This window comes from Anomalospiza imberbis, chromosome 2, assembly GCF_031753505.1.
Source record: "Anomalospiza imberbis isolate Cuckoo-Finch-1a 21T00152 chromosome 2, ASM3175350v1, whole genome shotgun sequence".
Lineage (NCBI taxonomy): Eukaryota > Metazoa > Chordata > Aves > Passeriformes > Viduidae > Anomalospiza > Anomalospiza imberbis.
The window spans coordinates 45,708,555-45,852,519 of NC_089682.1; the positions used below are offsets into that span (position 1 = coordinate 45,708,555).

At 44.6% G+C, this 143,965-nt stretch overlaps 3 protein-coding genes and 1 long non-coding RNA gene across 4 annotated transcripts; 3 read left to right on the forward strand and 1 right to left on the reverse strand.

The window, feature by feature from the left end:
- Window positions 1-12,058: 12,058 nt before the first annotated feature.
- MAP6 (microtubule associated protein 6) lies at window positions 12,059-53,622 on the reverse strand. The gene is made up of 3 exons (XM_068180686.1): window positions 52,835-53,622; window positions 18,014-18,227; window positions 12,059-16,182 (listed from the first exon to the last, which is right to left on the reverse strand). Exons 1-3 carry the CDS (start codon window positions 53,557-53,559, stop codon window positions 15,982-15,984), a joined length of 1,140 nt encoding a protein of 379 aa, XP_068036787.1. The 5' UTR covers window positions 53,560-53,622; the 3' UTR covers window positions 12,059-15,981.
- A 4,334-nt stretch (window positions 53,623-57,956) lies between these two features.
- On the forward strand, window positions 57,957-85,111 carry LOC137468734 (uncharacterized). Its single transcript, XR_010996167.1, has 3 exons — window positions 57,957-58,090; window positions 83,310-83,886; window positions 85,022-85,111. It is a non-coding gene; the product is annotated as an uncharacterized lncRNA (long non-coding RNA).
- Window positions 62,088-62,583, forward strand: RPS19 (ribosomal protein S19). Its single transcript, XM_068178094.1, is given in 2 exon segments — window positions 62,088-62,474; window positions 62,476-62,583. Coding segments are annotated over 2 exon segments (465 nt in total). The 5' UTR covers window positions 62,088-62,102; the 3' UTR covers window positions 62,569-62,583.
- Window positions 85,112-88,566: 3,455 nt separating the features above from the next.
- MOGAT2 (monoacylglycerol O-acyltransferase 2) lies at window positions 88,567-117,010 on the forward strand. Its single transcript, XM_068180688.1, has 6 exons — window positions 88,567-88,751; window positions 97,897-98,075; window positions 112,285-112,489; window positions 113,861-114,035; window positions 114,187-114,386; window positions 116,401-117,010. Exons 1-6 carry the CDS (start codon window positions 88,658-88,660, stop codon window positions 116,553-116,555), a joined length of 1,008 nt encoding a protein of 335 aa, XP_068036789.1. The 5' UTR covers window positions 88,567-88,657; the 3' UTR covers window positions 116,556-117,010.
- The last annotated feature ends 26,955 nt before the right edge of the window (window positions 117,011-143,965 follow it).

Sequence of the window (143,965 nt, forward strand, 5' to 3'; positions counted from 1 at the left end):
TTTTAGACTTCTTCTTTGGCTGCGCAGGCTGGGAAACAAGGACTTTTACAATCTTGGGGACATCCCAACACACACACCCTGAGAGGAAAAGACCTCCAAGATCACCCAAGTCAAATCTTAGGAACATATGGAACTTCACCCAGAAAATATGAACATACAGAACAACTATGAGTTTACAAAATTTTTCCTACATTTCCAATTGTGGACAACCTTACAATTTTTCAGTAAAACATTTTTTAGAAAATAAGCTGAGAAGAAAGACTAATTCGCTAGCTTGATGTCTTGCCCAGCATTTGATAAGGACTCTAGAATACCTCCCTGAAGAAGACAGGCTGAGAAAGTTGGTGCTGTTCAGCCTGGATAGCAGAAGGTTGCCTTGATGCCTTGAGAAGGCTGACCTAGAGCAGAGGCTAGACAGAGTTAAAGAATAAAGTAGATATTTATTAAAAGGCCTTAATGGATACACCTTGGGCAGTACAAGAGCCTGGCCAGAGCTACACCCAAGATGAACCCAAAATGGTCACAGAAATGGATGACTGGTCATGAGGTCTCTCTCTTTTATAAGTTCTGGTCCATTTGCATATTGGGGTTAATTGTCCAATTACAGCTTCAGATTATGAAGTCCCACCCTTCTAGTTTTCTCTCTTCAGTCTACCATTGTTTATGCTCTTGGGCCTGAAACTTGTAATGGTTGTCCTTGGTCCCAAGCTAGCAAAGGAGTTTTTTTGTCTCCCTACTCTGTGAAGAGAGCTTACCAACACTTAATATGATGCACACTGTCATGGTTTGACATGGAAGTGATTTTTTCAGGAAGTTGGGTCAAACCAATCAGTGGTCAAGTTTGGATATTGGCACCTGGAGTGACCACTGAAGATAGGGATATGCCTCTGAGAACACAGGGAGTTAAAAGCAAGAACTCCCAAGAGCTCGCTCTCTTTGGTTCCGGTCAGGGTGCTGTGCAGACCTCCCCTGCCCAGCCATGGGGCTGGGTGGGGGAGGGGAAGCCATGAGGCTTGGTCGAGGTGAGCTGAGGGGTAGAAGGACTGGAACCGAGCCAGCTCCTGTGGACGGAAGGGTGGAGAGAAGCGGAGATGTCTTTTTCATCCCCCCCCCAAGAGGGAAGAGGTAGAGAGTCCGGACGGCACCTGTAACTTTGCCGGCGCGGAAGAGAAAGGGGGGGGGGGGGGGAAGGCGCCCAGCCTTGGCCTTGGGAATCGGCTGCTGGGCAGAGATATCAGCCGTCCAGGGAGTCTGAGCTTTTAACCCTTTCCTGAGAAATGAAAGCTTTGTAAAATATTACTCCTCCTTGATTTGAAGTAGAAGAGAGACAGTCTGGGATCCGAGATGATGGAAGAAGAAATTCTTGAGTTGGAATGAGATGATGGAGTGGCTTGTGGCTGGACTTTTCTTCTTAGCCATAGACTGAACCAAATTCTCCTAATAGAAGATGCACTTAGGGGGGTGTGTTGGTGGGTCAAGAGACTTGTTTCAGTGATTACCAGCAGAGAAGTGGAGAGAACAGAGGAGAGTTGGAGAAGGTGTGGAGAAGCCCTCTATCTTCAAGGAAGAAGAAGAGGAGAAGAAGACCTCTGTTCTTGAACCCTCAGCCCCAGGGGAAAATGGGGGGGACTGTAGTCCCAAGATGAGAAACTGAATTGTTGTCTCTTTTGGTCCATGGCAAAGCATCCTTAAAGGAGCCTTATGACCAGTCTGTCCATGCATGGTAGTGAGAGCACTGTGACATGGAAAGGAGAGTGTCACCATGGCAGATTTTCTCTGGGCGGTTGCCATGTGTGACATGTAAACACAAGGGTGGCAATTGTGTTTCCTGGGGGGTCTGTGGCACAGGAGAGACTCCTGTCTCCCTTGAAAGATTGAGTATTTGAATATCTGAAGGGTGGCAACCTGATCAGGATCCTGGGTGGTGTCTCACTGTTAAGTTTGTTTGGAAATTAGGTGGGAGGAGGAGGGGTGTTTTGGAAAGTCTTCATCCAGGATTTAGTGTTTGTAGTTTTTATAGTAGTAGTAGTTTAATAAAATTCTTTTCTTTGTTACTAAGTTTGGGCCTGCTCTGCTCTGCTCTGTTCCTGATCACATCTCACGGCAATTATTTAGAAAAGTATATTTTCATAGGGGCGCTGGCATCGCGCCAGTGTCAAACCATGACACACACCTAGGCAGCACAGAATCTGAAAAATATGAATGCTGAAACTTAAGGCATCACCTGGATACCTCAGAACATCTTCCAGTATCTGAAGGAGCCTACAAGGAAGACAGAGAGGAACTCTGCATCAGGAAATTTAGTGATAGGACAAGGGTTCAGACTGAAAGAAGGGAAATTTAGGTTAGATATCAGGAAGAAGTTCCTCCCTGTGAGGGTGGCAAGACCCTGGCACAGGTTGCCCAGAGAAGCTGTGGCTGCCTCATTCCCGGAAGTCTTAAAGGCCAAGTTGGATGGGGCTTGGAGAAACCTGGTTTAGTGGAATATGTCCTTCCCCATGGCAGGGGAGTGGAACTGGATGATCTAAAAAAGTCCCTTTATTACCCAAATAATTCTGTTATTTGCTTTAAGTGATACCCAAATTGGCAATCAGTTGAATGTTGACAGCCTCAGAAGAAGGTCTGAAATATTTGTGACTACAGCACAGTGACAAGGGGATCTGCCAGATGTTGTACAAGGTGTGTCTCACCTGGCAATATCCAAACACAAGTTCCTGACAGTGGTTAAGAATTTATAGTGTATTAAATCTTCCAAGGATCTTTGAAGAGAGTTGTTGCTTCTATCAACTAGGATTCTGGCATAATCCAGTGTGAAATGCAGTGTGATCCTTCCACAAGCTATGGATATGAACCTATCTCTCTGTTGCCCACATAAAATAGAGAGACCTTTAAAACTAGTGTTGCTTCCCATCTATGAATAAAGGGAGAATTGGATTCATTTTTTTCTGTACTTTACTATACATAAATCAAGGCACAGACATGCTAACTGCATCACACAATAACTTCAAAGTGCTTGAGAGACAACAGAAGTTGTCATTCAGCTCTCATAATCAGCTTTATTTTATGCCAGCCAGACAATACACATTTCATACAAACTATACATTTGCTCCAGCTGATGCTCAGACAAAGGTTCCTGACTTCATGTGAATTCGTCCTTCACTAAGGTACTTGGTCTGTATCACCAGTGTTTTTTTCAGGGGTCCTGGAAGCAGAAGAAAGAGCATCATTGCAAAGCTATCACAGCAATCAGCTGGCCCATGAGAACAAAATGCCACCCCTGAGGTGGACTTTGCCCCATGACCAATGGCTCTGCAGAGTGTTCCCCAAGCAACCACACATTTGGTATGTCCTCGGGCTGGCTGGTAAGTGGTCCTGCTCCCTGCAAGGAACTGGTCCAAAACTCATGGATGTCCACAAAACCTGTGAGGGCTTGGGCTGGACTTTTTGACCAGTCCTTGGTTTAACTGTGACCAAGATCATGTCCACCATCAGCTAAAAAAAAATACTTGCCAATTGATTATAACATGCATTGAACAAACACCTTGCTGTAAAATTGCCTCACAAAGAAGCAGTTTGTTTCCCTCATGATGGGTAGTAAAAGCCCTCTCACAGCTCGGCAAGAGCCGAGCTCTTGTGCCACTCAGGAAGCACCTGGAACCTGTTAAAACAACCAAAGGAAAGTAGGCCCAGCTAACATATACTAACCCAAAATTGAGAGCACCCCTTTTCTCTTCGATACCCTCAGGGGACACCAGAAGGTGATGGTGGCACCAAGGTACCGGATTACTGTCAGGGTCATCTTTGTACCTGGATAGTCTTGGATGGCAGCACAAAAGAACAAAGGCACCCTGGAGTTAGGGTAGATGGTGCCAGTAGAAGCTCTGGACATGTGTTGGAAAGAAGGCTGGGTCTTGAAAAAGCACAGAGGGAGGGATGGGAAAAGAAAGACCTGTAGGGAACAAGGGAATCATTCTTCATTAGGAAAGAGGAGGAGGATCTCTGAGGATGAGGAGACACATGGATGGATGGGAATGGGTCTGTGAAGGTGCAGAAAGGCCAAAAGCAGTTGATGATGCACAAGAAACCTACTAAGATTTAAAATGGGCAGCTTTACATGGTGGTTGCATCAAGGGACTGTGGAGATCCCCATTTGTCCCCCAGTCTTGCTTCATTTTTGTGCAGGGAATGGTTCCAGGTTAGAGGAGGGAAGGAGAGGCTGACACCATGGAGTGGCTGGTTACTATTTTCTTGGTCTATGAAATCAACCCAACCCAGACATGAGAAAAATAATTTCTGTGTGAGAGGCTTGTGGAGCAGGACCATGTGAAGAGCCCTGGCAGGACACCCCTCTCTCAAATACTCACCTTTACCTTGCCCTTTTTGCTTACTACAAAGAAACATTTGCTGCCAGAAACTGTTGGCAGAGGTTGGTAGGAAATCTGCTGAGTTCTTTCAGCGCAGTAATTCCTATGGGAATGAGGTAAACCCAGCACCATAAATCAAAGGATTAGGGGGAAAATGCACAGCAGCTTCTCTTTGGAAAGACGCCCCACTCTCAGGGTACACCAGGTCCATACTGCTGATGCACAGGCATCTGCTAGGACAGAACCCATTGCCTGGTCTCTGGAGAACACTGCAAATGCCTGCACATTCCTGCTAGTGGAAATGGTGCCCAATGGCACCTGCATTTGCAGTTTGAAGGCCATCAGTAACTACTGCAGATACCAAGCACATCTTCACACCTCATTTAGTGAGGGAGGATGCAGGAACCATGGGGCATGATCTCAAGTTGTCCTGTGTCAGTGTGTATGTGATGATCCAGGTTCAACCTGATCTAGGTAGGTCAACACCAGAGCCATTCCACCTCTTCCTTGGTATCCAACCCTGCTCTTGCTGCTACCCTGCATTTCAGAGGAGAGCTTTAAAAGTAAAAAAAATCATCTCTCCCTGAAGCAACATGAACTGTTTTCAATCCACCAACGTTTTCCTGAGCCCTTGCTAGAATCACATGGGGAATTCCTCCATCTCAGCAGCACTAGGGTGGTCCCTCCCTGTTGAGACAGTCAGAAAGATGCTGCCTGCAGTGTGTGTTCTTCCTTTTAATCTACTAGCTCTTTTCCCATGACTGTGTGCATCCTTCAGCCATGGATTTCAGGCCTGAGGAAGAGAAAGATATCTCAACCCCTGGCTTCCCCTTTGTTTGCATGAATATAGACAATTGTGTGATTGTCCATCCAAACCTCTTTTAAACTGGAGGGAGTGTGAGTGGTAGGTAGTTACATTATTTTCCCCCAGAGTTAGTATTCAGGAACAACAGAGCATGCACAGAAAAGAACAACCATGGCTGTTCCCTGCAGGGCTGCATAGCAAGGTCTAGCTCTAGGTACCAGCCTTAGGGAGAGTGAGCTGGTAGTGTGCAAATAGGAGAGTTGAAAAGAAATCCTGAAACATAACAATCCCCAACACACATGCAGTAACATTTATACATGATCTTTGTTTAAGCCAAGCAAGGAAAGAGTTTGGAGATCTTTGCCCTCATGAGGGCTGCTGATGGCAAATTATCATATGAGAAGGTGAGAAATGTGGAAGAGATGAATTAGAGGTGACAGATTTCTCCTCTTGTTATGTCTGAGAGAGGTGCAGAAAGAGCATGAAATTCAGCAGAGGTTTGTTTCCCAGAGTCAGCACAAGGTGCCTGGAAATAACTTGGGGAGTTCATGGGCCACCATGAGCACACATAGTGCCACCTCCTCTTTGTTGGTCCTGGTGTAACCACATGGAGCTGGGATTCTGTGACTTGGGGTCTAAACTTGCCTCTGACAGCTCCAGCAATATTATCCTGTTCCTCAGAGATGTGGAGGACCTGCTCACATCTCATCCCTGTTCCTCTATGAATTCACATCTTGATGTTTTGGTGGCTTCATATCGAAATGAGCTGATGACTTGTATTGTCTTCTGCAAAATTACTTTGATTTAAAGCAGTTTAGCTATTTGGGAGCTGTTACGAATCTGTATAGGCACACAGAAAATTAAAAGTTGCCTTTAAGAGAAATAGAAGCAGCAGGACTCCTCTACCTGAATCAGTGGCTCAGAAACAGCAAACAGCCTCAGGCACAGAACTTTAGTGCTGAAGGAACATTTTAAAGAAAAAAACATGAGAAGTCTGTCCTTTCTTTCCCAGAGAATTCAGGTGAGGAGACAGCTCTTGTTTATGGAGGAAACACCTTTTGGTTATTGCCCTTATCCATTAGGGCACTGGTAGGTTAATTTGCCTCAAAAGATAGAAACTCATTGATTTCTGGGCAAATGCAATTCCCAGTTAGATTATGTGTAGGTTATGACGAGTCACTTCTGTCTTCTGAATGCTGTGTTGCCCTTTGTGCACTGAAGCTTGTTGTCTTTACAAAACAGCAACAAAAATACAAACTTTTTTTTTGTACTGAAAAATGGTCTTAACATAGTGCTTTATAATTGGTCTCAGTTGCATTCTTTGGAAAATCAAGCAGTAGATATAACACTGTGAATTGTATCAGGGAAGTGAAGAGTTTTAGCCTTGTTCTATACCTCAGCAAGCAGAGGGGTTACTGTCCTTGCAAAAGTGTGAGACCTGGAAACGTGCACCTGATTGAGGCCAGCAAGGTCTGAAGAAGAAAATGCCTGGTTGTGAAATCTGGCCTGATGTAGGTGTGGGATGAGCAACAAGGAACTCAGCCCTTCAGAGTTCAAACCAAAACAGCAGATAGGCAAGCTCTCACAGAGCTCTGCTAGAAGAAATGTAGATGTTAGAAGACTTCTGCATGCCTTCAAATGAGATAAGGACCTGAGCAGCATGGAGGAATCATGTCCTAAATACTAGTTAGCTGAGATTTTTTTCAGTGCTTTTTTACTGGTGGAATCCACAGCTTGGAGGAGGAGGCAGCAGCACTGTGGAAGCAAGGCAGGTGGAAGTAAGTCATGGTGGCACATAGGAAAGGATGCACAATTATCACCTACATCAAGGGATTGATCCTCTTTCCCAATGCTTCTTTCCCGCACCTACACCAAAATTCCTTCAGCCTGGAAATGTCAGGCACAATCCAGCTGCAAGTCTTACTTGTCCTAGATGGCATTTCCAGGCTTATCACTGAGGATTTGAGCTCCCCACACATTTCATCTCTTCTGTCTGCTCTTGCAGGCAGGACAGGACAGGAACAGCACTGAAAGAGGAGACTGAGCACTGCTTGATCCCTCTCCCATTCATGTCCACCAAACTACTTCAGTTTTGCCTCTCTTTAGGTCCTCAGACCTAACTCCAGCAGATGGCCCATGAAACCAGACTGGTGACCATGCTCTGAGCTCACTCAGCATGACCAGGAGTCTCCTTTGCTTTCTGACAGGCTGGTGTCACAACACAGGCAGTGAGGGTCACTGTAAGGCTAGAAGAACTGAGCTGCTCCTGCAACTTTTCATGTTTGTAAGGAGCACCTGGGAAGAAGCACCATGTCCATGTGCACCAACAGCTCCAGCCAGCACCAACCAAACTAGCACTTTGAGGCAATAAATTAGGACAAGGAGGCAGCAAGGAGCCATCTGAGACTGAGTTGACAACTGGGTTCTTGATGTAGTCACAGGTAGAGGGGACCACAGACAGATTTAGTTCCTGCCTGGGATGAAGGAAGCAGATGTCCAGGGCACCTTCTCAGCCACAAGAAGCCTCCTGGGCATCCATCTCTGAAACATGCTAAGCCAGCTTTTGCTGATTCCCCTGACAGATACATCTGCTTGGACTTCCACTGACACATCTCTGCCCACTGCTTCCTGTTACAGGGGAATGTTGTTCCTTTACTATCAGCTGCTTCCGCTCTGGGCTACAAGATTTCTCCTTTATTCTCCTCGGCTGCTGCTTTTGTTGAACCACCTGGCAGCACAGGACATCTCTGCAGGAAGCTGGAGAAAGGCCAACTTCTTTATCAGATGCACCAGAATGGCAAGGGACAGAAGATCCTGCAGCTCTGAATGTGCCAGGCTCCTACACTTACAACAAAGCTTGTCCCTGTGGCTGTAAAAGAAAAGAAACAAAGGTACCAGAGGACAAAAGCATGAGCAGCTTTAAAAGACAGACAGTTCTGCAGAAGCAAGACCGACTGCTTGACTGGCTACCAGGACAGATACATAAGGCACTTGCAGACACATCTAGTGAAGTTACGCCAAGAAAGGAGAGAAAGAGAAGGGGCAGTTGGTAGGTGAGGTATCATTTATTCAAGCAGTGAGTGATATCACACAGTACAGGCAAAAAAAAAAGGCTTACAGTCCAAGAGAGAGAGGACATAAGACAGTATCTGAGGGAGGATGAGAAGGAGAAAGTCCTTTGTGGAGCTGGGTTTTTGGGGTGATGTGGAGGGGAAAGGTGTTGGAGGGGGAGAGGTAGGAGAAAGCAAAGGATTGGAGAAGCAGCTGTGGGACAGAAACACAAAAGCTGGCAGAGAGGATGGAGGGAAAATTATTCTGAAGGCAAGAAGAAATGGTGCAGCGGGCAAATGGGGTCAATATGGGGAGGTGAGAGCATTACAGACTGCAAGGGAAGGAGCAAATGGGGTAAGATCTCTGATCAGCAATGAACCTTGGGGAAAGGCAAGAGAGCAGGGGCAAGGGGGACAAAGACATTCACTGTCATGCAGTTTCAAAGAACTATCTGTTTCATTAAATTCAGGGTACACTGGGGGGTGGTGTTCCTGCTGATAAATCACAGGATCACAGAATTATTTGGGTGGGAAGGATTTTGAAGAGCTTGGTTGGAACAAGATCCTCTTGTTCCAACCCCCCTGCCATGGACAGGGACACCTTCCACTAGACCAGGTTTCTCCAGCTCCAGTACAACACTCGCCTTGAACACTTCCAGGGATGGGGCAGCCACAGCTTCTGTGGGCAAATCTCTTGAGTCCAAGCAAGGTGGCCTCAGCTGAACTTGTCTTCAGTTGGATACTAAATCCTGAACCAGGCAAAGGAGCAGGTCAGTCCAATGACCAGGGGCTGCTCTCAGGATTTCCCTGCCTTGACTGTCTGGTACTAGAACCATCAAGTGCTTATGGGTGTTGTTAACTGACAAGAACAGACCCATCTGCCACCCATCATGCGGTGAGATTCCCTCCACCATGTGCCATGCAGGGTGCTCCTCACTCTTTGCTGTGACCCAGTTCTCCAGACCTCTGTCAGAGCTAGAGAGGACACACCAGTTTCTCCAGCTCTGTTCAGGGACTTGGGGTTATTGCATGCCACAGGCTAGGTTGGGGTGGGCAGAGGACAACAAAGGAGGGTTCAGAAATGCTTTCCCCTTCCCATCTCTCACATTGAAACACATTGAAAGCAGTCAGGGCTCTCACATATCACTAAGATCTGCCACTACCATCCATCATTTTTCTGGTGGCTGGTCCTTGTCGTTGGCTTCCATGGAGTAGCCTTCCTTCCCCTGAAGGGCAAGCTGGCATTTTAGAAAGCATAAAGATGCCTTCAATCCATTCAATCCACTAGTAGGATTTTGTTTTATTCTTGCCTCACATGTCTTCCACCATGACAGTCAGGATCAGGGAGTTGTTCCCAAAGCACCCTACAACAGAAATTAAGAGTCTTTACAAGCAATTCAGAGTTTGTGACAGACCACCAGTCCTGAAGGACTCAGAGCTATGTTACCACTCATCACACACCCCTGAGCTTGGAAGTAGACCCAGTGGCATTAGTGGAATTGCTCCCGACCCAGAAAGCTCAGGTGAATAAGGGCAAATGGAAGTGAGGTGCCAATTCCCCAAATGAATCAAACTTACCATGACACTGTTGAAACAAGGCAAAGCAGAAGACCATGTCTGAACACCACAATATTTTCCAAATGTGGAAAAGATACTGTTCTTAGAGCTGAGCACATCAATATCATCATGTTTATACTAGGGAATTTCTCCTTCCTGTATGGCTCCTCTTCTTGATCTGATGTCACTGTTGGTTGTTTTTCCTTGGATGTTGGGAGATACAAGCTATGTCAGAAGCATCTTCTTTAAAAGTCTCTTTCTCTCCTGCGCTGGCACATCTCTAAATAAACCCTAAATCAAAAGAATATCATGACACAAGAGGCTGAATTTGTATAACGGCTGATATGTCAGCTGATGAAGCATCCTTTTACCCGTCAGGGATGTAAAAATGATAACGGAGGTTTTCAAAAGGACCTCAGTTCTGTGCCCAAGCTGGAGTGGAAGGATGGAGAGTGTCAAGGAAAAACTTCTTCATCCACCCATGCACAAGGATCCTAGATGAGTGGACACAATGTAGTTAAAAGCAGCTCAGTAAAATTGGAAGCAGGGAGGCAACTGCTCATGAGACTGCTCATGGCAATCAAAGTGACACCTCTGCAAAGCCTCTGATCACTCTCAGATCACAGAATTATTTAGTTTGGAAAAGACCTCTAAAATACTCTGTTATTAAGGATTTGAGAGGGAGGCTCAAATTTCAAAATTCAATTTATTGTTCACTTCACCCAGACACCAACACTGACAAATAAGAGTATTTATCCTCCAGCCAGTGCCTCAACATCTCCACACTAAATGCTCTTGTAAAGCCTCTGATCACTCTCAGATCACAGAATTATTTAGTTTGGAAAAGACCTCTAAAATACTCTGTTATTAAGGATTTGAGAGGGAGGCTCAAATTTCAAAATTCAATTTATTGTTCACTTCACCCAGACACCAACACTGACAAATAAGAGTATTTATCCTCCAGCCAGTGCCTCAACATCTCCACACTAAATGCTCTTGTAAGACAAAGCACTTCATTTTCAGTGAAGCCCTCCAGCACAGCCCTTGGAAAGACATGGGCAGTGCCAGTCACTAGCAATTTGGTGAAGATTAAAGAGTCAGTCATTACCAGTGGGTTCAGATAATGATGGTTAAGACCAGGGATAGGTCCTACTTTTCCCTTGAAATGCATTCTGCGCCCCTTTCTGCATTTGGGCATTGCAAGGCTGAGTGAGTTCAGAGATCAACAGGGCAGCGAAGGTGTTTCCAGCATTCACTTAGGGCAACTGCAAGGAGGAGATGAATTACCTATGAAGACTGCAGCATGGAAAAGACCCTGTACCTTTGTGTCATGGGAGAAACACTTTGTTGCCCATCATGGATTGTCACAGAAAAGCCCCACTAATAACCAATCCTTTAGAAATGAGCATTTTCTCTGATGCCAGCTGTACAGAGTGAAATGGTAAATCCTGCAACCTACAGCCCAGCTGAAACACTCCAAAAATCCTATAGGTAGGTGTGATTCATGAATGGATGAAAGTGGTGGAAAAGGGAGAAGGGAAGGCAACGTGATACAGAGCACATCAGAAAGCAGCATTGTTACTAGCATGTGGTCACAAATGGAATAAATTCAGAAAATTATTTGTAAACAAGGCAGAGATGTGAAATAACACCCTTAGCAACAGGAAAGTGGAAAATGTTTGATGGCCCATGGATGTCAACAGAGAGGAGAAGAAGGTGGAGGAGAGGTTTCAAAATCATAGAATCATGGAATGGTTTGGATTGGAAGGGACTTTAAAGACCATCTAGTTCCAAACCCCCTACCATGGGAAGAGACATCTTCCAGTAGACCAAGTTTTCCAGGTTTGGTTTAGGGAGAAAATAAAAGCTGTAGGTAGTTGAAAAAAAGTGTAATTAACATTGGTAAACACACATCATCTACCCTCCCTCCAGCTCTCGATAGGATTGGGTCTCTGCTCCCTGAGTCAGGACAAGGGTGGACATGAGCAAGGCACTGCACAGACCCTCTACTCAAAGATATTTTATATAGAAAATAAAAGAAAACTTGTGTTATCCACATGACTTCACTGGCCATCTTTGCATTTGCAAACACTTATAGCTCATGCCAGACTGGTCTGAGATTATCAGCCACCTAAAGGGAGTTAGATTGTGCCAGGCCAGCTGTCCCTACAGCAGGCATGAAAGTGGCAACTCTAAGCAACACAAGCCTCATTTTGGTTGGACAGACATTTCTTTCACTTAACTGTCCTTCTGACTGAGAAAACAAGATCAAGAAGGTGGTATTTGTCTTCAGCATTTATTTATCATTGGAAAAAAGAACCCTTTGAGCAAGCAAAGATCACAAGCACATCACAATCAATTGGCGGTACATTAATGTGAGAGTGTGTGTATGTGTGTTTGTGTATGTGTGTGTGTGTGTGTGTGTGTGTGTGTGAGACTTTCATCAGAATATCAACAATGAAAAAGCACCACAAGGAGGTGTGCTTAACATGTTTACAAGAGACAACTTGTGATATGCAACCAAACCCCGGCCACAAAATATTAATTAGACACTTCCTATCTGCCTCCAAGAGGCAAGAGTTTGTGGAATGCATGGGCACCAGGTTTTGGCACCAGCTGCACAGCAAATGAAGAAGCAAGTGATTAGTGTGCAAAGCAGTCAGAAAACAGGAGCTCAGTCAGCAATTAGCACCATTTTGCAGAAAGGAGTAACAGTACAATACAGTGAAAATGCGAAAGCAAGCAATAGCACAGGAACTCTCAAGGGTAAAAAGCAAAACATTTCTTTTTTTTTTTTCGTTTTACAAGAAAAGTAAAATATATTACAAATCAGCAGTGGAACAGATCAGCATTGTGATAGCTGGAAACACAGAACAGCAGAGCACTGTTTCCCAGTGGGATTGACAACTTCAGAGCCCAAAGTGACTTTGAAATGGCAGAGATTTGGTCTCCTTTCTGATAAACCTGAGTGGCTGGACGGGCATAGAGTCTGTGGAAGGTGCAGCAATGCAGGATTTCACCCTGAGGCTTTCCTCTGCTGTAGTTCCAGGTAGTGCAGTGCCAGCCTATGTGCTTGGATGTGTGTGTATTAGGATGCATGCTGCAGATATGGTGCATGTGGAACACGAGCCAGGATTTCTATTCCTATTTTGTTGATGTGAGAGGAAGGTATCCAGGCCTTACCAGTCTCCCAGGCTCTTTCTGCAAAGAAAACCTTTCAAGGACCATTCATCCCACCCAAAGACAGGTGTCAAAAATAGGCAGCTCAATGGCCCTTGGAAAGTTCCTTCACTATGGAGGGAATTAAAACCACTGGCTAACACTTCATACCTAGCTTTGTAGTGAGCTTATGGAATGGCTTGGGTTGGAAGGGACCTTCTAGTTCCAAGCCCCCTGCCATCAAAAGACTTTATGTATTATGGAAACGGAAAGCAATATTTTGACCACTTACTGTGTATGTTTCAAACACTGTGATAGATGCTCTTCATTAAGAAGAAACCATCCCAAGCTGGATAATCAGCCGTTCATTCAGAGCCATGGAGATGCTTGCACTAGGTGGTCTGAGCATCTTAGTGATGTTCCTTGGGCAAAATTTCGTTCACCTTGAAGTAAAGGGCTAAATTCTTATTGAATTCCAGGTGAAATGGTGGCAAGTGTGGTGTATCTTTAAATGTGAAACTTAGGGCTGAAAAATAATAGGAACAATTGTTTTGCATGGTCTGTCCTTATGTAAGATTGGTTTGTTGAGCTATTTGAACTGTCTAGTGCCTTCTGGATGTGTTCTGCCTGCTGTGATATATCATCTTCACAGCTTATGCTACATCCTGTAAGAAAGGACATTACTGAGGAGTGTGCAGATACATGAAGCATCTTAAAAGCCAAGGAATCACACCAAGTCTTGGGAGCTGCTCTTCTCTGGCCAGTTGTCCCTTATGTGACAGGTTGGGAGAGCTGTGAGCAGCATGCCTCCCTGCAAGCTCAACACAAGCCTTTTGCCAAGCTGCTCTGGACACAGAGCTGAGCAGTGCTGCAGGGGCTTCTGAGCACTCAGAAAAGCAATGATCAATATGAACAGGTCAGCATCTACATGAGGCATGCACATAAAAAAAAAAAAACCAAACAAAAAAACCCCAAAAAAAAACCCAAAAAAAACCACTACATTCACAAAGATTTCCACAGTTTTACTTCCTGGAGGATTTTCCCTGATTTCCTCCTAAACAGCAGAGGTTTATATATATATATATGTATTTCTATATATGAATATGTATTTTCCACATGCATAACCTGACTAGCTCATAGCACACAGTTCTAACACAGCTAAGCTTGGAATTACACCACTGAATTCAGAACACTACATTTACTGATACTTAAAGGTTTAGGCTGTTAGCACAAGGCAAACAGGTCACATCACATGATACACTGAACTTGGCATTTATTCATTACTAAGGCCAGCAAATGTCACTATCTGTATATCACAGAGCTTTCCTCCTCATTGGAAACTTTCACTCAACCTTGTAGCCAACCACTCATTTATGTTTCCAAAAGACCAATTCTAATGGGATGAAACCCCAAAAAAGGGACTCCTCACCCTCCCAACTCATCCATTTTTCTGCTAGATAGCTTCACATCTCTAAAATACCCCTACCAATAAGACTTTCCATATTCCACCACCTCTACAGCAACACATCACCTCCCCACTCTACTTCTCATCTCTGTCTTCATGCTTCCCAATTGTCCACTGGAAGTTTCAAGCTGGACTTCATATTAGGAAAGAAAATTTGGAGCTGCAAAAATAATGAACAAGAACCCTGCATCTTAACTTGCAGCTACTCTGCTATGGCAGAGTCTAACAGCTCAGTTTGGTGGGATAAAAATTAATCCTTATGTATTTAGGACCCAATCCAGAAGTTAGGCACATAAATTTGGACTGGGACCACAACTCTTCCACTGATCCAGTGACCCAGATTCTGTGGCATGCAATGCCATTCTTTTGGGCCAGTTCATACTCACTGACAAATGGTCCTGCTGTGTTTAGGGCTTCCAAACTGGTTCTGGGGATTTCCTAGTGTAAGAGCACAGTAAATATGACTGAAACCCTGAGATCTTGTCTGGAGGGAGCCAGGGATCCCAGAAACCTTTTTTATGGCCCTCTTGAGAGAGGCTTATGAGCCAACATGAACATAAACAGCTGGAAGAATAGACACAGCTGGAAGAATAGACAGCTCTACCCAACCTTGGTGACACATTTCTTTCTACCCCTTGGAAGATCATGCCTGCAAACTAAACCACCTTTTGAAACCTAGCTCTGCCTATTGGCATTCCAGAAGTGAAGAAAGCAGACCAAGATTCCAAACAAAAAACAGGAATATAATTAATAAGATCCATAACTTAGGGGAAACAATAGGGAAGAACAACCTGCTGATAACCTAGTCTAACCTGCCATGTGATTGGAAAGTCTTTGCTGCTCACTGCACCTTCCCTCAACAATTTTTTAATCAAGGACTTCAAGTGGTATTGATGAGTGAAGTTGCCTTGATGCAGCTAGATGTACTCCCAGCTACCCTTGGGGATCATTTGGCCCTTTACTTCCATGGGATCTCCTTTCCTGTTGCTTCTCGGAGCAGAATTCCCATCAGTTTCAAAAGGGGAAATCATTCTTGGCCACACCATTGATTTTGGTGTATTTAAAGCATATCCATGGTGACATGAGTGAACCTGATCCTCTCTGCCTCCAAACCCCTTTACCTGTTTCCACCAGTGGGAGATGACACAACAATGGCCAACCCAAAAGGGCCTCATGGGATGAGAGCACAGCCCCTCCATGGCTCAGTGGGCACTTCCATGCTGTCAAAGCACTGAAGAACCAAGCCCAAGGAAAGGCACAAGCTGTTGGATGCAATCACTGTTGATCCATCACCTTAATCTCTTCGGACCCTGCTTATGCACTCTCACATCCTTCACTCTGTGCAGAGCCATGTTGTGCAGGCAAAGCAGAACAACCTGACCTCAGAAACAAGGATTTCCTAATCCTCCTTGGAAATAAAACAAAAAAGCTTCTAATACAATCAGAACAAAAAGCAGATTAGAAGCCTCTAATTAATTTTGTGGCCTTTATTTAATCAATGGGGGAAAAAAAAAGAAAAAAAGAAAGGAAGGAAGAAAGAAACGGAAAAAAAATGAGAAAGAAAAGAAAGTGCAGTGACATTTACTCTTTTGCCTCAGCCAATTTATTGTTCATCTCTTTACTTTTCTCCTTATCCTCTGGCTTTGCAGTGTTGGAGGTCTCGGTGCTCTTTTTCTTGGCAGCCCGGCCAGATGCAATCTGCTTGTCTTTGGCCTTTTTCAAGGGTTTATGGCTTGTTGTGGTCTTTTTTGGTTTGGAAGGCTTTATGCTAGGCTTTTCCACCTGCATGGAGGGCAACAGGCAAAACAACACAGAGATGGAGAGAGAAAGAGAGAAAGAGAGACACAAGAACAAGTGGAAAACAGGATTCAGATCTGAAACAGCACAAATGTTACTTATCTGCTCATCTCTGCCCTACCACAAAGGCAGGGGACCAGCTGAGCTTATGCTGAGTTGCAAATGGCCAGCTCCTTTCAGGATGTCCTAAAGTCAGTGCCCCTGGAGCCAGCAGAGCCCATTTTATCCAGATCAGGATAGAGCAGGGTGAATAGGAGAGGGAATATTATCAGTCATTTTATCAATTTCTGCATCTTTCTCTGACTTCAGAAGGAGTTTTGCAAACCCATAGAGGATTGTCTCTCTCTGGAAGCAGAGAAATGATGCTCAGGACAAAGAGGCTGCTATAAGTCTCCATCTTTCTTGCAGGAGAGGACTCCTCTGTTTGTTCGTCCTTAAGAGATCCCCAAAATGGAGGAAAATTACATTGGGATACCTGAGGTGCAGAACACTAATTGGCACGTGACAAAATTCCACAACGTCTTGTTTCTATACCCCCAAAATAGGAAGGACAGTTACAAAAATTAAGGGAGAACAGAAGTCTTCATCTCCTACATGCTTCCCCTGCAATCCCTCTCAGTCCTCACCAATCTAAACACTCATCAACTTAGGGAACAACTTATGGTCCTATGTTTAAAACTTCACAGACTGATTCCTCAATATGCAGATCCTCTACTGGTCCTAGAAAACAAGGCTGGAAAACATTTCAGCTCAGGCCCTTTTCAACACGTTCTCAATCTGATCAAAGCCAGAAGTGCATACTGTCAAAATCTGTGTAATGCTCTGAATTAATGGCAGATGTCTGGTTCCCAGCATAAAATGTAATGTGGGGCTCCTAAAGTTTTGGAGGGAGGAAGAAAAAGCTGCCTGGATAATCATATAGGAAATGACAACAGAAAAACCTCTTCATCTTGGCCCTACCCTAACTTGACATAGGGCACTATTGTCTCCAAAGTGCCTCAAGATGTCCTAGAGCCCACAGAATTATAGAACAGTTTGGGTTGGAGGAGTCCTTAAAGAACATCTCATTCTCTACCCCCTGCATAGGCTGGGACATCTTCTACTACACCTGGTTGCTCCAAGCTCCTTCAAACCTGGCACTGGACACTTACAGGCATGGGGCAGCCACAGGGCCTTACCACTCACACAGCCAAGAATTTCTTTCCAATATCCCTTCTAACTCTGCCCTCTGGCAGTGTGAAGCCATTCTCCATTGTCCTGTCCCTCCAAGCCCTCATCCAAAGTCCCTCTCCAGCTCTCCTGGAGTCCTGTTAGGCACTGACAGGGGCTCTGAAGTCTCACCAGAGCCTTCTCTTCTGCAGGCTAAATATCCTCAGCTCTCCCAGCCTGTCTCTGTAACAGAGGTGCTCCCTATCTTGGAGCATCTCCATGGCCTCTTCTGGTCTCAGTCCAACACATCCATGTCCTTCCCATGCTGAGGACCCCAGAGCTGGAGGCAACACTGCAGGTGGGGGTCTTATAGAGCAGAGGGGCAGAATGGAACAGTGGGGCAGAATCCCCTCCCTGACCTCCCTGTCCATGCTGTGTGATCAACCCAGGACCCTGTTGGCTTTCTGGGCTGGCAACGCACGTGGCTGGGACATGTTTTGTTTTTTATTCACCACCATTTCCAAGGTGGATCCCAAGATGCACCACTGGTTGGAATGAGGATACCATATAAGGGTACAGCAACCAGTATTCAGCCCAGCCTTACTCTGTTGGACATGTCTCACCAGGAGCAGAGATGGCCCTGGGTCCCTTCTGCCATGCTTCTCACCTTTGGAGGCTCTTTGTAGGGTTCACAGTAGAGAGTGCGTATCCTTCTGCGTTCCAGGTATTTGTTATCAGCTGGAGAAGGCTTACTGGTTTCCCCCTTGAACTGAGCACTGTAACTGGTTTCATGGGTCATTTTCTCCTCTGGCGGCTTGTACTGGGGCTTTGCTTTTATTGCTTTCACAGGCTTGACATCTATCCAGGGTCTGAACTCATTTCTACAGATCAAAAAGGAAAAGGGTTCAAGAATTAAACCAACAGGAGAACAATGATAACATGGGAATGGAGTCCTGCATTGATCAACCAAGTCTATGTGGAAAGAATTTTGCCTCCATCCAATCAGATTTACATAGAAACTGTCTCCTAACAATTCATTTTTTAACTCATTCAAAACCTATTGACACATTAGGAGAAATTAAAATGAAATGTAGTCTATTAAAATCAGTCAGTCCTGGACACCCCTTAGCCCTGCCTGTAAGTAGAAATTGGTATGATTCCACCTACATTGTACCTATCAGACAGAAAAGTTTTGTTAATTCCACACTAAGAGATAAATAATTGGGACTAACAGATAATTAATTAACACAATACCAAGTAAGATATAAACTCAAGCAGAATGAGGGAATGTAGTTTATCAGCTATATTTTGAGCTGTGGCTTCCCTTTACTAAATGATAGTGGATTCCTGAACTACAGGGGAAAAAATAACACTATCTTTCATTTATTTTGGACAAATCTGAAACTTCTGGTAGAAAAAACCTCAAACACAGTTAAAAGTGTGGATCAGTGTCTTCTGGACACATTCTGCTTCCCATCCACAACCTCCTTCTCTTCTGTTTTGTAGTTCTTCTCAATACAACACCAACAACCTTCCAGGTTTGAATCAAAACATTTCAATTTCTCTCTAAAACTCACCATTCACTTGAGAATGGGGAAGGAGAAACCCTAAAGGGGTTGCTAACTTTGGGGGTTGTGCTCAGACATAGTCCAAGACAGTGTTTACATCCTTAAAACTCCAATGCAAGCCAGGATCTATCCTTCCAGTGCTGATAAAAACGCTCTGCAAAGGGGTAAACTTTCCTTGAAAACCACAGAACTGCAGAATGGTTTGAGTTGGCCAGGACCTTAAAGCTCATCTCATTCCAACCCCTTTCCATGGGCAGAGACACCTTCCACTAGACCAGGCTGCTCCAAGCTCTTGTCTTAATTTCAGTACTTCCAAGGCATTAACCCTTTTAAGATACAGACCCTGCCTCTCCTGCCTGTTCCACTTAAGCACTTCTGGGTTGTATTACTCCTTTTCAGCCTGTATTACTAGGTGTCCTGGTTTAAAAGATAAGTGTCTACCAAGGAAGGCAGGAACCTTCCTGGAATGGAAAATATGATACCCTCCTTATTATCATAACTTCAAAATTATAGGCCTCTCAGACAAAAATAAAGGAAAAGGAGTAACAGTTCTTTACTAAAATATATATTTATATATAGATATATTTATATATACACAGACATATATACATATGTTTTTATATATAAAATATAAAACAAGGCAGACAAACATCAATGACAACAGCAACAACAACAAGCCAGAAAAAAAATTTCCAATAACAGCCTTTTTCTGCCCATCAAGCAATTTCCCCTTTGGTGTATTTACCATCGCAACCGGCAGTAGGCACTGATCGCTCCTGTTGAGACAAAGAGGCTGCAGTGACTCCCTCAAGGCTGCAGAGGGCGCTTTTGGCTCAGTGTGAGGCAGAGGGCAGCCAAAGCAAGCGCTGAGCCGCCCAAGGGGGTAGCAGTGGCCCAGGGAGGAGGGAGAAGGTGGAGGGTGAGGGATGTTTCTGTTTTCCCCTGGCTCTCACAGGTCCTAGGAGCCGAGGCTCCAGTAAGCAGCTGTGAAGTGCTCTCTCCCAAGAGAGAGGAGATGGGGGTCGTTTATCCCTTAAGGCACCCAGGCAGATGGTGAGGGTCTTTCTCCCAGCAACGGCGGGTACTGAAAAGTCCCAGTCCGATAATCACTCCTGAGAGCAGTGGCCCACCAAAGGCAAGGAGAAATGGCAAGAAAGGCTCAGCGGTAGCAGAGTCCCCCTGGGCAGGAGAAGTCCAGCACCAAAACCCACAACCGGCCAAGACCGAACCACCTCCCTATCGCCAACCACCACACTGCTTCTCCCCCTCCCCCAGAGCCATTCCAATGATATGCCAAGGCCTGACTACATCTTTTGTCTTATAAATTGAGGTCCATTCACCATCTCTATGACAACAAATGGAGGAAAATTCCTTGAAGAAAAAAGAAGAAAACCTAACCCCCAACACCAGGGAAATTAACTCTCTGTAAGGGGGCTGCCAGTCAATCCCTTCCCCTAATACTTCTGAACATCTTAATCAGCTTCAACCAAATTTGTCAAATGGGAATGAAGATATTTGGGTTTACATGTATGAAGATAAGCAGCTGTATTGAGTTCAGAAGATCAGGAAAGCTTAAGTATGGACATATGCATGTCATCTGAGGATGCTCAGGCAGGGCTGCAAGAGGTCATCTGTTGCCCTGCTGAGGACAGAAAACCCAGCCTGGCCACCTTGCCTTGCCTGCCCTGTTGTCTCTTGCTGCAAGGAAGGCAAAGTCCTTCTGCAAGTTCTAGCTCCTTGACCCAGAGAATACCAGTCGGAGCTCTAGTTGTCAGGGAGGCAGAGCAGAGGGTGGGGTAAAGACTGGCATCACCTTTCCCTTTGTCCTTCGAACCACATGCTCGACTGCAGAGCACCATCTTGGTGGATGTATGTGTGTGTGTGTGTTTGTGTGTGTGTGTGTGTGTGTGTGTGTGTGTCGCCGGCATTTTCAGGTGTCTTTCCGTTCTGGTGGCAGTCCATGAGATTTAGAAATTTTGAATCTATTTGTAATTTTTGCCTGTTGCTGCTTATTAGTAAACTGTTATTTTTTTCAGTTATCTACTCATCTATGTTTCTTATTGGTGTAAAGTGATTGTTAGAACCTATAAAAGGAGACAACTCATTCCAGAGCATTGTCCTTTAAATTGCCTCAAATCAAGCCAGAATGGCAAAGTCAAAGTTCATCCTAAACTCCTCAGAAGAGGTTTCTTCCTAGGATCCACTTTTGTTCCAAAGTAGACTAAATATTTTCAATATGTGGAAATAAATTACATGGTGGACTAATTCTCTCTGCCCATATTTGTCTCTCAGATTTCTTTCCTAGTGTTATAGATGAGTAATGTGATGGTTGGCTCTCACAATTAAGAGATGAATATTATGTGTATGTTAAGAGAAGTTTTATTGATGTATAGTTATGTTATTGTGGCATGTTCTTCCATAGTCCTCTTTCCCCTCCCATTTTATTGTTGACAAGGGATGGCCTTGGTAATCAGGGCATTTAGGGAGAGGGCAGGCTTGTTACTAGGGGGTGCGGCATGGCAACACGTAACCTTCCATTAAATTGCAATAAAGGAGTCTCCACCGATGGACAGCAAAGAAGAGTTAACTGGCGGACTTTGGGAGGGGCTACTGTTGCCTGATGCAACACCAAAGGTATAAAAGGTAGAGCAGCCATTTTGTGGATGAGTACATGGCGGTTTAGTTCCATGCTCCCAGCACTATAATTTTTCCTTATTCAGTGTTTTGTTGTATTTTGTTAAGGTTTAATAAACCTTTGAAATTTTAAAAGTGAGTGTTGTTTCTCACACTAGCGACTTCAAAACCCATTAGATAGTTTATATTGTACTTGTGGCAAAAGTAGAAATCTCAAAGATGAAAATCACACTAGTTTTCCTCAAGATCAGTGAATGGGCACATGGGGAACATCCAAATGGTGTTCTGCAGCTGAGGGAAAGAGGTAAAGTTCATGTTTCTCACTCATTCTCAGGACAGCTGAACAATCACCCCCCATGGATCACCAGGTCAACCAGCAAGACCAAGCAGAGGTTGTGTCTACAGAATCAGAGACAAAGCACGAAGGCTGTTGTACTGTGGATGTAGGGAGTGGATTTTAAAGGTGGAACACAAACCAGGATTTATTCATTCTGCTGCTCGTAGAATGCTGGTTTATATAGAACTGAGCTCTGAAGCAGCGTGACTGTATTTGTTACCATAGTGTCTAGCAACTTCATTAACAGAAATAATATGCAACCATAAACATGCAGGAAGTGACAGGCTTTTCCCCCAAACCCCTGTGATCTCTGCAGAAAAGGCACAGAAAAGCCTTGTACTCCCTGTGTGCTGTCAATGAATGCATTTCTGAAACAGAATTGAGCTCTTAATGCAACAATCAGCTTCATCTGACTGTGAAAAATGAGACTGCTTGTCTCCATCCTTGCTTTGCTGGTCAGAATGCAGATGTAACAATTCTGTGAGTACTCAGCTCCACTGTTCTTGGTGATTGGACTTCACCCTTGACTACTTTATGTCTCCCAAGATAAGCCTTTGCAGGCAAATAATAGAACAGCCATTCTTAGGTGTGTGCGCATTGATGCACTGTGTCTACAACCTCAGGAATAGCTCAGCCACAATGTCTGGAAATGGAGGATAGAAGGCTACTGATCTAGAAATACCACACTGTCATGGTTTGACATGGAAGTGAAATTTCTCAGGAAGTCGGTAGTCAAACCAATCAGTGGTCGGGGTTCGATATTGGAATTTGGACTGACCACTGAAGGAAGGGACACGCCTCTGAGAACACAGGGGGTTAAAAGCAAGAACTCCCAGGGGAACTGTCTCTCTTTGGTTCAGGTTGTTGGAGAGTGCAGACTCTCCCCTGCCCAGCCACAGGCTGGGTGGGGGAGGGGAAGCTATTCGGCCTGGTCAACGTAGGCAAGGGGAGAAGGGTCTGGGACTGGGCCAGCTCCTTCATATGGGGAGGGTGGAAAGAAACAAAAGATGCCTTTGTTCCCCCCCCTCCTCCCCCAGAGAAAGAGACAGCCTGAAGGCACCTGGAAATTTGCTAGCAGAGGAGAAGAAGGGAGGGGAGGTGCCCAGCCTTGGGAATTGAAGTTCTGGGCAGAGATTTCAGCTGTCCAGGGAGTCTGAACTTTTAACCCTTTCCTGGGAAAGGAAGGCTTTGTAAAATATTACTCCTCCTTGATTTGAAGTAGAAGAGAGACAGTCTAGGACCTGAGATGTTAGAAGAAGAAATTTTTAGGTGGGGAGGAGATGATGGAGAAGCTTTTGGCTGGACTTTTCTTGTTAGCCATAGACTGAACCAAATTCTCCTGCAATAGAGACTCAATTTTTAGGGGGATGCGATGGTGAACCAAGAGACCTGCTTCAGCAGCTACCAATTTCTTTGTTGACAAAGAAATTCTAAATACCAGTGTGTCACATGTATTCAGTGCACATCTAGAAATAACGTGTTGCTCATGGAAGCTGTGACTGCACCATCCCTGGAAGAATTTGAGACCAGGTTAGATCGGGCTTGGAGCAACCTGGTCCAGTGGAAGTTGTTCCTGCCCATGGCACAGGGGTGGGATTAAGATGGAATGAGATGACCTTTAAAGGTCCTTTACAACCCCAGCCATTCTGTGATTGTGTTTATATTCTAAAACTAAATCCACATCTAAATCCTTTTCAGGTAAATGTTTTAACATCACCAGTTATTATACTACAACTGGTCCCTTCAAGTATGTGAGAGAGCATGGGCTACCTTCATATGGAGTCCTACCACATCTGGGATGGACGAGCCATTCCGCGTTGTTACCACATACAAAGACTCAGACTGATTTGATTTGAAAGGGACTTTAAAGCTCATGTCATTTGTCCTAGGGTGACGTTATGATGCTTGTATCCCCAGTTGTGTGTTCTGTTTATGCTGGATATTATGTTCTGTGCCTTCAAGACTGGCTCTGCAAAGTGAAGTTTTGTTTTGTCATCAGCCTGCTCACTCCCCCACAGTCGGCTGGACACAGACAGCACAGTACATAGTGCTGCTTTTGCTTTTTGCTCTTGCTTTTGCTCTTGCTCCTGCTTTTGCTCTTGCTTTTGCTTGTTAGTTAGTTTAGCTAGGCAGTCCGAATGTTCCCTGGACTGTTTTTTTTCCCTTTTCTTGGAACCATTCAAACCTGCTCCGGACAGGGACCTGGGAAAACACCAAGAGTTTGCACTTTGTGACCTGCAGCAGCCATTCCCAATGCTGGAGGGATTGATAACAGAGCGGCCAGTCCCAGGAGAGACTTTCTGAATTTGTTATCTCTTCAGAGTGGTGAAAGAGTTTTGTCATCTGGTGTTGTTCATTTTTGTGCTGGAGAGTGCTTTGCCTGTTAAATAAACAGGTTTTTTTCCACTTCTTTCCAAGGAAATTCTTCCTGAACCAGGTGGGGGGAGGGGCTGTGGGAGTTTGCTTTCTGCGGGGCTCCTTCTGGCGGTTTTCTCCCAAATTTGCCCTAAACCAGGACACACAGGATTGATTCTTTCAGCTGATAGTAAACATCTTGCTGTGGAAGCAGATGTGGGAAGATAAGCTGGAATTTCTGACTGAGAGACAGTTCACTTTATAAACTATAACAGGTACACCATATTTTCCTAAAGCAGAAATCTTCTGCACATTCCTCAGAATGTGTGGAGTCTTTTCCCTGAAGTTGGGATGCTGACTTTCATGGTTACTCCCCTGGGAGATGAGTGATGGACTTTGTGGACCCCATCATCAATTGGTGGTAAGTTACATTGATACCTAATCTATACTGTTTCCTAGCTAGCTATAACATAGATACATTTATATAATACACTGTTTTATGTAATCTAGTAGTAGTCTTTTTTTTATCCTGTGTAGTAAGTAACTCTGTTTAAGGCCTTTCATCCATTAAGCTTCTGTCTTTTCAATAAACAACTAATTTTATAATAGACCTGATTGGCTGTTCTTAAGAACTTGCAAGTGTTCTGGTTTGAAAGCAAAAACAGTGGGAGACTCCAAGTCAAAAATACAATTTATTAGAAAAAGGGTAAAAGAAAAAAAAAGAAAAAAAACCAAAATACATGCAATAATACAAAAGAAAAACCACTGACAGAGAATACAACCTGACACCCTTTTGGTCAGGGTGTTGGTAGCAGCTTAAATTGGAATGGCTGCAGTCCTTCTGGAGTGGCAGATGTGGTTCTCTTGGAGCAGTGATCCTGTAGAAGGATGTAGTCTTCCTCTGACGATCCAGTGGAAAAAAACCCCAGCTGTTCCTCTGGGAATCCAGTGGGAAGGCTGAGTCTAGTGTCCCAAAAACTCAGATTATATCCAGTTAGGAATGCTCGGCTCCTCCCTCTGGGCGGAGCATCTCACAATGGGATGCTGTAACTTTTATCAGTCATGCAGTGACATTCAATAGGCCATTGACAGCTTATGTCTCCCCAGAGGGAGGATTGGTTTGTGGAAGAGATAAAGAAAACTGCCCAATTAACAGAAGACAACTGCCACACCTCTAACAGATGGCAAATAGATTACATCTTGCCTTGCAATCTAGGACAGCAAGCCAGAGTGATTTAGCTGTGGGTCACTTGTGTAAAGCTGCTACCAAACATCTGAACCTAAGTCGGGGCTTGTATAATGCTCTCACTCGTTCCATAATAGGGCCAAAGTGCTCTTTTGAGAGTTTGCAGGGACAAAGAGCATCCCATATCTGACTCTCTGTTCAAGACAACATGCACAAATGCACAGAAATATGGACATGTGAATTAAGAAGGCTCATCTATTAGGGTCCCAGGAATAAAAACCCTTGAGAAAAAACCTTGATGTTAGGAAAAGTAGAAGAATTTGCAAAGACAACATAGCATTAGAAGTTCTTCTCTAAGTGCAAAGATTTTTTAGTGCAATTCATGGTGAATGCAATGAAGTAATTCAAATATCTGATGGGATGCAGAGAGGCTGGCAGCTGCCTGCTTCTGCTCATCCCCATCAAAAAGGGCACAATAAATCACTGAATCTTTAAGAATAGAAAAGTCCTCTAAGATTATCAAGTCCACCAGTCCCCCAGCACTGCCAAGCTCACCACTAATCCATGTTTCCAAGTTCTATATATCCATTTGTCCCTGTTAAATCCGTGTTAAATCCCTCCAGGATGGGGACTCTACCACTGCCCTGGGCAGCCTGTACCAAGGCTGAACAACCCTGATCTGATGGCCTTGTGAGCCTTTGGTTCTAGTGGCATTCTTGGCAGAGAGATATTTTCAGCACCTCATTTAAAGTGTCTGAAGACACAAATTGCAGATGAACCAAAAAAATGCATTATTTCAGTTTGTGAAAAATGCTTATTATATGATTGGCTCTTCGCATATATTAAAATTAATACTATATGTGTTATGTTTGAAAGTAGTGTTGTATTAATCCTTTTTTAGTAATATTGTATTAATAATTTTAAATAGAGTGTTAAATATAGTTTTAGGCTATAACATAATATTAACATAGAAGCTATGTGAAGTAAGATACCTTTTTGTGGCCAGCACAAGGAATGGATGAGATAATCTAGAAATTCTTCACAAAGAGATAACAGCAAGAGTTACTGCCTCCCTATTGGAAAAGGCAAACATCCTTCCACATCCTCTCCATCTTTAAGGAGCCACCAGGATTAAGGGGAAAAAGTTGACAAAAAACAGAAAAATCCCTAGTTTGCAAGGAATTTATGCATCATGTATGAGATATATGAATATGCATCAGGCTATTGCTTTTAAGGGTTAATCCTTTGTTCACAAGACATGCTTTTTGTGGCTTAGTGCGCAAGAGCATCCAGACATCTGTAATTCTTTGCTTTTTATTTTCCTTTACTGGAAAGAGTCCTAACTCTGATTGTCCCAATTCTTATTGCTCTAATTTTTATTACTGTTTTTATAACTATTTTGTTACTATTAAACTTTTAAAATTTTTAAACAAATTATTTGCATTTTTCACAAGTTCATCTGAAAACTTCAGCATATGCATAGTGGCCCTTAGCTGCTCCATAGAGAGAAATATGGACAATAAAAAATTTCCTGAATCAGAGCTTCATACTGCAAAAGCTATGAATGAATCTATGAATGAATCCACGTGAATCCATGATGTTACTTGTAAGAGGAAAAGCTGGTGCAGCAAAATGTGCTAATGGACACCTAGGAAAATAAGCTTTTTAAGGTCAAATGAAGCCAGTGCATTTCACAAATTCAGTGTCATCAGTCCATGTCCTGGTTTGACAAGGAAGTGAGTTTTCTCAGGAAGATGGGGTCAAACCAATCAGTGGTCAGATTTGGATATTGACGCTTGGAGTGACCACTGAAGACATGGACACGCCTCTGAGAACACAGGGTGTTAAAAGCAGAGAACTCCCAGGGGAACTCTCTTCTGTTCCAGTCAGCCAAGAGTGCAGACCTCCCCTGCCCAGCCACGGACTGGTTGGGGGAGGGGAGCCCCAGAAAGAGCGAGGGGGAGGAGGGGAATGGAACCAGGCCGGCCCCTCACAGGACAGGGGAGAAACACTGAGATGTCCCAGCCAGCCCCCCCCCCCTCCCCCCAGAGGGAGAGAGAGAAAGAGAGAGCCAGTTCCACCTGGAAATTTGATATTATGTGCCGGCAGTATGCTGCAGAGAAGACAGAGGTGGGGGGGAGGAAGGTGCCCAGCTGCGGGAGTTCGGGCAGCCTGCTGTGAGATCTCAGCTTTCCTGGGAGCCCAAGACTTTTAACCCTTTCCTGGGAAAAGAAAGCTTTGCAAAACACTACTCCTCCTCAATATGAAAGAGAAAAGAGGCAGTCTGGGACCTGAGATGTTAGAAGAAGAAATCCTAGGTGGGAGAAGATGACGGAATGGCCTTGGCTGGACTTTTCTTGTATAGCCATAGACTGAACTAATTTCTTCTGCAACACAGAGACTGCATTTTTAGGGGGATGCAATGACTTAAGCCAAGAGAGTGCAGGTGTGGCGTGGGTACGCAGGGGTACACAGAACTGGCTAAAAAACATATATCAGAACCACTAATCTGAACCCAAACCTGGGATGCAACATGCAGGAGTGGAAGTGACCTGCTTCAGAAACTGAAAGTGCAGGAGTGGAGTGAAGAGAGAAAAGTTGAGGAGCGTGTGGTGATGCGCTCTGTCTTCAGAGAAGAAGAAGCTCTCTGTTCTCGAGACCCTCGGTCCCAGGGGAGGAGAAAAAGGGGAGGGACTGTTGTCCCAGAAATGAGAAACTGTTGTACCCTCAGCCCCAGGGGAGAAGAAAATGGGGGGGACTGTGGTCCCAAAATGGGAAACTGTTGTTCCTTGGTCCTTGGCAAAGCATCCTTAAAGGAACCCTATGAGCAGTTTCAGTCCATGCACGGTGGTGAGAGCACTGTGACATGGAAAAGAGGGTGTCACAATGGCAGATTTTCTCTGGGCGGTTGCCATGCATGACATGGAAACACAAGAGGTTGCAATTATGTTTCCTGGGGGTATATGGTACAGAAAAGACTCTTCTCTCCCTTGATGAACTAAGAATTGATTATCTGAAGGGTAGTAACTTGATCAGGAATCCGGAGTTGTGTCTTAATGTGCTTTGTTTGAAATTGGGTGGGGAAGAGGAGGAATGTTTTTGGAAGGTTTTCATTCTGGATTCTGTGTGTTCCTTTTATTGTAGTTGTAGAGTAATAAAGTTTTTCCCTTTATTTCTGAGCTCAAGCCTGCTCTGCTCTGTTCCTGGTCACATCTCACAGCACTCATTTGGGAAGGTGTATTTTCATGGGGGCACTGGCATTGCGCCAGTGTCGAACCATGACAGTCCTTGATGGAGATCCAGCAACAGGATGAGGAGAGAAACTAACGGCATCAACTTTCAGCAAACAGGACAGACGGTTGGTTAAAGAATTGAAGAGATACTGCCCAAGGAGATAAAGGACAAGTGCATCTCACTAACTAGCACTGCTGACAACATCTCTCATCCAAATTCATAGAATACCAGAATGGCTGAAGGGACCTTAAAACTCATGTCACTCCAGTCATGCTGCCATAGGCAGGGACACCTTCCTGTATACGAGGTTGCTCCAAGCCCCACACAACCTGGCCTTGAACACTTTCAGGAATGGGATAGCCACAGCTTCCCTAGGATACCTGCATCAGTCCATTCACACTGCTAGGGGGGAGTTAATTGTCCAATTACTCTCATAAGGCTGGGCAGGGATTGCTGGGGGAACTCTTCTTCCCAGACTTTATGGGAAGCTCTGCTATGAAGCTGCTTGAGCCCATCACCAGCTCCTGTTTCCTAAATCCTGCCCCTTCTCCGATAGGTGATAGTTCAGTCCATTGCATGGGAACTGTGAGGTTTGCCCTTGAGGCAAAAGATGGAGATGGGTGGTGGTTGGGACCACAAGTAAGATTTTGTCTGAATTTCTTCAATTATTATCCAATCATGGGCAGAGAAGGATGGGTCTTTCTGGAGAAAGGTCAGGACATGACTGTTGACAAGAAGTAGCCTTTCTGTCGCAGCAATATAATTTGACTTGATGTATTTTTCTGCTTCCTGCGGGGAATCATTATTTCTCTTCTTCCTTAGTGTTTCTCTTAGATTTCACTTCTAGTCTGCATGACAGTGTAATTACTCACATGGGGGGTGGGAGGGGGAGAAGCTTTGGGCTCTTTGGCCAGTTTTTTCAAAGCCTTACTAGCGAGGCATTCTATGACCCTGTGCAGTTTGGTTTTGCTTGGCTGGCTTGGCTTTGTTGGCCCAGGCGAGAATCTTTCTTCTTCCCTGGCCTTGAAGAAGCTGCAGCAGCAATCTTTTAGCTGCCTTTGAGGTGAACTGAACAGCTGCTAGTCCGAGACCAAAGAAGTGCGACTGGCAGGAGCGGGAGATGGGTTGCTCCATTCCAGCTCTCAAACTTCGGGAAACTGAGACAGGGACAGAAAGCACACCAAGAAGTTCCAGCCCAGCTGTTTTGTCTGCTATGAAGAGGAGTTTGATGCCAGAGAATCACCAAATTTTCATCTGCTGCTCAAACTGCTATGAGAAGCTCCTGTTTGTTTGGTTTTTTATCCTGAGAGAGAAGCCAGCACCATTTTGTATATGTTGTGAGCAGGTATTTTCCCTGGCATTTTGGGTTTTTGTTCCAGTGTGTGTGTGGGGGGGTAAGGTCTGACAATTTAATATTTAGCAGTTATTTACATTTTCCCCCCTTGCCTTGTGGACATTCTGTTTGTTAACAAAGTGTTTGGTTTAGGTTTTTTTCACTTTCATTCATTAATATTAATTTCCTGTTGGTGGAAAGGGATTGTTGGAACCCTTTTAGAGGAGATGACTCAATAGAAGAGTGTTCTCTCCTAAATTTGTCTCAAAATTGAGACATCACAATCTGAGTTTCATTTAATATATGACAGCAATTCCAGTGGGCCTTCATAGAAGAACTAGTCACCTGGATTCAAATAGTTTACATGTCCAAGGTGGGAACAGGCAAATACTAGGAAAAGGAAGGTTATGAATAGGAATCCCCATGAACATTCATGGAGGAGACACTGAGGAACAAGGACCTTGACCACTAGGTAAAGAAGCAAAAAACCAAGTCCTATGGCAAAGTTAATACCCAGAATATCACAGTGTTGCATCCCAAGACATAGAAGTGGATGCTGAGGCAGGGATGCCTTCAGAAGAGACACCCCTTTAACTTAGGGTGACACAAAGAGATGTTCTCCTACAGTTCCTTGTGCCTTTATGTTAATGATCCAAGTTATGTCATCCCTTTTCCCTCCCCAGTTCTAGAATGTTCCCTGCTCCCATTTCCCCTATTGGTCCCCATTCCTTGCAGCTCCTCCTCTGAATCCCAGTTAGTTGTTACCCTCTAAACCCGCCTCTGTACTGCCCCTGTTCCCTCAACCCATTAGCCCTCAAATCCAACACTCCGCCTCCCTTGTCCCATATATAACTCTGGAGCCTCCTTTGTCCTTTGTCCCTGGTTCCCTTCAATGAGCTGTTAATAAATGCCACTGGAATACCATACAAAGAACCCCTCCCATCTGCTTTGCTCTCCGTCGACCTTCAAATAACATCATGTGGTGCATGCATTTGGTGCACTGAGCTATCCCATTCTCAAGGAGACACTCTTGGGAAGGCAGTGGCTTTGGCAGCTCCTGCCACACTGCCACAACACAGAACTGCAGAATGGTTTGGGTTGGAAGGGACATTAAAGACTGTCTTGTTCTGGCCCCCTGCTGTGGGCAGAGACACCTTCAACTAGACTAGGTTCCTCTAAGCACCATTCAGCCTGGCCTTGAACACTTCCAGGCCTGGGGCAGCCATAGTTTCTGAGGGCAACCTGTGCCAGGGCCTCACCACTCTCACAGCCAAGAATTTCTACCCAATATGTCACCTAACCCTGCCTTTTGTCACTGTAAAGCAATTGCCCCTCATCCTGTCACTCATTGTCCAGTGTCCCTCTCTGTCTCTCTTGGAGCCCTTTTAAGTACTAGAAGAGATTTTAAGGTCTCCCCAGAGCCTTGACCCTGTGGTCATTAAGTTTTTCCTTGCACTGGGCTGGAGCACTGACACACGGCTGAAAGTCCAATGAAAAGAGTTTTGAATAGCATGTACTTCTTCTGTCCATACTCGTGGAAGGTAAATTTATCATCTACCTGTGCAGTTGCCTGGCATTATCCCTGTGTCCACTTTCAGTGACCCTGCAGAGCTGAGTGAGATATTGATATGAGATCACAGCTCTAACTGCTCTCACAACAATGGATGGCTACAGAATAGACAAGCCTGCAGCTCAGCTCAGAGACCAAGTAGCCAGGATAACCTCTTGTTTTCTGTTTGATCACTGAACTTGGGGTTGTTGTAACAACCAGGTGCCATGTAAGTGAACTTATGTTTTAACATCTTAGAGCCTACAAGGCAAAAGTACCTCCTGTGAAAGCAAATCACACACACATGCTTAGGGTCCAAAGACACCCAAATTTATCCCATTTTAGTGTATAAAGTCAAATGCAGACATATAATCCAAACTTTTTGTATTTATATATGCTTTGTGTGCATAATATTCTTGGAAATGGAAAGAGAATTCAAATCCATGATGCTTTATCCATCCTCAAGGCATATCTTCTAGTGCTACTCCCACAGTACAGAGATTTAAAATCATAGAATCATGATGGAGTAGTTTGTGTTGGAAGGGAAAGATTATATAGTCCACCTTCCCTGAAACAAGCAGGGATATTTTAAACTAGATCAGCTTGCCCAGATCAGGTGTTAATCTTTATTATACAAATAAAATAATAATTAAAAACCATAACACTAATAAGATACACACATTTTATACATACTATATAAATATTTACATATACTATATAAAATGCATAGTAATAAAAATATTGTTGCAGATATTTTTGCAAGAACTACTCTCCAGAAAACCCTTCAATCTGTCCACTGGGGTACCAGGTCCAGCATGATGACTATTCCACAGCAAAAATTTCTGCAGCTTGATGAGCTACATTTTCCCATATCCAGCCATGTCCCAAGTGTGTAACACATGTCAGGGATAGTGAGACATGCTACACACAACATAGGTAGTATGACAACAACACAGCCTTGAATAATGCAATACAGATGTGGATGAATGCAAATTAACCTACATTTGGTCTGATCATCCACCTCTGCCATGCTTACATGTGTGTATTTGAGGTTGTCCTACTTCGTTACAAAATTTTATATATATAATGAAGCTAAAGTTTTTAACATTCTAAAGTGACAAGCCAGTCACTGGCTTCGACTGAATTCTGCTTGTCAATTGATGCCTTCCTGTGCAATGCCACCACTGAATGTTTCTGTAGTTGAAATTAAGAGGCTGTAATTCTTTTTAACTGGAAAAACCATAACAGATCTGGGTGTGAACTAAGTAGATGAAAGAAGAGAGCTGAGAGTTGAGCAAAGATCTTAAGATAAAGGATTACTGAGCTAAGAGAAAGGCTGAGTTGGATTTCCTCTCCCATCTTTACCCTTACATACTGTGTTATTGCAAAGACTGCAAAATCCAGTTATAAAATTGGTTTGTGCTGTAGACATTAAGGTGCAGACTTTGCGTAACATATGTGGAATTACTGGAGAGGAAATGTGGATTATTCCCTTGAAATTGCTCTGGGTGCTGTGAGGAAGGTTGTTCTAAAAAGCACCATGAAAATCTGGTACAGTGCAGAAGGGGTTTAAACTGAAAGCAGAGTGATTTAGATTAGATATTAGGAAGAAATTCCTCCCTGTGAGGGTGGTAAGGCCCTGGCACAAGCTGCCCGGAGCAGCTGTTGCTTCCCCATCCCTGAAGCATCCAAGACCAAGCTGGAGGGGGCTTGGAGTAACCAGGTCTAGTGGAAGGTATCCCTGTCCATGGCAGGAGTAGAACTGGGTGGTCTTTTAAGTTCCCTTCCAACCCAAACCCTTCTGTGACTCTGTGACTAAAGTGGGATGAGCAGATGGTTTCAGGGGACAGTGTGAGAGAACTAGGAGTTGGGAAAGCTTCTTTGGGAAGAGACAAAGCTTAGGATGCCCATACATTTTTTTAGGAATCCACACAACACACAACAAGTCACTGGGACTGTGTTGGTATAATGGAGAACAGAATAAGGGCCATTAAAGTTTATCACTTTTAACAGTGTAATACTCAGTTCATTCCACTTCAGTTAGCATATCTTTCTTTGGAAGCTATCCCTACCAGAGGGTAACACAAAAGTTAGATTAATTGCAGGAAATTAAAAAATGCTCTGCATTTTTCTACCCCAAGCTTGGGAAACTGCTAGGATCACTTAAACATCAATAACGTAATGGGGAGGAGGACTCACTGACTCCAGCTCTGTAACAACTTGATTAGTCCCATGGTACCAAATCTATAAATACTGGGACCACCAAAGCTGCCTTGGAGAATGGGGAAGACACAGCAGAAGGCACTGGAATAGATGGCTCTATTGTGAAATCTCCTCTTAACTACTTAAAAACAAGGACTGATATGAGTGAACAAGGCAACTAGTGGTCTCTGCAGGTACCATGTTGTCCACACCAAAGCAGTCACAGTGTAATAAAAAAGGGGTAAGGATGACAGTAGGAAAGCTTTATATGGAAAATGGTGAGAAAGCATGTTGTGGAAGAACAGTTATTTGATAATTAATTGGTTATTTTAAAGGGCTCCTCCATTATTTGCATGGAGTGTAAAGCTCTGAAAGCAAAACTCAGACCAAATGGGTTGTGTCTTTATATCAAAGGTGCTCATGTCTAGAGAGCCCCACTGTGCTCCATCAAAAGCATCATGCTGAGCACACCAAAAGTATCAGGGAGACACACCATTCACACACATATGAGAAAAAAAAAATCCTAGGCTATGTGCACAGCTGCCTGTGCCAGAGAACGTGCTCTAGAAATATTGTGTGCAGCAATCAAAGCCTGGAGAGCTGAACAGGCTGGGAGAAAACCACAGAAACACTCAAGAGACTCAGAGCCTATTCCCATTTTGGGGAGCATCTTGCATTGTCATGATTTGTGAAGCTGATGGGATGTTATCACTCAGGGATCTGATGTTCTGGGGTCTTTTGGCACCTCCAGGCCCAGCCTGAAACATCTGGAGGAGGTTTCAAATGGGCCACAAGCTTAGAGACAGTGCTGCACTAATGCTCATGTGGGCAGATACACCTGGACTAGATGATGGTGCCATCATAATGTGGATGTAAATAGCCTTAAAAATATATCTGGATCATGGAAAGCCACTTCCCAAGAAGGGTACCATTAACATAGAAGTGAATAATAATATTCCTCCACTGCATAGTCTCCGCATCCATCACCCATACCAGACCTACCTGCCAAACCCAGCTGCAAGCACAAAAAATTGTGCACAGCAAATCCTTTCTTAAAGAAAAAAAAGTTCCCACGCAGTAAATTTAGGAACTAAAAAATAGAAGCACCACTTTTGTAAGTCTTCTGTAAAGAACTAGAAGGAGGATTTGTTGCTACAATGCACTTTTGTGCATACAGCAGATGTTTACAGCCTCTCCAAGCCATTTTTATCCTGCTGGGTAAACTATTTGTCTCATTTGAAAATGAGGCGCTCTGCAAATACTTTTTCCTTTGAAGTTGTTCCAAACTTAATTAAAAACTAAAATATGCTAGGGACAAATGTATTAAGCAGATATTTAATTGAGAGATGATTGAAAAAGGCAGAGTTCTTGTCTCCCAGGCAGATCATGCAAGCTTTAAACACACTCTTAGATTGATTATTATTGCAACTGACAGACCAGAAAGGCTCAGAAAAAGCACTCCTTCCCTTCCCATAAATAATTCACCTCCCACAGCAGTTAATAAAATGTTTATATTAAGTAATAATTCAATTTTGCATTAAAAAAACTCAAACAAACAAAAAAAACCCAAACAAAAACCACAAAAACCCCAAACATGCTAGCCAAGAAAAAAAGAAAAAAAAATTAACCCAAAGGAGGATGGGAAAATGATTGCTTGGAAGCTGTCATTCAGCATGTCATAAAGCAATTCAATGGGGTCATTCATGGCTGTATTCTGCCCTGTTTGGTCAAATCCTGATCCTGCCCTGAATAGGTTTTTCCATTGATCTCTGCAACAGCTAAATGAAGCCTGCTCTTGAGTCACAGAATCATAGAATCATTTATATTGGCAAATACTTGATCATTGGCAAATACTATGATCATTACGTCCAACCATTAACCCAGCACTGCCAGGCCCACTATTAACCCATGACAACAAGTGCCACATCCACACACTTTCTGAACACCATGAAGTGTTTTCCAGCCAGGCAGGGTAGGTTCAGTGTCCCACATTAAGATCTACTGTCAAGCAATGACGCTTGATTTCAAGTTTTTCAAATTTTCGTTTTGATTTCAAGTCAACACGAATGTGAGGAGGCTGTGAGCCCACTAACAGGTTATTTGTCTTGGTTGCAAAAATACACAAGGTCCAACATGGGGTAAGACTCCAACAGCCGGACCCCAGCATGGGATGGAAGACTGAGAGCATGGCAGGGAGGAGAGAGAGTAGCGGGACAATGACTGATGATCACCAGAAGCCATCAAAATAATAGAAATCAAATGTCAGCACACACACGCAGGCAGCTTTTATTAAAATTCTAATTGCTTGATCCAACCTATGCCCTGGCGAGCATAAAGAAAAGCTAGCAGCACCAAGGTCACTGCAGACAAAAAAAAAAAAAAAACAACAAAAAAACAATGCAGAGAATGAGTGATAATATTTTTTTTTCTCCTAGATTCACAGAGAGGGACTGTGGAGATATCCTCTTGGCATCTCCAGAGATGCACAATATCCCTTGGACTTTGTCCAGCAATGCATTTAACACATTTTTAACTTTTGACATCCAATTTTTGCTCCTCTTGGCTGTGACAACAGCAGGTTTGAGCATCCTAACCCACTGTTACATTTCATAGATGCAAAAATAATAATCCATTTCTCTCTTCCAAAACCATTCCTGCAATGTCTGCTGCACTTCTGGCCTAATGGGTGTCCTCAGAACCTTCTCTGGTCCATGACTGCTGAATTTAAAAAAATCTACCCGAGTCTTGACTAATATGGAAAGATGTCATTTCCTTTCCATGTATCTCAGTACATTACTTGCCCCAAAGTAATTTTTTTCTGAGTGCTTTTGTTCTTAATTTATTGTTTTTTAAAATAAAGTAACAATTACTGACATGTGATTTGTGACTCCCTGCAGAATTGTTCCTCCACCAGCTGTTCCCATCTGCACCAGCACCACTGCTGATCTCTACCTCTACCCCGCCCTCACCTCTCCTAAACTGCTGCTTCTTTGTTCCAAGCGATTTCTTCAATATGTCAAGATCTCTTTGAATTCCAATTCATGCAAAATTATTTAGTCAAACACAAGTGAAGCACTCAGCACGAGATTACATGGATGAAATATGACTCTGGACAGACTCTGAGGTGGGAGAGTCCTAATGCCACATTCTGCCCTTATAAATCGCTTACCTGTAATAAAGTGTCATGGTTTGGAATGGAAGGAAATTCAGGGAAGTGATGCAAAACTTTTTTGTGTTACTGAAAGTCTGTTGAACCACTGAGAAGCTGGGTGCCTTTAACATGTGTTTTTCACACCCCTGTGAAAAACACATGGTAAAGAAAAAGCCCGGGAACTTTCTCTTCCAGTCGGCGAGGAGGTGGTGGGTCCCGGTCCCGGTCCCGGCCCCAGTCCTGGCCCCGGCCCCGTCTCAGCCAAGCCAGGCCAAGCGGCCCTGCCGCGGGCCGGGCCGCTTCCCCCATCCCTGGGCCACCCGTGGGGCATCCCCACCTTTGGCCCTGTTCTGGCCGGGCCAGGCCCCAGCAGTTGGCGGGCAGGAAGGCGGGGGAGGCTTCGGAGCCCTGGCCGGAGTAGGGCTGGCCGTGGCTGTAAAGACCTTGCTGTCAGGTCCTCTCTCCCCAGCATGGCTGAGACCAGAGACCCTTGCAGCCCGAGCAGAGGGGCCCTGTGGCTAAAACTGAACACAGTGAAAACCAAAGACCAACCATGAAAAAAATCCTGACACAGCCCCAGCCGAAGTTACTGCCGAAAGTTACTGGCAGGTCAGGTAGGGTCAGGTAGGCCCTAGGTGGGATGTTAACCCTTTCAATGCGTCAATCCCCCCTCGAGTGAGAGAAAGGAACAAAATGCAAGCATGTAAAGGAACAATATGAAGATATCAAGGTCAGTGAGGAAGAAGTCAAGTCCCAGATGGGACAGGTGAGGAGATGCTTTATTTTTGGAGCTGAAATCCTCTTGTAAGCTATGGAGAAAGGACTCTTTCCTTATAGTGCATGAAACTATGGGGAGATGAAAGATATCAAGTAAAGGCCTCCATGTTAACGTAAGCAGATGTTGAAATGGCTGTGATCCCATGAGAAGTTTAAATAGAGAAAGAGAAAAGAGTAGTCCTGTGCTTCCAGGAGGACAAGAAGATCTCTGTTCCCAGGGATGAAGATGATTCTAGAAATAGATAATGAGAACTTTTGCCTTTGAATAGCTCATCTTTAAAATAATACCCCATAAGTCAACATAGCCCATCAACAAGCTGTGGGAAGGCTTGCAGAAATGGGAAGGACTTTACAATGGCAGGGTTCCCTGGGTGGCTGCTATTCATGATGAAATTGAGAGCCACAAGAAGACTGTTTTCTTTCCTCTTGTGGAGAGGTTTCCATAACCTTAACAAGAGGGACTTCTCTCCCTAAGTGAACTGAAGACAGACTATTTTAGAGGTGGTAAACTGACTGGAAATTTTAGGTTTGGTTTCTTTACATTGTCAGTGGGAAAGAAAAGGTTGTGGGTGGAGGAGAAGTGTTCTGAAGGGTTTGATTTGATTCTTACTACTTTTCTTTTAGTTACTTTTTAATAAATTTTTCTTTATACCCTTTTAAAGTTTTGAGCCTACTTTGCCTTTCTCCTAATCCTATCTTGCAACAGGAAATGAGTGCACTGGTGATTGGCCAGCACTAAAGCCCACCACACTCATCAGCACATTAACTGGGGAAATCTCAAAATTGGGGAAATCTGAAATTGGCGAACCAAAACCACTACACAAAGTATCAGTTAGAATTACAGGAGGAACACAGTGCTGCAAATATAAATTGCCTGTTGGATATTTAAGGCATCCTACACCTAAAGAGGCTCCAAGAGAGCTGGAGAGCATCTTTGGACAAATGTCTGGAGGAGTAGGACAAGGAAGAGTGGCTTCCCACTGCCAGAGGGCAGAGTTAGATGGAATATTGGGAAGAAATTCTTCCTTGTATGGTCCTGGCCACAGGTTGCCCAGAGCAGCTGTGGCTGCCCTATCCTTGCATGTGTTCAGCATCAGAGAGTCCTATTGATGGGCTATTCAAGGATGAATCTGAGATAAATATCTCCTAAGTGATATGAAAGACCTGCATAAAATTGAATTTGTAGTCATCAGCTGACAAAAACTCAAGGAATGACATAAGAACTCAAAAGCTGGTGTCCCTCAGGCTGTCCACCAGTGATCCTTGTCAGATCACCTGAACATGGACATCTCTCTACCTGCAGGGTGAGTGTAAATCAAAGGAAAAAGAGGGAAAATCTAGTTTTTAATGTATTTTATAAACAAGAATCTTCTCCTTCCTCAAGATCTTACACTGAACTTTATACAGTAATCTCCTATAATATTTCATAAGTAGAATATCCTTGATTTGTTCCTGTGAAAGATTGAACACATTTCCAGCACCTGTGCAGCTTCCCAAGGGATGTCTCCACACAGCAAAGAAGGATGGAGTGTGCACAGCAATTGAAGTCATGGTGATTTCCCTCATTTCCCCTTCTGCATAGCACATGAATGTGGCAAGCACATTTCTCTCTTTATCAGGATTTTTCATAAAGGTACACAGAGAGAAATGAAAGAGAAAACAATTTCTATTTCTGCTCCTTGTTTTTCCCTTCTGGAATGTATTTGGAGAATTGTTTACCTAGAGTGATCGCTTGGTTGGATCACGGTGGATTGTTTGAGCCTGATGGCCAATCAGATCTACCTGTGTCTGGACTCTGGCGAACAGGGTCACGAGTTGGTGGTGGTTAGATAGGAGAGTTAGAGAAAGTAGCATGTAGTTTTTAGTATCCTCTTTTATATAGTATATTAATGTATTATAGCATAATTGTAATAAAGAAATCATTCAGCCTTCTGAACTAAGTCAGACATCATCATTCTTCCCATTGGGTTCGTCAACATCTACAACACATGAATGCAGTTTCTACATCAAAGGCATAGCCCTGAACCTGGACACTGCCAAACTCTAGCACCCAGTAATACTTTCTGTGGGCTGGAATGCGGTGTTTGCTGAAATCCAGACTGGGGACCAGGTTAAACTGGAACTGTTTGCAAGTGTTTGGAGACCTTAAAACAAAATACAGCTCTATTTCAGTGCTTAGAGCTCCCCTCATTAGAGCAACATAGGTATGAAAGTGGGGTACAGCAGTGCATCACCTTCATATCTTCACTCTTCCCAGGCCATAATTACAAGACAAGCCTCTGTTTCCTCCTATTTTGCATCATGTCTGTCCTGGTATAGGGCAAATTTGGGAGAAAACCTCCAAAAGGGCTCCCCCCAGAAAGCAAACCCACACAGCCCCTCCCGGCAGCCAGTTTGGGAAAAATTTCCTTGGAGAGAAGTGGAAAAAAACCTGTTTATTTAAACAGGCAAAGCATTCTCCCCAGCCGGTTTGGGAAAAATATCCTCGGGGAGAAGTGGGAAAAAACCTGTTTCTTTAAACAGGCAAAGCATTCCCCAGCACAAAAAATGAACAATACCAGATGACAACTCTCATTCGCCACTCTGAATAGACGATAAATTCAGAAAATCTCTCCGGTGGGTGGTGCTCTGTTATCAGTCCCTCCAGCACTGGGAAAGGCTGCTGCCCAGACTAGGCCCTGGTAGGCCACAAAGTGCAAACTCTCAGTATTTCCCCGGGTCCCAGTCTGAAACAGGTTTGAACAGTTCCAAGAAAAGAGAAAGAAAACCAGTCCAGGGAAAACTTCTCTGCCTCAGCTAGCTAAACTAACCAAAAAGCAAAGGAGGGCCCTGCTCTGCCCCATCTGTGCCCAGACAACAAAGTCCAGCAGAATTTGAAGGAGTGAGTGCAGGCTGATAACAAACTCTGTGCTTCTTCTTCTGTGTGCCTTTGCTCTCAGAGCCAGTCTTGAAAACATAGAATATAATATCCAGCATAAACAGAGCACACGATTAGGGATACAAGCATCATAACATCACCCTCGGACAATGTCCTAAGTTCTGACATGTCCTGACATTAAAAGACCAATTTTATGCAATCATCCAGTTTTTGACTTCCCACCCAATTTCCATATCAAACATCAGTGTGACATAGTCCAAAGCTTGGTTACTAGATGCCAACACTAACTCCTTGGAGCACCCCTACTGCCCAAGAGGGTGTGAGAAAGATGATGATTTGTATGTCACCACTGATGGACTACTAGACATCAAGACCCACTGGAAGACCAAAGATTGAGATAGGAAAGGCTGGACAGACACACATGGCTGCAACTCACAACCACAGTGTGTTAAATTTAAAGGAACATCTTTCAGTTATTCACTGCCAGCTATGGACATCGCACCACCCTGCAAGATCTTTGTTCTAGAGGAAGCTGAGGGCTTTCCCAAACCACATAGCTCAAAGAGCTGGGCTTTGCAAACACCAAAAATACTGCCAACACTTCAGTGACTAGAGGTACCAGCAGAAACCCAACTAGAAAACCATCCTGTAAAGCAACAGATGTGCTTCCAATTTTCAGAGCAGCCAGGGAGACAAATTGCAAGTGGTCATAAAAGAGAAATCTCTCTTGGGAGGATGAAAATCCTCCATGTACAGGGATCAGCATGCCATGTTAGTATGCAGTCCTAGAACAAGCATGAAGGAGAATCTTGGGAAATGGGGCTGGGGAGAATCTCAAGAACACATTCAATTCTCATGCTCTGGGATTAGGATCCCATGCTTTGGGATCAGGATCAAGCAATGGACTTTTGTATCTCCTATGAAAGTTGGCTGGCTTTCTGGAGATGCTAAAGACAGTCAATGGCTGAAACAACCTGTCCTGTGTCATCCCAGAATTCACACCAGCCAGATGCTGCAGACCCTATCAGCCTTGTGGGTTACACAGAGCCATGGGAGAATTTCTATGAGACACCAGGAAATCACCTCTCCCCTTAAAGCAAGTTGTGGCTGCCCCATACCTGGAAGTGTTCAAGCCCAGATTGGATGGGGCTTGGAGCAACCTGGTCTAGTGGAAGGTGTCCCTGCCCATGGCATGAGGTGGAACTGGATGAGCCGAAAGATCCCTTTCTACCAAAACCATTCTGTGATTCTGTGATCCTGCTCCGAGCTTTGTTCCAGAGCTGCTGTGCTGTCAGATCTTTTTACCCACCAAGGGAGGCTCAATCACTGCAACTTTCAATGCCACCTTCCCTGCTCTCTGCATGATGATGCTGCCAAAACCCATCCCAGTTACCCAAAGAGAACACATGTTTTTTCTTGTGTCCTCCCTCCACTGGGCTGCTTGCCAACACATCACTCTCTGGGAATCTTCTGTGTGAGTTGCCATAGCTGCTGACTGACACTGACAAAGCTCTGCTGCTTGGCTGAGACCTATTCCTTTGTCTGCTGGATACACAGGATACCTGGCTAGGGGCAGTCACCCAGACTTGGCAAACCCAATCCAAGGCTTTCATACCTTCATAGGATCTTGCTTGGGCAACCTTCAATCTCACCTTTCTTCCCTCATCTCACATTTTCTTCACATCCATTTATATCCAAATAACAAAAGCATGAAACGTGTTCAAAGTCCTGATCTGCAACCCAGCATTCTGGTGTCCACAAATCCAGCACACTGGAATAATCAGACCTTGTCAGCTAATTCCCTCCCTAGTTTTAGGAACTTCACTGATAGTCTGCTCTGATGCACTGGTGGAAAAAGAGTGGCTCAGGCTGCAAAAGAGTTTGCAAGATACCCAGGGTCCTTTCAACTTCCTGCTGAGGATCACAGTGATGGAACTACACAGTCAAAATGGATGTGAGAAAGGAGAGGAGCCACCTGTGCAGTGAAATGGCATCCTGAAGGCATCTGCAGATTTTCCTTAAAAGTCTCATCCAATAAACTAACCAACATCCCTACTGCTGCCTCGGCCTGGGAATGGGACCAGTCAGGGTTCACATCCCTGGCTGTGATTCCAGCCCATCAGCATGTCATGCTGATTCCTTTCAGGCAAAGCTCCCTGCACAAGAGCAGATGCACAGCCTCCTTCAAGGTGAAAGACAAAGTGAAATTTGGGAGGAAGCCTGAAGCTTAGCAATCAGGTCTGAAGAAATTCTTTCTCCTGTACCTGGATAACCTCTCCTTTTCCCATTCATCCAGCATAAAGACACTATTAGCTCTCACAGGGTGTTCATCTGCCCAACCTTGCAGATGCTGAATTAGAAAACAGAGATTTCTCACTGGAATACTTTGTAAGGTTGCTGATGCCTGACTAATGGTGCTTAGCTGCTGCTCTTTTTTCCTTGTGTTTTAAAAGGATTAAAGATATGTGATGGTGTGCAGGTGTTTTGCTGCTTAGAAAGGGGAAGAAAAAAATAGAAGGTGGTGTCTTAAAAAACCCAATGGCCATCTGTAGTGAAGCTATATACTAACTAATCAAGTTAATTAATCCCAGAATGTCTTGGAATGAGAGGGACCTTAAAAGTCATCTCATTATGACCCCCTGCCACAGGCAGAGACACCTTCCACTAGACCAGGGTGCTCCAAGCCCCATCCAACCTGACCTTGAACACTTCCAGAAACAGGGCAGTCACAGCTTCTGTGGACAACCTGTGCCAGGGCCTCACCACCCTCACAGGGAGGAATTTCTTGCCAATATCTTACCTAAATTTCTTCTACTTCAATTTGAACACATTCCACCTTGTCTTTTCACTACTGTTTCTGATGAATAGTGCCCCTCTGGCTTCTTGTAGGCCCCTTCAGACACTGCAAGGTGCTGTGTGGTCTCCACACAACATTCTCTTCTCCAGGTTGAATCACGGCTCCACCAAAAAAAAAAAAAAAAAACACAACCCAACCAAACAAACTCCACCCCCCAAAAAACCCAAACAAAACATTTAAAACAACTAAAAAAGAGTTTAAAATGAAATTTAAAAAAATTTAAAGTAATTCTTAAAAATTTAAAGTTTTATTTTTAAATTAACATTAAAACACATTCATATTTTTTCTTAAAGAATAACAGTCTCCCCACCCTCTCAGCACCAAAACCTATTTTGTAGTGTTAACAGCACAGCTTGCAGCCAACTCAGCAAAGCAGCTACAGTCTATCCATATGCACACTGTGTGAACAAAGTGCTGCAGGATCCACTTTTTGATCAAAAAGAAATTACTAATTGACATTTGCCATATGTCTTGGTTTGAAAAGATAAGTGTCTGCTAAGGAAGGCAGGAGCCTCCCCTGAAATGGAACATATAAAACCCCTCCCTCCAAATTCTTATAATTTTGAAATTAAAGGGCTCTCAGGCAAAGATATGGAAGCAGGAATAACAGTTCTTTATTAGGTAGAAAAATAAAATAAACAATGCAGTAATTAAAAAAAAACCCAAAACTAGTAACAGAGTCAGAATATGACTTGACACCCTCAGTCCTATTGAATGGTGGCTGCAGCCCTCCTGGAGTGATAGATATGGTTCTGTTGAAGCAGTGATCCCGTAGAAGGGTGTAATTTTCTTCTGAAGGTCCGGTGGTAGTGTAGATGGCCTGGTCTTCCTCTGGGAAGACAGTGGGATAGGAGTGTTCCTCTGGGAATCCAGTGGGAAAAGGCTACTCCACTGGGAATCCAGTGGAGAAGGCTGCTCTAGTCTCCCAAAACCTCAGATTATATCCAGGAAGGAATGCTTGGCTCCTCCCCCTAGGTGGAGCTTCTCACAATGGGATGATGTAATTTTTATCAGTCATGCAGTGAGACTCAATGGCCCATTAACAGAAGATATTTCCTAGAGGGAGGATTGGTTTGTGGAAGAGATAAAGAAAACTGCCCAATTAACAGAAGTTAACTGCCACACCTCTAACACATGGCAAATAGTATAGACACTTATCTTGCAATCCAGGACACCATATTATGAGCTATTAAACAAAATAAAGCAGTTATTAATAGAAAGCTAAATGTTCTTGCAATAGAACACCTGCAACGCTGGATTTGGGGAGAAGAAATGAGTTGGAGGCTAAAGGAGTAACTTGGTGAACAGCCCAGTTTGTGTGTATAGTATTCCAATAATAAACATAGTATATAAATTATATTAATCTAGAAAAATAAATATAGAATTACAAATAATTATATATCCTCCCAATGTTCCATATATATATATAGAATATATATAAAGGACATTGGAAGGATATCCAGAATATTGAGTTATACATCAAGAGAAATAAAAATTCCATTCTATAAAACTTTCCTAAAATGGCCCTTTCCCTCCTGGCTGGTGCTGACCATGATAGCAGAAGACCATCCCTGCTCTTCCCCCAGTGGGGCAAGGCTTAGCCAAAGACACCATATGAATACACACATATATATATAAGCACATTCAGCTCGGGGCAAAGAACAGTGAGACTGAGGCAAGATTGAGTGCAGAAGTACTTAGAAAGTTTGTTTAGCTGGTAGAAGACAAGAAAAGGAAAGGTCATGCTCTAAATGCAAGAAAATACATATTTTTAACAATAGATGTCTTAGTGATTTATTTGAAAAAGGAAAGGATGGGTAATCTAAATTAGTTGATCTCTCTCCTCTTTATTGACTTTGTGTTACAGTGGTGGCTTGAAGCCATCAAGTAAAAGTCAGATCTGCCCTACAGCATCAGCTCCTGCATCCCAAAGCAGCTGGTAGTCTTACCAGACACAGAATTGTGTGGAAGGGGAGGAGGAGAGATGTTTGACATGTCCTTTGACATGATAACTGACTTAACAGAGAAAAGAAATGTGAAAATCTATTTGGTTTCAGCAAAGCATTTTATCCAGGGCCATGTGAGAAATAATTAATTAAGCCAATGAACACGAACATCAGCAGAATGGGAAACCAGGCAAGGGAAATGAAGATGATCAATATTGGGAGGCTGAGCTGCAGCCTGGAAGGTTAGCAGTGTTTAATATTTTTGAGGTTGACCTTGGCACTAAAAAAGTAGGGAAACATTGATGACACCTCCTAATGACACAACATAATTGGGAGCACAAATGTGTAGAAGGATTGGGAAGCCACAGAGGAAGGAGGGGATTGACCTTGACTGCCATGTTCAAAATGGAATGAAAATCAGTAGTTAATTCTAGACTTGGTACTAATCACCAGAATTTTTTGCTAGATGATGTAACTGCCTAAGGAGAAGAAGGAGAACAGTATGGACATCCTTGTTATCAAAGTGTAAATGAGGGATTCATAATGAATCCATGTTTCCCACAAACATGACTCGTGAGTCTTCAGTAGGAATGGGGACCTCATCTCCAAAGGGCAATAGTCTCCATCTCTGTTCAAGAAAAAGAGATTTCATCTAGGAAGAACTAAAGAGAAAAGCTTGATACCAGGAAGTAAAAATTTTTACTTCCTAGCTATAGAGCCAAACAATGTGGATACTGTACTTGGAGACACTGAGCAGTGACATTTGGACAGGAGAAAGTCACTAAGTATGCCAATAAAACAGAAAAAATATAAGAGATAAATAAACCATATAAAACAGCAAACTACAACCTGTCCATTGTCCCAGACTGGAAACGAGTTGCATATCATCAGAGACTGAGGTCTTGGCACAGCCTTCCTGCTGGCATAATGCAACTAAAAATTCTGCATTTCTGAGACCGAGCCTTGGGTGTTACTCATAAAGACTAAATAACAAACTAGATAATTGGACTTCAAGGTTCAGAGGGTCCCATCCAGCTCCATGTGCCTAAAGGTCTCTCTGAGGTGACCCAGCTGAGCAGGAGCAGAGGAATATTGCTCAAGCATGTTGACTCCATCACCTGAATGCCACCTGCATCTCTTCCTCCTGCTCTACCATGTCCTAAGGCATGCACAGACCAGCTCCAGTTTGCACACTGTCAAGGCAGCAAAATTCAGATTTACCTACACTGCTGAGCAGCTCCTCATTGGCTTTTGGGGCTGGATCTTGTCCACCTTGACCTGATTGCAGGGAATACATTGCCACAATGTATTCCAACTCCAATTTGAAGCTACCTACTTGCAAGTGTCCCCAACCTGGAGACACCACCAGTCTTTCTCAGCTAATGGACTACATCCAGAGGAGATCAAGGGTGTTGCAGAATAGCTCTCTGCCCACGTGTTGTGGTTTGACACTGGCCAAATGGCAGGCACCTACAACAGGTGCTTGCTCAGTCACCCTCTCCTGCTACAACTGGGCAGAGGAGAGAGAAAAAAATAAATGAAAGGTTCATGAGTTACAATAAGGAATCGGAGAAAACACTCCAAGGGCAAAACAGGCTCAATTTAGAAGTACAAAATTTATTTATTACTAACAAAGTCAGAGAAGGATAATGAGAAGTAAAATAAGCCTTTAAAACACCTTTTACCCCAAACCCTTCCTCCTTTCCACCAATAGGTCAGGGAGACAGGGAGTGGGGATTTTGGTCAGTTCATCACCTGAGATTTTCTTCCACTGCTCAGGGAGAGAAGTCCTTCCCCTGCTACACCATGGGGTCTCTTCCCACAGGAGACTGTTTTCTATGAACTTCTCCAGCATGGTTCCAATCTCATGAGCACCCATCCTCCCAAAACTGCTGCAATGTAAGCATCTCCCATGGGCAAACATTCCTCCCAAAACTGCTGCAGCATGGGCCACTCTTCCACAGTGTGCAGTCTTCCAAGGACAAGCTGCTCCAGCCTGGAAGCAGGGGGTCCCTCTCTTCACCAGGTCTCTCACTGGATCACAGCCTCCTCCAGACATCTACTCGCTCTGGCATTGGCACCTTCCCCACGGACTGCAAGTGGATATCTGCATCCCCTCGTGGATCCCCATGGGCTGTAGGGGGACAACCTTCTTCACCATGGTCATCACCATGGCCTGCAGAGGAACCTTGGCTCTGACACCTGGAGCACTTCCTTCCCCATTGACCTTGGTGTCACCATGTCATTTACCTCACATGTTCTCACCTCCTCCTTTGCTCTGGCTACAAAGAAACTGTACCCCACTTTGTTTTGATTTTATTCTTAAATATGTTATCACAAAGGCATTACCAACATATCTAATTGGCCCAGGCTCAGCCAGCAGCATGTCCATCTTCAGAGTCATCAGGGCTTGGCTCTGCCAGATATGGTGGAAGTTTCCAGCAGCTTCTCATAGAAGCCACTTCTGTGGCCAGCCCGCACTATCTAAAACCAGGCCATGCAAAACCAACAAAGCCTGTATCGTCCATCTTCATGCTCTGCGTCTTAATAAACACTAGGGCCATTAGTCATTAGTTACTCATACAACTGATCCCTGTGGTATTAGCAGAGGTTGTGTCTCCTCCTGCTACTAAAGGTATATATCAAGTGACCACTGAGACAGAGATCAGCCTTTGCCAGAGCTGCCAAACACCTCCCTGAAAAGCCTTTTCTGGATGGAAGAAAACATTCTGCCCCTTCCCTTCCAACTGAGAAAACTAGATCCATCTGCCTACCTGGTTACTTTAATAAACACTCTCATAGCTGAAACAAGGATTTTGAGAATGGTATCTGCCCAGGAATGTTCTCCGACAGTGGAGTCTGGGATAGCCCTCACTCATACTATTAAACCTCTTTAACCTCTAAAACCAAGGTGGTTGCATCCAAACTGATTGTAGGGGTAAGTTCTTGGCTTGGGAGTGGGTGCTACCAAACTCAGTGTGAGAAGAAGACTAGGGACAGTTCTAGGAACTGGAGAGTACATGATGTTTCCACACCCAGGAACACGTCCTGGGACTCTTTAATTTACTAGTACAGACATAGCTATGGATCTGATCAGAAATTTCAGAAGACATTGGAAAATTTCCCACCTTACAGCATAAGCAGTGTTATTAGCATTTTCACCAAGACAGGAGATGTCCTCCACAGGAGATTTTCAAGAATAGGTTAGATAAAATCACAGCAACATCGAATGGCTTGGGTTGGAAGGGACCTTAAAGCTTATCTTGTTCCACTCCCCTGCCATTGGCAGGGACACCTTCCAGCAGACCAGATTGCTCCAAGCCCCATCCAACCTGGCCTTAGAGCCTTCCAGGGATGAGGCAACCACAGCTTCTCTGGGCAACCTGTGCCAGGGCCACAGCACCCTCACAACCAAGCATTTCTCCCTGATATCCCTTCAAACCCTGCCCTCTGACAGTGGGATGCCATTCCCCCTTGTTCTGCCCCTCCAGACTCTTGTTCAAAGTCCCTCTCTGGCTCTTGGGGCCCCTTTAGTTGCTGGCAGGGGCTCTAAGGTTTCCCCAGAACCTTCTCTTGTCCAGTCTGAACACCCCCAGCTCTTCCAGCCTGTCTTCAGAATAAGGAGGAGCATGAATTTCCTGCCTTTTTGTGTCCTGGTCCAGCCTTCCTGTGTATGTCCATCCCTCCCTAAATTATCTCTGCTGTATCTCTGAAAACCAGGCAGCAAGTCTCCAGTGCTGACTCATTCATCTCGATAGCTACTACAAATTCTCATTTGCTCCACATCTTTAGTACCTCCAGGGTTTGAGATGAATGACAGAACATTAACAACAGGCAATTCATTAATACTAGAGGCAGTCCAAAATTTTCCATTGAAGCCTATATGGTCTTGTTTCCTCTGCTAGGAAAGGAAGTTGGTGGGAGGGAAAAATAATTGGTTTGGTAAAAAAAAAATTTAAATCTGGTTTCACAATATTACTTCTCAGGGAGAAATTAATTTTCTTAGTACTCATTTTGATACCTTACAAAGGGGGTAAATGGTTCCTTTCAGCTTTGTATCTTTTTTCTTCAGGGAATAAAGGTAACAAAAGAAGCAGAATGCAAGACGAAGAAGGGGGGAAAAACACCCAAGAAACACCTAATTCTGCCATTTCCCCGTAATTTCCAGATAAAAACTGAAAGCATTCATTCATTCCTTCTTTTATTTTTGCCAAATGTGCTTTTAATTGTTTCACATCCACCCGCAAATGCCACTGTGAGCACGTTTTGTTGCTTGTTCTCTCTGATCCCAAACCCCCAGAGTCAAGTACAGCCCACTCCATCCTTTGGTACACCAGGGAGAAATGCTCTGCCCATCCTATCCAGAAGTTCAGGAGGAGAAATCCCCTCACCCAATACAGAAAAAGCCCTCACAGAACTGAACAAGAAACAGCTTCATCTACCACCAGCAGCTTTCCATGGGGCTTGTCACTGACCTGACTGAAGGATTCCCTGGTCCTTGGTCCTTCAGGGTCCACAGGCTACCCTAAGAAGCAGAACCAAAGAGAAGGGCGGGGGGAGGGAGTGAAGGAGATAACCTGCCTTCCTTACCTATAAACTTGGGCAGCTCATGTATTGGGGAGGGAAACTGAGGCAAGAAGGCCCTCAGTGCTGGAACCTTGCTTGACTATTGCACACCCAGTGAGAGCAGTGGGAATAAGTACATAAATAAATCCCATATATAACTGAATAGTTAATAAATTATAGTTAATAAATATATAAATAATGTAAATACTATGAATAAGATAAAGAAATACTAGAAATATTGGAAATAAATCCTGTTTATTCTGTAGGATCCCTGGGCACAGGCAGTCTCTGGCAGACATCCACAGTCCTGCCCCTCTGGCCTCACTGAAGGTTTCTGGCTCAAATGCTAATACAAACAAATAAATCCCTCATCCCACTGGCTGGGAAGAACCTCCATCTTCCATGGACATCACCACCAGGCACCACCTCTGCACTGTACCTCTGTGTGGACCTGGTAGGAAGTCACAGGCACATGGTCTCTGTGAGATTCATCTGTCTAGGTACACAAAGGTTAAAAAGGAGAATTCTTCCCTTTAACACGGACTTCCTTCATGACCTTGGGCTAGTCACTACTCTATCCCATGCTCTCAGGTATTCCTCACATGGAAATAAAACCCAGTAGGACAGAGCAAGCTTAAAAACTACTGCTGGTCTGCTCTTTGGTTTCACCAAGGAATTGTTTCCCAGCCTTAGAATCACTGATTTGCAGCAGTGACAGAGGACTGTAAGGAAATCTCCCCCCCACTCTCTGCTGATGGGGAGCCTTCATCCATGCACAAGGAAGAAAAGCCCCATGTGAGCCATCCTTGCTCCTCTCTAGCAAGAGGTCATTAGGTGGTAATTTTTGGCTGCTGGGTGGCCCATAAGGTTGCCCCAATAGGCTGTGAGTCTCCATCCTTGGAGATGTACAATATCCATCTAGCATGTCAGCAGGCAGGTTCTTGGCAGTAATTAGAATTTAGAGAATTTGTTTTTTAAAAATAATCCAAACAATAAACAACACTTAGAAGATGCCTAATTTGAACAGAAAATGAGAACAATTAGCCAAAACATCACTTGTGCATTAATGCTTACGTTCTATGTCCTAGCGTCAGAGCAAACACTCCTGCAATATGCGGCAAAAAACATGGAAGTGGGAGAACACTTTCCCAAGTGGAAAGAGAAGCCCTAAAATATTGTGAAAGCCAACAAGCAACACAAAGAAAGTTGAATCCTTCTAGTTCTTCTTAGGTTTAGCATCCCTGATAATCTAACCCCTTTCCTTGAGGAGGAATCCTAGCCCAGGAACCCCGCCTTAGGAATTTGCTGAAGCAGACTGGAGGGATAGAAAGGTGAGCAATCTGTATTTAAATATGCAAATAAGTCCAATTATCCTTTGTAAAGGTAGAAGAGAAGCAACACATCGGCTCTCCAGTTCCAGGAGAGCTTTCTGCTTTAGCCCTGCTATCTCCAGCACGAGCCCAGACCTTAGAAGGTGAGCAGACAAAAAGCTGAATCTCAGTTCACAGCAGATGAAGGCTGTGTCACTCCCAGAGACCCCTTTCTCAACACTCTCCAACCCTGCAAAACAGAGCCCCCAAAAATTCCTGGCCACATTTTTGTGTCTCAGCCAAGCACCACCATCACACCTGGATGCACCTGAGCCTCCAGCATTACCTGGTAAGAGTTAAGAACTGATGCCAAATGACAGCAAAAATCAAGATCTCACTGCTTGAACTATTTCCCACTTAGGGAGGGGGGAAAGCAGATGACTGTCAGCTTTGCTCAGTGGGACAGAGGAGTCAAGTCCCAGCTTCACCTTAAATCTGCATGAATGATGGCCTGTTTGATGGCCAGGTGTCACCTCTAATCTCCCCAAGAAGAAAAATAAATCACTCAGAGGCATAAACACCTCAGCAGTCATACAGCTATAGGGAAAAGCAAAACGGCTGCAATCACACTTTTTGTCATCACAGCTTTGCTCTATGTCACTTCCACCCTGGTCTCAGCAGTGGTGGGCTCTGCCAAAGAAAGTGCTGGAAAACACAACTGCAGCAAATCCTCCTTGCAAACGTATCTGCAGGGCAACCACCCCACCACTTTTGTGTTTGCATTCCCAACACATCAAACGCCTTGACCCAAAGAGAAACAACAACAGCAGGTCACTGCAAGGAGGTTCACACTCCAAATCCCAAACAAAACAAGGTCTACTACTGAAGTTAAATAAGGGCATCTATTTCTAGTTGGTTGGAGAGGTGGGGCGGGGGACAGAAGGATGTGTCATCCCCTGCTGTGCTGCATTAAAACATGGCAGCATCTGAAGGCTGCCCCACCCAAGCGGCCTAGGATGCATGTCCCTCATCGTGGCACATCCCCGGGATGCTTTGTCTTGAGCGTGGGCCAGCCTGAGATGCTTCCTGGGACGCTCCTGCATGTGGGGCATCCCATTCGTGCATGGGCCCCCGATGATGTGGTCAGGTTGCCGGTCCTTTGGGTTGGCTGCAGCATGACAGCCAGGGATGTCCTTGGAAAGGACCAGAGGCAAGCTGCACATTCCACGGAGGTGACCCCAAACATTACCCCTATGGAAATCCAAGGTGGTGGGTGTCTTTTAATTTTGGAATGCACTGGAGGGGGGGAAACACAAAGACACTCAAACCTTCTGCCAATCCCAGCAAACCGCCAACAAAAACTGTCTATGTATTCGCTACCTGCACAATACCTACTGCCCCATCATCGATTCCCAGAGAGATGGGGAATTTAAGGACACTCCCTGGGCAGGAAATCGGCAAGCCCCCTGGAATGTTTCACAACCTCACTCCTAAGGTGGGATGCTCCTCCAGGGAAGCGCACAGAGGGACTGGAAAAGAGCTGACATGGGGCTGACAGGTTGGGAATCTAGATGGATGGGGCAGGGCGGGGATATGTTTTCTCACCTGTAGGACGAGCTGACCCCCGCCGCCACCTCCTCTTTGATCTGCCTGTTGACAGCATCGGCTGCCGCCCGGCCTCTGCTCGGCTCCGCCGGCTGACCGCCCGCCTCCTCCGCCTTCTTCCGATCCTTCTCTCTCCCATCCCCGGGCCTCACTGTTTTGGGATGCTCATCCTCCACCTCGGGGTGTTCCTCCTTCTTCTCGGGAGCGAGGTGCACCTTCCGCCGCTTCTCCTGAGCCGGTTTCTCCGGGGGAGCGCGGTCCAGGGACAGGACGGGGGAAGGTCCCGGTTTGGGGATCCAGGGATGGTCGCCCCGCTTGGGGATAGGCCAGGCACGGAAATCCTTCTGGTACTGCGTCTCCTTCTCGAAGGGAGTGTCCGAGGGCTGGTACTCGCTCTTGGGCTTGCAGCTCGGCTCCGGCCGCTGCACCTTCCAAGGCTTGTAGTCGTGCCGCATGACCGAGTCGGCCGGGGGAGAGGCGTGCGGGGCCGGGCCGGGCCGGGCGGGACCGGGAGCCGGCTCACCTCCTCCGGCCCCCGCAGCCGCCTCGCCGCCGGGCTGGGTCTCGATGGGGGCCGCGGGGCGCGGCGGGGGCGCGGGGGCGGCGGGATGCTCGGTGGCCTCCGAGTATTTGGTGAAAACGAGGGGGACGGCGATGTCCGCCTTGTCCATCTGGTTCCAGAAACGGGCGATGCAGCAGGCACGGGTGATGCAGGGCCACGCCATGGCGGCTCCGCGCCGGGAGCGACCGCTCCGCGCTCCGAAACCCGCACCGCTCTCCTCCCCGAGCTCCGCCCCGCACCAGGAGGGCGGGGCGAGGCGGGGCTTTGCACGCACACGGGCAAGGCACGCACACGCGTGACACACCTGCAAATCCACGCACCTACACACGTGTGTGATATATGGCTATGAGTGTGCCCACACCGGCACAGCTACACAGCTGCACACACATGTGAGAATGGCTATGAGTGTGCCCACACCTGCACGGCTACACACTTGCACAGCCACACAGCTCACACACACGTGAGACTTGGCTATGTGTGTGCATAGACCTGCACAGCCACACATACTTGCAGACACATGTGAAACACACCCATACATGTGTGCACACACATGCTTGGTCACAGGCCTGCACACACATGTGCAAGGCACTCATGTGTGCACTCGCATGCAGGGTCACAGAAACCTGCACATACACATTTTAAAAAGCCCATGTGTGTGTGCACAAAGCTGCACTGCCACAGATCTCCACAGCTGCACACCTGCACACACATGTGGAGACACATCCATGTGGCCCATGTGTGCACAGACCTGCATACTTCATACACACCTGGACAGACACACCTGCACACACGTATGCCAAACAGGCAAACCCAACAAACACTTCTCTGTGTGTGCACACATACATCATCACACACCTGTACACATATGGGCAAGTCACATATATGCATGTGTGGACACACCTGCATGATTGATCACACACATCCCCACATATGTGCAAGGTTCCCATGTGTGCAAACACATGCATATGTGGTCACACACACACCTGCATACATACATAAGAGATGCATGTGTTTGTGTGCTCACATCTGCACAGTCACACACAGTTGCACACACATGTGGAGACATTCCCATGTATGTGTGCATGTAACTGCATGGACATACACCAGAGCACAAACATGCAAGAAATGCCCATGCATGTGTGCAGATACACAAATGCTTGGCCACATACCTGCACACATATGTGCAAGGTGCCCATGTGTTTGTGCACATACATGCATGGTCACTCACACCTGCATACACTCATGCACAGGAATGCAAATGCACAGGCAAGACACACTTGTGTGCACACACCTGCACAGGCATATGTGCACATGCACACACATGTCAACTCACACACAAACACACACATTTGCACACAGACACATGGACATGCAAAACCACACACATTACATTCACACATGCAGGTTCTCATATAAGTGTATATGCAGTGCACACTGACATTTGTACACACAGATGTGCACACGTGTGTACAAACAAATGGCTGCACACACATGCAAGCACATCCAAACACATGCACGTATACTCAAACCTGTACACATACACAGAATCCACAGAATCCACTGAATTCACAGAATTCACAGAATTACTAGGTTGGAAGAGAACTTCAAGATCATCAAGTCCAACCCATGCCCTAAAACCTCAACTAAAACATGGCACTGAACACCATCTAGTCTTTTTTTAAACACTTCCAGTGATGGTGACTCCAGCACCTCCCCGGGCAGGCCATTCCAGAACTTTATCACTCTTTCCATGAAATACTTTTTCCTAATATCCAACCTGTATTTCCCTTCCCTACACTCACCCCTGTACACACATGCACAAGCATGCACATGAACAACTGTGAAAATGCACCCCCGTGCTCATACACGCACAATGGTATGCACACCTGCATTCACATGTGCAAGAACATACATGCACATGTTTGTCCACTCACATGTGCACATGCTGCACATACAAATTATGCATATGCACATTTGTATGCACAAGAACATTCCTATATGCACATGCATGCACACATATGCATATGTGCACATACATACAGATGCACATACATGTCCAATCTCAGAAATGTGCACATGCTGCACACATGCATATGAACACTTGAACAGATGCACCCATGTGCAGACAGACATAGACACAACATGTGTGTACTCCCACGTGCATGCACTCATGCACAGATACTTGTTCACATGTGTACACATATGGGAGCTGCCCATCTGTGTGCACACGTATGTCCAGACACCCCCCTACACCTACACATTTTATTATTTCCTTTTGCCTCTTTTGCAGTTGCAAACCCAAACCAAAATACCCCCCAGCCATCTCCTGCTGATGGCTTCTTCTGAAATCTGATTCCCAGGGTGGATTCACAGCCCCAAATCCCACCCTCATTTCTAGCCTTGCCTCCACCTTCACCCCATCCATCATGCCAGCCCTCCAACCCTTCCACCATCCCTCTGCTTCTGCCATCAGTCCCTCCCTCATTCCATTCCTCCTCCTGTTTCTCCATCACTTCATTCCTCCATCACTCTATTACTCCATACCTCCATTTTTTCATTCATCCCTCCATTCCTCTCTCTCCATCCCTTCATACCTCCATTCCTCCATCCCATTCTCCCACTGTCCCTCCATCACTCCCTCAACCCCTCCATTCTTCTCTGCATTTTTATCTTTATTCCCTGGTTCCAATAAAGTCCATTTGCACCCAAATCACATCCACGCTTGAAGCCCTCCAGTCTTTGTCAGCCTTGCGGCACTGCCAGCATTTCCACTGGGAGCAGAATGCAAATAAAACCAGTGAAATTCACACACCCAAATGCTGAATTACAAAGAGAAAAAGCAATTCCCACTCATCAGTGACTGCAGCTGCTGGGAGTGCAGTGAAAAGCAGGATTATCCCTGTGGGGATTGTTTCTCTACTATAATGCTTTGTATTCCCTTATTGATTCTTAGACCCTGAGGATTTTGGGCTTGGGTTTGGTTTTCTTCTTCGCTTGTCTTTGCCTGGAATGGCTTAATTTCATTCTTACCTGTAGGCAAATTGTGGAAACTCATTTTATGGATGGTATTAGAGCACTCAGTGCTGGGGATGGATGGCTCAATAAGCCACCTTTGGAAAGAGAATAAATAAATATCAACTAGAAGTGTTTTTACACAGACATTACTTTTTCTTTCAGAACTATACAATTCCTGCTATTACATCCAGTGTAATTAAAAGTGAGAATTGCAATTAAAGATTTAGGAAGCTCCTCAGTATTTCCCAAGTTGGGACCCAAGCCATAGTGTTCTGGGGCAACAATTTACCTGTGTAAATGTGCAGTGTACTCCTGTACATCCATGATAGATGTGCTCATCTCTGCTTAGGCTGGGCTTTGAAACAGAATCACAGAATTATTAAGGTTGGAAAAGTCCCCTAAGATCACTGAGTCCAACCATTCCATTAGCACTGCCAAGGCCACCACTAATCATGTCTGTGAAAAACACGTTCACTCTCCTGTGAAAATTAAAAAAGTTTAATAAAGGACAATAGGAGACAAGGACCATAGAGCAAAGGTTATTACGGCCAGGTGCATCTTGGCACTCATCCAAAACAACACTGTTCTCTTTGGAGATAACCCTTAAATACATTTTCCCTTACATCAGACTGTTGCATATTCATAGACCTTATGTTTTTCCCAAACTAGTTTACATATTTTTACATGGCCCCTCCTTGGGTCCACCATTTTAGAGCATGCATATTCCTTGGTTGTGGTTTTGGTCCATTTTTATCATTATCTTCAGTTTTGGGCCTTGGTCCACTCTGTCTTCAGATGGTGAGTCTGAAGTTGGCATATCTGTAGCAGGTGTCCTCTTCATATGCTCATTGGATGTTATCCCATCCAAGCAGGCATTTTAACACAAGCATAGCTATTTCACTACTATGTCTAAGCTTAATCAACAACAGAAATAAAAACTATATCTTTATGACAAAGTTACTTTAACATTACACATATAAAATCCATTTTAATATTTGTGAAAAGCCGGTATTATAGTATGTATCTATAATATATCCCAAATGCCACATCTACATGGCTTTTAAATCCCTCCAAGGACAGGGACTACACCACTTCCTTGTGCAGTCTTTGCCAATCCCGTCCATGAAGAACATCCAGTCTAAACCTCTCCTGGTGCAACTTGGGACCATTTCCTCTTGTCCTGTTGCTTGTTATGTGGAAGCAGAGCTCAACCTCCAGCCTCCCTCCAAGGAGTTATTATGAATGGAGATGAGCTTAGACAAGTCCTGCCTTTGACTCAGATTTCTGGCACTGCTCTGTTTGGGGTGGCCTGCACCCAGATTGCTCTTGTTCACAAGTTCTTAATAATGGCTGATTAGGTCTATTACAAAATTAATTATTTATTGAATAGACACAAAATTAACAGACATAAGACTTTGAAAAGACTACTTACTACACAGGATAAAACAAAAACAACTCCTAGTAGATAAAATATAGTGCACAATAAAAAGGTACCATATTACAGCTAGCTAAGAAATAGTATAGATTAGGATTCAATGTAACTTACCACCAAACTGATGATGGAGTACACACAGAATTCTTTCACTCAGTTTTCAGGAAAGTATCCACAGAATTTCCATCTAAACTCTGGGGAGAAATCCTATATATTTCCAAGGTATGTGTAGGAGGCTTCTGCCTCTGTGAAAGTTTGTGTAGCTTTTATAGTTTGTAAAGTGAAGTGTCTCTCAGTCAGGAATTCCAGCTTATCTCCCCACATCTTATTCTCAAGGCCAGTTGTTTATTGGGAATTCCACCCACCAGAGAGAAATAACCTACTAGCTAGGCAAGCTAGCCTGTGTTATCTCATCAGTTCATGTGGGGGAGGAGAATATCTGGAGCTATTGCACCATCTGATGGATAGAGCAGATAAGCTCTGCTGTGGTATGGGGGAAGTCCTGCCCCAGGAGTTGAAGACAGTGAGAAGGTTCCCAGTTTTCTCCAGGGTGAAAGGCGAAAAGGACCCTTCTTTTCTCCAGGTTGAAACCCCCATATCCCTCAGCCACTCCTCATGTTCCAGACCCTTCTCCATTCCCTTCTCTACATGGTCCAACTCCTCAATGTCCTTGTCAGAGTAAGGGGCCTAGAACTGCCACCAGGACTGGATGTGCCTCAGCAGGGCCCAGCACTGTGAGATGGTCACTGCCCTGGTCCTTTTGGACACACCACTGCTGACACAGGTGAAGTACCCTTTTGCCCATCTGGGCACACCTGGGCACACCTAGGATCATGTTTAGCCACTCTCAATCCCTTCATAGTTTTCAAGCCGCAAAGGTGATAGAATCATCATGAAACTGCTGTTGTCAGACCCCAGCTCTGTGTTTCCATGCACACTACAGGTTAATAGCAAACAGCTTTTGAATTTGTTATAGATGAGTAATGGGATGATTGGCTCTCAAAATTAAGGGAATAATATTGTGTGTATGTTAAGAGAAGCTTTACTGATGTACAGTTATGTTATTGTGGTTTGTTGTTCAGATGTCCTCTATTCTCCCCATAGTTCCCTCCCCCCCACCCCGGTATTGTTGCTACCAGACAGCCTGAGTTGTCCAAGACCTGTGGAGGGAAGGCAGGAAGGCATGTACCCGAGCCCCTTGCATAGGGCAGTTGGGAATGGGGAAGGGCGGCACACCATGACAACACCTGACCTCCAATCAAGTTGCAAGAAAGTCTCCACCAATGAATAGCGAAGAAGACTTGTCTGGCAGACCTTGGGGGAGGCAGGGTTGTCTAATGCAACCCCCAGGGGCATAAAAGACAGAGCAGACATTTTGCAGATGAGCACATGGCGGCTGGTCATGCACTTCCAGTGCACTGTTATTTTTCCTTATTCAGTCCTTTGTTGTATTTTGTTAAGGTTTAATAAACCTTTGAAATTTTTAAAAGTGAGTGGTGGTTTCTCACACATTGAATGGACTATAGTATTTAATATATGTATGGAAAGAGGAACAAGGAAAATTGGAAAAGAATGACCTTATGATGATGACCCAAGGTCTGCAAGGAAGATGTGTAATCAAAGTATTGCAATGGGATCAAGCTTTCTGACTGGTGAAGTTCAATATTGTGTTTATTTTTAAATATTCTCAATAATTTCATTTTTCTTAAAGCTGCCATGGTCTTTTTTGAGAGTGTGAACCCAATCTTGCTCTGAGAACTGCTGTGTGGCAAGCACATTTCTCTCTCTCTCAGGATTTTTATAAAGGTGCACAGAGAGAAGTGAAAGAGAAAACAATTTCTATTTCTGCTCCTTGTTTTTCTCTTGTAGAATGTGTTTGGAGAATTGTTTACCTGCAGCAAATGCCTGGTTAGATCATGGTGGATTGTTTGGGGCCTGCTGGCCAATCAGATCCACCTGTGTCTGGACTCTGGAGAACAGGGTCACGAGTTGTGAGTTAGTTAGATATGATAACTAAAGAGAGTAGCATGTAGTTTTTAGTATCCTCTTTTATGTAGTATATTAATGTATCATAGCATAATTATAATAAAGAAATCATTCAGTCTTCTGAAATAAGTCAGACATCATCATTCTTCCCATTGGGTTCGCAGACATCTACAACACTGCTGCCCATAGAGGCCCTGCACGTTTGTGGACATTTCTGCATAAAACCTTTCAAAGTGTGTTGGGAAGGATGAAAGTTTGACAAGAAAGTCTCACAGATATGTATACTTGGCAGAAAGATTTTTGAATGTAGAATCTGAAGAATGAATAGAAATGAAAGCAAATTTTGATACAGAGGAAAAGAACTGCTGAGCCTGTTTTACTGGATAACTAAGAAGGCAAAGAGTATGTTAGAAGGAGTTTTTATGGCTTAGAGCAAAGGATAAACCCACCTCAAAAAATGTTTTTACAAAGCAGAAAGATTTCACGGCAAACAAGTCTGTCGATGTTGCAAGTAGAAAAAAGGTCTCAGAATTTTCCACTGCAAGAAAACTGAAAAACAACTTCTAGCTTAAACGGTAACATACTAACTTTCAGTGATTGGAGAATAGTAACATGAATATGGTAATTATAGTAGTTATGATAGGCTTTAGGTAAAAGTAAAGGTACAGATTGGCTCTTCTGTATTAAGATGCTCAGTAAAGAAAAGTATATAATGGATTGTAACCAAAATTAAAGGGTCTTCAGGCTTGTCTGCAGGTGGAGCTGACAGCTGTTCGCACAGGCTCTGTCACCCACGACCCTGGACTGCTGTAACAACTTGGATACAACAAACTGCATTTTGAAGAGCTGCCTGGAGTCCCACATCTCTCATTCAGGCTTTTACTAATGGTGCCCACATTTTAGTTGGCAAACTCGGACTTACTGGCAGTAAGAGACCTCCCGGTGAACTCAGAAGGAAGGGGCTGCAAGGATCAGGCACCTGGAAAGAAGGTGACCAGGGACCGGACAGGCGTTGCTGCTGAACAGTACCTGGATCGGAGCCTCAATGTGTAGTGACATGCGGAGCCAGACTCTAAAACTCAAAGACAGAGTGAGTTTTAAAGTAGGTATGTTTATTCAGCCAGACGCATGTGGGGCATTTCCCCAAATACATGCGTGCCCCTTGCTTACACACGTGTTCTTTTATCCCTTGGAGTGTTACATATGCATTAAGTTTCTTCATGGGTCATTTCCTGGCTCCCCTCCCTCTCTGCTCTGTATGCTAATCAGCTTGTCGGTCCTCTGCGCCTGCGCAGCTGTCTCTGGTGGTCGTCCCAGGCTTCGGGGGTTGTAAAAGGGATGAAGTAAGAATGGTCTTCTTCAGGCTGATTTTTCGACCCCACTGCTTTGCACATGCCCATTGATTCCTTGGCCACGGTCCAAGCCAGGGGTCAGGATCCGTCTGTTTCCAGAACATAAGGAGCCCCATTTTTCAGTTGTCTTTACACCCTGTATCCTGTTTTTCATATACATTCTTCCTCCTTATCAGGTCTCTCCTTGCTGCTCTGCACGTAGTCTCTTCCTTTCCCATAGGCCAGGATACGGTATATTCTCACGTAACCTAAGGATGTGGCCCTAAGCAATATCCATTATTTTATATGCCTATTACTATTCAATACCTTCTAATTTCTATGATTAATATCTTCTAGTTCTAACCCCATGTTTCAGTAGCACCTACTGCATAGCTGGACAGCAGGTGAGCACCGGTAATAATGGGGCAGAATAGGTCTGTCACTCAGAGAGATGTGTATCACCGTTTAAAATCTTTGATTAAATCCAGCCTAAGTAAATTACCAAAAACAGAACTTAAAAATCTTCTAGCATGGACTGAGATCAACTTCCCAAGTGCCATCCGACGGCTGTCTATACCAGAGACTATTGGAACTCCGTCGGGGTCAAATTATATAATGCTATTTCTCACCCCGACAAAGCAGCAGCAGATTTAGTCCCCGCTTGCCGCGTGCTTTTACAAATCTTTGCGGCTGAATCGCCGCCGCCGCCGCACCCTTTCCCCCCTCCCATTCCACCTGAACCCTCCGCGCCGTTCCCAGCCGTGCCGCCTCGCCCAGCCTCTTGAGCTGCGGGGAGGCGGGGGAGGGGAGAGAAGAAAACAGCAATTGCGGCTGCAGTAGCAGAGGTAAACGAATCTGAAAACTGCTCCACCTCAGAAGATAAGGCTGATCCTTTAAATCCAAGACTAAGAAATCGTGAAAAACAACCAGATTTGTTTCAAAATGACCCCAGGGACACCCCCTTGCCTAGAAAAGCGCTTTCAACCCAAAAAGAAATGCCGAGCCCCGGTAATTCCGCCGCGCTTCTTCCTGATTTGGAAGAATCCCCGCAGGGATCAGGTTTCCAGCAGCTCGGCAGTCTCAGAACGGGGGATCCCATCCCCCCTCACGAAATTAAAGAACCGGTTTTACACAAGAGCAGCCTCCACGGCTGGGCAACTGTACGTGCGCGGCGGGGCCGGCGTGGGCTCTATGGCCAAGGTGCACGGGGGCCGGCAGCGCCGCGGAGTCCGGCCCAGCCACTTCAGCCACGGCTCGGACGCCGTGGCCCGCCGGGTGCTGCAGGCACTCGAGGCACCCAAGGCAGTCGAGAAGGGAGCAGGATGGGGGCCGGAAATTGACTCCGCAGGGGCAGCGGGACCTGCATCTCATCGCCAAGCAAGTCGCCACCACCACCAAGAACCACTGAGGAAGCCAAAAAATCATCCCCCATGTTATAAACGCCAATCACTTGGTTTTTAAAATTTTAAAAGTTTAATAATAAAAAAATGGTTATAAAAATAGTAATACAATAAGAGTAATGAAAATTTAGAGTTAGGACAATTACAAGACAATAAAAAGCAAAGAATTACGGACGTCCGGATGCTTTCGGGCACTTAAGCCCAATAAGCATGCATTGTGAACAAAGGAATAATCTTTAAAAGCAGTAGCCTGTTGCATATTCATACATCTCATACATGATGCATAAATTCCTTGCAAATTAAGAACTTTTCTGGTTTTTGTCAACTTCTTCCCCTTAATCCTGGTGGTTCCATAAAGACGGAGAGAAGGTGGAAGAATGTTTGTCTTTTCCGATAAGGAGGCCGTAATTCTTTATGGGCCCCCATCATTGTCATCTCTGTGTGAAGAGTTTCTTCATTATCTCATCTCTTGCTTGAGTTAGTAAAAAAAAAAAAACCCACATACATAGGCTCTATTTAACTACAAAACTACATTTACCATACTATTAAAATGTTAATACAACACTTCTAATCAATATAACATAATACATATAGTATTCAATTTAATATTTGCGAAAAGCCAATCATAAAATATGCATTTTTCACAATCCCTCCTCTTATTCTTTATAAATCATTTGGCTTGAGCAATATTTCTTATCTAATTGCATTCTTTAGACTATGTTAGTAATCAAATTAAAGATGGGATTAAACAAGGAAGAAACATCAGAACAGTTGTAATCCTAATTTATTCCACTATCTATTCTTTAATACATTACTCCATCAGTTAGTTTTTAACATTGTTTTCCCACTTTTGGACAGGTATCTGGGTTATTTCTTTAATTCTAATGCCTGAGCGGCTTTATTTGTTATATTCTCTATGACTGCTTGGAGTCTTATAATACGATTCAGTATATAATTTGGGTTTAATACAGAGGTAGATTGCTGTGCTGATTTCACTTTTTTTTTTTTACTAATGGCCTTTTTGCCTAATCTTGGACTGTATTTCTGAAATCAAATGTAAAACAAATTAATTTCTCTCATTTTGGACATTCAATGCCCCATCTATTACCACTTTTTCTTAAGTTCCTTGTAATTCAATATTTTTCCTCATTTTTCCTGCAGGTACTCAGTTTGGATGGGTTATGACAGTGGCTGTTGACATGGGGGTGTGTAACAAAAAGGAACTTTGGTTTCTTTCCATGTAATATTTTTTTTGTAGCATTTGTGACACAATCTTGCCAGTATCACAAAAGGTAAAAGACAACAAATGAAAGACAAAAACAGGAATAACAGAGGTCTGGTATGGCTTATACCCCCACCTCCCTTGCCTATGGAGTTGCTTTCCATAGCAGGTATGTGTGATCTTCTCGGTGGTGAGTACAGTGGTCAATCCAGGCTTGCCCTCTGTTTCCTTTGTTACTAAATATTTTTAGGCAAGTCCTTTTCAACACTCTTTAACTGAGGTTTCTTACCATTCCTCAAGTATCTCTCAGTCAACAGGCACTGATAATTCCCATCCACAAAACAAAGTTATTACCTCAGTTGCTTTGAGTTCTATCTGTATAGGGGATAGATTCAGTACTCAATACTTATTGCAATGAGAACATAGATTTTGTGAGCTCCAATACCAATTATTCTCATAATTTGAACATTTACTTATAACCCAGTTAGCGTGTCCAGCACTGGGATGAATCAAATAAAGTATACAGTATAATACTAATGGTAATTTCCCTTCTTCCCTGTACAAGTCACAGGCTAAGGCCAAAATGTGAGAACTCTGAGTAAAATAGTCTTGATCTTCCTGTTTGAAGTGGCAGTATTCCTCTCCTAAGGAGGTGCCGGAGGTGTCTGAGGGCTTATTTAGGCAGTGCTTAAAACCAGTGATGTAAGCTTTACCTTATTTCTCAGTTAGGTGTTATTTTTTTGTACTTTCCTTGGTTCATTTGGGTTTTCCTAAACCATTACCACCCAGTCCCAGTCGAAAGTCAATTTGATATCACCCGGTTTAGATGTGATAGTCCATTCTTCAAGGTTCTTCACAAGGTCTTTGATTTTGCTTTCGTGAATTCACCCTCTTTCCGTAGTTCAGATTGCTGCTTTAGTGGTACCTGGAAAGGACTTCTTAATAACACAGTGTTAAAAGAAAAACAATACTGCATTAACTTTTACCATTAGTTTTCTTCAAAACTTTCTGGGTTTAACTAAAAGCTTTTTCTACGGCTGCTTCTTCTTCTTGTATCCAGCTGTTTTAATAGCTGCAGAGGCCAATTCTTTTTGTGAGCTATAAGTAGTTAAATAGAAAGACCAGGCCAATTTTAACACGACATGAATCACATCTTTTGTTTTTTACTTTTTGGGCAACATTTAACCCATTCTTCAGAACAAAAAGCCTCCTCTTCTTAACAACAAAAACCAGAAAGAGAAAAGAGTTCTTGCTTAAACAAATAAATCACTTCGTGAAAGTCAGCTATCTCTGCCTTGATCTTATCTCTAGTGGTGGTCCCTTTCTTTTATTTATTTATTTATTTTACCAGTCTTGCATTTAACTCTGTCCTTCACCTCCCTCTCTCTTTTTCTCTCCCTTTCTTTCTCTCTCTTCGCATTTTAACATCCACATTCCAGCATCAGTCCACCTTCTAACATCAGTCCACATTCCAATGTCTCAGAGAGGTAAGTCTGCCAACCACCCCTCCTCCTTTTTCAACTTCTTTCATGCAATTCATGGCACCCTCCACCAAGGCTACAAGCCACTCACAGCTGACACAGTACTAAAACTAAAGACTTGTTTTTCTATCACAATTTTCTCCATTCACAAGCTCAAAAAGGTTATAAGAACAAGGTAAACAACAACTTACTTCCAAAGTGACTCTACTTGTACCAAAAAAGTTAAGACAATGTTAGTTAGTGTACTGCAATTTGCAACGAAGCCAAGGTTTGATTTGGGAAGGGCATCTGAGGACAGAGAGCATGAGTTTTACAAATCCATATTTTGAAGAGAGAATGGACAAAACATGAATACAGTGGGGGGGAGACAAAAAGTAAGGAATTTGTCTTTGCAATACCTTCTCTTTGACTGCTAGGAAACGCTGATCAAAGAGGCTCCTGTGGTACAAACAATAATTGGATGGAAAGAGGCACTCTTGAATTTAAGCTTTAATGTCACAATAGGAAACAGCACCTGAGCACTGCAGTGGTGAAGCACCCTGCCTGCAAACTCACTAGAGGCAAGCTACTGCTGCCACGCTGCAGGGCTACCTGCAGCACAGAAGGAATCACGACCAAGCCCTCCCTGCAGGCCTGGGTAAACCACACAAGGAACCCACAACTTCTTCATAGCTGTCTAACTCATTCCAGAAATAAAACTACAGCAAGCAGAGATTCCCCCCCACCGGTTTTTTTTTTTTTTAATGTGTGTGTGTGTGTCACACACCCACAGTGATGCTGAAAGTAACAAATTTAACAGCTTACATTAGAAGATACTGAAACCTTTTCTTCATCCAGCTTTGTGTGTTCCCATTTATATATGTAGCCATCTCCAATTCGAGGTTAAAAAAATGAGCTTTATTTTTCAAAAGTGCTATGCATGCACAACTCTAGCTGCTGTTCTAGGTGCACTGCAAGTAGTCAGCACTTCCAAAAACACAAACAAAACAAAAAACTAAAAAAGCAAAACACATTTGGGTACATGTAATAGGACTGGCTGGAAAAAAAAATGTTTCTCATTGACCTGCCAAGTAGCTGGTGTTACCTTTAGTTTAACTTTACACACTGAAAACCATGTGATTGAACAGCTTCACATCGATTCAAAATAAATTAAAAGTAAGTTTGGCTATGTCACAGCTGTAAACTAGTTCTTCAACTTTAGAGTATAGCAAGTTACAAATTTCAAGATGAAAAATCACAATGCAAATTGGAAGAAATAATTTAAACTACTTGTCTTTGCTTGCAATTTTGATCATTTCCCTTTCTTCTGGAGAAAATAGTATCTTTATTATTGACCACATTTCTTCCCAGGTATAAATGCTTGAACGTAAAAATTGGTCGAATTGTTCAGCAGTGCTTATGGGATCCTTCAAAGTCCCTTTGATTTCTTCTTTAAAATTCCTGACCTCAGAAGAAGTTAAAGGAGCATTTACAAACTCAGTTCCACCCCCTCCTATCGGGACCTCTCTTAGTGGAAACAGATCCCAGTCTTTTTCTATAGCCTTTCTCCTGTGTTGTGAGGAAGAGTCTGGAGAATGTTGTTTTCTAACTGAACTTCTCGTGTTCCTATAAGGGGCGTCCTCCAGGTGCGAGTTTTTTTTTTTTTTGGCTGCAGCTGCGGTTACCAGGGGAACGGAGCTCAGGGGAGCATGGGCAGGGTTCGCTGCCGGAACCGCCAAACGAGGGGGCATTTCTAGGGGATACCAGCCGGGAGCGTAGTTAATGGCGGCTGGGTCAGCTGTTCCCAGCAGAGGCAAAGCAGCAGCGGCGGTGCCCAGAGCAGCTGGCACGGTCAGAGTCGCTGGGGATGGGGCAGAGGAAACAGCCGCAGGAGGAGCTGCCAAGGATGGGACGGACGGGACGGACGAGGGCCCGCCAGGCGCGGCCGGCAGAGCGGCCATGGACCAGCCGGGCGGGATGGGGGCAGGGACCGGTTGGGCAGCTGCGAGCAGCGAGACGGGGACTGGTACAGAGGCTGCGGGCGGCGAAACAGGCACCGGGACAGGCGCCGGCACCGGGGCAGGCGGAGCCGAAACGAGCGGCTCGCTGGGACCTGGGACAAATGCTGGGACTGGGACAGGCGGAGCTGAAACAAGCGGCGAGCCAGGGCCCGGGACAAGCGGCTCGACTGCGAGTGGTGTGGTTCTCTCTTGTTCCACTCCCTTTTCCTTTTTACTGGTTTTCTGTCCCTTTTTTTTTTTTTTTTTTTTCCTCCAAAATCTTCCTCACATTTTCTAACAACCTAAATACTACCTTCTTTCAACTACCCATGCAAAAAATCCTTTCTCTCACAAACCATTCAACACAATACACCTCCCTCCAAAAAAAAACAAAGCTCAAAATAAACAATCCACACCACATATCTTCCACTCATTTCCATTTACTCACCTTTATCTCTCGCTCACTCTCACTCACATTCACACCCTCAAGCCTGTTAATTCATACTTCTGAACTTCACAATACTGTTACATATACTTTCATTCGTGCACACTTACTCACTTTTATTTAACTCAAAACAAACAATCTGCATTGCATATCTTTCACTCATTTCTATTTACTCACCTTTTTTTTCCACTTACTTTCTCACACACATCTACACCCTCAGGCCTGTCCATTCATACTTCTACATTTCCCTTTATTTTATTGCACAGAGGAAGGAAACATTAGCAAACCTCTTAGACTTACACAAAGGGATTTCTGTTGCCAGAGAATCGTGAATCGTGCAAGCCCCCACCCTGACCCCTTCCACCTCCCCGAGGTTTGGCTATCCCTCTTCCCTAGAGATAGCCTCAGAGTCAGGAGTTCGGACCTCCGTACCTTGCCCGATCTGGACTCCCCACACCCCCTCCCCCCGGGGGAATGGGTTAGACGACTACTTTACGCAGCCGCGGTGCTAAAAGGTCCTACGATACTGAGCCATCCTTGCTTTGGGGGCAGCCTCTCTGGGTTTCAGTACCGCTGGGCCTCTGGGAAGGGCCCTGAGTTACTCAATCCTGGGTGCTCTCGAAGGTTAATATCTCAACCCAGCAGACTTTTTCACTCAAGTTTTTGCAGGGTTTTGCCTAAGCCCCCACCCTCAGGGTACTTGTTGGTGCGGGTCCCACCATCGCATACACAACAAGTAAAGGTACCTTTTGTTTCACTTATTCAACCCTGGGTGCTCTTGAGGATTAATATATCAACCCAGCAGCAACCCTGGGTGCTCTTGAATATTAATCCCTCAACCCAGCCCATTCAATTCAATCTCCCCGGGGGGATTCTCTCACTCTTTTATCATTCGCTTAGTCTCTGTACTGGCCGCTTTTCTCGCGAAAAAGACGGAAACGCAGCATGGGAGACTACTGCACTCACTTAGCAGGTCTGGGGTAACCAGCCCGCTTCTCATTCACACACATTCATCCCCCCTTATCCACCCCATTCACACATTCATCCCCCCTTATCCACCCCATCCCAACAAATACTTTCCTATCCCTTGTCCTTGGGTCTTTGTTCTTCTTGTACACTTTGGTCTTAGGGGCTAATTACCGCGGTTTTAGGGAATCCTTTCCCTTTTCTTTGTTTTATTATCTCCTTTTGTCCATCGGATCGTAACCTGCATCTGTCAGCAGCACCAGGGGAGCAGAGCGAGGCTGCCTAATCAGGGCAGGACGCGTCTTCTCACTCTGACTCTCCTAAGGCACCGGCAGAGAGGTGTTAGGAACCATCCTCTGCTACCATTTGTTATAAACGCCAATCACTTGGTTTTTAAAATTTTAAAAACCAAGTGATTGGTGTTTATAACACCCCAGATCTCCTACTCTTGAAGCTAGCAAGGCTTCACAGAAAATTACCGATGCTCTGCAAAATAGACAAACGTATCGCTATGTTCCAGATAAGCCTTTTTTCCTTGCAGTTTTAGGAGAAACGCTGAGACTGTATGACCTCATTTTTCAATGGGACTCCTCTCAAAATGATCCTTTGTTGATAAGTGAATGGGATTTTCTTGCTCACAGGTCACCAAAGACAATCTTCACATCTTTAGAGATGATGTTATAAACGCCAATCACTTAGTTTTTAAATTTTTAAAAGTTTAATAATAATAAAATAGTTATAAAAATAGTAATTTAGAGTTAGGACAATTACAAGACAATAAAAAGCAAAGAATTACGGACGTCCGGATGCTCTCGGGCACTTAAGCCTGATAAGCATGCCTTGTGAACAAAGCAATACTCTAAAAGCAGTAGCCTGTTGCATATTCATACATCTCATACATGATGCATAAATTCCTTGCAAATTAAGAACTTTTCTGGTTTTTGTCAGCTTCTTCCCCTTAATCCTGGTGGTTCCATAAAGACGGAGAGAAGGTGGAAGAGTGTTTGTCTTTTCCGATAAGGAGGCAGTAATTCTTTATGGACCCCCATCATTGTCATCTCTGTGTGAAGAGTTTCTTCATTATCTCATCTCTTGCTTGAGTTAGTAAAAAAAAACCCCACATACATAGGTTTTATTTTAACTACAAAACTACATTTACCATACTATTAAAATGTTAATACAGCACTTCTAATCAATATAACATAATACATATAGTATTCAATTTAATATTTGCGAAAAGCCAATCATAAAATATGCATTTTTCACAATCCCTCCTCTTATTCTTTATAAATCATTTGGCTTGAGCAATATTTCTTATCTAATTGCATTCTTTAGACTATGTTAGTAATCAAATTAAAGATGGGATTAAACAAGGAAGAAACATCAGAACAGTTGTAATCCTAATTTATTCCACTATCTATTCTTCAATACATTACTCCATCAGTTAGTTTTTAACATTGTTTTCCCACTTTTGGACAGGTATCTGGGTTATTTCTTTAATTCTAATGCCTGAGCGGCTTTATTTGTTATATTCTCTATGACTGCTTGGAGTCTTATAATACGATTCAGTATATAATTTGGGTTTAATACAGAGGTAGATTGCTGTGCTAGTTTCACTTTTTTTTTTTTTACTAATGGCCTTTTCGCTTAATCTTGGACTGTATTCCTGAAATCAAATGTAAAACAAATCCATCTCTCTCATTTTGGACATTCAATGCCCCATCTATTACCACTTTTTCTTAAGTTCCTTGTAATTCAATATTTTTCCCCATTTTTTCTTGCAGGTACTCAGTTTGGATGGGTTATAACAGTGGCTGTTGACATGGGGGTGTGTAACAAAAAAGGAACTTTGGTTTCTTTCCATGTAATATTTTTTTGTAGCATTTGTGACACAATCTTGCCAGTATCTCAAAAGGTAAAAGACAACAAATGAGAGACAGAAACAGGAATAACAGAGGTCTGGTATGGCTTATACCCCCACCTCCCCTGCCTATGGAGTTGCTTCCCATAGCAGGTATGTGTGATCTTCTCGGTGGCGAGTACAGTGGTCAATCCAGGCTTGCCCTCTGTTTCCTTTGTTACTAAATATTTTTAGGCAAGTCCTTTTCAACACTTCTTAACTGAGGTTTCTTACCATTCCTCAGGTATCTCTCAGTCAGCAGGCACTGATAATTCCCATCCACAAAACAAAGTTATTACCTCAGTTGCTTTGAGTTCTATCTGTATAGGGGATAGATTCAGTACTCAATACCTATTGCAATGAGAACATAGATTTTGTGAGCTCCAATACCAATTATTCTCATAATTTGAACATTTACTTATAACCCAGTTAGCGTGTCCAGCACTGGGATGAATCAAATAAAGTATACAGTATAATACTAATGGTAATTTCCCTTCTTCCCTGTACAAGTCACAGGCTAAGGCCAAAATGTGAGAACTCTGAGTAAAATAGTCTTGATCTTCCTGTTTGAAGTGGCAGTATTCCTCTCCTAAGGAGGTGCCGGAGGTGTCTGAGGGCTTATTTAGGCAGTGCTTAAAACCAGTGATGTAAGCTTTACCTTATTTCTCAGTTAGGTGTTATTTTTTTGTACTTTCCTTGGTTCATTTGGGTTTTCCTAAACCATTACCACCCAGTCCCAGTCGAAAGTCAATTTGATATCACCCGGTTTAGATGTGATAGTCCATTCTTCAAGGTTCTTCACAAGTTCTTTGATTTTGCTTTCGTGAATTCACCTTCTTTCTGTGGTTCAGATTGCTGCTTTAGTGGTACCTGGAAAGGACTTCTTAATAACACAGTGTTAAAAGAAAGACAATACTGCATTACTTTTACCATTAGTTTTCTTCAAAACTTTCTGGGTTTAACTAAAAGCTTTTTCTACGGCTGCTTCTTCTTCTTGTATCCAGCTGTTTTAATATCTGCAGAGGCTAATTCTTCTTCCTGTGAGCTATAATTAGTTAAATAAAAAGACCGGGCCAATTTTAACACATATCACATCTCTTGCTTTTTACTTTTTGGGCAACATTTAACCCATTCTTCAGAACAAAAAGCCTCCTCTTCTTAACAACAACAAAAAAAAAAAAACAGAAAGAGAAAAGAATTCTTGCTTAAACAAATAAATCACTTCGTGAAAGTCAGCTATCTCTGCCTTGATCTTATCTCTAGTGGTGGTCCCTTTTATTTATTTATTTATTTATTTTAACAGTCTTGTGTTTAACTCTGTCTTTTGCCTCCCTGTCTCTTTTTCTCTCCCTCTCTTTTTCTCTTTTCACATTTTAACATCCACATTCCAGCATCAGTCCACCTCCTAACATCAGTCCACATTCTAATGTCTCAGAGAGGTAAGTCTGCCAATCACCCCTCCCTCTTTTTCAACTTCTTTACAAATTAAATTACTTTTGTTATGTGCGTTCTGCAAGCATGCAATTCATGGCACTCTCCACCAAGGCTACTAGCTACTCACAGCTGACACAGTACTAAAACTAAAGACTTGTTTTTCTGACACAATTTTTTTCCATTCACAAGCTCAAAAAGGTTGTAAGAACAAGGTAAACAACAACTTACTTCCAAAGTGATCCTGCTTGCACTAAAAAGTTTAAGACAATGCTAGTTAGTGCAATGCAATGTGCAACAAAGCCAAGGTTTGATTTGGGAAGGGCATCTAAGGACAGAGAGCATGAGTTTTACAAATCCATATTTTTGAAGAGAGAATGGACAAAACATGAATACGGTAGGGGGGAGACAGAAATTAAGGAATTTGTCTCTGCAATACTTTCTCTTTGACCATATGAGTTTTACAAATCCATATTTTTGAAGAGAGAATGGACAAAACATGAATACGGTAGGGGGGAGACAGAAATTAAGGAATTTGTCTCTGCAATACTTTCTCTTTGACCATTAGGAAACGCTGATCAAAGAGGCTCCTGTGGTACAAACAATAATTGGATGGAAAGAGGCACTCTTGAATTTAAGCTTTAATGTCACAATAGGAAACAGCACCTGAGCACTGCAGTGGTGAAGCACCCTGCCTGCAAACTCACTAGAGGCAAGCTACTGCTGCCACGCTGCAGGGCTACCTGCAGCACAGAAGGAATCACGACCAAGCCCTCCCTGCAGGCTTGGGTAAACCACACAAGGAACCCACAACTTCTTCATAGCTGTCTAACTCATTCCAGAAATAAAACTACAGCAAGCAGAGATTCCCCCCCACCGTTTTTTTTTTTTTAATGTGTGTTTGTCACACACCCACAGTGATGCTGAAAGTAACAAATTAACAGCTTACATTAGAAGATACTGAAACCTTTTCTTCATCCAGCTTTGTGTGTTCCCATTTATATATGTAGCCATCTCCAATTCTTAGGTTAAAAAAATGAGCTTTATTTTTCAAAAGTGCTATGCATGCACAACTCTAGCTGCTGTTCTAGGTGCACTGCAAGTAGTCAGCACTTCCAAAAACACAAACAAAACAAAAAACTAAAGAAGCAAAACACATTTGGGTACATGTAAAAGGACTGGCTGGAAGAAAAAATGTTTCTCATTGACCTGCTAAGCAGCTGGTGTTACCTTTAGTTTAACTTTACACACTGAGAACCATGTGATTGAACAGCTTCACATCGATTCAAAATAAATTAAAAGTAGGTCTGGCTATGTCATAGCCGTAAACTAGTTTCTCAACTTTAGAGTATAGCAAGTTACAAATTTCAAGATGAAAAATCACAATGCAATTTGGAAGAAATAATTTAAACTACTTGTACACAGTAATGGGAAAAGAATTAGCTGAATCAACAGCTCAATTAAGACATTTGCTCAGTATGAAGCATCCTTCCCTATTTCCTTCTCTAGCCCAAACTTCCTTGTTAATTTTTTTTTTCTTGTTACTTTTACAGTATCTTTGCTCACACTATAATATTTTGGAATATTTAACAGACAGGTTCTTTTTGCCCCTGTGTCTACTTCAAATTCTAATTCTTTTTCTTGGGGACCCACTTTTAAAGTTATCACAGACTCTAGATGGTATTTTTCCCTTAAAAAATAGAGCCTCTAATATCCCTATTCTTCTTCTTTGCTCATCTCTCAGAAGATTTTCAGATCTGTTGCTCTCTTAGGACAATCTCTCTTATAATGTCCTTTGCTCTTACAGTAAAAGCAGACATTCCTGGAATGCTCGAATGCTCCTGAGACTTGGTTTTTATTGGGGTTTTTTTTTGGGGTTTTTTTTTGGTTTTTTTTTTTTTTTTTTTTTGTTCCCCTGTCTCTACTACTGTCATACCTAGGAGGCATTTTTTTCCATTATCTGGTCAAGCACAAAGTTAATCTTTAACAAAGCTTTTCTCACATCAGTCTCAGGATCCATTCTGGAATGTTGCCTTATATTTCTCCCAAGTCTGTCCAACCATTCAGTTGGATCCTCCCCTTTCCCTTGTTGCACCTCAAAAGTCCCTTCAGCATTTTGCCCTCGAGATGATGCCCCTTTTATTCCTTTGATTATTAAATTACAATTACCAGGGGAACGGAGCTCAGGGGAGCATGGGCAGGGTTCGCTGACGGAACCGCCAAACGAGGGGGCATTTCCAGGGGATACCAGCCGGGAGCGTGGTTAATGGCGGCTGGGTCAGCTGTTCCCAGCAGAGGCGAAGCAGCAGCGGCGGTGCCCAGAGCAGCTGGCACGGTCTCAGAGTCGCTGGGGATGGGGCAGAGGAAACAGCCGCAGGAGGAGCTGTCAAGGATGGGACAGACGGGACGGACGGGACGGACGAGAGCCCGCCAGGCGCGGCCGGCAGAGCGGCCATGGACCAGCCGGGCGGGATGGGGGCAGGGGCCGGTTGGGCAGCCGCGAGCAGCGAGACGGGGACTGGTACAGAGGCTGCGGGCAGCGAAACAGGCATCGGGACAGGCGCCGGCACCGGGGCCGGCGGAGCTGAAGGGAGCAGCTCGCTGGGACCCGAAACTGGTGCTGGGGCCGCAGGCGGTGCAGGCGCGAATGGGAAGGGAGGAGGCAAAACCTGCAAAGGATCCCATTCTTTTCTTTTCCTCTTTTTTCCTCTTGCTCCCCTCCCTTCTCTTTCCCTTTTTTTTTTCCCCTTCTTGTTTTGTTTTGGGGATTTCTGATACCTTAAAGATTTCCATTTTCCTAAGATCCCCTGTCCAACACGTGGCAGATTCTCTTTCTTCTGAATTAAACGATTCTTTTGAGTTTACAAATACATTTAGAGCCTGACAAATCCATCTTTCAAAAGGACCATGTGTAGGCCAATAAACGTGGTCAGATCTTATTTCTTTTGTTTGGCCATTCAAGCATACAAAATTGTATCATCTTTACTTTGTCCTTTTTCTTGTACAAGGGTTTTTTTCCCAGTTGGCTAACATAACTCCCAGGGGACTATCTTGGGGTATCTCTGTTGATAATTTCTTACTGGATTTCTGTCCCATTTTTCAAGATCTTATCTACTCACCCCCTGCCTCTGTTCCATCTTCCTCCCCCTACCCAAATACCACTTTTCCTTCGACTACACTCTCAAAAAAAACCCTACTTTTTCTCACACCACCCCTCAACACAACACACTTTCCTCCAAGGAACTACAACAAAGCTTAAAATAAACAATCTGCATTATATATAGTTTCATTCGGCCCATTCACTCAAATTTATTTTTCACTTACTCACACACACAACAAAACAACCACAACAACAAGGTACCTTTTATTTTTCAACACACCTATTACACTTTTAGATGTCCCTGGCCAGTCCCGGTGTTCTTGGATACCCCTCAATCTGGCTGAGTTGTTCCGAACCCCAGATTCTCTCAGGTGTACCCTCACTCCGGCAAAATTTTACTCAGTCCTGGATGCTCTCCAAGATTAATATCTCAACCCAGCAGACTTTTATTCAACCCCGGGTGCTCTTGAGGATTAATATCTCAACCCAGCAGCAACCCTGGGTGCTCTTGAATATCAATCCCTCAACCCAGCCCATTCAATTCAACCTAGCAAAAAAAAAAAAAAAAAATTAAAGGCCCCTTTTTACCTTCTTATTTTCCCCAATGGATTATACCAGAAACACCCTCGGCTTCTTCTCTCCAAGGGGTCCCACTCCTTCCCCGAAACTCAATCCTGATCTTCCCCAGGGGGATTCTCTCACTCTTTTATCATTCGCTTAGTCTCTGTACTGGCCGCTTTTCTCGCGAAAAAGACGGAAACGCAGCATAAGAAACTTCGCAATCGCTTAGCAGGTCTGGGGTACCCAGCCCGTCTCTCATTCACACACATTCATCCCCCCTTATCCACCCCATCCCAACAAATACTTACCTATCCCTTGTCCTTAGGTATTTGTTCTTCGTGTACACTTTGGTCTTAGGGGCTAATTACCGCGGTTTTAGGGAATCCTTTCCCTTTTCTTTGTTTTATTATCTCCTTTTGTCCATCGGATCGTAACCTGCATCTGTCAGTAGCACCAGGGGAACAGAGCGAGGCTGCCTAATCAGGGCAGGATGCATCTCCCTCACTCTGACTCTCCTTAGGCACCGGCAGAGAGGTGTTAGGAACCATCCTCTGCTACCATTTGTTATAAACGCCAATCACTTGGTTTTTAAAATTTTAAAAGTTTAATAATAATAAAATAGTTATTAAAATAGTAATTTAGAGTTAGGACAATTACAAGACAATAAAAAGCAAAGAATTACGGACGTCCGGATGCTCTCGGGCACTTAAGCCCGATAAGCATGCCTTGTGAACAAAGCAATACTCTAAAAGCAGTAGCCTGTTGCATATTCATACATCTCATACATGATGCATAAATTCCTTGCAAATTAAGAACTTTTCTGGTTTTTGTCAGCTTCTTCCCCTTAATCCTGGTGGTTCCATAAAGACGGAGAGAAGGTGGAAGAGTGTTTGTCTTTTCCGATAAGGAGGCAGTAATTCTTTATGGACCCCCATCATTGTCATCTCTGTGTGAAGAGTTTCTTCATTATCTCATCTCTTGCTTGAGTTAGTAAAAAAAAACCCCACATACATAGGTTTTATTTTAACTACAAAACTACATTTACCATACTATTAAAATGTTAATACAGCACTTCTAATCAATATAACATAATACATATAGTATTCAATTTAATATTTGCGAAAAGCCAATCATAAAATATGCATTTTTCACAGATGACTTCTCAAATTATCATCAAAGGCAAGGCAAGGCTTCTTTCTATAGCAGGTCGCAAATTTGCAATCATCCATTTACCTATGAGTGAACCCTATTTTGATTGGGCAATGCAAATATCAGAAGATTTGCTGTATGCCTTGTTAGATTTTCTAGGTGTTTGCTCCATTCATTATCCAGCACACAAATTGATCAAAGCTAAATTATGCTACAAAGAGAAACCCTTATCAGTGAAGAACCTTTAGATGCATTTATTGTCCTCACTGATGGGTTAGGACAAACACCCAATCTAGTAGTTACATGGCGAAATAAAAATGCTAAATCCTGGGAACAAGATGTTCAAAAAGTTGAAGCGTTTCAGCTCTTTCTAGAACCTTTCAACCTAGTCACTGATTCAGCATATGTTGCTAACATTGTTAAGAGAATTGAAGGGTCTGTTTTAAAAGATGTTAGCAAAAACAAATTGTGTCTTCGGCTCACCTGTCTTTATCAAATTTTGTTACACAGAAGTAATCCTTATTTTGTTGCTCACATTAGAGGTCACTCTGGTCTCCCAGGATTTATGGCAGAAGGGAATGTGTCGGAACCCAGAATGTCCCTTGGACACTCTTGGATGTTCCGGGCCTAGGTCAAAAGCATTTGAGACCCTGGAATGCAGCCAGAAACCCCTGTGGCTTTGAACCTGATCCATGGAACAATTTACTAACTTTGCAAGAAGAACAAGAAATCACAAAAGTTTAGATATTATAGTAGAAGTAGTCACAAATTGAAAGGAAGAATTTTTGAGTGGTGTACAGGGGGGTTTTAGGCCTTGTACAGAGGGGTCTGAGTTTTGTACATGGGGGTCAGAAGTTCTAAGATGGAAGGACTTGGGCGTGCCCTGTCCTTTTTCCTTCTTCTTCCTAACCTCCATGTTCTTGGTGATGTTGGCACTCACAGATTGGTTTAGAGTAGAAAGTCATTATTCAATATAGGTGATAGGCATTGGGGAAAAACTGTAAACATCTAATACGTAATATATGATATAAAAGAGGGCACCAGCCCCCTGGGGGTCGGAGTGTGCCTTGCCTGACTGCTGAATGGACCACAGCAGCTCAGGGAGAAATCTTTTAGATAACATAAAATAAACTACCTTGAGACCAGATGACTGAAGACTACTGAGTCTTTCTTTGGAGACACGGGTTGGAGGAGAGACTTTTCCACCTTTCTGGCTCATCCCAACCAGGGGGTGAGTTCCTACAGGAATGCATGAGCTGATGCATTGGCATCAGCAGCATGTAGTGAGGGAACTGTAGGAGACACTGAAGATTCCACTTCAATGCTTTCTGCAGCTACCTCGCCTAACATTGTTGAACAACTTAAATTGAGTTATGCCTTTTTTCACCAAAATGCACAGGCACTCAGACAAGATTTTCACATTTCTCTAGAGCAAGCACAAGCCATTGTAAGGGCTTGTCCCAACTGCCAGCTTGTCCAACCTATCCCTTCAACAGGAGTCATCAACCCAAGAGGGTTGGAAAGTTTGCAGAAATGGATAACAGATGTCATAAAGTGCCTTTATTTTGGGAAGCTTAAAAATATCCATGTCTCTATTGACACATTTTCAAATGCAGTTTTTGCTTCTGTACACACAGGAGAAACAGCTAAGCATGTTTGCTAGTGTTTTTCACAAGCATTTTCCTCATTAGGTGTCCCTCAAAAAATTAAAACTGATAATGGTCCTTCAGATGCTTGACAAGAATTGGCCTAATGTTTAAATGACTGAGGTGTTTGCCATACAGAAGTGCATCTGTGCTGCTGTTTCGGGACTTGTTGCACTGGGAGCTGTTAGTGAAATGAGTTGTTCTTAATACAGCAGGGAAGTTTTGTGGGAAGAAGGATGTGGACCTATTGGAATGAGTCCAGAGGAGGCCACTAAGATGATCACAGGGCTGAAGCCCATCTGTTCTGGAGACAGGTTGGGAGAGCTGGAGGTGTTCAGACCGGACAAGAGAATCACAGAATCACTAGGTTGGAAGAGACCTTCAAAATTTTCAAGTCCAGTCCATGCCCTAACACCTCAACTAAACCATGGCACTGAGTGCCACATCCAGTCTTATTTTAAACACATCCAAGGATGGTGACTCTACCACCTCCCCCGGCAGACCATTCCAATACTTTATCACTCTTTCTGTAAAAAACTTTTTCCTAATATCCAACCTGTATTTCTGTTGGCACAATTTAAGACTGTGTCCTCTTGTTCTTTCAGTTGCTACCTGGAGAAAGAGACCACTCTACACCTCACTACAACCACCTTTCAGGAAGTTGTAGAGAGTGATAAGGTCACCTCTGAGTCTCCTCTTCTCCAGGCTAAACAACCCCAGCTCCCTCAGTCATTTCTCTCAGGGCTTGTGTTCCAAGCCCCTCACCAGCCTCGTTGCCCTCCTCTGGAGATGCTCAAGTGTCTCAACATTCTTCCCAAACTGAGGGGCCAGACCTGGACACAGCACTCAAGGTGTGGCCTCACCAGTGCCAAGTGCAGGGGAAGAATGACCTCCCTGCTCCTGCTGGCCCCAGTATTTCTGATACAGGCCAGGATGCTGTTGGCCTTCTTGGCCACCAGGGCACACTGGTGGCTCATGTTCAGTCAGCTGTCAACCAGTACCCCCAGGTCCGTTTCTGCTTGGGCACTGTCCAGCCACACCATCCCCAGCCTGTAACACTGCAGGGGGTTATTGTGGTCAAAATGCAGGACTCGGCGCTTGGACTTATTAAACTTCATCTTATTGGACTCTGCCCATCCATCCAACCCTTCCAGATCTCTCTGCAGAGCCTTCCTACCTTCCAACAGATTAACACATGCTCCCAGTTTAGTGTCATCTGCAAATTTACTAATGAAAGACTCAATACCCTCATCCATGTTGTCAATAAAAATATTGAACAGAACTGGGCCCAGCACAGACCCCTGAGGAACATCACTAGTGACTGGCCACCAGCTGGATGCAGCACCGTTCACCACCACTCTCTGGGCCCAGCCATCCAGCCAGTTCTTAACCCAGCAAAGAGTGTTCCTGTCCAAGCCGTGAACTGCCAGCTTTTCCAGGCGTATGCTGTGGTAGATGAGCCTGTGAAGCCGCTCTCCATCATTCACCAACAGTCCTGGCTCACTGGTGAGGTTCCAGATGACTGGAAGCTGGCCAATATGACGCCTATTCACAAAAAGGGTTGGAAGGAAGATCCTTCAAATGCCTTGCTGAAGTCCAAATAGACAACATCTACAGCCTTTCCTGCATCCACCAGGCAGGTGGCCTGGTCATAAAAAGAGACCAGGTTCGTCAAACATGGTCCTAAACCCATGCTGGCTAGGTCATACCCTGGCCATCCTGTAAGTGCTGCCTGATGTCACTCCGTACAAACTGTTCCATAACCTACCAGGTACTGAGGTCTGGCTTACTGGCCTATAATTACCAGGATCCTCCTTCCAACCCTTTTTGTGAGTAGGTGTCATATTGGCCAACTTCCAGTCATCTGGAACCTCACCAGTGAGCCAGGACTATTGGTGAATGATGGAGAGCAGCTTCGCAGGCTCATCTGCCAGTTCCCTCATCACCGTGGGATGGATTCTATCTGGTCCCATGTGGTATGACCCCCCTCGGGGGCACCCAAAGTCAGGGTCACCAATTGTTGCCGCAGGCCCCCAGCTGGGTAATAATTAACATTGACTCCATGGTTCAGAAGGCTAGATCAATTGCTTTATTATTATATCATCTTATAGAATATTATATTATACTTCTATTACACTATATTATAGTAGCAAGAGCTCTCACTAACTACTCACTCGAAAACCTGTGACTCTCTCTTCTGAGAGTCCCAACACAGCTGTGGATCTGATTGGTTATTGAATCCAAACACCATCACCAGAATCCAGTCAAGCAATCACCTTGGGTAAACAATCTTCACAACACATTCCACATGGGCAAAACACATGAACAGAGAGAAAAATTGTTTGATCCTTTCTCCTAACTTTCCCAGGCCAAAGCCTGGGGAAAGGAATAATAGTTCTTTATTCCCAGGCCAAAGCCTGGGAAAGAAGAGAGAACTCTCCCTGTTCCCTCTTTCACTGAACTAAGAGCTTCCATAGTCCCATAGATTTATGAGCATCCAAGCAGCTAAGCAGTTCTCTGACTGCCTCCTCTTGGATAACAGGGGGACAATTAAGAGTCTGGGGAGACCTTAGAGGCCCTGCCACTCCCTAAAGAGGCTCCAAGAGCTGGAAAGGGACTTTGAACAAGTGCCTGGAGGGACAGGACAAAATGGAATGGCTTCCCACTGCCAGAGGGCAGGGTTAGAAGGGGTATCAGGGAGAAATTCTTGGCTGTGATGGTGGTGAGGCCCTGGCACAGATTTTCCAGAGAACCTGTGACTGCCCCATGCCTGAAAGCGTTCGAGGCCAGGTTGAATGAAGCTTGAAGCAATCTGATCTAGTGGAAGGTGTCCCCTCCCGTGGCAGGGGAGTGTAGTAAGATGATCTTTGATGTTACTTTCAGCCCAGACCATTCTGTGTTTCTGTGATTCTAAGATACTAGTGTGTTCTGGAGGGTGCAAGCCTGTACAAATCCATTGCAACAGCTCCCACTCTGGAGCTAATCCATGTCCTAGATCTGCATTCAGCAGTGCCATCACACAGGTATTTGCACAGCATCTTGCACCTACTTGGCAATTGGGGATAGGCATGTGCACAAAGGGCTTTTGAGCCTCTTTCTGAGAGTCCCTCATCTGCAGCCGGTCTGGGCTCATGCCGTATGGAAACAGTCATGCATTAATCATCTTTATGTATAACAAAACCATGGACAAACTGCCTTGTGATGTTTTGCAGAATCAGGAGGTTTTGCTGCAGATACCATGCAGACCTAACTGGTATTAGAAGCTGTAGAACTAAAAGAAATTGCTTAGCGTCTCAGAGAAATACATGGTTATATATCTATGTATATCTTTATCTTGAAGCATGGCTGCTCATTCTTGTCTAGGTTTGAAAAGACAGATTACTGCTAAGGAAGGCAGGAGCCTCTCTTGAAATGGAAAATCTAAACCCCCTCCCTCCAAATTTTTATAATTTTGAAATTAAGGGCCTCTCAGGCAAAGATATGGGAGTAGGAAGAACAGTTCTTTATTAGGGAAGAATTTTTTTTTTTTTTAATGCAGTAATACAAAACAACACTGACAGAATCAGACTATGACCTGATACCCTGTTGGTCAGGGTGTTGTTAGCAGTCCAATTGAAATGGTGGTTGCAGTTGTCCAGGCGTGACAGATGTGGTTTTGTTGAAGTAGTGATCCTGTAGAAGGGTGTAGTTTTCCTCTGAAGGTCTGGTGGTGGTGTAGATGGGCCTGGTTTTCCTCTGGGAATCCAGTGGAAAAGAAAGCTGCTTTTCTAGAAGTCCAGTGGGAAAACTCTGCCTGTGGTGTTCCAAGTCTCAGATAATATCCAGGTAGGAATGCTTGGATCCTCCCTCTGGGCAGAGCTTCTCACAATGGGATGATGTAATTTTTATCAGCCATGCAGTGAGACTCAATGGCTCATTAACAGAAGATATTTCCCGAAGGGAGAATTGGTTTGTGGAAGAGATAAAGAAAACTGCCCCACCTGGATTTAACAGGTGGCCCAAATAACAGAATAAACTGCCCCATGTCTAACAGATGGCAATAGAATACACACCCCTAGCCACATCTTGCATTTGTAGCTGAAGACAATTCTCGTTCAGGAATCAACTATGGAAAAGAATCATCAAGTACAATCCATTAGCTCTAATCAGCGGAATTGATGTGCTGGCTGCAAACATCTCTGAAAGAGGATGGGAGTTAAAAAAAAAAAAAAAACAAACAAAAAAACCTCTTTTTAAATTACAGCCACCATGGCAGGAAGGAGGCATTCTTTCTCCAGCCTCCTCTGCGAAAACGGTGTGGCCAAGTGTGATGCCACACTATGAGACATGGAAGAGTTGGACAAGGACTTAGGTGTCATACAGCATTAGACTGCATCAGTCTGGGACACGATCCTACCAAAAAGGTGATTGTTAGGAAGAAATTCCTCCCTCTGAGGGTGGTGAGGAACTGGCACAGATTCCCCAGAGAAGCTGTGACTAATCCATCCCTGGAAGTATTGGACAGTGCTTGGAGCAACCTGGACTAGTGGAAGGTGTCCTTGCCTGTGGCAGGGGGTGGAACAGAATGATCTTTAATGTCTCTGTCAACCCAAACAGGTCTGTGATTGTATGATTATGCTAAAGGCACTATGGTACGGTACAAACCAGAGCAAGACCGATATTTTGCAGCCCCCAAAATCACCACTGACTTTAAGCAGAGCGCCAAGCTCTTTGTTCTTCCTTGTCCTATCCCTATGTTGGGATCCACTGGTGTGGAGGCAAGGAATAGCTCCAAGCACCCGTTGTGCAATGATAACCAGGATGTTTTGGAAGCTGATTAATAAGGTACCTGATAAACCTTCTTCTCCTGGCATCCTCACATGAAGCCAGGGCACCTTTCAGTCAAACTTAAGCTACTGGAGACCGTCCAGGGACATTTTTGATAGTTTCTCCTGCATTTTGTGATGGCATGAAGAGCAAGATGACTGGCAATGATGATATGAGCAGATGTTTAAATCTCTGCAGGATCTGATGACACAAAGGTGGACTGGCTTCTTTTCTCAGACCACCAGCTGACATCTCATCACATGCTGTCTGTACACATTCTCCCCCACACCTTGTACACACATATCCCTGTACACACAAATCTTTTACGAAATAATGCTATGGCATTGTGAGAACAGCATGGCAAAGCTCAGGCCAAGACCTCATAGGAGTGGACTGTGGGTTTATTTAGGGAAAACACACCATACAGTGGTAGCCATCACAAAGGTAGGCACCTAATTCCTTGTTAATCACTGACAGGAGTCAGAGGAAGGGGATGGCAGCTTATCCCATCGCTCCCAGGAGATCACTGACAAAAGCTGGAATGAAGTGAAAATGAAGAAAAAAAAATCAGGTAGGACCCCCACATCTTCTTAGGAGCCTTTTTCATCCATTGTAGGAATGGAGATGCCCTGGGCTAAAGGTAGGTGAGACTCCATCTCCAAAGCCAGAGCCAGACCACACTTGCAGCTCCCTCTGTGCAGAGTGTTCAGCTATACATTACCCCAGTGAGATGCAGGAAAGCTCTATTTACTCTGGCTGTTCCAGGCACTCCCTCTGCTTTGCAGGAGATGTCCTGGCACCAACCGCTCCTATCCCTAACATCTATCACCAGGGACAAGAGAATATGACAACACTGCAGGTGACAATTTAAAGGGGAGTTTTAGTGGCCTCTCACATCTTAAATCATTTTATAATCACGCACAGCTTCTGCCTGGTGGGTTCACAAGGTTCAGCTTGGCGTGTTCTCGTTTTCCTTGCCAAATGTGCTTATGATTCATGTATGTTGTGAGAGTGTTTTGAGGCCAAATGGGACAGGAGCCAAAGCAAATCCATATCAGAGTGCTGCATAAAGAGAACAATCGAAATGCATAAAAAGAAAAGTTGATCAATAAATCAAGTGCTCTAAAGGACATGAAATTCTTTAATAAAATCACTGGCATAACACAGCCAGAATCAGAAGTATTGATTTTGTGACAGGTAGAAGGGGGAGTAAAATTTGAAAGAATTTGTATTAAAAAGCTCCCAAAACCAAAAAATCCACCAGGCAGAAGTGAGCTTCTCTCACACCCATGCCCTCACTCAGAGTTGGAGAGGGACAAAGACCAAGCTTGGTGAAATGGTATCACATATGTTTGGGGTGGTAGAAAGGAGGAAAACCTCCCATGGGAGGAACACTTATTACTGAAGGAGTGATTGGTCACAAAAGGATGGGACTTAAGAGAATCCACTGTGCAACTGCCAAGATGGTATGTTCAGTTTCCTTCTGATAAATTTGGCCACTGGAGGGTAAATTAGCTCTAGGAGTACATATGAATGAATGAGAGGCTTTAGGGTAAATAAAAGGAGATTATCTATGATTGGGAGAGAGGAGCAGTGATCTGGAGAGTGCTTATAGCTCTTCTCCTGGAGCACTAAGTTCCATAGGGTTTATATGTGATGGGGCTTCAACAAGGAACTCCACAGGCCCACTTCATGGCCAGCTCCTCCTGCCAACTATGCAGTATCCTGTCATCCTATATGAGCCACTGCACTGATCCTTGCATTTCTTCCTGCAGATTCTCTGTGTTAGGCTTTCCCAGCCCTGATCCTGGATCCTGGCCAGTGTCCATACGCAACCTGTGAAGTGACATGGGTATGTCTTTCCATACTGACTTGCAAAGCCTGGTCACTTGAAAAACCCACAGTTCCAAGACTCTGGGCTTACAGGTTCCTCCTTATACTCTGAGAGGGACATTGCTCCATTGAGTAACAATGGCCACTGACAGAGTTATTACAGAAGATGACTTATTGAGAGATTAAAGGAGCTTAATTTTCCCAAACTAAGTGCAAGCCATAGGAGATTGAACAAATGACTGTATATAACTGAAAAGGGAAAAGCCAAGGGGAATGTAGTTGGAGCTTTGTCATGGCCCATATGTGTGCAAATGCCTGAGTGGGTTAGGAAATAAGACTGATTAAGGGATCGGGATATATGATACAGAGATCAGAGCTCAGTGTTTGGGCACATCTGAATGGGTTAGCGAGTTCTGAGAAACAGCTCTGCTCTTCCTGAAAACAGGAAGGAGGAGGCTGGGGGGGACGGACACCTCTTACTCTATATTACTTCCTGATAGGAGGGTGGAGCCAAGAGAGGGTCAGTCTCTTCTCACAGGGAAGAAGAGACAGGATCAGAGGAAAAGGCCTCAAGTTGTGCCAGGGCAGGTTTAAATTGGAAATTAGGGAAAAAATCTTTCCCAAAAGGGTTGTCAAGCCCTGGAACAGGCTGCCCAAGGCTGTGGTGGAGTCCTCATTACTGGAGGGATTTAACAGACATGTGGATGTGCCACCTGGGGACATGGGTTAGTGGTGGCCTTGGCAGTGCTGGTGGAATGGTAGGACTCTCTGACCTTAGAGATCTTTTCCAGCCTAAATTATTCTGTGATTCAGAGATTTTAAGTCACAGGTTTTATTTTATCTACACTCAGCAAAGAGATGCATCTCTTTCAGTTCCTCCTGAGTGGAAATCTGTAATTCCTCTCTTATTTAAGCAGAAGTTTTCAAAGTCCTCTGTAAGTACTTCTTTTTCTCTCCTTAATTAAGAAAGTAGAAAGAAAAAAAAAGCAAATGACATAACCACAGCAAAGCAGGACATAAATATTTATTAACCAGCTGAGCATTGTTTAACTCCTTGGTCAGGTCTTCCAAGGACCTGGCTTGCTCAGGCAGCCAGAGGATGAAGCTCCCTTGTCACAACAAGCCACAAGCAAAGACCTGTGACTCTCTGAAAATACAACAGCTTTGGAATTAAGCAATACAACTGCTCTAGGGCTTAGCCTGAAATTTCTGGGGGCAGAAAATGCTTCCCACATGTCTGGGTTCCACAGGGCACAAGTGTGACTCTTTTCAGTAGTGAAAATCAAGAGTTCCTTGGCATGGCTAGTCTCCAGCAAGTTCAAGAGTGCTGGATAGAAAACACATTGAAACATCATCACTGGACATGAGATGTCCCTGCAACAAATTTTCACTGAGTCATAGAATCGTTACAGTTGGAAAAGTTCTTCAAGACCATTAAGTCTGACCATTCCTCCAGCACTGCCAAGCCCACCAAGTGCCACATGTGTGTTAAATCTCTTCAGGAATGGGGACTTCACCACTGCCCTGGGCAGCATGTTCCAGGGCTTGAAAACTGGTTTAGGGAAGGAATTTTCCCTAATAACCACCATCCATCTCTCTGACAATGCTGCTGTTACACAGTCCAGGAGGCCTGGGCCCACAGTTCTCCGCACAGAATTTTGGAAATCACTGATGGTCTCTCATCAGGAAATATCCTGTCTCCAGGTAACAGTGCTGAAAGAATTAAAAACCTCCTTTGCTTTCTTGAAGCAGTCAGGCTTGTTATAGATGGATAATGAGATGATTGGCTCTCACAATTAAGGGATGACTATTGTGTGAATATTAAGAGAAGCTTTATTGATATATAATTATGTTATTGTAGTTTAGATGTCCTCTGTTCTCCCCATAGTTCCCCCCCCCCCCCCCCCCCCCCGTATTGTTGCCATCAGACAGCCTGGGTTGTCTAGGACAGGTAAAAAGAAGGCGTGCACATGTGCCCCTTCCATGGGGCAGTTGGGAATGGAAAAGCTTGTTGCTAAAGGGGTGCAGCATGACAACACCTGACCCTCCAATCAAGTTGCAAGAAAGCAGTCTCCACCAATAAACAGCAAAGGAGAGCTGCCTGACAGACTTTGGGAGGGGCCAGGGTCGGCTGATGCAACCCCCTTCCCCCCCCCCCCCCCAGGAGTATAAAAGAGGGAGCATCCATCTTGAAGATGAACTGACCATGTGGTAGTCAGCCACAAAGGCGATTCCTGGCGCTGCAATTTTTCCTTATGTAGTCCTTAGTTGTATTTTTGCTAAGGTTTAATAAACATTTTAAAATTTTTAAAGTGAGCAGTTGTCTCTCACAGGCTCCTGATATTTTCAGTAGAAGACAAAGGATGGGGAGAGATTTGAGTGAAATCTAAACCAGTATTACCTCAATTAAAGCAACCAATGCTTTTATGTAGAGATCCCTTGGGGTTTCACCAGAGCCCTGTTATCCTAGTGATTTGGGAAAACTGAGTCTAACAGATCCCTCGTAGCCCAGCATGTTCCCAGGCCTGACAAAGGGGAGGGATTATTTTTCAGCTAACATCTATGATTTGCTTCTGCCAAAGGTTGTTTTTAGTTTTATTCTGTAATTCTTGGCTGCAATGACCTTGGGATCTGAAATGCCCCTTAGACATGTGAGTGAAGCTTTGTACATGGCCAGTCCTTTCACAGTGCTCATAGTTCAGTGCAATGTGTTCACGATATTATTCTGTATCCTGGTTACAATGAGACCTTTGGTTTTCCCAGCCCTCTGATGAGATGATTTTGTTGCTTACCTGAGGCACTTGTCAGTTCCTTGAGGATTTTTCTCCCCCAGACTACTTTTTCCCACATAGTCAATTGCATCTCTTTGCACATGACAAGGCAGAGGCTCAGACTTTGCACCTGCTTGAAGATACAAATGCAAATCAGGAGTAGTATTTCCTTTCTCTATACCTATATGAATGTGTGCAAGGATTCACATGGAAACTCATATGCCCCATCCATCCACCATCCATCTGTATCTTGGCAGAGGCATGAGGCTCATGTATCCTGTGCTCAGCAGTGAAACACCCTTGTGTTATCTCCCCACCTCCTTGGCTGAAACTGAAACCCATCCACATCACATCACTTGTGAACAAAAGTGACCTGCCTGTGCTCATCCCTTCTTCTTGTCCCTTCCTGCTGTGCGCAGGGTGATTTGTAGGTGAAGGGGGAAAATAAAACTGGCTTGCTGGCATGAATGCCTCATTGTCTCTGCCAATATCCAAATATTGCAAAATTTGAAAGAGACAGGATCTTGAAGGCAGGATTGGGTCCTGAATGGAGTTTACTTTCCAGATTTGGGTGGAAGAAGCATGAAATTGTCACCATCTAACAATGTTGTGAGTCAGGATGGTGTAAAGTCCATGACACCTCCCTCTCCTCCCTGTATGGAATGGTGCTGTGCGCAGCCACCACTGTGACTGTATGTTGCACAATCTCTTCAACTGTTACACTGGATAGATACTGACGGGCGACTTTGCACTTTGCATTTGCCATTTTTTTCCTTCTCCTTGTGAGACGTGCATGCAGAGCCCAAGATGAAAGTTGAGTTTGCTCCACTGTCTGTACCACTGCACAGGCGGCTTCAGACAGCATCGGTGGTTCAATGGATCTTCAGCTTCCTGGGTCTAGGTAAGAGTCATCTCTTTTTCCTTTTTCTGGGAAGCCAGAGAAGCTTTCCTTAGAATTGCAATATGGTTTCAGTTGGAAGGGACCTTAAAGACCATCCAGTTACAATCCCCTACATTTTTATGCATTTCGATTGTTCTCTTTATGCAGCACTCTGATATGGATTTGCTTTGGCTCCTGTCCCATTTGGCCTCAAAACACTCTCACAACATACATGAATCATAAGCACATTTGGCAAGGAAAACGAGAACACGCCAAGCTGAACCTTGTGAACCCACCAGGCAGAAGCTGTGCGTGATTATAAAATGATTTAAGATGTGAGAGGCCACTAAAACTCCCCTTTAAATTGTCACCTGCAGTGTTGTCATATTCTCTTGTCCCTGGTGATAGATGTTAGGGATAGGAGCGGTTGGTGCCAGGACATCTCCTGCAAAGCAGAGGGAGTGCCTGGAACAGCCAGAGTAAATAGAGCTTTCCTGCATCTCACTGGGGTAATGTATAGCTGAACACTCTGCACAGAGGGAGCTGCAAGTGTGGTCTGGCTCTGGCTTTGGAGATGGAGTCTCACCTACCTTTAGCCCAGGGCATCTCCATTCCTACAATGGATGAAAAAGGCTCCTAAGAAGATGTGGGGGTCCTACCTGATTTTTTTTTCTTCATTTTCACTTCATTCCAGCTTTTGTCAGTGATCTCCTGGGAGCGATGGGATAAGCTGCCATCCCCTTCCTCTGACTCCTGTCAGTGATTAACAAGGAATTAGGTGCCTACCTTTGTGATGGCTACCACTGTATGGTGTGTTTTCCCTAAATAAACCCACAGTCCACTCCTATGAGGTCTTGGCCTGAGCTTTGCCATGCTGTTCTCACAATGCCATAGCATTATTTCGTAAAAGATTTGTGTGTACAGGGATATGTGTGTACAAGGTGTGGGGGAGAATGTGTACAGACAGCATGTGATGAGATGTCAGCTGGTGGTCTGAGAAAAGAAGCCAGTCCACCTTTGTGTCATCAGATCCTGCAGAGATTTAAACATCTGCTCATATCATCATTGCCAGTCATCTTGCTCTTCATGCCATCACAAAATGCAGGAGAAACTATCAAAAATGTCCCTGGACGGTCTCCAGTAGCTTAAGTTTGACTGAAAGGTGCCCTGGCTTCATGTGAGGATGCCAGGAGAAGAAGGTTTATCAGGTACCTTATTAATCAGCTTCCAAAACATCCTGGTTATCATTGCACAACGGGTGCTTGGAGCTATTCCTTGCCTCCACACCAGTGGATCCCAACATAGGGATAGGACAAGGAACCACTGCTTGGCGCTCTGCTCAAAGTCAGTGGTGATTTTGGGGGCTGCAAAATATCGGTCTTGCTCTGGTTTGTACTGTACCATGGTGCCTTTAGCATAATCACACAATCACAGACCTGTTTGGGTTGACAGAGACATTAAAGATCATTCTGCTCCACCCCCTGCCACAGGCAAGGACACCTTCCACTAGTCCAGGTTGCTCCAATCCCCATCCAACATGGCCTTGAACAGGGCCCCAGGGATAGTACAGCTACAACTTCTTTGAGCTGTCAGTGCCAGCTTTTTTGACTTGTTCTCACCACCTGATCAGAGCACGGTGGCACTAAGGAAGTGTACAGCTGATTGCCTATGCATGGGAACATTTACAGGTCTTATGCAGCATCTAAACCAGGTTGGGGTTTTCCACTTCTCTTTCCACTCTTCAGGTTTAGAGTTTTCGTGCTTTAAGCTGTTGTTCTGCTTGGTATTAGGAATGGGAAATAGAATTACCATGCTTGAGGAATGGTACTGCAGGAGGAGTATTGGTGACTCTGCTTTTATAGCAGTTTGAGGAAAAGACGCATCAGCAAACTAAGATGCAGACAAAGTCACTGCTTGGTGGAGGACATCAGGTGCTGATGGAAATGACACATGGTGTTTTTAATATGATGCACTGGGAAATGATGATGGGAGACACAGAGGCACATTATCAGGGAGTGCAAACTGCCTGGGGGCTTTTACAGCCCATCAGGCTGGAAGGTGACATCCCAGTGTTTCCTAGTTTTATGGAAATAAAAACATCAAAGGTAGGTTATCAGTGTAAAATGTCTGGAGCCATTTACAGCCCATCAGGAGCCAAGCTGAAAGGTAACATCACAGAGCTTCCCATTGTTATGCCAGTTGTGAATCTCAGAAGGGATGTGTGTAAAGCTCCTCCTTTGCTGTGGCAAGACAGTTACTGACTAGCCCAAATCACAGCAGATCTTTCTGTGTATCGGCGTACTGGTACACAAACATCTCCAGAACTATACCTGCACAGAAAGCAGAGGCTGTGCTTCAGACTCCCACTCAGTTTCTTAGATGGGCCCTTCCAAAATCTTCTACAGACCTAAGCTAGAATGGCCACGTTTGCACCAGTATCTGATGGACCGGAGGACTGTGCAATACTGGTCCAGACAGGGTAGCTCTTTAAATGTTTCTTGGTGTAGGATTGGCTCATGCTAAGTGTCAGGAAAATTACTCCACAAACACCAGAGGTTTATGTCCAAAAAGGAGACAGAGGAGTCCTGTAACTTTATTTGAATAAAGGGAGAGGCCATGGGGCATTTCCCCTGGGGTCTCTCAAAAGTTTAGAGGACACAGCCTCCTTTTTATCCTAATTTCCTGGGCACTCTCACTTCCCCCACTGGCTGAGGTACTTGAGAGGTACAGACTTCCTGAAATGCCTAAGACCCACTTCTAATGTATTCTCCCCCGGCCCTTTTCCTAGTGTAATCAGTGGAATTCCTATAGAATTTATGGTTGTTCCCGTTGTTTCTTTCAGGTCTCAGTATCCAGTTTTATTTATCAGCAGACCTACAGTTTGTTTGTAAAGACAAAGCTCTCTCATTCCATTTATCATTCAGTGGAATCTTTCCCATTGTTTCTTTTAGCTCTCTCAGTGTTAGTTTTATCTACTAGCAGACTCACCATTTGTTTGTAAAGACAAATCTCTTTGTCTTTAGTGATACTTTCTTAAGTATCACTCTTCTGAACAACACCTTATCCCAGTTTGTGCAATTCAAGAGGCCAGGGGTCATTGCTGGTCATCAGGATGGATGAAGCTACCTTTTTTTTGGAAGAGACGTGCCAAACAGCCATCCTTGGTGCCATTGTGTACTTGTGTTACAAACCCTGGGGGTCTCCCTGAGCAGAAGAGATCCCACCTGTGATCAACATTCTACTGAAGAAGAGATCCCACATGTGATCAAACTTTTGCCACCAGAGAACACCTGGCAGGAGGAGACACCAACGTATCCTGGCAAGAGAGATGGAAATCTGGCAAGAGCCATGCAGTCTTGGACATAGCTAACCAGAATGGGACATTTTGGAGTGCTCTATGATTCCCTCTCTGTCCCTGCATTTGCATTTCCTTCCACAGTCCATGATTCAGTTGGGATGCAGTAGAGATGTGGTCACAGTGTTAACAGACAATCCAACAGCACATCCCCATTCTCACCATGGATGCAATCTGGGGCTTATGGAGCTTCAACAATGTTTTCCAATAAACCATTTTGTCCTTCAGGTTTTTCCCTTCTTGGTATTGGAAGCAAGCTGTCACTTGACTTTCCAGAGATGGAAATAACTTTGAGAGCCAACAGAATGACAGCAAATGGCCAGGAGGGAGGAATCCTCTGCAGTTGTAGGAGTTACTCGCAAACACAGGCTCTATGTCCTGCAGGGAAATGCAGCTTGCTCTGAATGAGGATGAGACCCAAACCCACTCCTCCCATGGCTGACCTTCAAGAGCTTATCATCTTTCCCGGGAAGAACTTGATTTGTTGTTTGGGGTTTTATGTGTGTGGTTTTGTGGGTTTTTTTGTTTGTTTGGTTTGAGGTTTTGCATGTTTTGTTTGGTTTGGTTTAGGTTTCTTTTGGTGATACAATCTGAAACCAAAAGCAGTTAAGAAATGCTCTTAAGAGGGTCATTAGAAAGGTGATAACAAAACCTTATGAAGCAATTCCAGCTGGTTTGGTTCATTTTACAAAGTTTCTTTAAGCCTGGAGCTTTCCACCTAAAATCTCCCAGTTTAACAACTACATAAACTAGATGCTGATACCTTTATTTTCATCCCATGAGCTGCTGAACACCCCTTGTTGCACTGTTAAAATCCTGAGGCAAAGAGCTCAGACTTTCTGTGGGCAGGATTTAGCTGTCGGCTGCTCCTTTGTTTGGGAGATAGGCTTGGGCTTCTGCTTCCAGAAGAGGACTTCTGAAACACCCATTTGCTGCCTAGCCCTTTGGCCAGAGATCCCAGGAGCACTGATTGCAGGCAGCTTGGTTGCTATGGTTGTGCAAATGCATACCCTAAGAAGCCAAGCACTGTGGGAGGGACTCATTTATTCCTGCAGGATGCTGGGTGAGGGCAGCAGCTTGGCCCCAGTGCTGGCAAGGAGCTCTGCTCCAGCATCCATTGCAACAGGCAGGTATTGTCCATACTGCCAGTTTTCTTGAGGATGATCCTGACAAGAACAGGGAGACAAAAGGTTCTATTTATTTCAGGGGCTGACAGCTGCTGGAGGAGGAGTGCAAGTTGTAAGAATGGCTTGCAGGGCATGGAGTGGGGACCCTATTGCCTTCCCAGTACATGATCTGAATACTGACCAATACCCCCTTATAATGGAGTGGAACCAGGCTACTGCAGAAAACTGAAATCAACAGGCTGGTGCCCAAGCCTGCTGCACTGCTTCCTTCTGCCTCTCTCATTCCCACTCTCCACTGGGCATGAACACCCATCCAGATACACTATGCAGAACTATGAGTGCAGAGCTGAACCATTGCAAACAAACCCAGTGTAGAGCCAGTAGATCCGTGCATGCTGCCTCTGCAGACCCAACGTACCACACCCAGACTTTGAACCTTCAAGTCATCAGGGTTGGCTCAAAGGGCATGTGGTACCAGCATAATCAGGCTTCCTTGGCAGCTGAGTATAGTCCACAGCATACCCACATCAGCTGTGCCCAAGGGTGCGCTATCTGTGTAGGTGGCCACAATCAGTGCCACTCCAGGCTGGCACTGAGGACCTCAGCAACATGCATCTTGGAAGCATTCAAGGCCAGCTTGGATGGGACTTTGAACAATCTGGTTTAGTGGAAGGTAACCCTGCCCATGGCAGGGCAGTTGGAACTGGATGGTCTTTAAGATCCCTCTAACTCAATGCATTCTGTGATTCTGCAATGTTCTTGCAAACTGTCCTGGCAAGTGCAGTATGAATCTGACTCACTTTGGGGCTGTTGTGATAACAAAAATTTCTTTCTGCAGGCTGCAGTTTTCCCTATTTCAGGCTGAATTAACAAATTTTGGGTTAGGAGCACTTTGATGGGACATGGTCACTGCTTAGACTTGGTCAGAGAAGTTCTCCATGTGCTTTGAAACCTGTGGCTCCTTTGGAACCCATGGCTTACTTGGAGCCCATGGCATATTTCCGCTCTCTGTGATATGGCCATTTTCTTGTCCAGTGAGGGATTTACAGCTCACAGCAACACTCAGCATAAGAAACCCACCACTTCATTTTGCTTCTTTGAAGCAAAGAAGCTATGAGCTTCTTTGAAGGAATCCAGCCCAGGAAGCCAATTGACCTGTGGGAAAAAAAAAAAACAAAAACAAAAAACAAACCAACCCATCAAATACACATTGATGTGTCTTTTCTTTGCTGAGTCTCATACAGCCATAGAGATGTGAGATGCTGGGTCTTGGACCATGAAAAGTTGCTGCATCCTGCTAAATAGGTGCACTGCAGAGTCCAGGATCAACCTACTTCATCCAGAGCCAAACCTCACCAGGGACAACCACAGAGAAACCTTCCTGAATCTGGACTCATCAGAAAATGCAAGATTTAGGGTCTGCATATTGCATTCCTTCTTGCCAGGGACCCTTTGGTTTTAGTTTTGGTTTGAAGCAGTCTCCACTTTCCATGACAGTGTAGACAGTGCAGCAACTAATCTCAGTCCAGCCCAGAATTACCTGTTTTCAGATAACAGAACTCATGCATCTGCAATGACTTGCATGATGCCCTCAACCCTGCTCTTACAGCCCTTGTCTGCCTTGAAAGAGCTCTGTGTAAGGGCTTAAGCCATTTTATAGCAATTTAGCATATGCCATTGGGCTATAGCACAGGAGTCCAGATGTTGGCGATGGAGAGATGGGGAAGAATGATTCAGTGATCAGAATCCAATTTTATTGTGGGATACAAATGCTTATATACTATTTTAGGGAGCCTAGTAATGTTTACTACAATGATTAGGTTAAAATCACATACACAAGCTTATGCATATAACAACATCTCTTGCATGCAGAGTTTAATGAGATTTTCTTTTTCCAGTAATGAATCAGGGACTCATAAAAAGAAGGTGAGCTGGCAGAAATAAACGCAGATCCCAACCAATGTGGCTAATCATACGTTATTTACACTTCTAGATAGTTTATATACACTTCTAGATAGTTTATATACACTTCTAGATAGTTTACAATTGTGAGCACACTCTCATTGGCAAGCAAACATTGTTTGTCTTTGTCTTAAGGTGGCTAAAGTTTCACACTGCAGACCTATACTAATTCACACTTAGATAGCTCAGTATACTGTGTTACACCTTGACATAATTTCTGACTGCACCACAAACTTATTTCTAACTGCGCCATAGGCCCCTTTCCCACAGAGCACCAAAAGGTTTCAAAAGGACAAAGCCCCCGCCAAATCTTAAAATTGAGTGATGGTCACCAAGCACAAATTTTGCTCTGGGGAAAAAAGTTGAATTGCAAATGAGTTTAGGAAGAAATTAATAATTATATAATTGTAACATAAAGCATGGATTTGGTCCAGAACTACTCCTTCACTTTGCAGAATGTACTTTGAGCTTTGCACAGTATGATAAAAAGAGAATTAGGCATGGCAGCTTTGCAGCAGACCTGATGACCTGGCTCCTAGGTACAGTACAATTGTGTTTATTTATCATGTGGACCCTTGAGTTGCAGTTCATGTTCTATGCAGTTCTTGAGAGTTATAAAGTGTGTGACTGTGGCATTTGAAAATGAAGCGTGAGCAGCAGATTGAGGGAGGGGATTCTCTCGCTCTGTTCCACTTTTCTGAGGCTCCAGTTGGAGTGGGTCCAGAGGAGGCCTCAGAGATGCTTCAAGGGCTGGAGCCCCTCTCTTCTGGAGACAGGCTGGGAGAGATGGGGGTGTTCAGCCTGGAGAAGAGAAGCCTCTGGGCAGACCTTAGAGTCTTTTCCAGTGCTATAGGGGCTCCAAGTGAGCTGGAGAGGGATTTTGGACAAGGGCCTGGAGGGGACAGGACAAGGGGGAGAGGCTTCCCACTGCCAGAGGGCAGGGTTAGATGGGATATTGGGAAGAAAATCTTGGCTGTGATGGTGGTGAGGCCCTGGCACAGTTTGCCCAGAGAAACTGTGACTGCCACATCCTTGGAAGTGTCCAAGGCCAGATTTGAGAGGACTTTTATGATTCCATTAAAAGTGTGGCACCAGGTGTGAGCAGTGGTTCTTTCTGTTCTGTCCTGCACAATGCATTACAGGTTAGACCTGTTGTTTTACCAAGAGCTGCAGTTTTTTTCCCCACTGCAAAATTCTTAGTGCCTACCCAGGTGCCTGCTGCAGTCTCTCTACTTATAGGAAGACATGCAATCCCATTTCAGCTTTAAGGGAAATTAGGATCCTATTAGATTATTGCACCTTTTTTCCCCATAGGAATTATTGGTACCATCGTGACAGTGTTCTAAAAAAGGGCAAGGATTTGCTTTTCGATGCAAAGCTTTGTAATCAGGGTGACTTATCATGAAAAAAAAATGCTACAAATGTGATCTACTTATTTATCCTTAAGTGAAAGGAAGCAGGAGGTACATGAAGGTCTTAGATGAGAGCATCCTATTCCATGTCTCTTGACAGGCCTTAGGTGAGAGGAGGTGGAGAGAACAGGTTATCAGGTGACTCCCAAAGGTGGAAAAGATGTCTCAGAGCATGAGGGTGTGGCTGCATCTATATCACAGGTGAAGCTGAGCAGGGTAGCTCCATCCTCATATCTTCCAGCCCTGGATGGAAAATCTGAAATGAAGACCCAAAGTAAAACAAAATATACAAAACATTATGTAATCCATGAGCTGGAGAAGGCAAAGGACTTGGATGAATCTTTGGGTTTTCTTCAGCTCAGTCTTTCCCTTCAAAAGTAATACCAAGGGTTCCAGAGGGACAGATGGAGAGGACACAGCTCTTCCCAGGCACACATCTGCTTTACCAAGTGGCAGCTTGGTGGCCCTCATCATTTTCCAGTATCTGCAGACACACAGTGTTGGAGTTGGGTGGGATTTTATGTACCAAGTGATGTTTGTTTGCACAAATACTTTTGTTCTCTTGTTTCTATGCCAAAACACAGGGTGTAAGGGAGGTGGGAGGTAGAGGTCAAAGCTGGCACTAGTTGGAGAAAGTCCCAAGTCATACAGAATTAAATAGAGCACTCTTACAAAATTAATTATGACACCGAATTGAAAGAACTGAAAATCCTCTGGAGTCCAAGATTAGAAGTGGAGGAAAGGGTCCAAAATCAATAATAAAAAACTCACTAAGGAGTAAAATCTTATCTATGGGTATAAATCATAGACACAATTAAATTGGGGAATCATTAGCTCAAGATAAAGCTATTGGGGACTGTACAGACTGAACATAAGAAACTTTCTGCTGCCATTGCAAAATATCAGGTGACATCAGGGGGTATTAACAGGAATTTTGGGGTAAAACAAGGCCATTATCATTGCAGAGATCAGTCTGACTCCAGAGAAAAGCAAGACATCAAAGAGATAGACAGCTGATCCATGAGAACACTGAATGGAGCGAGATTGATCAGTCTTTTGGGAAGATGGGGACATGGTGGCCTTTGGAGAAATTGGTAGTTGCTACAAGGGAGGTGCTTGGTGTCTTTTCAGGTTTCTGGGGCAGATAGAAAAGAAACCACCTCTGCATCAGAGGTACCTTCACACTGATAAATTCATCAGCAAGCCCAGTGGAGGCTCCATCCCAGGACCAAATATGCCTCTCCAAATGAACCATTCCTCCCAAAATCCACCTAATCCAACTATCAAGTCACTGCTGGCTTTTCTTTCAGCACAGTGCTGTACAGCTGCCTTCATCGCCCTCTTCTTCACTCGTTTTTGGCTGGTCAGTGCCCTCTATGCTGCATGGTGGTTAATAGACAGAGAGAAACCCAGCAAGGGTGGGCGACGGATCCATGTCCTCCGGAACTGCATCATTTGGAGGTTCATGAGGGACTATTTCCCCATCACGGTAAGTGGCACCAGTCCATTGGCTCTTTAGTGTTTCAGGAACCAGTTTTGTCCTTGGAGTCTGGATACAGTCTGGGGCCAGAAGTCATGGCATGGGGTGCTGGGAGCTTGGTGTTGAAGGATAATCTTCCCAGCTCCCAGATTACTCAGACACAGTAAGAAATTGGGATTACCATTTTTACAAACCACATCCTTCTATCATCTGCCTTTTCTATACCTATTTAATCTTGCTGCATTCCAGCTGTTGGGGAAATCTCACCTTTGTTTTCCATGTCTATATTGCAACATTCTTGCCCTTCAGGTTGCTCAGAATTTACCCAGTGGGCATAGGGCCAAGTTTTAATCAAAATCCAAGAGATCCTGGGTGGTCTGCAATGTCAGTATCCCATTCTGCTTAAAAGGGAGATGGATGGGTAAAGCTGGGCACTGGGCACTGGGCAGTCTCAAAGAGCTTTTGTTCTCTTGAGAGGGACTTCTGTGACATTCCGTGATTTACTTATTGCGTGTGGCTGGCCTTTGCCCTTACTCTTTTATCTGGTGTCCCCTTCGCATGGTGTGGATGCATGGAGCAGCAGCAAGTCCTGCCTCAGAGCCATCACAAGTTGGTACAAATCTGAGCAGTGTAGGAGAAGAGCTCATGGGTTGTGCAAGGAAGAGAGCTTCGAGGATAGACCAGGCAATGGGAATTTCTAAGATAATTCCTTTAGGAATACACTGCCTGTTGAGAAAACTCAGATGATGCACCCAGCTGGTCAGAGATCACCTGGAGTCAGAAACTGAGTGCTGCAGTCCAGGATGAAGAAGTTGGGAGCCCAAAAAGCCAAAGAACCCACCAGCCTAAAGGAAAAAATAAGAACCCAGCCTGAGAGTCCATCCTGCATAGAGTAGGGCCTAGCATAACGATTAGGGGGAGCCAGAGCAAAGTGAGGACCAGAGATGACATTCCCATCAGCTTTGCTGCTCAAACAGAAATAACCCTCCTTTTTGTTCTCATAAGATCTTACCTGGAATACTGTGCACAGTTCTGGAGCTCCCATCATAAGAAGGTTAAATGGCACTTCTGGGGCAAGTCCAGAGGAGGCCACAAAGTCAGTAAGGGGACTGGAGCACCTGCCATATGGAGACATCTGAGAAAGTTGGGGCTGTTTATCCTGGAGAATGTTGTGTGGATACCACACAGCACCTTCCACTATCTGAAGGGGCCCTACAGGGAAGATGGAGAAAGACTCTTCATCAGGAACTATAGTGATGGTACAAGGGGGAATGGGTTCAAACTGAGAGTAGATTTAAATGGGATATGGGGAAAAAAAATCTTAGCTGTGAGGGTGGTAAGGCCATGTTACAGGTTGCCCAGAGAAGCTTTGGCTGCCCCATCCCTGAAAGTGTCCAGGGCCAGGTTGGATGGGGCTTGGAGCAACCTGCTCTAGCCCTTCCCATGGCAGGGAGTGGAATTTTAAGGCCCCTTTGATACTGAAATCAGCCAGAAAATAAGCTTTCTAACACAATTTGAAGTGATAGAAAGCAGGCATTCTTTTTCTGTGCAGGACACATTGCAAGGATGTCTTGTTTAATCCAATATGTGTGGTGAGGCTTTACAACATTATAATAATATATATTCATTAAAGCATGTCTCCTAGCTAATACATAAACTTTACTTTTCCTAGAACTGCCTCCTACTGGAAATCATTTTATGATCCTGTAGGGTCCTCTAAAGGAATCTCTGATGGTCCTATTCAGTGAATATTTAAATTTTAAAGATGACCTTTCCTTGAAATTTTTCTTCGGGCATGTGCTGTTGCTTCTTGTTACCTAACTTGCAGAAAAACCACTGTTGCCCTGTTCTTCCACTGGTAAGCAACATTTATCATCTAGTGTGCATACTTTTACGTCCTTTTATCTTTTCCTGCTAATTAGTCTTTAAGCTCTATTTAGCAACTTCAGAGGAACTGAAAATTTCTATTCTCTATGTTATTTATCACATTGCAACCCAAACCATAGCATAATTCAATGATTTATGTGACTCTAGTAATTATATGCAATATATATTCTGTAAATTATTTGTGCCTGTAAGCCACCACTTGTGAAGTGTTGGACCAACCTCTCTGCTGAAATTTAGCTGCCAGCTCAGCCCAGCAATGACCCTTCTCCTGTCCCTTTCTAAAGAACATGGAACCCCACTCCTGAATGCCTCACTGTGTTCTGTGTCTGTCCTTTCTTGTAGAAGGACCGCTAAGACCAGTAGAGGGAGCATGGTATGGGGTTTGGCTGTAGCTGTCTGGGTGAGGGCCCAGAGGGCTCCATGGAACCTTTCTCCCCACTTCTCTGGGAGAAAACAGACAAACTTTCACAAAAGGACAGCAGAAAAATTTAAAAGATATATAACACAGAGAGCATTATAACCAAGCAATCACATAATACTAATTGTCCAAAATATTTTCTCAGTCATAGAAGTATGGAATCATGAAGTGTTTTGGGTTGAAAGAGACCTCAATGATCATGCAATTCTAACCCCCCTACCATGGGCAAGGACACCTTCCACTAGACCAGGTTGCTCCAAACCCTGATCAACTTGGTCTTGAAAACTTCCAGGCATGGGACAGCCACAGCTTCTCTGGGCAGCCTGTACCAGGGCTTCAGCATCCTCACAGCCAAGAATTTCTGCCCAATATCCCATCTAACCCTGTTCTCTGTCAGTGGGAAGCCATTCCCCATTGTCCTGTTTCTCCAGGCCCTTGTCCAAAACCCCTCTCCAGCTCTCTTTGAGCCCCTTTAGCACGGGGCTAAAGCCACTGGCAGGGGCTCTAAGGTCTCAGGTTTTCTTCCTCAGGCTGAACAATTCCACTAGCACAAGGGACACAAGGAAGTCATATCTGGGGACACAGACTGGGTTGGTATCCATGACTCTGGACTGTATTTGTGTGTAGACAGAGTTTGTTAAGCCCTGGAGAATTAGGCATTCTGAGAAGATTAAATATGACTCCTAATCCTACCAGATCCCAACAGCAAACTTAGCATGGTCAAGTGTTTGGAGGCAGCAGATGCTGCTTGCTGTCTTATTTTCGGAAACAGCTTTAAACACTGCTTTTAAGGGATCCCTGTGCATGTTTGCTGTCTTGGAAGCAAAGAGAGGTTGGGATGAGCATCTGTTTTCTGGGCAGTGTGAATTTGCTGTGTGCTGCAGTACATGGAGCATGCCAGTGCTGAGCTGAGCCAGGCCACTGCAGTGTGTGCAAGGTGCACTTCTGCCGATACCACCCTTGAACAAGTACCACTTTGCTGTTGGATTTATCCCTCTTGGAGATGACTGCATTTTAATTAATGATTGAAGAATCAGAGTTAGGCAAGACCCGAATGAGCTTGAGTGTTTTGAAAAGTGGGATGAGTGAGAAATCAAGTCAGGGTCCAATGCATTGCCCAAGGAAGTTATTTCTGTTTAATTTCCCTGCATTTTAAACATATTCCAATCTGTTTATTTACTTATTCTTTTTTTTTTTTTTTTTTTAATATGCCCTCATTATAGTCCTTCAATTCGCCTGGAATTGTTTCAAAATTGTGTAGATGTGGCACTTGGGAACATGGTTTAGTGGTGGCCTTGGCAGTGCTGGGGTAATGGTTGGACTTGATGGTGTCAGAGGGCTTTTATGACCTAAATGAATCTATGATTCTTCAATTCCAATACATGACCAAGCTCAGCTGCATTATAATGTTGTGGAAAATATACCAAAAGGCTTAAAATTAATCTTTTTGAGCCAGAGTTTGTCTGAACAGAAAACCTGTGATGCCTGCTGTGTTGATGTTGCCTACAGAATGATTTTGGATGCTGTGGTCTGCTTTATCTATGCTATGTTCAAAAAGCAGTCAGTAATCTGTCTGCTGCTGTCCAAACCTTCCATTTTCATAATCCCTTCCTCATCATTTATCACTGCATCTTTACAATGAAGGATACACCCATCTTAACAGTAAAAACAAATTCTGTCCCCATGCCAAGTGAATGGACATCGCTGCTTTTTCTCCCCAGCCCCATCCTGTCCTGTCACCATCCTCCCTCATACAGCCATGGTGCTTTGGTAACCTCAGATGAAGAAGGTGAAATGCAGAAAGCGTAAGAATAAGGTTGACAATATCTATTTTTACCACAGTCCTCAAAAAGAAGTCACCATCTTGCTGACTGAAAATTGGAGCTGGATGATTGGCTTAGGCAAGACAACTCACCTTTGGATCATACAACTTGGGTTATGAGTCTGTTCTAGCAAATTAATGTCTCAGATAGTTTTGGGGTTTTTTAGTTTGTGTTTTTTTAGGTTTTTCAGTGAATGTCTTCCCTTTATTATCAGGGAGACGCTGGTAGGGGTAGGGGGTGGCTTTCTGGGTAAATAGTTAGCGATCAAGACACAAAAGGAAGTCTCCTGGAATTCCAGTGGAGTTTTTGTAGGGATGGGGAGTTTTTGGCTGCGGGAGCGGGCTTTTCCGTTTAGCATTTTTCGGGAGATGTGGCGTGATGCCACCCAACACAAGTTGTGAACTCGGACCCGAGACTTCGTGGGGGTGGGTCTTACCTCCCTGCCCTCCTTCCATAAATGAGATTGAGGACAGCGATCGCGCGGTGCGACGGAGTTTGTGTACTCGGCTCCAGGACTTTGCTACCCTGCAATTAGGCACTATGGTCGAATCTGCCTGCTTCCCTTGCTTCTGCCAGCTGCTCCTTGGTAGTGCTGAGATCGAACGCTGCCCCTGAGTTTGCAAAAGAAGCAGCGTCCTTCCTTCCCTCCCGTCGCCGGCTGAAGGGATCATGGCACGCTCTCTCCCTGCCTCTCTAGAGCGGCCAGCGCCCCCTGCCGGCCGTGGTCATAACTACACCATGAGGAAAAACTAGTTGGCAGGTTTGAAGCTTCTGTTATTGCATTGGGGTATGTTCTGGCCTGATAAATATTTTCTAGTAAAGAACTGTTACTCCTTTTTCTACTTTTTTTTTTTTTCTTGAAAGCCACGTAAGTTTGAAATTACAATAATTTGGAGAGAGGGGTGTTTTCTTCCTGTTCCAGGAAGGTTCCCACCTTCCTTTACAGACATTTGTCTTTTAAATCAAGACAGGGACATACTTTGTTTTCAACTACTGTCATCATTCAGAGTACCCCAGCAGGGATAATCAAGCCAGCTTTATTCAGGGCAGCCTGGAAAGAACCTGCTGTACTGTTGTAGATGCTGGCGAACCCAATGGGAAGAATGATGATGTCTAACTCCAGTTCAGAAGGCTGAAAGATTTATTATAATTATGCTATAATACATTAATATACTATATAAAAGAGGACACTAAAAACTACATGCTACTTTCTCTATCATATCTAACTAACAACTCGTGACCCTGATCGCCAGAATCCAGACACAGGTGGATCCGATTGGCCATCAGGCCCAAACAATCCACCGTGATCCAACCAGGCATTCGCTCTAAGTAAATAATTCTCCAAACACATTCCACAAGAGAAAAACAAGGAGCAGAAATAGAAATTGTTTTCTCTTTCACTTCTCTCTGTGCACCTTTATAAAAATCCTGAGAGAGAGAGAAATGTGTTTGCCACACTGTACAGGGAAGGTCCCTGTGGTCTTTGCCACACTGTTTTTTCCTTGTGAAAAGACACAAGACATTTCTTAAAAGCCTTGGGGTTATCTAAGTGCCAGGTGGACCTTGTTGTCTGCAGAAACCTCTGTCGCTGTGCTCGTAGTCTTGCTGGTGTTACTGTTTTTTGTTAGCATAACTAAAATGAGTTATTGGAGAATTCATTGAACCTTTGAAGCTGTAATTTGGGAAGACTTAATCCCATGGCTCATTCATTCTCATCATGGCACAAACTGTGACGGAGGTAATTTGAGTGTGTTGCAGTTCTCGGGAATTGCAAGGCACTGTAGAGGGGACAGTTCCAGGTCATGTGAACCAATCCCTGCCAGGAATGTTTCCTTTCTTTTCACAGAAGAGTGGTATATTTGTAACTGGGGACTTGTGCCACAGCCCGTGACATCAAATACAATTTCTGATTTCCAGAGGTCTTGACTGTTCCCTTTGCTTCCTTCTGTTGGCTGGAAGAGGGGTTGTCAGGGTAAAAGAAAAGCATGGGCAAATGGCCCAAAGCCCCCATGCTATCATTTTCTGAGGAACTTCTGTCCCATTTGCTCTTTTCTGTTCTGGAGTGTCCTTAGGTAAGAGGGGTGTCATAGTTTGACATGGGAGGAATTTGGGAAAGTGAGGCAAAAGTTTTTTGTGTAACTGACAGTCTGTTGAACCACTTAGAAACTGGACATGCCCATGTGAAAAACACATGTTGAAGACGAAAGAAATCCGGGAATTTTTTCTTTCACGGCCGGCAAGAAGGTAACACGCCCCGGGCCCACCGGGTCCCGTCCTGGCGGGGCCCGGGTAGCCTGCCGGGCCCCGTCCCGGGGCCCCTTCCCCCGGGCCGACTGCTGCCTCCCCCTCTTCCCCCATTGCTCCCGGGCAGGGAGAGGAGGGTGCTCTGGGGCCGGATGGAACCAGCCTTGCTGACTGACATCTGGCTGCTTGCTACAACCCCCCCTCCCCCAGCCCGGGGCCCAGCCGAGCCCGCCGGGCCGCGGAAGCAGCCCCGGCTCGCTGCCAGGATTTTAGCTCCATGGGAGTTGTCCGCAACCATTGGGCAGGGGAAAGGAGAAGGCCACTCCTCCCTCCTCCCCCCCTGCCCCCCGCCCCCCTCCCCCGCAATCCCTGCGTGCTGCTGAGTTCTAGCGTGGCTGATTAGATCCGAGCCGCCTCCCCCAGCCGCAGATCCCGCTGTCTGAAGCACCCAGCCCGACTGGGGTCTGGTAACCATTTGAAGGGCTCAGGCGACATGTTAACCCTTTCAGTGATTCAATCCTCCCCCGAGTGAGAGAAAGGAACAAAATGCAAGCATGTAAAGAAACAACATGACGACATCGAGGTCAGTGAAGAAGTCAAGTCCCAGATGGGAGCGATGGGGAGATGCCTTGGTCTTGGGGCTGAAACCCTCTTGTAAGCTATGGAGAAAAAGACTCTTTTTCTCTATAATGCAATGAAACTATGGGGAGATGAAGGGTTCAAATTGATATTGAGCAAAGGTCTCCATGCTAACGTAAGCAGATGGGAAAGTAGTTGTGATCCCATGAGAAGTTTGAACAGAGAAAGAGTAGTCCAGTGCACCCAGGAAAAGAAGATCTCTGTTCTCATGGATGAAGATGATTTTAGAGATAGATAATGAGAACTTTTGCCTTTAAATAGCTCATCTTTAAAACAGTACCCCATAAGTCGACATGGCCCATCAACAAGCTGTGGGAAGGCTTGTGGAAATGGAAAGGAGTTCATGATGGCAGGGTTCCCCAGGCGGCTGCTATTCATGATGAAATTGAGAGCCACGAGAAGACTGTTTTTTTTCCTCTTGTAGAGAAGTCTCCATAACATTAAGAAGAGGGACTTCTCTCCCTAAGTGAACTGAAGACAGACTATTTTAGAGGTGGTAAACTAACTGGAAATTTTAGGTTTTGTTTCTTTACATTGTCAGTGGGAAAGAAAAGGTGGGGGGAAGGAAAAGTGTTCTGAAGGGCTTGTTTTGATTCTTACTACCTTTTTTCTTTTAGTTACTTTCAATAAAATTTTCTTTATACCCTTTTAAAGTTTTGAGCCTGCTTTGCCTTTCTCCTAATCCTATCTCACAGCAGGAAGTGAGTGCACTGGTGATTGGCCAGCACCGAATCCGCCACACTCTTTGGTGCACTGGCTGGGAAAATCTCAAAATTGGGGAAATCTGAAACTGGCAAACCAAAACCACTACAAGGGGGGCCATGGCTGAGATCCATTGGAGGACTGTGCCCCACCATTTGCACTGCTAACCTACTGGATAAAGGAAGTCCTACAAGAGGAAGGGAGGACTCGAGCATTTTGGAGCTTCCATCCTTACCCAGCTTTGGGAGTGAGGGTGGTGAAGTCTCATCCAAACTCAGTTTAAATCCACCTGGCTGGTCAGATTCTCCAATATTTGCTGCAAATGCAGCTCTGACCTGACATTGTGGCACCAGGAGAAAACCCCATGGGTCAAAGATCTCACTGTTTGCAACTGCCCCTCTCAAACTCTCACCATTGCTGGGACCTGAAACCCATCCTCCTCAGCAGCTGCTGGTGGTACTCAGATACTTGCCCTTCCTTTGGTCTCCTATCCAGACACCCTTGGGTGGGTGACCTGCTTTTTCTCAGTTTGGCACAATTTGTCCTTCTTCAGATCTGGTTGGGTTTCTTGGATATCTTTGTTGGGCTTCTTCCCGCATAGAAACTGGCTGCATGTTCCATCCTGCAAGAGATGATTTTGGGAGGTGTCCATGGAGAGCTAGAGACATGAGGATTTGTTTAGTACAAAGCTGAAAGGAGGTTTATCCTACTTAAGAGCAGATTACTGACCATGACATCCATGGAAAAAGAGTTTGGGACCAGAGGAGGATAGAAAAACATAAGAAACTCAGTTTGGGAGACGTTAAATTAAGAAGCCAGGAGCTTGCTGATCAAGTCTCCAAACTTCTCCTCCTCCATCACATCCTCCTCTGCTCTCTGAGTGACTGTGGGGGTAATGCCGTGCTACTCCTTCTCTCCCATCTCATGTTCATCAATCCTTAAGGATGCAATGATATGGCACATCAGTGTCCTTCCTGACTATATGCCCCCCAACATGGTATGCACATTGCAGTGCTCCTGTTCATCTCGACTTGATTAATTCCTCACTTCACAACTTTTTAACCCCATGAGACAATGCATCTCCAGGGGCTTCTGGAGCACCACCCTCCAAACCTTTGGACTTTGGGAGAATTTTATTTGAATCAGAGAATCACAGAATTATTTGGGTTGGAAGGGATCCTAAAGATCCTATAGTTTTAACCTCTTGCCATGGGCAGGGATGCTATTCACTATATCAGGTTGCTCCAAGCTTCATCCAACATGGCCTTGAATATTTCCAGGGATGGAGCATTCACAACTTCTTTGGGCAACTTGTGCAAGCGCCTCATTACTCTTTCTTCAACCACTAGTGCACCAGCCTTAAGCAGGGAATTAAATGCTCTCTGTCTTCCCATAGTTTGGGACAGGACAATTCAGTCTGTAGGGAGCAACTAGGAGAACCTAGTCACATCTCAAGAGATGAATTAAATCAGCCTGGTTAAACCAGTGCTGAATTCCTGGGCTGATAAAGTCACTCAGAAGCCCTAATTCCAATTATCTTAATTGCACTCCAAAATTAATTCAAACCAAACCAAATATGAAATGAAGAGTACTTTAATCCCTTATCATCATTATCAAATTAATAATCTAATTGGGATGTTAATGTGATTTAACTAATCCAGTTTAAAAATAATTTGGATTAATTTGCTTGAGATCCTTCACCAGTACATGAGCTCTTATCAGAGCTCCTGGAAATCTGCATATGCATATTGTTGCAATGGACCCCCGGCCAGGTAATAAGTTACATAGACTCCATGTATTAGAGAAGGCTGATTAATTTAATTTATTAAGAAACCCATGTCTTTTATAGACGGTTACGATACAAGTAGGCCTAATTGGTCCTCTAATTAAAACACCATCACCATTAGCTAATTAGGAAACCACCCTTTGGTAAACAAATCTCTATAACACATTCCACATGTTCACAATACCAGGTGCAGCATATTAAGATAAGAATTGTTTCTGTTCTGATCTTCTCACAGACTTTTCCCAGAACGATGCCTGGGAAAGTTGTGTTTCTCTCTGTGGCCAGAGAGCTGATGCCACATATGCATTTCCCTAACACAGCTGACAGTGCATGGAGCAGGTTTTACCATGTCTCTTGGGGAGCTGGGGGAACTGGGGCAGAGTTTTACCTATGTCTTGGACCCACATATGAGTAGTCAGAATAAAGGGAGTTTTCTGTTCCAGAGTAATCACTGCAAGCCCTGAAAAACTGTAGTTATCAAGCTGTACTTCTTCATGATGAAGCATAAAATAGACCTTATCCTTCAAAATTTAGTTCTTCCCTGAAAGAATTGTCCAGCCTTGGCACAGGCTGTCCAAGGCAGTGATGGAGTCCCCATTCCTGGAAACATTTAAAAGCTGTGTGGATGTGGCAGCTGTGGATATGGATTAGTGGTGGTCTTGGCAGTGCTGGGGAAGCATTTGGACTCCATGATCTTAGAGGGCTTTTCCAACCTAAACAATTTTATTTGTTAGGAAGGCCAGGATCACCCCACACCTGGGATCCAGAAGGCTTGAAGGCTTCATAACACTTTTGAGAATGAATCATTACTGCTGTCAGCAACCAAGGCATCAGCCAGCATCCTGACCATGCAAAGGGAATCTCAAGGAACTCAACAAACCCATGGCTCAGCTTGGAGAGCACAACCCTGAGCTGCTAATGGCTGCTTTCAGACCACAGGTCATACACATTAACCTGGCATTCCTCAGACACCTCTGAGATGAGAAACTGCTTTTATTTCACAAAAAAACCCCTGTGGGTTGTCTCATGCTCATGCACACACCAGCTTGGACTCTTAAGTACTTTGACAATTATTAAATGTTCAGTTCACTCATAAGACTGGAATTGCGAACGCCATCTAGAGGATGTGGAAAAGACAACTCATTTGAGGCAGGATGGAGGATAGTGCCACTCCTTGGTACCTCAAACCCTATTCCATTAGGCAGTTTGGCTGGACAGCAGGAGGGGGAGGCTGTGCAGAGTTACATTATTAACTTTCCTGGAAGTTTGGGAATGGAGACTGCCCTCTGCCAGGTGGAGAGGGAAGGAGTGAGATAGTGGGAACAATCCAGAAGGGAAGATGGAGTTTCTGTATTTAAGAGTTTCTAGAGGGAAAAGGGTAGTGTAGAGTCTAAGACCTATGGTATCTAGAGAATTTGCCTAAGTCTCTCCTCCTGCTACAGATTTCCTTCTCAGTCTTGTACAAGCTCTCTGGTTTCTCTGTGAGTTTTGGCCAAATCATACAGATGAGAGCAGGCTCTGTGACAAAATGAGGACCTTCTTTTCTCAGGGCTACTGCAGGGGACAGCTCTTGCAGAAACATTACCCAGATCCACCAAAACTTGAGGGACTCAATTGCTACCCTCCAGCTGCCCATGGCTTAGAGCAGGGCTTCAAAAATCACAGATTCAAAGACTGGGTGACATTGGAAGAGAACTCTAAAGGTCAACATACCAAACCCACTGCTCAAGCAGGGCCACTCAGAGCCAGTTGCCCAGGACCATATCTTACCACAGAATCACAAAATGGTTTGGGTTGGAAGGGGCCTTAAAACTGATCCTTGTTGGAACAAGGACACCTTCCACTAGACCAGGTTGCTCTAAGCCCCATCCAACCTGGCCATGAACACCTCCAGGACACTTTCCACTAGACCAGGTTGCTCTAAGCCCCATCCAACCTCCAGGAATGGGGAAGCTACAGCTTCTCTGGGCACCCTGTGCCAGGCCCCCACAATTCTTGTCATAAAAAATTTCTTCCTCATAGCTAGTTTTAATCATCCCTCTCTTAGTTTAAGACCATTCTCTCCCTTGTCTTATCACTCCAAGCACTATTCTTTGTTCTTTCCTTTTCTGTTCTCTCTCCTCTTTCATTGGGATTAGCACCAAGACAGCAGCTGGATGTTTCGTAGGGCGTGTTTTTACAGATGTGTTTTTACAGGCAAACTCTCCCATCAAGGCAATTTGACTGCTCAGTGGCTGCCCTCTTGTGTTGCCCTTCCCCCTTCTTGTCTCCCTGCACACACAGAGCCAGAAATGTAGCAGTTTCTAACATGCCAGAGCATCTTGCTTCCCTGCTTATAAATCACTTGGAGATGAAACATTGTTTGGAAGCTGAAGATGAATGCAGGAAACATTGATGCAAGCTGAGATTACTCATAAAAGAGCAAATGGTGGCAGGGGCCTTGGGCACTTAGTGATTCAGCCATCTGCCTCTCTTCCTGCCTAGAGACCTCTGCACCTGGGCAGTAGTGGGACTTGGTTTGTCCATTCCCCTCATTAGGAGCAGCTTGAATGGGCACATGTGCGAGCTGCCCTGGGCTGAGTCCTGCAGGGTGACCCGCTGCTGACTAGTCAACAGGTGCCCAGATAGAATAATAAGATCTCCACCAATGATGAGAGGACTCTCATGCTGTTCAAATCCATGTGGGTTTATTGAAGGAGAGACTGAGGACAAAGGAGCATGAACAGGAGCAGGGAGATAACCTCACATGAAGGGGAAAGCTCCAAGAGCAAACTGGGGAAAGAGGGACCAGGGTATTTAATTGGGGAAGGATAGGAGGGGTCAGGGTGCAAATTGTCCAATGAGGAAAAGGTTCAGGGGAGGAGTAGAGATGGGGTGACATAAACTGGACCAATGAGGGAGAAGTGAAGGAGTGGCTTTCTGAGGGAACCAATGGGGATAATGTGAACAGAGAACTTTCTGGAATGGGGGAGACTACAACAAATGATGGACATACACTCATTTACATGAGGAAGCAGTGAACTCTGGGAAAGTGCCCTACCTTAAACAAATGCAGTCCCCCAGGGCATTCCTGAACTGCTTTCCCTTGGGGCACCTCCCACACACATGTACAGTCAACAGTGCTTTCACACAGGTAGAAAATGAGTCATGATGGAAGAAAGTAAAATACACTCTCATGATTAACCTGCAGTTCTAGCAGCTTCTAGTAAAACACATGCACCATAAACTGCACCCTGAGTGCAGATGGAATCAGGGTACTTGGAGGGCTGACACTTAAATGCATAGGGCTTTGGTTATTCTTGAGCACAAATGCCTTTGAGTTGTCTGAAAAGGCATGTTGGCTCTGTGATAGCAGAATCACAGAATTTTTCAGGTTGGAAAAGTCCTCTAAGACCATTGAGTCCAGCTGTTCCCCAGCACTATCACAAATGCCATTTAATCATGTCCCCAGGTGCCACATCTACATATTTTTGAACAATTTCAGGGATTGTGGTCCCACCACTTCCCTAGTCACCTTGTTTCAATGTCTGACCACCCTTTCAGTGACAAAATTATGTGATGACTAACCTTGGAAAGATTCATCCTTCCCTGCTGCTGTGAGCATCCTCAGCATCCACAGAAATGGTGCAGAGATTTCAGCATTCGGTTTTTTTCTGCTTCTGCCTGGACTGTGCAAATGCTGACTGATGTTGGCATGGCAAGGTCTTCTTGGTTCCTGAGCTGGAGGGTGGGTTTGTCACACCAGCTCCTCTCCTCTGGGCAGTCCATAACAAGTGCAATGGAGATCAAATCCCAGTTGTCTCTTATCTCCCTTCAACCATCCCCTCTTGGTTTGTGATACTCATTCTCCCACGTAGTATATCCCAGGCTTGAATATCACTTTCAGATTGGCTGAGGATTTTAAGAAGCTGCTTAGTCAGCCCTCAAGGGCTGGCCATGAGCTGCAGTATATTTGCAATCCAGCTGTCCATCCCTAAAATGCTGGGCATGGGCATTCTCCATTCCCTCCTGAAAAAGTTGCAGCAGCCTTGGGCAGACATCCACTGCTCTTTGATGGACCTGGGCACCCAACACAGGCACAAACATCTGCATCCTTCATGGTTTCCCCAGTGGCAAAGAAACCATTATCTTTTCTGTTAGATGTCTGGGAATTAGATTTCAATTTGCCATGTGTGAAAACATCCTGAAATCACCTGGCACATATTTCAGGACAGGATAAACCTTTGATCTACACCAAGTTTAAACCTTTGATCCACACCAAGTTGTTGGGTGGGACACATGCTTGTGTTGTGTAGTAGATCTACTACAGTGATTATGTACTCCCTCTGCTGTTCTGGTTGTGGGATCAAGAGGTACTGTGTGGAAGAAATCACCCTTTTCTCGCTTTTCCTCCTATATTAGAAAATGTATTGGAGGATATTTTAAACAAAATTGGTTCCCAATAGCATCTAGACCAGTTCAAGGCAACATAATGAACTGTGCCATTAGAAAAGTCATTTTAGGCCAACGGGTAGGAGGATATGGAAATATGGGCAATGAAATATATCTCAGTGAAAAATGGGGGAGTTATTCCAGTTAACCTTTTCCAATAGAAAGGCATAGTGGGTGCAAGACACTTCTCTCCAGGAATGCCTTATCTGCTCTTCATAGCCAGTGTTCCACCCTGCTGAGGTTAAAGCACTAACTCTGTCCCCTTTTTGGCTTCATTTCTGTGTCTAGTTGGTGAAGACAGCAGAGCTGGACCCTCGGCAGAACTACCTGGTGGGATTTCATCCCCATGGAGTCCTGTCAGCTGGAGCCTTTCTCAATTTCTGCACAGAGGCATCTGGCTTTTCCGTACTCTTCCCAGGCATCACCCCCCACCTGATGATGCTTTCCCTGTGGTTTCGCATCCCATTCTTCAGGGACTATGTGATGAGTGGAGGTAAGGGCCTCTGGCAAGCAGTGGTATGTGTGGGTGCTTTTTTGAGGAACATAGAGTGAAGATGCATGGGGAAGAGGAGTCAAGGGTCTGTTTTCCCTCATCTGGGGCCAATTGGATCTATTCGAGATGGCAACCCAAAACCTCTGAAGTTAAAAGATGCCCTCCTTGCTGTTATCGCTGTTGTTCAACTCCATAAATGGTCTCTGTGCTCAGGGCATCACAGTGCAGGTGCTGTGTGCAAAATGCAGAGCAAATAGTGAACAGAAATGCTGAGAGCTGCAGGCCAGGATGTTCCTGTGTTTCTTTCCATAAAAATTATATTCAGGCTTGAAATTATGAGGAAGAAGATGCTTTTTCTGAAGTATCTGCTGCTTCCAGTGAAGCAGCATCCAAGGACAGAGGATGAAAATAGCATCTCATGCTACTGCAATGGAATATGGCAGGAGGAAAGATGTAGTGAAAAGGAATAGGAAAAGGGACAGGTAAAAATTAAACTGAGAGAGGTGAAAGGGAGTTTTGAGAGATTTTTGGACACCGGCAGGATGACCTCCAACTCTCAGCAGTGGGCTTGGCAATTGTCACTTCTCTAGCTGAATGTGAATAGGCAGAATTCAATAGGCTAAACACAGGCATCCAGTTCCATCTGATGTACTCCAGGGCATTCATTACCCTGTTTTCCACATAAACTCTAGCTCCTGCTGCCAGAGTATTTACATAGAGAGTGAGAAATCCAAACAGTGAGATATATGAGACACTTATGACCCAGGTGAAAGAAGATTTAGTCACTGTAATGTCAGAGTTGGGTGCATAACTAATTTTGAGGTCAATTGAATCCATTTCACAATGAGGTTTTAAAGTGCAAATTATTTCAGCCCCCGAAACAAGGATTTTTTTTAAATTAAAAAAGTATTGTCAAAACAATGTTGCTTTGTCATTTCTGAATTAAAGATTTCTATCTTATTCAAGTAAACAACACCAGAGGACCAAATCCTTCATCAAATTCCACTTTCAATTAGCACCATCCACTGAAACGTATGTATGTTTTGACCTAAAGCAAATGTTTCTCTGACGTCAGAATTATTCAGAATTGGACGTGGTCTCACTTGACAACAAATTGGAACAGATTTTTTCTAGGACTTAAGTGCAGCTAGTTCCGAGTTTATTTTTTTTCCTAAATTTTTCTCTCACTTCTGAGCCAGACAGCAAATAGAGCTGCATGCAAACCTAGCACCTTTTAAAGGAGTTGACCTGGGGTTTTCAGCTCTTAAAATAAAGTTTTTAGCACCTCTCCTGAGACGGATTATGGGGGAAAAGGTGCAGAGCAAACCACTGACAGGTGGGTTTTACTTTTAATTTCTCTCTGCTCTCCAGGCCTCATCCCCTCTGACAAGGAGAGTGCATCCTATGTGCTGCAGAAGCCGGAGGGTGGGAACTTGCTGGCCATCATTGTTGGCGGGGCACAAGAGGCACTGGATGCCCGTCCAGGATCCTTCACCTTGCTGCTGAAGAACAGGAAGGGATTTGTGCGCCTGGCCATCCAGCATGGGTGATGAAGGGGGTGGGGTCCAGGGGTGCTGAGGGAGGAGTGCTCGGCTCTGTGGCTGGTTAATAGGGTGTTTCTGTTTTGGAGAAGAATGAAGGGGTTTTAGAATGGGCTTTGCTAATCATGACACCCTATTGGTTTTGATTTCCTGCAGCACCCCCCTGGTCCCCGCCTTTTCCTTTGGGGAGAATGATGTCTTTGATCAGGTGAAGAATCCCAAGGGCTCCTGGCTGCGGAGGATTCAGCATTGGCTCCAGCAGATCATGGGCATCTCCCTTCCCCTCTTCCATGCACGAGGCATCTTCCAGTACAGCTTTGGGCTCATACCCTACCGACGGCCCATCTGCACTGTGGGTGAGTCAATCCACAGAACTCTGACATGATGCCAGACACACTCAGGCTAGCCAAACTGGGGAAACAGGAACAGTCCCTAGGTTGTGTCATCCTCCTGCCAGGCTGAAGCCTCATGACAGACAGCACAAGCAGTGGTAGGCTAGAAATGTGCTTCAAAGCAGCATTCCAAACTGTTCATGTTTTGTCAATCTAGTTTGATCTCATGACAAATCCCAGCCCATCTGGGCTGTGCTGGGAAAAGCCCCAGAGCAAATGTGGCCAACCTCATCACTCCTGTGAGATGCAGACAACCCCAACACCACAACATGGTGACAAAAAACACTGCAGTAGGGTTGCATTAAACATCTTCCAAGGCAGTTTTACATACACAAGTAGGACCAGCAGGTCAAGGGAGAGGATTCTGCCCCTCTGCCCCACTCAGGTGAGACCCCCTCATGCAGTGCTGCCTTCAGTTCTAGGGAAAGAACATCAGAAGGATGGGGAGCTGCTGGAAACCATGGATATGCTCCAAAGGCTTGGAGCATCTGGGAGACAGGCTGGGAGAGCTGGGGATGTTCAGCCTGGAGAAGAGAAGGCTCTGGGGTGACCTTAGAGCCCCTGCCAGTGCCTAAAGGGTCTCCAAGAAAGGGGGAATTTGAAGGGCGAATTTGAAGGGAGATTTGGACAAGGGCATGGAGTAACAGGATGGAAGGGTTAGATGGATATTGGGAAGAAATTCTTGGCTGTGAGGCCCTGGCACAGGTTGCCCAGAGAAGCTGTGGCTGCCCCTCTTCTCTGGAAGTGTTCAAGGGCAGCTGGGACAGGGCTTAGAGCAACCTGGTCCAGTGGAGAGTGTCCCTATTCAAGGTAGGGGGTGGAATGAGATGATCTTTATGTTACTCCCAAGCCAAACCATTCTGTGATTCTCTGAACACTCAAGCAGTGTGCAGCTTTGCTTACTGTCCTGTGCAGACACATCTGCAAATCCAAACCTATTTGCATGTGAGGAATATGAACCATTTTGACCAGAGACCATATCCATGGGAGACCAAATTTCAAGAAAATCTTTGGTTTTGAATAAGTTTTTCAACATCTCCATGCTTGTTCCACCAGTGTGGCTGATTTTCTGAGAATTAATTTAATTAAAAATGCTGTTTGGAATGGTTAGCGCTTACACCACTGATTAAGTTTGACTACCAGCAATTACTTCTAATTGTATTACAACCTGTTTAGATTGTCTCAATGGTTTTATAAGCTGTGTAGTATCACATGGGCTCTTCACTAATTGGATGAAGAATAGCCTTATAACATGCTGAAACCCTCCATCACTTGACAAAAACAATTTTAGTAAGAGACCAGAGCAAAAGAAGTACCTCATGGATCTTCTCTGTCCCCTGCTCCTGGTTGCTCTGGGAGATGGAAAGGCTCTTCTAGAGATAGGAATCAAAATAACTAGATTTTCTGTTGAATAAAATGTTATTTTAAAAAGATATGTAAGTACTTGGTTCCTAGTAAAAATTAGATATTGCACAGAATCTTTAATCTGAGCAAAGTGGAAGCACCTTCAGTGCAAGTGTATTTAAATAGTGTGGGCTCCCCTGTTCCTCACTTTCCTCATTTGCAATGCAGATTCCCAGGGCCATGTGGAAACATGGAAAACCCAACCCAAATATTATCCTGTCTTTATATTGTGTTTATCTGCAGCACATCTGAGATGTGAGAAGCAGCTCTTGGGACTGCATTGGAATACAGCACTTCTTACTTCAAAAGGCTACACAGAGGGTCTTTGACATTAGCCAGCTTTGCAGATGGGTAAACTGAGGCAAGGACCAGTGTGATCCTAGAGACCAAGAACTTGGTCAGGATCTAAGCCACCATCCCTCCTTGGTTGTGCTATCTCCCAGGCTCCAGGAAATAACTGGTCATACTGACCTGTCCATCCTGGATAGGCTGACCTCAGCTCTGTGCTAGGGTGAGCAAAGTGTTCAGAGGTACCTGCCACTGGCTCCTCCTAACACCTATACTTCTTTTCCAGTTGGGAAGCCAATTCCAGTGCAGAAGAAGCACAGACCCTCTGAGGAAGAAGTTGATCAAGTCCATCAAAAATACCTAAATGAGTTGTCCAAGCTCTTTGAGCAGCACAAAGCTAAATATAATGTCCCAGAAGACAGCCACCTGGAATTTATATAGAGTGCCTTAAGCAAGATGAAACCATGGAGATCAAGCTCCAAGTTTCCCCCTTCTCTGGAACTACTTCACAACCCCAACATAGTTACAGTTAACACATAGTCTATATAGCGTAGGGAAAATAGCTTGATTTTCCCAGTATTTGCATGGGTGTAGAGACAGGTTTTTCATTTTTTCTCCATGTAGAACACATAAAATATATAAAAGAGAAGAAAAAAAATCCCATCTGTGGTCAGCACAATTGAAACTCCTCAGCCTAAAAATAACACTTCCAGTCTGGCATGGATGCCAGTTTATACAGATATTTCCAGGCACTTCTGAATGATTGAAATTATTTCCTTTGCATTATTTTAATTTTGAAATGAGACAAGGAGCCATAATTTGTGATGAAGGCATATGTTTTTTAAAATATAATTCATCTAGATCAATAAATGAACATTGTTTGTTTGGTGCTCTTCATGTTTAATTGTTCTGGGCTGTTTTCTCACCACCTGAAGCAGTTTATCAGAAAGGTCCAACATGATGCCAAGCACCCTCAGCAGCATGATGCCATAGCCCACTTGCGCAAAAGATATTAAATAAACTCCATTAGAAATATGTATTGGAACTATAAAATATTTCTAATTATTATAAAGAAACCAGGAGCCACTCTGGCATTCACTCACACTTAAACCACCACAGCTGGGATCGAGCCTTGCAGCTCCACACTCCGTACTCAGTCAGACTGGGCTTCCTTACTGGCTCAACCCCTAGTTTCCCATAGCACAGTCTCAGATATCTGGATCCTTCAAATAATTTAATCATACAAGAACAAAATAACAGCTTGGGGTGGGAGACTCCAGAAATGACAAGGAATTTCCAAAAAAATAAACACTTGGTTTATGTGCCCTTATTATCTGAGTGTGTGGGAAAGTCTGGGCTCTTCTTCCTGAGTCCTTGGCTCCTGCTGTATCTCGGCATGTCCATTCACCTGGCTGTGCCACAAGTCCCTACACCCTTTTGTTTTGCAAAGGGTTGGCAGTTGTCTCTTGCCTCCAGCTCTTGCCACCAGATCTCCTTCTACACCTGGCACTGTGGCTGCCCCTCAGCTGCCTGCTGCCTGCTCTGAATATGTTCTTTAATAATTAGTTTAGAAATATAAATTAGAAATAAATTTATAAAGTATAGGGACTCATCCAAAGGGTTCACTGTACCTGGGGTCTAGGAGTCCTGCTTCCAATTTGGTTAGTTTAATCCCAGACTTCCCTGCATAGGAACATGACTGGTCACCAGCTATGGTAGCAGGGTCACTGTGCATTTTGTTTTACAAATGAGGCCATTTTCTTAGGGAAGAGGAGCATGACTAGGACATGGGGGAACAGAAATGTGATTTGGGCTGGAAATATCCATTGGGGTTAGCGGGAGCCACATTTGGCAGGTGATTAAGGCTCTAAATAGCTGCTTCTTTTTGATATCCAGAATTTCATTAAACTTTGCACTTAACAGGATTTTGCAGGGTGGAAGTTTCAGGTGGCAGGAAGCCATCTGCTCAGTTCACCCTTACAGAGCCCTGATACTTTCATCTTCTTCTTTCTCCCTCCCTTCATTTCTTTCTCTTCCTCACATCCTATTCCCCTCTTGTGAGCAGCCACCAAAAATCCTGCAGATCACATGCACTTCATTTTTGTTATTGAAACTGCAAGAAGTACATTTAACAAGAAAAAATTGTTTAAAAATTGAAAACTCTCTCTCAGCTGACAATACCAGGTCATCATTGGGGTTTATTTCCTTTTCCTGCCTCCTGTCCTGACCAAGGCTGCAAGGATTCCACCGGATTCTTAATCTGAATAACCCCCTGCAAATCCCTCCCATTCCCAGAAAACAAGCAGCAGCAAGGAAGAATTTAATGGAGTCCTGCTCAACATTCTAAACACTCCTGTAATCCCACACTTAATCTGGTCCATTATAACAGGTCACATGCTATGATTTCTGTTTTTCTTTTTGTTTTGTTCTTTGTTAAGGACTAAGTTAAGAGGTGCCCAAGCAGGAGGAAGATTTTCTGCACCATAAACAAACAAACAAACAAACAAATGTATCTCCCACCCTTTTCTCTTCGAGTTCATCACCATCCAAGCTTTACCATAGCTCCAGGTTTTTTTCTCTATCCGTTCTTCTGCCTTTCCTTTTACATGGCCATCCACCCAGAGATCTCAGGAATGTTGCCAAGACCTTCTGGAAACATCCCAGTGGAGATCAGTGCCAGAGGGAAGTGATGGGGATGTCTCCAGAGTCACAGCATGGTGTGCTGTGGGGATGGAGGAGGTCTCCAGAGGTGAGGATGAGGAGCTGAGATCTCAATGCAAGAGGAAAAAGAGCAAAGATGCTGCTGTTGGGGTGGAAATCAGTAGTGAGGGGAGGGAGAGTATTTGTTGAGATGTGGTGATATTTTGCAGGTGTAGGAAATGGAGAGGGGAGGATGCAAGGTCACAGATAAGGATGGCAGATATTTGTACTGACAAGAGGGGTTTGGTCAGTAGGAGAGACTTCTACCCCACTGAGAAGCCATGTTAGAAGGTGTGTTCCCAATTGTCCACAGAGGTCTTGGTCTTATCCTTTTGGGGCTGTCAAACTGATGCTCCTTGTGCCAGAGACACACCTACTTGAGAGGTGGGCTGGCCCATCATCTTCCTGGCTTGGATACTGTCAGGATTTGTGATATTTAGATGCTCCCTAGATTGTAGAAAGTCTCTGTCTTTTAGCCCCGCTGCTAAAAAAGGAGTTGTAATTAATCTGTGCTGGTTTTCAAGGTTGTTTATTTCTTCTTATCTAAAATATTTTCTCTCTGACCTGTAGTAGGTCTGTCTCGCAGGACAGTGTGTGGGGCTCTGCCCCTCAGTGGGATGTTACAAATATTATGTACTAAAAACTACGTGTGGTATATTTACAATAATGTGCCAATACCTATCACCCATGTTGAACAGTGTGTCCCCAGCCTAAACCAATAGAAAAATGCCAACACCACAGTGAAACATGGAGGGTATGAAGAACAAGAAAAAGGACAAGGCATGCCCAGTTTCCTCTGTCTTGCCTCCTTTGAACCCCTTATCTAGAATCTTAAAATTCTAATTTGCACCCGTGCTACACTAATTACTATTTATATCAAACACTTAGAGCTTGTAATTCATCCTGTAAGATTGAAAACTCTTTTCTATGGACTGAGATCAGAGACAGTGTCTCTCGGGGCTCTGTACAGGGGTGTTCCTGAGCCCCTCCCAGGGTCCCAGACCTTCCAGGGCAGCCAGAGGGATGCTCTGGATTCCCACAGGATACCATTCTGAAAGAGAGAAAAGGCAGAAAATGGGTGGTCAGGAAAAAATCTCAGGGAGGCATGAGAAGGAGAATGCTGGAGCTGTCTGAAAGTTGTTAAGGTGGTCAGAGAGATCCAAAGGTGAAGAAAGACCACAGTGCTGGAGAGGAGGAATCAAAGGAGAGTGTTGGCTGTACATAATTGGCTTCTTTCAAGGTCAGTTTAATCTCACAGACTGGAAAATACCCTTGATGTGTCAGGGACCTATATAACCCAGGAGGGAGAGATCAGTGCCTGGACTTTTGTTAAATATAACAATAAGAACAATACTTCATAGGCATCCTTGCAGCCAGGACTATTCAGGGAGCTTAGTACAATGAGAGGTCCCATCTCAAGAAGCCAGAGCTGTCTCTGAGCAAAACACTATAAACCAAGAAGCTTTTCTGCTATTTCAGCACAAAAAGTGGTGAATATTTCACACAGAGCTGTCTGGAGGATTGTGTTATGCTTTGACACTGGCGCAATGCCAGCGCCTCATGAAAATGCACTTTCTTAAATAATTGCTGTGAGATGTGATCAGGAGCAGACCAGAGCAGGTGTAAGCTTAATAACAAAAGAAAAAAAAACTTTATTAAACTATTACTACTATAAAAGACACAGACACTAAATCTAGGATGAAGACCCTCCAAAACACTCCTCCTCCTCCCACCCAATTTCCAAAAAACCACAGTGAGACACCACCCAGGATTCTTGATTAAGTTGCCACTCTTCAGATAATCAATACTCAGTTCCTCGAAGGAGAGAGAAGTCTCTCTTGCACCACAGACTCCCCCAGGAAACACAATTGCCACTCTTGTGTTTACATGTCACACATGGCAACTGCCCAGAGAAAATCTGCCAGTGTGACACTCTCCTTTCCATGTCACAGTGCTCTCACTACTGTGTATGGACAGACTGCTCATAGGGCTCCTTTAAGGATGCTTTGCCACGGACTAAAAGAGACAACAGTTCAGCTTCTCATTTTGAGACTACAGTCCCTCTCCATTTCCCCCTGGGGCCAAGGGTCTAAGAACAGAGATCATCTTCTTCTTGAAGACAGAGGGCATCACCATTCCCTCCTCAACTTTTCTCTGTCCTCTCCATTCTTGTGCTGGCAGTTGCAGAAGCAGGTCTCTTTGGTTCACTACTACATCCCTCCAAAACACAGTTTCTATTGTAGGAGAATTTGGTTTAGTCTATGGCTAACAAGAAAAGTCTAGCTACAAACCACTCCATCATCTCTTTCTACCCAAAAATTTCCTTTTCTAACATCTCAGATCTTAGACTGTCTCTCTTCTACTTCAAATTGAGGAGGAGTAGTATTTTACAACGCCTTCATTTCCCAGAAAGGGTTAAAAGTTCAGACTCCCCGGATGGCTGAAATCTCTGCCGAGATTTCCAACTCCCCCACTAGGCATCTCCCCCTCCCCCCCCGCCCCCCCCCCCCCCCCGCTTTTCCTTCTCCTCCACCTTTACAGGTGCCGTGGGACTCTCTGTCTCCTTCCTGCTGGGGGGGAGACAAAGGTATGTCTGCTTTTCTCCACCCTCCCCTCCGCAGGAGCTGGCTCGGTTTCAATCTTTCAGCCCCCTCGGCTCACCTCTGTCAGGCCACATGGCTTCCCCTCCCCCGCCCAGCCTGTGGCTGGGCAGGGGAGGTCTGCACTGCACTCTGACCGGAACCAAAGAGAGACCGCCTCTGGGAGTTCTTGCTTGTGGGAAGATAGGGACAGGCAATCGGAAGATTACGTGCTGTACGAAAAGATAGAATCTCCCCTTTGTTTGTTAGTATTGCTGTCTATTTACCGAGCTAGCCAAGACTGAGCGGCTTGTGACACAGGCAGAGGGAAGTGATGTAACCCCAAGCTATATAATGCTGTAGAACTCGGAAATAAACGCCATTTTACCATCCACCACATTGGTGTCTGTGAGTGCTTGGCCCGAGCAGTCTGAGGTGGCTGCCGTGCTGTTCCTGAACCAGGTCGTCACGCCTCAGCAGAGTCAGCAAGTGGTGCTGAAACCCGGGAATGTGGGGAACGGGATTCACCTGGACGGGTGAACGGCAGCTGGAGAGGCAGGACCAGCCTGGCGGGGAAGATGCTCCCAAACCAGCAAGAAGAATAGAAGTCCTCGCGAAAGTCGTATCACAATTACACAAGCAATGGGGAATTAATTGCAGGCCTAAATAATTTATTTCTGCCCTTACTAGGCTTTTGCAAATAGGTGTTATTGGCCGCTCAGCAGATATACTCCACTCAGACATGTGGGACAGGTGCACTAAAGCCTTGGCGGAGGACACCATGTCCTCCAGTATCGGGAAATATCTTAAATCATGGGGTAAAGTCGTGCAGGCTTTGCGAACTGCTTTACAAGAGCAGGAAACCTGGAAGGCCACCCAAGATTGCCCGCTTGCCACCCCCAACCTGGGGGTTGGCGCGGCGACGCGGACCTCGGCTGACAACCTTCTGACTGAGCTTGACAGCTCACAGGAGCGGGGCGATCTCTTGTTGCCGCCACGCCCATCCAGCCCTGTCCCCGAGCCCCCGTCCATGCAGCAGCAAAAATCTTTGTGGGATGACTTGCTTGACGAGGTCAGAAATGTTGCTGATAACTTAGAACTAGAGGAAACATGGGACAGACCCCCACCGTATGCTCCACAAAGTGGTGCCAGGCAGCAGACCGAAGGGGGGGATCCAGGCATTACGAGTGGGCGGAACGGGGGGCCGTTGAGTGTGGCGAGTGCATATGAGCGGAAGCGGGAGGAGGCTCGAGAAAAGAGGGACAGCAAGAATGACTGCAGAGGGGTGGAGAATGTGAATAAAGGCGATAAGTCCAATCAGGACACGTGCCGCAAGACATGCCTTTATATGGTTAGGCCTTCTGTAAGTAGGGGGCAGAGTGACGTTAGGAGAAGGGAACGGCCCATCCATCGTAAGAGGGAGTGGGGGCGGAGCTCGACAAAAAGGTACCAGAGTCCAGAACTGTCCTCTGCGTCAGATTCCAGCTGGGATGAGTTTTCAGACAGCCGGTCCATTACCGATTCAGATTGAGAATACGAGGGAGTTAACGCAAGTAAAACTAGAAGCGATAACTCTTCTGCACCGACAAAAAGGGGGCAAGTGAGAGATACTCCACTCACAGACCGGAAAAAGATACAAATCGCTTGTGCCGATTGGGCCTTGCCTGCCACTTTGGCATTCCCGGTTTGAGTCACAGATGGAGGGCAAAGGGCCTACACCCCCGTGAATCCTAAAGACATACAGGCGATCATTAAAGCAATTGCAGATAAAGGAATCAACTCCGCTATGGTCTCCACCCTTGTGAACAGTGTCTTCGGAAATGATGATATGCTCCAGTTTGACATAAAACAAACATTCAGAATGATTTTTGATGGGGCAGGAATGATCGTTTTCAAACAGGAGTTGGAAGATAATTGCACGAAGCAGCTTGCCCAGGTAGCCGGTGCAAACCACCCACTACACGGCTCCAGCCTGCAGTGACTAATGGGCACCGACCCAGCAATGATTACACCTCAGGCGCAAGCTCAGCACTTACGGGCCCCTGAAGTTGCGGCAACCACTCGTGCAGCCAGAGAAGCCATCCGCATAGCCTGCAGAGTAGTTGCCAAATCAGCGCCATGGTCTACCATAAAACAAGCCGAGAGCGAAAGTTTCACCCAATTTGTGGACTGCCTTCAGGCAGCGATCGATTCCTCGGCTCTGCCCGCGGAAGCGAAAGGCCCAGTTGTACAGGAATGCTCACGTCAACAATGCAATTCAGCTACCAAAGAAATTCTACTCTCACTGCCAGCCAGAACGAGCCTCGTGACCATGATTAAACACGTCGCAAAAGAGGAACATCTAGCCCCAATTCAGGCAGCTGTCTGTACAGCGATAGCCAATGTGATGGCATGCTTTAAATGCGTCTGGCCGGGCTACATCGAGTTGAACTGTCCCCAAGCAGATGATCCGCAACCTTCAGTCCCCTCACTACCCCCGCGTCAAAACCAACCCAGAGGACCATGTTGGGCCTGTGGAAAAAAGGGGCACTTTGCAAAAGACTGCAGGTCTAAGGTGCAGGGAAACAGGAGTGGGAGGGGTGGGCGGGCCGTGTGCAGCCCCCTCCCACTTGGGATGTGAAGTGGCCCAGCTATGCCTACCCTTGATGGAACGGGGGGCTCCCAAATCTGCCACCCTCCCAAATAGCAACCGGTTCTGCTACCTATCTGATGACTCAATCAAATTCAGGAACAACCTCGAATCAACAAGAACTGCTCTCAGGGAACAAGACCCCTGGGTGGCCCTGGCCGTAGAATGCAATAGCCCTCCCATAGTGTGGGGAAGTTGCTGCCTTTACAACTTCTCCAGGCTCCCCCCGGCATTCCCCTTCAGACAACATCACCATCAACGTCCCTTTTCTGATCGACACTGGAGCAGACGTTACAGTTATCCCAGAAACAAATTGGCCTCCACACTGGAAATTGGAAGAAGCTCCTTCGGTAGGCAGAGTCGGAGGATTGTCCCGAGCCCAAAAGAGTGCCCAATTAATAGCATTAACACTCCATACGGAGAAGGGACCTGAAAAAACCATCACTCTCTTCCCATATGTCATGTCAGGAGTTCCGCCTTTATTGGGAAGAGATGCTTTAGCTCAAATAAAAGTCGGGGTGACAAATTTAGCCTGAGGGCCACTGCCACACACCCACCCTTCCCAATCAAACTGATGTGGAAGTCCCACGACCCAGTGTGGGTCAAGCAGTGGCCTTTGCCAGAGCCTCGAATGACCACCCTTCTTGAGTTACTTAATCGTCAGTTGCAACAAGACCACATAGAGCCCTCCACCAGTTCCTGTAACACCCCAGTCTTTGTGATTCCCAAAAGAAGCAGTGAAGGCTATCGGCTCCTTCATGATTTGCGTGAAGCAAACAAGAAAATTCAACCGATGGGCCCTGTCCAAATGCTGCTGCCCGCAAACTCCATGATACTGGAAGGACAGCCTTGCGTGGTGCTTGACATCAAAGACTGTTTTTTCCCAATACCACTGCATGAGGAAGACAAAGACCGGTTTGCCTTTTCCATCCGGTTCCCAAACGGCCAGCGCCCCAACCTGCACTTTCAGTGGACAGTGTTACCCCAAGGTATGGTCAACTCCCCCACTATCTGCCAAATCACAGTGGATTAAGCATTGATATCAGTCCGAGGTGAAGACCCAACGGCTACCATCATCCAGTATATGGATGACATCCTGATCGCCGCACCATCAGCAGGTCAAGTAGACCGATTAGTGTCTTCTGTTTCACAAATCTTGCAAGCAAATGGGTTTGAAATTGCAGACACTAAAATAAAAAAGAGACCCTGCATGACCTTTTTAGGAGTGCAAATCACAGGCTCCTATGTAACCCCTCCACAAATAAAAATCCGTAAGAACATCAAGATGCTCCACGATGCACAACAGTTAGTGGGATCTCTACAATGGCTTCACAATTGATTACCCCCAAAATCATGTCCCCGATATATCTTCTCGCTTGATTTCATCGAATGTCAGATGTCCTCGGGCTCGCTCTCGAGATGGAATCCAGGCATGCCACTTGATTTGTACGTCCACTTCACAGAAGGAGGGGGGGTAGGAGCACTAGCTCAAGGAACTCCCAATGAAGCTAGGCCCATACAGTGGGTAGTTTTGGGAAAGCCGCTACGCGCATTCTCCCTGGGGCTTGAGTGTCTCGGCAACCTCATCATGAAAGGTAGAAAGCTCGCCCTGAGTCACCTAGGCATTGAACCTGCTAGAATATATCTACCCTTCCGTAAGCAGCTTCCCACTCTATCAACAGCAATGTCAGAACACCTGGCCTTAGCTCTCCTTGGGTTTGCCGTCGAGATCCAATATGCCGCGAAATCTCCATGGATTAAGTTGCTGAGAATCATAGACATTGACATCCCTCAAAAAGTGATGGACTGACCTTTGCCGGGACTGACAGTTTTCACTGACGCATCCTCAGCGACTTCGACTGCAGCGGTGGTATGGCAAGCTGAAGAACAATGGTGATGCATTGAAATGACTGATCATGCACTCTCAGTCCAGCAACTAGAAGCGGCAGCCCTAGTACTGGCATGCGGACTGTTCACAACAGAGCATCTTAATGTGGTGACTGACTCAATGTTCGTTGCCAAGCTCAGCCTAGCCATGTCTAGGCCCGGTGTGTCAACATCTGCTACATCGGTGAAAATTGAAGAAGCACTTTATTCCCGAGAAGGCACCATATCAGTTATCCATATCAACAGTCATGACCCGATTAAAGGGTTTTTCCAAATCGGCAATGATAAAGCAGATGCCGCAGCAAAGGGGCTATTGTCACTTAGAGACACCCATCAGTTACATGAAACACTTCACATTGGAGCCAAAGCGTTAGCCAAGAAGTGCGGAATCCCCATCGCTGATGCAAAACATGTTGTAGCTACTTGCCCACATTGTCAGAAGACCCCACTATGACCCAGCGGAGTCAATCCTAGAGGCCTTAACGCCTCTGAAGTGTGGCAAACAGATTTTACCCTTTGCCAACTCTTGAAGCCTCGAGCCTGGTTAGCGGTAACCATAGATACATACAGTGGAGTGATCGTAGCCACACAACACTCCAAAACCAATTCCAAGGCAACCATCCAGCATTTGCTAACAGCCATGGCGTGGCTCAGTGTCCCGAACCAGATTAAAACAGACAATGGCCCAAACTTTGTTTCTAAGTCTGTCCAAGCATTTGTTTCCAAATGGAACATCACTCTGGTACATGGCATTCTGTACAGTAGCACAGGGCAGGGCATAGTCAAACGAGTGAACCAGACCTTAAAAAACAAGCTAGAGGTATTAGCTAAAGCAGAGGGCTTCACCAACGCTATTCCCCCAGGAGACCAGGCGCGCCTACTAGCTACTGCAATGCTAGCATTAAACCAGTTCTCTAGAGGCAATGAGGCAAAAAGCCCAACCCAGAAACATTGGGCCACCCAAGCTTTAGAAGAAGGCTTGCCGGCCGTTACCAGGAACGAGCTTGGAGAGTGGGAACAGGGGTGGAAAATAGTCCTAATGGGGCGGGGGTATGCCACAGTTAAAAAAGGCAATAGAATTAAGTTGTGCCCACTCAGGTCCATTAAGCTGGAGCTGCGGAATCAAGCTAATGAAAGCTGTGAGTTTCTTTTTACAGAACTGGATCTGCGGTCATCCTCATAACCCATATGCCCTCGTACTGGAAGAAGAGGAAATGCCCCGATGACTCCTGATCCTGTTTTTAGGGTTTGTCAGAACCACCGATGCCGGGCATTACCCTCATCAGCCATTCAGGTGGGTCTTGCGTCACCTTTCAGGTGATGAGACAATCAAAGAAACTGTTGTCCCCAAAAATTGGACAAATGGGCGATCCCATTTGAGCCAGAGATGTGGGTATGCCAGCAATCTGGGGTCAGCCCTTGTGTGTACCTTGATCATTTCAATTCTTCCACTGACTTTTGTGTCCAAGTTCTAATTGTCCCTAGGGTCCTATATCATCGAGAGGAAGAAATGTATCATCTTTCCAATGAACCTTACTGGCTCCACAAAAGGGAAGTAATAACAAGTATCACCTTTGCAATGCTCCTCGGTTTGGGAGTTGCCAGCACAGCTACAGGCATTTCAGCCCTTATAACCCAGCGTCAAAGACTGTCTCAGCTGCAGGCAACCATTGACGAAGACTTACAAATCTCCACTCTCATAAGCCCTTTTATCATAATACTTTTGGCATTAATCTTTGGACCCTGTGTTTTAAATAAATTAGTGTCGTTTGTTAAAAACCGTTAGAGTCAGTTAAAGCAAAGCTTTTTGAACAGTTAACAGTGATACTAAAGTTTAATAGTTTAAGTTTTAATACTTTAATAGCTCACAGTTTAATAGTATCAAATTAATAGTACTCGTTCTATGCGTGTTTACGCATTTAGTTAGGCATAGAAGAGGGGGGAAATATGGGAAGATAGGGACAGGCAATCGGAAGATTATGTGCTGTACGAAAAGATAGGATCTCCCCTTTGTTTGTTAGTATTGCTGTCTATTTACCGAGCTAGCCAAGATTGAGCGGCTTGTGACACGGGCAGACGGAAGTGATGTAACCTTAAGCTATATAATGCTGTATAACTCGGAAAGAAACGCCATTTTGCCGTCCACCACATTGGTGTCTGTGAGTACCTGACCCGAGCAGTCTGAGGTGGCTGCCATGCCATTCCTGAACCAGGTTGTCACGCCTCGGCAGAGGCAGCACTTGCTTTTAACTCCCTGTGTTCTCAGAGGCGTGTCCATGCCTTCAGTGGTCACTCCAGGTGCCAATATCTAAACCTGACCACTGATTGGTTTGACCCAACTTCCTGAAAAAAAATTGACTTCCATGTCAAACCATGACAGATTGAAATTCGTCTGATGGTACACAAGGCAGGAGAAGCCTAAAGGAAAGTGCTCAGATCAACCAAACCCAACAATGTTTAGGTTTGACTCTTCAGCTTGAAACTGGCTTAATTGGAGTTACCTCCAAGGCAGCTGAGGGACCTTCAAGCTGTCACTCAAAATAAAGACCGCTTAAAGCTAAAACAACACTGTATGTTTCCTTCCAGCATGTCCACTCCCTACTTACTCATCTGGTTTTCATCTGAGAAACAAGCCCAAGGGGAAGAGATATATCCAATTGCCTTATCTTGCAGAAATGTCATATTTTACCCTTTTTGGGACTTCTGTGGAAATTCTCAATTGGAAAATATATTAAGAAATAAAAGTGTGGTGATTCAGTATTCCCCTCCTGCCTGTCTCTTCCTCCCACCTCTTCCCTCCTGATCTCTCCTGTATTTCTGTTGCGAGAGGCTGTAATCTGGATTTGCCTTACTTAGCCGGTTCAGATCAGGAGGCTCAGAAGAAAACCTTTGATAACTGATGAATACAAAATATAGACTAATTCTCCAGGAGGAGGAAAGCCAAGCAAAAAATGCTTTTTTGCCCTTCTGCAGCTCTACTGCTGCAAAGTTGTTTTACTGCCCTGAGAATGGGATTCAAAGATTGTCTGCTGTTGGTAACAAAATTAAAAGGTTGCAGAAAAATGTGTGGTTTCTGCTCAGGGAAAGATTTGCTGCCTTTAGTTCAATAAAGTCACAAAATGTGGTATGCTAAACATCCCTCCTTTATGGCATACTTTTCAATAAGGGAAATAAAATTGCAAGTGCATCTGAAACCCATCACTCTGCATTAAAAAAAAAAAAAGAAAGAAAGAAAGAAACACAAAATCAAATCAAGAAATTACTTTTTTTGTTGTTTCCTTTTCAATTTAAATATTTGGAACACAACATTTAAAACTTTTAGAAAGCATGGGTCTCCTCACGAATATTGACACATATTTTTGGGGATAATCTGTTAGTTCTGTCTGACTTGTAACCAATGAACTCTCTTCTCCATCTCCCATAATGTGAGGTCACCTCTTGATACAGTCTTTCTTGGAGAAAACATCTGATACAGGATTTTGGCAAACCATCCTGTTCAGATTATAAAAACCCATCAGTGAAGAAATAATCTACAATCATCAACAAGGTAGGAGAGTATATATTGAATTTAAGAAATTATTTGATACGATTTATCCATTTTTCAAGCTTGTGCTTGGTTTTACTCCTACCCATGTCCTGACCACAGCCCCCTTGGAGATGCTAAGTCATTAAATTTGGGCTGGTAACCTACGGTCACCTGAGCCACCATGTCTGTGGAGTACAGGAGGTTTGTGTGTTTCAGGCAACATATGACCTTCAAAACAGAGAATGCACTTATCAGGTGGGAAAGCACCTGTAAAATCAGGTAGTTGTGAACCAGCGTCTTGGGTGCCAGGATACAAAATAATTCCTGTGAGAAAAAGGGATTAATATTTTATTAGATTATAAGAAGCCAACAAAATACAGCCCAAACTTGATTTTAATGATCAATTCAAGACACATAGAAAATTACATGCAGAAAGCTCTACAGGAAGGATTTGAAATCACTTGGATTTATGAAATGCCTGTAGAAAACTATGAATGCACAGAATATCATGCATTCACAGAAAATTGTGTATGCACAGAAGAAAAATAATGCAAAGAAAAATTTTTGAACCTAATTAATATTTAATTCTTGGTGAAGCAAGTTTTCTGATCCCCTAGAATTGAAAGGGAACAAGCGCTAGCAAGCAGTGCTTTTATTTTCACCACTGCCAGCAAGGACAGAACTTAGTTGCTTATCACAAACAAAAGCTTCATGGACAAGGGTGCATGTGGATGCTGAGGAACTCACCTCCACGTCAGAGTACTTTGAACTGGGAGAGCAGTGTTGCATTGCCAAGAGCATGTAAACAGGGCTGTGAAGTCAGGATTTTCAGAATTATTTACAAAGTACTTAGTTTGTACCTTCTGAGAGGAAGCACCTCTAAGATGCCATTTGGCAGGATCTCCTAGGAAGGCTAAGCACTTCATTTTCCTCATCAGCAACCCCAAAATCTACAAAATCTAGAGATGCTTACTCGCTAGAATCAGTGTATCCCTCAGAGGAGGGAATGAGCAGATTTTTCCATGCTGTGTTTTTGACATTACCTACAAATCCCACAGTGTGCCTTGCTTCCAGGAACTGCTAAGCACTTTACAAGTAAATAGGATCTATAATCCCTGAAGAGGTAGAACAGGAGCTACTTTAACCCCTCTATTCATGCTGGGCTACTGTCAACCCAAGATCATGAATGTCACATGGTCAGAGAGCAAGATCAAGCATGACCTGTGGCCCAGATTCCTAGATCATCTAGTTCCATGTGATTTGTGGCTGGTCAGAGGAAGACTATAGCAAAATTGAGACCCAAATCCTCCTGAATCATAGAATAGCTCACCACCCACATTGTAAAAATCTTCTTCTTTATATCTAATCTGAATTGATCCTCTTTTCTATGAATACTTATAGTTAAACATAGAGGGAAAGAAAGGAGAGTATCAATCTAGGAAGAAAGAGGCCAAACAAGTTGAAGTTACAATTATTTTAAAGCAAGCAAAGCAGAATGGCTAAATTATTATTTTAAAAATAGAAATAAAGAAGTGATAACCAGATTTGACAGGTATTTAGGTTCAAAAATTATTCCCTTCCTTGGAAAGTCCAAATGACACAGAAAAAGTCCTCTCCACATTAGCCCCATGGCTCAGGAGTCCCTACAGCCCCACCTCCTCTTTCAGTGGCCATCTCTGTTAGTCTCTATTTCTCTTCCCCTTCCTTTTTAGCCTGCTACTCTATTTGGCCTCTGTTCCATTGTAGAAACTCTTGTAATCATGTTGTATCAGACTTCCTTGTGTCTGGGATGTCCACATCCTTTGGCCAAAGACTGAGATGGAATGGATTTCACATCTTGCTGAGAGCATGTGTGCAACAGCACAGAGGTCAGTGCAGCCCTGGCACACCACACTGATGATAATAGGATGTGCTGCTGGTTCTCCCTTGCCAAACTTTAGGGCTGGCCAGGGCTGGAGCAGCAGGCAAGGTTAATCTTTGTTGAAAGATTTGGGTAAGGAGGCCAGCTACCACTTCACTTTCATTTTTATTGACCAGTGCAGAGCATTAGGAGTATTAGAAACATTAGAAGTAATGAAACAGTTACAAGCAAAGCCATTGGATGTAAGATTGATCATGGGACCTTTGGGGTCTGATCCAGCTAGCTCTGCACCCCTGGCCCCTCTCAATCTCACAAGGACAAAAGTAAAAGACGGGAGGCGCTCTTTCCTCTCGGGACAAGAGTCCCACTTTATTCCTTGATAAGGAGCCGCCTGGGAAAGAAGGAGGTGTCCCAGAGGGGCAAGAGAGTGAGTGCTTGATGGTGGGAGACTTTAAACCTGGGGGAATGGAGGGCACAGGAAAAGGGGCCACGGCCAATGGGATACAAAGTGAAGGGAAGGGCGAGGGGGAAAAGTAACCCGGGCTAAGACCACCACCACAGGGCTCTGGGGGGAGAGGGGAAGATATGGAACAAACCACTTGGTGCAACACAACAACTGGACACTGGTGTCTGTTAAGAAGGAAGAAATATTCATCACTTCCTAGCGGGTCATGCTAAAACTGGCCGCATGAAAGATCTTCCAAAGCCTATTAGCTAAGGCACATCCTGCGGGAAATCCTCTTAAAGCAGTGGAGGTGACAATGTAGCTGATATTACTGTTCCCAGGACTGCAGTCATAGAGAAACAGGGCTGGGATGGGGTATTAAGAGGTCAGTGGGGGTATGCCCTTTATCTCAAGGAAGGATCAAGTCCATCCATCTCATATGTCACCAGGCAGACATGGTGTTAATATGCTCTTGAAGACTTTATAATGATAAAGATGCCACAGCCTTCCCAGAGAATTTATATCTAAAGCAAACTGTAACTCAAATTCTCAAGGATGTACTTTGGCTCATGGCTTTTTACACCTATCCAGTATGTGAATGAAGATAAGGTTATTCCGTTCTCTGTCTTCATGTCATCACATGTCATGTCTTCTCAATCTATAGTTTTTTTCAGGCTAAACTATGGCTAAACCATGTTTATTTGATGAGTTGGATCCACCAAAATCTCCATAATAATCTCTATTAGACTGGTTGCTTGAGTGTACACAGACTTGTATATTTTGATGCTCATCTCAACTTCTGGAAGTGGACAGCACAGGGTTATGAGGACTTCCATGAGTCTGAAAGTACTCCAGCACAAAAGAGCTGATAGAAAATAACCTGTGAAGGGAGGATTTCCCTTCTTCCCATTTATACCCCAAAGCTTTTGATCTGTTTTTGGGTGTCCTCAAAACACTGGTCCATATTTGTTCAAGAAATTTCTCATGTGGCAGATCACTGAAAAGACCTGCAACATGGTCTAGTTGAAAATGTCCCTGCCCATGGAAGAAGGTGGAGTTGGAATAGATGATATTTCAAGGTCCCTTCCAACCCAAACCATTCTCTGATTCTATAATAAACTTTTCTTAGAACATTCCTGATATGCGGGCTGAGATGAAGAGTCATTGAAAGGCTCTGTAGCGAATAAAGACAACCTCAGGTGACTAGATTAGTTTTTTGTCCTTCACCTGTAGATGGCACCAAGACTTACCACTCTTATGCTGCATTTCCTGGCCTCTTCCTGCAGCTGTGGAGTGCACAGGGAGCATCTGCAGAAACAGTCTGGTTGCAGTCAGCATGATTCCCTGGTGAATAAAGGGTTGCAAGACTAAGTCTGTCTGGTGCCTGCAGCCCACATGCATGTGTGGAACAACTCTATTGGGATTTCCAGGAGCTGTGAAATAAAGCTGGCACCCCTTCCTGCAGACTTTGTTAATTCTTAGTTTTTTATATTTTTATATTTGATTGTGATGCAACCCCCTGTGGTAATCACATATCCTCTGAACAGAGAGAGACATAGCTCTCCCAGGATTTTCCTGGGAAGCTGTGAGAAAGCTCAGAGAAAGAATTAAAACAATTATTATCTCAATCTCTGCAGCTGGCAGGCAATCTTTGTTTGTCAAAGATGTTTACAAGAAGGAGTTGTCCCTTCTTAACCAATAGGTGAGAGAAGATTTCAAAAGACCAATCAGGTCTTAGGTCCACCATTGTTTCTATAAGATCAGTGGATTTCTAATAATAAAGTGCTTTTTCATGCCTTCTGATGATGGAGTCTCTGTATCACCTGTGTGTCCCCGATACCCCTTTGGTGACAACCCCCTAAATTTAACAGCGTGGCGTGCTCAGGCAGCTCTAGTCCACCACACGTAATCTCTACATCAATTCCTGCAGTAGCAGGGCTGTAAAAAATATTATAGAAATTATATGCTTTCCACATTTCAAGCTATTCAAACACAGTGGGGAGGCTCAGGTTATTGCTCAGATTGGCTGATCCAGGAGGAATTAAGATTCAGCCTCCCACAGGTTTTCCACAAACTGCTTCTGCCATGCAACATGCCAAGTGCAGTGGGGATGGTATGTTAGCTGCCTTCCTGAGGGAAGGAGAGGAATTTCTATTGCAAGATCCTTCTTCATTTATAATGAGGAGGTATTTTCAGCCATGCATGGCTTCTAGAGATGTGATTTGAAATTCAAGAGCCAGCATAGAATATCCAACCATGCATGAGTCAAAGACTCAGGGAAAAAGGTGTTTTGGCACCACAGCCCTGCCAAGCAGGGTCTTTTGGGTTCTTTTAGTAGCAAGAGGTGCTGGAGGGTGTCCAGAGAAGGACAATGGAGCTGGGTAAGGAACTGGAGCACAAGTCCTATGAGGAATGTATGAAGGACCTAGTGGGGGCTCATCCTAGAGAAAAGGAGGCTCAGTGGAGACCATCTCACTCTCTACAACTCCCTGAAAGGAGGGTGGAACCAGGTGGAAGTTGGGCTCTTCTCCCATGGGACAAGTGACAGCACAAGAGAAAACAGTTTCAAGTTGTGTGGGTTTAGATTGGATATCAGGGAAAATGTCTTCACCAAAAGGGCGGTCAGACATTGGAACAGGTGGTGGAATCGCCATTCCTAAAACTGAAAGGTGTGTGGATGTGGCACGTGGGGACATGGTTTAGTGTTGCAGTTGGCAGTGCTAGGGGATTGGTTTGACTCAATAATCTTACAGGGCTTTTCCAACCTAAAGGATTCTATGACTTTAAGACTTTAGGACTCTAAGTGCCTAAGAAGAAACCAGGCTGCAAAAGGAACATCAGGAGAAAATCAGGTAGATCCTGACACTTTGCCCTAAGAGTTCTATTCTTTGTCTCTTTGCATCTGCATTTCCAATTTTGTAATTGTGTCGGAACCCAGAATGTCCCTTGGACACTCTTGGATGTTCCGGGCCCAGGTCAAAAGCATTTGAGACCCTGGAATGCAGCCACAGACCCCTGTGACTTTGAACTTGATCCATGGAACAATTTACCAACCTTGCAGGAGGAACAAGAAATCACAAAAGTTTAGATATTATAGTAGAAGTAGTCACAAAGTGAAAGGAAGAATTTTTGAGTGGTGTATAGGGGGGTTTTAGGCCTTGTACAGAGGGGTCTGAGTTTTGTACATGGGGTCAGAAGTTCTAAGATGGAGGGACTTGGGTGTGCCCTGTCCTCTTTCTTTCTTCTCCCTTACCTCCATGTTCTTGGTGATGTTGGCACTCACAGATTGGTTTAGAGTAGAAAGTCACTATTCAGTATAGGTTATAGGCATTGGGGAAAACCTGTAAACATCTAATACGTAATATATTATATAAAAGAAGGCACCAGCCCCCTGGGTGGCGGAGTGTGCCTTTGCCTGACTGCTGAGTGGACCGCAGCAGTTCAGAAAGAAAATCTTTCGGATAACATACAATAAACTACCTTGAGACCAGACGACTGAAGACTACTGAGTCTTTCTTTGAAGGCACGGGTTGGAGGAGAGACTTTCCCATCTTTCTGGGCCACCCCAATCAGGGAGTGAGACCCAACATAATTGAACATTTAATGTTATTCTGTGCTAAAATAACCCTCCATTTTAATTGGTGGGGTGGCTGGTGAGCCCACCTCCTCTAAAACAGCAAACAAAAGCATTGCAAACAAACCCTAAAACTTTTCTCCATCCATTTCTGTAGCATAATGATGCAGCTTTTAATAGAGTTTCTTCAGGGCAAGAACATTTGTGCCATTTGTGCCTCCCAGACCACCGACAGTGATGCTGTTCTGCGTTCAGAGAAGAGGGCTCTGGGACAGGGTGAAAGGAGGCAAAATAATCTTTGCAAGGCATAATTAGCAAGCAAGGGTTTGATTGCAGCTGTTCTCAAAGGTGAAGGCTTTTAAATGAGCATCTGCAGCAGATCTGGGGCCTCTTTTGAATGTCCTGCTAAATTTCATATCATTATTACTGATTTGTGTTACAAGAGCTTCTTATGTGTGGTCCAAGGAATATCACAATAAGTTTTGATTTGGTATCACAATCCTGTCTTGGAGCTGGAAGTTGCAGCCAGACTTAGCCAAGGGGAGAAATCTGTGAAAATATAGGAGAAAAAAGGTTAAATCTCTCGTAGAAATGGTGAAATCAGATTTCCAACATGACTGGGGAGGAAGAGCATTCTTGGGAAGGAGACTCATTCAGACTGAGACCCTCCTGAGTCCCCTTGTTTTGCTTCCAGTCCTGAAATGCGGACGAAAAATCAAAACCTCACAATTCCAATTAAGATTAGTAGAGGCAGTATGTTTATTACAGCGCTGCACGCATGTGAGGGATCTTTCCCCTTCAAAGGACCTGTGTGCCCCTGAGAATGCCCGATCCTTTTTTATTACCCTTAACAAATTTACATATGCATAGAATTTCACAATACTTTCATGCATATTCATTCTGATGATTTTGCTTTACACTTACAGCTAGTTACACTTGTACTCAGTTTTTGTCAGAAAGTACAGAAAGAACTCCTGGGTCACTGCGCTGTCTGTTTCAAGGTCTGAGGAGTCTTTCTTATCTCTTATCTTTTTAGCCTGGAAATTTGAATTCTTTCTCCTCAGCTGAGGCAATTTTGCTAGTGCTGCAGTTACCAGGCTAAACAGCATATTTTACTTATGTTAGCAAGCTCAAAGCAGCACATTTCACCTAAATCCAAATGGATTTCTAACCTGTTAAATTTTCACTCTGTCTCAGTCCCTCATCAGCAGAAACCATTTTTTCAAGACCTCAAAAGGCATCTTGGACAGACTAATGTGGGCATCTGCAATAACCATAAAGCACAGGTAGGTGGGTGACAGTGTGTTCCTAAGCCTGTGGGCAGACCCACATCTCATTCAACGGGGAAAATGGTGCAGCAGATGGCCATGTATTTTTTCTCTTGTACCTTTCCCCAGCACAAAGCTCACAGAAGTTCTGGTCCACAAAAATTCTGCAGACCAATGATGGGCCAGGGCAGCTCAGACTGGAAGAAGTTCCAGCCTCAACATTTCAGGGCTGGGATCAAAGAATCATGGGATTGTCACAATGCACTGTCGTATCATGCTGGGCAGCGACAGCAGGGGTACGACCTTCCCCCAGAGAGCTCTGCTATTCCCAGTTATCGCTTGGTCCGACACAGGAACAGATAATGATGACACGGGTCTTGGGGTAGAACTGGATGGATTTATTCCTGGACTCCAAGACGAGGCTTAGGGGAGTCTGCAGATGTTTTTATAGGGGGAGTGGTATAGGGCAACCAACCAATGAGGGCATGGCAGGGGAAGAGTCTAGGGCAGGACTAACATTCTATAATCCTATCAGGGAGAGAAGAGGAGGGGGATAATACAAAGAAACAAATGGGGTATCAAATACTACAAGATAGACAAGGAACACTCTGGAAAAAGGGGTAGGGATAGGGAGGATTGACAGCTTGGGAGGGAGGAAGTTAGGGAAGGGCTTGGTGAGATTGGAAACTTGGGAGGGGAGATCAGGGAGGAGAATAGTGGGCAAACACAAACTTAAAGCAAAAACCACACCACAACATAGGATCATAGAATAGTTTTGGTTTGGGAAGAGTTTGGGAAGAGACTTTAAATCTCATCTCATTCCACCCCCCTGACATGAGCAGGGACACCTTCCACTAGACCAGGTCCAAACCCCATCCAACCTGGCCTTGAACACTTCCAGGCATGGGGCAGACACAGCTTCTGTGGGCAACCTGTGCCAGGGTCTCACCATCCTCACTGCCAAGAATTTCCTCCCAATATCCCATCTAACCCTATTCTCTGGCAGTGGTATCTTGGTTTACAAGACAGGTGAGTGCTAGAGAAGGCAGAAAGCCCCCCTTGGAATGGAGAATGTAAACCCTCTCCCTCAGAATTATTTGAATTTTGAAATTTAGGGGCTCTCAGGCAAAGATATGGAATAGGAATAACGGTTCTTTACTAGTATATATAATGAAGTAAACAAACAACCACAACCACAGCCTTAGTAACAAACAGAACCCAGAACCCCGTGACAGCCTTTCTCGGCTGCAGCGCTTTCCCCTTTGGTGCAGTTACGGTCACGGCCAGCAGGGGCGCTGCTGGATCCCGGTGGACAGGGCAGATGCGGTGATTCCCCCGCGGCGACAGGGGGCGCTCCGGCGCGGACTCGGGGAGCACGTGGCAGTGGCGGCTCAGCCGAGATGGGAAGGGGAAGAGAGGCTTTGCTCCACAAATCCCTGGGGCAGCCTATCCCGGTGCCCCTAGCAGGACTCTCAGAAGCAGCAGGCTGGAACAGCAGGGATAAGCAGAAATCCTGGGGCGGAGGACAAGATGTATCAGAAACTCCACAGCAATAGCTGGAACCTGCGGGATGTTCTGGCAGGGCAGGGGGATGCAGGGCCCAGCACCAGAAGAAAGGTTCCCTGAAGTGTTATGGTGGTGGCAGTTGTGAAAAGTGCATACTTTACGATTGGCTTTTTGCAAATATTACAATGAATATTATATGTGTAATGTTAGAAAGTTATGCTGTATTAATTCTCTTAAGTAGTGTGTTAAATATAGTTTTAGGTTACAACATAATGTTAAAATAGAAACTCTGCAATGTAGGGTTTTTTACTAGCTCAAGCAAGAGATGAGATAATCAAGAAACTCTTTGCACAGAGATGGCAGTAATAGGGCCCATAAAGAGTTACTGCCTCCTTATTGGAAAAGACAAACATTCTTCCACCTTCTCTCCATCTTTATGGAACCACCAGGATTAAGGGGAAGAAGTTGACAAAACCCAGAAAAGTTCTTAATTTGCAAGGAACTTATGCATAATGTATGAGATATATTAATATGCAACAGGCTATTGCTTTTAAAGGTTATTCCGGACATCCATAACTCTTTGCTTTTTATTTTCTTGTAATTGTCCTAACTCTAAATTTTTATAACTCTAATTGTATTACTATTTTATAACTATTTTATTATTATTAAACTTTTAAAAATTTAAAAACCAAGTGATTGGCGTTTTTCACACAGTGAATTCCCTTTCCCAAGCAGCAGGTCCGACTGTCCTCCTCCGAAGTCCAGCAGAGAGAAAAAGAGAGAGCGCGCGAGAGAGAGAGAGTTTTCCAAACTCTCCAGCCCTCATCTTTTTACCTGCCTCGATTCTTGCAGTATCTCTGTTGTCCCGCCCTCCGCCCCCCCCCCAAGAGAAAACCCAAAAAACCCGAGGGTAGTTTCCCCTCCCCACTGTCTCAAGCACCCAGCCATCAGCGCTTCTTAGCAACTCAAAGGAAAAAAAATTCCACAAGTAACAAGGAAAGAAAAGAAAAAACCCAACCCCCAACAAGTAGGAAGCCATTCCTTCTTGTCCTGTCACTCCAAGCCCTTGGCCAAAGTCCCTCTCCAGCTCTCTTGTAGGTCCCTTTTAGTACTGGAAGGCTGCTGGAGGATCTCCCCTATCCCTGTGCTCTCATGCATATCCCCTTCCTTTTCTCCTTTGAGACCCACATGCTAGGGGTCATCCATGTGCAGTCTTCACCTCCTCTCCTCCTACTGAGGCAAATTCCTAGATGTAGACATGAACTTAATAACAAACCAATGTCTGTTGCCTCCAAACTACACCTCCCAGTTTGCAGTCCTAAGGAACCCTTCCTAACATCTTAAAAAGGCCACAAGCATCCTCCCGTAAGAGGGATCCATCCTCCCTTTCTAAAAACCTACAGCTTTTCTTCAGTGAAGGGAAGAGACAAGCAGCCGACAACATGGAGCAGAAATACGCCAGCTTAAGGGAGACAGTCTCCTAAGAAACAACCCACAACCGTTTTTCATGGAACAGACATACCCAAAACATGATACGCTACAACCTTGAGAAACCAAGTGCCTGTGAGCAGTGGGGAAGGGGAACTTGTCTCCCTGCCATGTAGCAAGGTGGTGTCTTCTCAGCAGGCTGCTTTGCAAGGCTGGGGCACATCTTGTCTTCATCTGTGCTTTAAGTCGTCCTGTGCTCTGTGCATGGCTGAAACCTGCAGGAATCTGGGGCAAAGGGAGGATTTCCCAGTCTCTGTTTTTCTCTGCAAAGGGTGCTGGTGCTGGAGGGGCCTCAAAGCACTCAGGGAGGTTTGCTACAATTGGTAAAATCCTTGGAAGCTGAAAAGCACGGGATGGGCTAATTCCATGAGGCAATTCTTGGATGTGTCGTTTCAAACTGCAAGTGATCTGTTGGGTAAATTTCTACTTTTTAAAATCTACTTTTTCCTTATGATCTTGGGACTGATGGATCCTACACAGGATTTGGGGCAATACCTGTCATGCCCAGGTATGGGTGGACAGGTGGAGGGCCCTTGAGAGGTCTGAGTGGCTGGAAGGTCGGGGGGGGGGGGTGTGGAAGGACAACCTTGGCTAATAGCTTTAAGGCCTTGCTTATTGGCCCTTGCTGTGCCCAGGGGATAGAGGGTGCATGATGCTTTTGCTAGGAATTTGCCTGGCTGAGAGCTGGGATGGAGGCAGGGAAGTGCAGAGGAGCACTTGCCTTGGCTTCACCAGAAATGCATGGTCTTTGTGGGCACCTTTCCAAGATTTGTGCCTCAGTTTCCTCACCTGTGTTTGGAGACCTGTTCTGTCTCATGGCTGTCTGGTTGCAAACACAGAAAAAAACACAGAGGTTTCTGGATTTCTCAGGGAAGGCTTTAGGAAAATGCAATCATCATGGGCAAGAGCTGAAAATGCTGGGCAAGAGCTGAAAATGCTCATTTTTAAAGAAGTATAGCAAGATGCTTCCTAAAAGATCATGAAACTCTCCCACCCTTCAATAATAACTTTTTTTTTCCTCTTACATTTAACCACTTTCCAATGTCTTATTCTCCCACACCCATCTTAGCAAAGAAAGCAAACCTATTTAAGAAAAACACTAAAATCACCTTTTTTGGTCTGTGTGTGCCAATTCTTGTTTTACAATAATTGTTACATTGTTTTTAATCTTTATTGGATCAAAAGTAGAGCTGGTCAACTGTCCATTAGTAATTATCTGCCTGGTCTCTCTCCTGTGCTGAAGTAGTGCTCATTCAGCACAGGGACCAAAGTTCTTTGGACATACAGTTAATTTTTAGGTGCTCTAATTTTAGACTACAGCTAGGCAGCTCTACCATGACTTGCTGCCAACAGCCAAAATATTTGCTCCCTCACTTGCATAAATCTTCCTATCTGTCTGCTGGGGAAAAGTGAGGGTGAGACTTTAAAAAAAAAATTATTGCCTTCTAACACAAAGCTCACTGTGAAGTGTCTCTCTTGCAGTTTTGGCCTGAAGTTTGCTTCCAGTTGTGAAAAAGAGGAGGTGTAAGTGCAGTTTAGAAGGGGAAGAAATGGATACATTTCAAAGCCTCGCTAAATGTTAAATAACTACATAAACAAAAAAGTCAAGTGCTGTGAAAACAGCTGATGCCCCTTGGGCTTTGAAGTGGTTGTGCCATTAAACTAGTGAGTTGCATAGAAAATACTCTTTGCTCCAATACTACAAAAATAGTGGCTGTGTACACTGAGCATGGAGGTTTGCAGTGTTTGTTCTCCTACCCCAGACAAAACCTAATAGGTGGTGTGACATCAGAAAGGATACAGGACCAGTATCCAACAGGTGGACAGAAGAAATGTGGCATTTCCTTCTTTGCTGGGCACTGCCAATGCACCTCCAATCCTGGGGGCAGTTCTGGGCCCCTCACTCCAACAAAGACATTGAGTGGCTGGAGTGTGCCCAGAGAAGGGAACAGAGCTGGGAAAGGGTGTGGAGCACCAGGAGCATCTGAGGGAGCTGGGGAGGCTTGGGGGAACTTTTTCACTCTCCTCAACTCCCTGACAGGTGGGGATTGGGCTCTGCTCCCAGGGAACAAGTGACAGGAAGCAGCTTCAATTTGCCCCAGGTGTGGTTTAAGTTGTATATAAGAGAAAATTTCTTCCCTGAGAGAGTTGTCTGGCATTATAATAGGCTGCCCAGAGAAGTGGTGGAATCACCATCTCTGGAAGTGTTTGAAAGGCATGTGGATGTGGCACAGGGAACAGGGTTTAGTGGTGGCCTTGGCAGTGCTGGTTTAACAGTTGGACATGATGATCTTGGAGGGCTTTTTCATCCCAAATGATTCTGTGATTCCATGCTCATAGAGGTTTTACCATCTTCTTGTCCCTTGCTTTCATCAGTGGTCAGCTCATCAGTCAAATTTGCTTTTAACACAGTCTGGATAAATTCAGGCTTTGCCCCACCAGCTAAATAAATGCTTGCTCTTCCTTAGTTTCTTTCCTGGGGTGTTCCAGGATGCAAAAGTCCCAGGGATATGTTGGTAGGGGTTTTGAACAACCTGGTCTATTGGAAAGTGTCCCAGCCCATGACAGAGGGTTGGAACTGGATGATCTTTAAGGTCACATCCAACCTAAACCATTCTGTGATTCTATGTGGCAAAACACAAGCCAATGTCACTGGACCATGCCAATGACCTGGCCCAGAATGACTTCATCCATCTGTAAAACGTTGCCCTGTTATGCTCCCATTAGAGAGTGTATGATGGCTTTAAACTGAAAAAGAACAGGTTTAGTGTAGAGGTTAATAAGAAATTCTCATGAGGCCTTGGCACAGGCTGTCCAGAGAGGCTGTGACTGCCCCATCCCTGGAGGTGTTTAAAGCCAGGTTGGATGGGGCTTGGAACAACCTAGGAAGATATCCCTCTTCATAGCAAGGAGGTTGGGACTAGAATATCTTTAATGTCCTTTCTAACTCAAACCATCCTTGTTTTTATGATCCTATAGTTCTATGATCAGTGGTTGTCATTTGTACAGCAAAAAATGGCTATGCACAATTTGTTAATGGGTTCAGAGATACCCTGGTTAACACTTACTTTGCATGTCTAAAGTGTGGCTGGTTCTTGCTTATATGGCAGGCACTTCTCTGGTGATGGAGCATTGGAAAGTACCAGTGTGGGCTCCTAAAATCATATCACCTAGCTCAGAAGCATGGACAGACAGTCATGTGAACCTGGGGTGACACAACACTTCCACGCACCCACAAGAACAAACAGGACTTGAAGGATCTTACCAGAAGCCACAGCCAGAAGCAGGAGAGACCAAGGGGAGCTTTGAAGCTCATGAATTCAAGACTAAGGAAAGGGGTGAAGGACCAAGAGTAAAATTACCACAACTACCTAAATCTGCATTGTTTCTTCAGCTTAGTTCCCCAGTAAGCTTGTGCCTCAGTTACCTCCATACCTTTGGGTTACACAGCTTTTGGGTTTATTTGAAGTTCTATAGAAAAACAGGTGATGTGTGGGGATGTGGGAACACACCTCCCTTAGCTCAAGATTTAGCTCATTACTCAGGTGATGTATGAGCCAACAGCACACTTCCATAAATACTACCTAGAATGTGAAGTGTTCCCATTGAGGCAGGAAAAATGATCAAAAGACAAATGAGCCCTCTATTGACTTTCTGCTACCTCAGTACAAAATTCTAAAAATATCCTCAGGGACGTGATGGATGGGCCTTCATAAAGGCAGGGGCAGATGTCCAGGAGCATAATTTTTTCAGCTTTGATGTTTGTGAGAGCCTCCCAAGTGGCACATGGAGACTCAGGTCACATTTTGGGCTCATTCTTCCTAGCCTCCTGCACCTAAATTAACTGGCAAAGGAAAAGGACACAATGTTTTGGAGGGAAAGCGGGGAACACTGTTGGTGACATGCAGTGCAAACCAAGTAAGTACAGATGCCACATTTATGGTAGGAAGAAAAATACCTACTGTAAGAGTAAGAAGGGGTCTTGTCACAGTTTTGCCTTCTTGGCAACTTGACAAAGCAAATCTTGCTGGTTGGCTGACTCAGGCTCAAACTCCTTGTTAAATCCCAGCTCTTACTGTCTGGCTTTTTATTAACTGATGATAAAACTTACATCGCTTCCTGTGAGGGCATGATTATGGTTCAGAGGAGGATATGGGGATGAAAGCAGGCATGATCTGGAGGTCCCTGTGGTTTGGGAGGAGCTCTTTAGTGGAGCTTAATTTGGCAGAACAAACTTGGTATTCTTGCAAAGTCTTCCTGCTTAATGCAAGGTTTTCCCTTTCCATGAAGATGCTTCTTATACACAACTAGCCTGCAGAGAGAGCAGAAAGATTTCCAATACGAATTCATCCCACTGCAGACATCAGAAGAAGGGGTGGAGCATGTCC

What these genes read in the sequence shown, in the direction of transcription:
- MAP6 (XM_068180686.1), bottom strand. Translation starts at nt 53,559, where the DNA reads ATGGCGTGGCCCTGCATCACCCGTGCCTGCTGCATCGCCCGTTTCTGG. An exon ending in GGGGTCAGCTCGTCCTACAG is followed by an intron (nt 18,228 to 52,834) that starts GTGAGAAAACAT and finishes TTTGATCTGTAG; the next exon opens with AAATGAGTTCAGACCCTGGA. An exon ending in CCTACAAAGAGCCTCCAAAG is followed by an intron (nt 16,183 to 18,013) that starts GTGAGAAGCATG and finishes CCCTCCATGCAG; the next exon opens with GTGGAAAAGCCTAGCATAAA.
- MOGAT2 (XM_068180688.1), top strand. Translation starts at nt 88,658, where the DNA reads ATGAAAGTTGAGTTTGCTCCACTGTCTGTACCACTGCACAGGCGGCTT. An exon ending in GGACTATGTGATGAGTGGAG is followed by an intron (nt 112,490 to 113,860) that starts GTAAGGGCCTCT and finishes TCTGCTCTCCAG; the next exon opens with GCCTCATCCCCTCTGACAAG. An exon ending in CGCCTGGCCATCCAGCATGG is followed by an intron (nt 114,036 to 114,186) that starts GTGATGAAGGGG and finishes GATTTCCTGCAG; the next exon opens with CACCCCCCTGGTCCCCGCCT.